The sequence below is a fragment of the Hemitrygon akajei genome, chromosome 3 (genome assembly GCF_048418815.1).
Source record: "Hemitrygon akajei chromosome 3, sHemAka1.3, whole genome shotgun sequence".
Taxonomy (NCBI): Eukaryota; Metazoa; Chordata; class Chondrichthyes; order Myliobatiformes; family Dasyatidae; genus Hemitrygon; species Hemitrygon akajei.
Genome location: NC_133126.1, coordinates 78,755,555 through 78,899,733, shown reverse-complemented (window position 1 = coordinate 78,899,733; position 144,179 = coordinate 78,755,555). Strand labels below are relative to the sequence as shown.

Here is a 144,179-nt window from a genome sequence, read left to right as displayed (position 1 = left end):
ACACTCATTATTCTGCTCCACATTCTGTATATACAAGAATAGACTATTTCATAACATTTGGAAAAGACAAAGACAAAATAAACACCTGTGGAATTGGGACAATAGATGTAAGTGACCATGCACCTATATATTTATCTGTTGATTTTGACCTACAACCAAAGAATACTATTTGGAAACTAAATTCAAGTCTACTCAATGATCCGTACTTTAAGGAACAAATTAAAAAAGAAATTGGTCTCTACTTAGAATTTAATGATAATGGAGAGGTTTAATCTCCCATTTTATGGGATACTCTGAAGGCGGTCTTAAGAGGGAAAATTATAGTGATATCTTCATATAAGAAAAAAATAAGGAATAAAACATTAGAGGAATTTCAAAATAGGCTGAAGGAACTAGAGAAAAAGCACAAATTGAATTTGGCACAGGATACATTAGGGGAAATTAAAAGAATTAGGAATGAAATAAATAATTTGGTTACGCAAGAAATCAGGAAAAACTTAATGTTTCTGAAACAGAGACATTATGAAAGTGGATCGAAATCTATGAAAATACTGGCGTGGAAACTGGAAAAAAGATAGCAGAAAATACAATTCATAGAGTTAGGGACCCAAGAACAAAAATGATAAAAAATAAGCTAAGTGAAATTCAAGAAGCTTTTGAAGTGTTTTACAAAACGCTATATTCCAAAGTTCCAGGGGGAAGCATAACCCAAATTGACACCTTCTTGAATTCTCTAGAGTTACCCACTTTAAGCGAAGAACAAAATAAAAGGATGACTGCTGACATAACTGAAGTTGAATTAAAAGCTGCAATTAGTAGGCTTAAATTAAGCAAGTCACCAGGATCAGATGGGTATACGGCAGAGTGGTACAAAGCATTTTAAAATGAGTTAATTCCTGTTTTACTCCCCACACTGAACTGGGCTCTAAAAAAGGCACAAATGCCACCCAGTTGGAAGGAAGTGATAATCTCAGCTATACCGAAAGAAGGCAAGGATAAAATGGAATGCATTTAGACCAATATCTGTTCTTAATGTAGATTATAGATTATTTACCTTCATCATGGCCAAACGATTAGAGGAGTTTCTACACATACTGATACGTAATGATCAGACAGGTTTTATACGACAACGCCAGACTCAAGACAATATACGAAGGAAACGTCACATTATGGATCATATACAAAAAAATAAAATCGAAGCAATAGTGATAAGTGTGCACGCTGAAAAAACATTTGATTCGGTTAATTGGAATTTTCTTTACAGAGTTTTACATAGATTTGGTTTCCAAGACACAATTATTAAAACTATACAGACACTATATGACAATCCTACTGCTAGGATTAAAATCAATGGATATTTATCAAATAGTCTTACCCTAGAAAAGGGCACTAGACAGGGTTGTGCACGGTCACCACTACTCTTCGCGTTATATCTGGAACCATTAGCTCAATACATCAGACAAAATGAAGATATCAGGGGAATTACTATTAAAGTGACAGAGCATAAATTGGCTTGTTATGCAGATGACATTTTGATCTATCTAGAGCAACCAATATACTCTTTACCTAAATTGATGCAATCCTTGGAACAATATGGTCAATTATCAGGATACAAGATCAACATAGATAAAACCCAATTACTTTCATATTACTGTAGCCCACCAAGAGAAATTGAAAGTCGATACCCCTGGGCATGGCACACAGAGTCTTTCAAATATTTGGGCATCATTATGCCAAAAGATTTGGCAAAATTATCAGAATGTAATTATCAGCCTTTATATAAAAAAATTAAGGAAGATGTGGCAAGATGGAGCCTGATTCCTTTTTTCAGTCTCAGTTCAAGGATTGAGTCTATTAAAATGAATATACTGCCCAGAAAGTTATATCTCTTTCAGACCCTACCAATAGAGATGAATCAAAATCAATTCAATAAATGGAACAAGATGCTATCAAGGTATATTTGGCAGGGTAAGAGGCCTAGAGTTCATCTCAAAACTTTGTAATTAGCAAAGGAAAAGGAGGGATGGGGCTTGCCTTCTCTTAGAGATTATTATTTTGCAACACAGTTGAGAGCTGTGATATGTTGGTGCAACCCATCATATGACGCTCAATGGAAGAACATTGAGGAGCGGGTACTTCCCATCCCCGTACAAGCAATTTTGGCTGATAACAACCTGCAAAGGTGCATAAATACTATTGATAACCCATGGGTGAAACTGACTCTTAAAATATGGAAAACTACTATAAAAGAATATAATCTAGGGGGAGATATTGCCATTCTTAAATGGTGTGCATATGACTCTGATTTTACACTAAATAAATTGGATGCTAGATTTAAGGACTGGACAGCTAAAGGAATAACAGTTCTTTGCAACATAATGAAAGAAGGAACAGTGTTCAGTTTTGAAATGCTTAAAGAGAAGCACTTATTAGAAAAATAAGATTTTTATTGGTATTTACAGATGTTTCAATATGTTAATAAGACGCTTAAAAATGTAACAAAGCCAAATATATGCTTGATAGAGCTCTTTAGAAAAGCATATAATTCAGATAATGATAGTAGAATCATTTCAAAAATGTATAAGGGGTTGTCAAACCTTAAAACACATTCAACTTCATACATTAAAACAAAATGGGAGAAGAAAGGAGGGATAATTATATTTGAGGAAGAATGGACAACAGTATGGAAATATCAATGGAAGTGTACCAATTCACAGAAATGGAGGGAGTTTGGATGGAAAAACTTGATAAGATATTTTATTACACCCTCTCAGAAATCCCATTATGATGGTAACCTCCCTGTTTGCTGGAGAAATTGTGGAAATCAAAATGCAAATCATTATCATATTTTTTGGGACTGCCCTGTTATCAAAAACTATTGGAGGGGGATACACAATGCCCTACAAGACATCTTTAAATGTGAAATACCCTTGGAGAGTAAGACCATATATTTTGGATATATACCTCAAGAATGGTTGAAAAGAGATAAATATTTAATGAATATACTGTTGGTGGCTGGTGAAAAGACTCTTACTAGGAAATGGTTATCACAGGAGAGCCCAACTTTAAATACACGGATGGAAATTACAATGGACATTTACAAAATGGAGAAGATAACAGCATCTGTTAATCATAAGCTGGAACAATTTGATTCATACTGGGAAAAATGGTTTAACTACATAATGCCTCATAGGCCTGATTTTATTCTCACAAATCAATGAATCTGTTGTAAAAAAAAGATCACTCCCTACTTGTACTCCCTACTTCTTTCCTTTTGCTTGTTTTTTCTTTCCATTCTTTTCTATAAGTGTATACCCCAGATAACTACTTTGTGGAGATTTTGTGATATATATGATTATATGATATATATGTACAATGTCTGAAATACATCTTATGGAAATGTTTGTTTGATGAACTTCAATAAAAAAAATAAATTACAAAAAAAAAGAAGCAGATGTGAATTCCAACTGTAGCAATAAGAGATTGAAAATGCCTTTGAACACTCCCGCCAATTGGTTTGCACAGGTTTTCAGAGCCCTACCAGCTACGCAGCATGTCGCCTTACAAGGATTCAGTCTCTTGAAAGAGATCTTGTCATTGGCCTCTGAGACAGAGATGACAGGATCACCGGATCCTGCAGGGATCCTCATAGCTGTAGTTTTATTCTCCCTTTCAAAGCGTGCATGAAAGGTGTTGGAGCTCATCTGGGAGTGAAGCATCACTGCCAGTCATGATGTTAGGTTTCACTTTTTTTTGAAGTAATGACCTTCAAACCCTTCCAGAGTTGACCTGAAAGAGCGAAGAAAAATAAACTGTATGATTCCCAATGGTAATCACTCAATCATGACAGCTTTTTGGGAAAAATGAAGAGGAATCAAAAGAAATCCCCTCTCTGAAAACACCAATATTCTGTTTCCCATCTAAATAGTTTTCTACAAATCTCTTTGACGTATTAAGGTCTCTGAGTTTTCTTTTCATTCACATCTGGTGAGCTTGGGCAGAAAGACCCTTGATGATATCGATGCACAATCGATACTTATTTTAATCCCCCATACAACTTCCTAACATTCAAAAATAAGATACTATTTGCTATCCTATATTTGAAGTCTATACCATACTAGAGTGGCTGGCTATCAAGTAGCCTAGCAACCTACACACTGGTATTAAGCCACTTCTGTTATGTGCAGTTAGGCCCAGCACACCACCTCAATGCAGATAAGGGGAATGGATAACACACATTTGTGTTAAATGCAATTCTTATACCTTGAAAAAGTCCACCATGTGGATAAGTATTTCCCTGTGTTTGGTGTTTGTCCCCCAGTTTGGATTGGAGTATCAATGAAAGGAGAAATTATGGGAGCAGAATTACCAATCCATGCCTTTTGTTGCCCAGGAACACCATGTGTCATTGGGTGTGCGGAATACTGGGAGAATTCAGACGGTCCTTTCTTTACCATGTGTTTCTTAACATGAGGAAAGCCAAGCACCACCTTATTTGTGTTAGGAGGATATGATTTGAAAGAAGTGGGCAATTTAGCAACAATATAAAGGTAGGGAGCATTATTGGGTTATCAGTATTGCAACCAACTTTAAAACAAGTCTATCTTGCTTTGATTTTTGCTCTTATGGTACTTCAGACAAAATTAGAATATGGATAATTCCTGCCTAGTCAGATGGAAAAGAAAAACAGCGTTTACATTGCTTTAATTCTGAGAATATCAGGAAGCTTGGTCAGTCTCAGGTCCAGGCTGTTCATTCCTTATCCATTCCAAGTGCTTTCTAACAAAATTAGTGGCACAATATTTTACTGATGATTTACTTTTACTTCAAGTGAATGTCTGCGTCTACTAATACTCACCTTAACAAAGTCTCCAAAAAATTGATCAATAAAATCTCTTCAATAGACATGCTTTGAAATATATTATATTACAAAATGTCTGCACGAATTGCAGACAGCCACCCACACATTACAAAGCTTCACTCTGGATGCTAATTTTTAATTTCCTGTGATCATTTTGCATTTGTGCACAAATGCATCATGCATGACTCACTGTGCTCGTCAAAATGTTAACCACACGTACCTCTAGATGAAAATACAGCATCATAGCTGAAAAGATAGCGTAATGGGTGATTTTAGAACTAAATTTAAAATCCCATCCATGAATGCAGTTTATTCTTTATTGAATTCCCAAGTTCAAACATTAAGGATTTCAGAGGTATTATTTAGCACATTTGGAACTTAGGTGCTATCAGATAATTTTTTTCAGACTGGCAAAGGTTCGAGTTTCCAATCCCAAACCAAAAGTCTCTTTCATGGCTCTCCCCCCACTTCTGCAATCCCAATGTTGTTCTTTTGGTTAATTGTTCACTTAAAGTATGAGTGTTCTCAGGGCCAGGGTTAAAATTAAATACTCTCCAATGGCCTGAGCCTGAAAAGAGTACTTAAATCTGCTAAGGCTGTCATGGCCTGGTCCATGAAGTCCGCGTTCTGGTTCACGGTCCAGTCCGTGGATTCCGGACTCCGGGTCTTCTGGCTGTCCCTTGTTTCAGTTGGGCTTAATCACAGGCACCTGATTCTTATATTGGGGCTGGAATATGTGGCCCTGGGTTCAAGTGTGGGTGCTGGTTTGTCTTGTCAGTATCCTGTCCTTCTTCTGTGGGGTAAGTCAGCCTGTCTTTGCTGTTACCCTGAGGCTGGACTGTTCCCTTCCCCTCCTTTCTGTAGCCCTTGGCTGAAACCTTGCCTGCTACCTTTCGCCTGGAGCCTCGCCTGCATCCTTGCCTATTCTCGCCATCAAGTTCTACCACTGGAGCAAGACCAGAGCCTTGCTGTGTCTAAATAAGGAACTGTCTTTTTGTGTCCTCACCTTCACTGGGTAGGTCCGGCTGTTTGCTGCTACCTAGTGTTGAGAACTGTCTTGTTGTATTCAGCTTTCTGTGTATGAATCGTGGCCTATGTCCTGTTCCCAAGGAGGGGTCCCGGCTCTGCGTTCTGTGTTCCTGTCTCCCAAGACCAAGGCTCAGTGTTCCATGATCCTGTCTTCCAAGACCAAGGCTCAGTGTTCCGCGATCCTGTCTCCCAAGACCAAGGATCTGTGTTCCAGTCTCCCAAGTCTGAGTCTGAGCTTCATGTCTGTGTCCAGCCCAGGAGTCCCGCATCCTGCCCCCACATCCAGTCCTGTTGCCTTGCCACGTCTTGTCCTCGCCTAGATCTGGAGTCCGAGCCTGAGTCAAGACCTAGGTTCTGGGTCCCCGTCCAGTCTCTGGCTTGTAGTCCTTGTCCAGGTTCCAAGTTCCTAGTTCCAAGTTCCTTGTCCAGGTCCTGCTTTCCTAGTCTAGTCCTAGCCCAGGCCCTGTATCCTAGTCTCACCCAGGGCCTGTGTCTTTTCTAGCGTCGTTTCTTCCCCACTTCCCTTGTTTTCTTCACACACCTAGTCCTGTCCCTAGTATTTCAGTGTCTGTGCCTTGCATTTGCCACTCTCGATGCCCACCTTATGACAAAGGCATAGGTACTGTAAATACAGAGCAAAACTCTATGAATTCTGGGTATTGCAATGCAAATCACAGGGAAAATACATTGCACTAAATGTGATCAATTTTAACTTCCTACGCCAAATGGGCCTTGTATTTTACTGCCAGACTGAATGGTTCATTGGGAAATGAACCAGATTTCATTAGCACTGCATTTAACTGTCTTTGATTTTAAAAAAAATAAATTCAGCAAACCTAATTATGAAAATCACTGCTTGATGAAAAAAATGGACACAGCAAAAATACTGTTTTCCTACCAGCCAGCAGAGATCATTGCCTTCCTATAGTCAGAAACCATGACTACCTAGAACAGGCATCTCAAAGCATTGGAAAGGTAGCACCAATGCTACATCTTCTCAGTCCACTGGAAAGATAAGCAAACCAACATGAGAGTCTGCCATTGCCTTAATTTACTCAGCAATGAGGCTTTAATTACATTTGGGCGGTTCCATTGGGCATGTACAAGGTCCATCACAGCAGGATTACCAGAAGAGAAAACTTTTAAAGGATGTTCTAAAAGGCTCCTTGCAAAATGTAACATTCTCACTAAGTCAGGGGAATCCCTCTGCAATGACCAAACAAGTTTAGAATATCAAGCCTTTTTGTTACAGCCTCTATAAAGACTCTTGTTTACTGGGTGTAAATCCACAAAATCATTTAGAGGCTTCCCCAGCCAGAAGCCCTGGATATCCAAGAGATCTGCAGAGAGCTAGATTGGTCCTGATGAAGGGTCTCGGCCTGAAATGTCAACTGTTTACTCTTTTCCATAGATGCTGCCTGGTCTACTGAGTTCTTCCAGAGTTCTGTGTTTGTTGCTTGGATTACCAGCATCTGCAGAATTCCTCTGGTTTGTGAGAGGTCAACAGCAGATGCTAAATCATTGACCCTTCACTCAGCAATGGAACACCTGGACCATGAAGATGCAGACATCAGGATGCTCTTAATTGATTAAAGCTCAACAATCAACCATATTATCCCTTCAAAGCTAATCAATATACTCCAATACCTGGGACTCAGTACCTACCTGTGCAACTGGATCCTCAATTTCCTCACTTGCATACCCCAGTTAGTTTGGGTCAGCAACAACATCTCCTGCTCAGTCACCATAGGTGCATCACCACAAGGCTGTGTGTTAAACCCTCTGCTCTGCTTGCTTTATACCTATGATTGATCTATGATTGCGTAGCTAAATACAACTCCAATGCCATATTAAAGTTTGCTGATGACGTCACTGTTGTTGGCCGAATCAAAGGTGGTGGCAAATCGACATATAGGAGGGAGATTGAAAATCTTGTTCAGTGGTGCCATAACAGCAACCTCTCATTCATGTCAGCAAAACAAACGAGATGATTATCATCTACAGGGGGAAGAAGCTAGTTGTACTTAGGGAATCAAAGGTGGAGAGGGTTAATGACCTTAAACTCCTTGTTGTTACCATATCAGAGGATCTGTAAGTGCCATCACAATGAAGGCATGAAGGTGCCTCTACTTTTTTAGAAGCTTGCATAGATTCATCTAGAGCTCTGGAAAAGTTCTATAGATGCACAGCAGAGAGTATCCTGACTGTTTGCATTGCAGCCTGGTATCCAAACACCAAGGCCCAGGAATGGAAAAGTTTACATAAAACAGCCCGGTCCATCGCAGGCAAAGCCCTCCCCATCATTTACATCTACAAGGAATGCTGCCACAAGAAAGCAACATCCATCATCAAGAACCCTTATCAACCAGGCCATGCTCTCTTCTCACTACTACCACTGGGTAGGAGGTACATTGGCCTTAGGCCCCACATCTCAACCTTCGGGAGCAGTTTAATACCCGACAACCATCAGGCTCCTGGACCAGCATGGATAATCTCACTTACTGTACCTCAATGCTGAACCAACTCCAAAACCTATAGACTCACTTTTAAGGGCACTACAACTCAGTATATTTCATTTATTTTTATTAATTGTATAATTTGTCCTCTTTTGTTCTTTTTTGTAAATTGAATTACATTTCTTTGTTTTCTTCTAAATGACCTCAAGGTAGTATATGGTGATATATACATACTTTGATAATAAATTTACTTTGTACTGTTATGAACCCCATAACTGGGTCACTTACCAGCAAAGATAGAGAGGTCCGCTGAAGTCTGATGGTACCATTTTTAAACGTTTTTATTTATAAAGGGGCACAAAAGTAAGGTTAATACAAACATTCAGATAATATACGTCGTCAATACTCAATCTAAAGCACGGGTATAGTAATAATCAACAATAAGAAGTGGCTCTATCGTTTTGTCTAGGGGTAAAAATATTGTCTGATGTAAATATAAAAGTCTCTCGAGTTCACTGCAGTTCCACCAACTGCCGTCTTTTGGGTGTCGCGGTGGTGCACTTTTGTTGGAGAGAGAGAGAAATAGGTATAGAATAGAACAGTTACCCTGCGGGTTTTCCAACCTTTATGAGTTCGATCCGTCGGAGTCTCGTTGGGGGGTGGTCGTTCACTTGTGACCTCTCCTGTAGCTAAAGCCGTTCTTCCGTGGTGAGGTCGCCAATCCCAGGCAAGGAAAGGACGCACACGAGCCCCCCCCACCGGCTGTCGCTATTAAACGCTGTCGCAGGATTTCTAGCGTGTCTTCTGGTGCGTCTCGGGGGGTTGTCTTTACAACCCCTCTTTTATCTGGACTCACGGGGTCTTAGATGTCAATCAGGTTGGGATGATGCAATCTCTGTCCATCTCTCCACCCACGTTGCCCTGAGGGTATACGTGTAGTACAGTTCCCAATTCACAAAGGTGTCTCCAAGAGACAATGACCACAGTCGCCAGCTTTTGCCTCGCTGTGAAACGAGGGACACCGCATGTATCTCTCTCTTCTCTTGGGTCATTGACCCCCCTTCACTAGGGCTCTTGCGATTTTCACAAAGGAGGGGGCTGGGATCATAACAGTACTTTGAATTCTAAGGAAGTTCATTCAATTTGAAAATGGATTTATACTATTAGATCAGCTGTGGAGGGTTTACTTAGTATAACAGGTTATAAAACAAGGTTGGGTAGCACTGCTGATAACAGGCATCCTTTTCAATGAGCTTAATACCTTCTATGCACATTCTGAACAGAAGGGAACAAGTATGTCACCATCTACCCCAACAGTGTCCTGTACTGCCGAAGTTACAAGCATCGGTGTGGACAAAGGTCTGTCTTCCTGAGGGTGAGCCTGTGGAAAGCATTGGGCCCAGCTGATGTCACTCGCTATTCCCTTAGAACCTGTGCAGAGCAGCCGGCAGAGTAATTTGCAGGCATTTTTAGCTTCTCCCTGCTTCAGGCTCTGGTTCCCTCCTATCATCCCAGTACACAGAAAAACAAGATGACATACCTTAATGACAACCGCCTCGTTGCTCTGGCATCTACTATCACAAAGTGTTTCACGAGGCTTGTCATGGCACATATCAGCTCCAATCTCCTAGACAACCTCAACCTACTGCAATTCCCCTACTGCTGAAACGGATCCACAGCAGATACCATCTTCCTGGCCTTACAATCATCTCTAAAGCATCTTGACAATAAAGACACCTACATCAGACTACTGTATATTGACTACAGCTCTGCCATTAATACTAATATTCCAGGCAAACTCATCACCAAAGTCTGGCGAGAAGAGTTGGGGCAGAACTCAGGAGCAGACGGGCAGTGACTTGGCCACCACTGCTGACCCACCAACTGGAGAGTGTCATGGTTAAGGGTCGAAACACTCTATTAAGGTTAGGCACCACCTGACGACATCTGCTCCTGCCCAAAGGCTATGGTTGCCTCGTCTAGAGAGCACCCTGGACCCTGGGAGTCAATGTCTCCCTCTGCAACTGGTTCCTTGACTGCACTCATGATTACTGTAAACAGTGGTGGTCATTAAGGGGGCATTTCAGCCCCCTGTACACACATGAAGTATGCACAGCTTCTGCTCTGACTCGATCTACAGGCTTGCAGGGTGATGCTACCATAGCACAGGGAGGAATATGATGGCATCACAGCAACCTTTCCTTCAGTGTCAACAAAAGAGCTGGTCACTGCCTTCAGGAAGGGTGGGCCAGGTGGTGGGCTTGCACATGCTCCTGCCTACATCAATGATACTGAGTTCGAGAGGGCTGAGAATGTCCAGTGAGCATCACCAGTAGCCTGTCCTGATCCAACCAGGTAAATGTCACAGCTAGGAAAGCTCACCAAAGCCTCTGTTTCCTCAGAAAGCTAAAGAAGTTCGGTATGTCCACATTAATCCTTATCAATTTTTAATCACTGCACCACAGAAAGCGTTCTGCTGTGTATCGATGCAGTATGGCAACTGCTCTGCACGAGACTGTAAGAGGCAGCAGAGTGTTGTGGATACGCCTCGACAGTTTAAGGAATCCAGCCTTCCCTGAATAGCCTATACAGTGCTGTACTCTCCTTGCCTCAGGAAAGCAGTCAGCATAATCAAATACCCCATCCTCCCTGGACATTCTCCCTTCTCCCCGCGCCCCCCCCCCCGGGCAGAAGATACAAAAAGCCTGAAAGCATGTACTACCATGTTCAAATGCAGCTTCAATCAAGCTCTTCTCCAACTCTTCAATGGACCGCTTGTAAGATAGGATGGACTCTGGACCTCAGAATCAGATTCCCCAGAATTATTTATGACGAGTACGTCAAAACATTCTGTGAAATCCTTTTTTGGGATGCGCTGGAGGCGGCCTGAAAGTGTTGCCACACATTCCGATGACAACATAGCATGCCCACAATGCTCAGCAGAACAACCATACAAGACAACATTTGTGACTCACAGACACTGGGCCCCTGACCCCCGCACAGTTTGACTCAGGGGCTTCGACCTTCGGTTCTCTACCTCCGGACTCACTGAGGTCTGAACTTTGACCTTCAGCTCTGCCCTCCGGACTTTGCTGACCTCTGCTTGTCGACCCCAGGACTTGCCAATCACGAGTTCAGCCTTCAGGCCTTGACCCCAGGTTATGAACTGACCTCTTGTACGATAAGATGGATTCTTGGCCACAGAATCTACTTCGTTATGATCTTGCAGTTTATTGTTTAGCTGCAAGGCACTTTTTTCTAGTTTTTACACTTTATTCTGCATTGTATTGTTTTACCTTGCTCTCTCTCAATGCTCAGAGCAATGATTTGATCTGTATGAAGAGCATGCAACACAAGCTTTTCACTGTATCTTAATACATGTGGCAATAACACAACATTTTTTATCAAGAATAAAGCAATTTTTAAAAAAAATATATGACCTGTCAATGTGAAAATATTCTGAGAGCAGAAAAAAAGCCTTTGGGGTACAAGGCTTTTGCTCAAAATATTGTCTAAGACTTTGTGTAATGTGCTATATCTTTGAAAGTAATTCATAACAGAAATGGATGTTAATCGTCTAACTGTAAAATTTCTTTGAAATTAGGCTTTGGGTATTCAAGATTTAATCCTTTGGGCAAAAGCAAATTAAGTCAAATTTTATTGAATGACATCAGTGCCACACGATAGAAAATTCAAGAAGTTACTGATTTCTGAATATAATGAATGATGTTGGAGCACTCTCAACACTGTAATGATCTGAAAGCTCAAGTGCGGTGGGAAATTCTCCTGTTTATGCCTTGAGGAAGGCTTTGAAAAGTACATTACGTATTGTACAGTTCACAATTTCTGAATACATTGTAAATAATCTGGGCACTTTACCCAGAATAATTTATATCTAACTTTTGTCCTGGAGTTAACACTTTGACTCAGTTGGTTTAGCAATAAACTTCCCAGCTTCTTATTTCAGCTCCACCCCCACACCCACCCACCCACCTTCTTCTCACCTGGTTTCACCTATCACCTGCTGGCTAGTACTCCTTTTCCTTCCCCCACCTTGTTCATCTGGCTTCTTTCCCCTTCCTTTCCAGCCCTGAGCAAGGGCCTCCACCCTAAACATCGACTGCATAGTCAAAGGCCCTTCCACAGATGCTGCCTGACTTGCTGAGTACCTCCAGCACTCCAGCGATCTAGATTTCCAACATCTGCAGAATCTATTGTGTTTATGATGGAAAATATTCACATAAAATATCAGAATGATAAAATATTCATGCAAAGATAACATTTCTCATTACAAAATATTGATTTGTAGGGTTATTGATCTTCCATCATAAATGTTGCATTAGGAGTGACTAGAACATAGACTGTAGAACCGTACAGTAGAAGAAAAGACCTTTCTGCCCACCTTGTCTGTGCCTACCATGATGCCAATCTAATTAATCCCATCTGCCCACAGAGGGTCCATAACCCTCTTCAACTCATTGGCTGATGTAGCCTTGCCCAAAGTCACTTTTACAGTTTGCAGTCATATTGTGCAGTGGTAGTGATCAACAGAATCTCTTGCAAATAAATCAGTATTGAATACAGTATATTCATTTAATTTCATACAGAAGTCAGTAACAATACAATGGAGATCTCAAATCTACCTAACTTATGGTCTTAACAGTACATACTTTCAAAGAACCCTTGTTTAAGCACCACCACTCCAATAGAAACAAAACTTGCTTCATAAATGGCAGAATATTGTTGGATTGTCCATGCCACACAGTTCCAAGCTTTCAGAAAAACACAACTAGCCTTTGCTGAAATTATAATGCATCACTTTAGCATTATGCAGCAATTAGTGCAAATACTTCTCACAGTAACACTGCTAATACCTTCTGCCAACAACAGAAATACAGGTCGTCATTGATGATCTGATCTAATGAACGATAAAATGTATAAGTGCCTTCAGCTTGTCTTATTCCAGGTTTTGTTGCAGTCTGGTTCTGCATGTAAAACATTTGATCACACCCCTCTCTGTGCATTGGAGTAATGACCAAAAGTCACAATTGCTATCTAAATAAAAGTTGCTGCCATTAAGGTCTTTTCCACTTGTGCAGGTGAGTTAGACCTACAATAAAATTTACAGAAGAGCTCCCAAGTTCTTCTGGTATTACTCTTCAACAATCCCTGCTGAAGATAAACTGTCTAAAAATTAATCCTATTTGTCAATTCCAAGAATTTGTTTGTAATTTGCTTGCCCGTGAAGCAGTAAAAGCAGTTGAAACTTTTTAAATGTTTTGTGTTTCTTTTAAGAATTGTAATTAGCTTGCTAATTGCATTTGCAATTGACCACCTTATTTATTTTTTTATAATTTCTGAAAACAACAATATACACCTTTACTAGTCAGGCTGCTGAGCAGCTGGTTTCAGCTCTGGTGTGATGAAGGGACAGCAGCACATTTTCAGTCAGGATGATGTGAGACTTGGAGGGGAACAAGCAGATGGTGATGCTCTGATACATCTGCTGCCTTTAACTCTCTGGTGATAGGGGTCACAGCTTTTAGAGATGCTCTCTGAGCAGTCTCTGAAAGTGACTGTAGTGCATTTTGGGGTTGGCACACAGTGCAGTCATTGTGCGCTAGTGCTTAAAGTAATAGACTTGCAGGATGGTGGAAGATGTGCCAATTAATTTAAGCCTTTTGTCTTCAATGCTTTTGACCTTCTGACGAGATGTCAGATCTGCACTCATTTAGACAAGCAAAGAACATGCCGTCAGACATCTGACTCAAAAGCTTGTAAATGAAGGGGAATCAGGAGACAGATCATTCAATGCAAAACACTTAGCTTCAGACCTTGAAGCCTTGCTATATTTGTGTGGATGGTCCATTTAAGTTTCTAGTCAACTGTAACCCTAGTATTTTGGTGGGAAAATTTGACAAGGGTAATACCATAAGTTGTCATGGACCAGTGGTTAGGCTCTTCCTTACTGGAGATGATTTTTGTTAGGATCCAAGTGACATTGGCCATTGCTTGAGTTGTCTACTTCCTGCTGATTGCGGGCAAGTGCTGCTTCCTTTCCTTAAGCATGCTAAATTGAATTGAACATTGTTCAATTATGCTTGCATACCATCATTTCAGAAATATTGATGAAAGGCCAACTATTACATTAGTTCCCTGGTTGACGCTTGGAACGATGCCGTGAAGGACTTGCAGAGATTGCATCAAATCATGGCATACCCAAGAAATTACTACCTTTTATTTTAAATCCTTGTCATTTACAACCGTGGGTCATTTGTTAGCATTCTCATCTCTGAGCAGGAAGATTCAGTTACTCCCCAGGGATGTAAGCATAAAAACATTGATGGTAATTTCAGAATAAAATTGAGGGAATGCTGCTGTGCAGCCCTCCTGGTGAAACATTAAACCAACAGACTATTGGCCCCCAATGGTATTTATTTTGTCATGGTCTACATCCCTCAATCAACAATACAAATCAAGTTATACCATCACTATCACATTCCGTGGGGGAATTAAATTATTTTACCTGCAGGAATTTCTCTTCTCATATTTCATACATGTCCATTACACGTCAATAGATTTCATTCATTCTTTATATGCCCTGTCGTATGACGTGGGCGATCATGGTCCCATGACCAAGATGGTTCTCGGCAAAATTTTCTACAGAAGTGGTTTGTCATTGCAAACCAGTGAATTAGACAGCCAAATAGAAAGAAAGTAATTATGTGCAAGGAAATATTCTCTTTAAATTATTTTTTTTTGCAATTAAAAGGTTGACAAACATACCTAAGTTGAGACTGCAATGTTTCAGGTGCCTCCTTGTGGAAGTTTGTGTAGCAACACCAACTATGACAATTTCTATTTCAGAGTAAAATTTCATACTTAAAGCAGTTTAGTTAAATCCAGAGTATCGTTCTCCACCTTTTATTTGCAAAATGAAATGCAGCCAAACATAGATTACAAAAGCAGAAAACAGTGCAAGCTTATGAAACAAGCATTTACAATATAGATACCACATTAATATGTCTGTTGGAGTAAATGGCTGGACTTCATTTTATTATCCTGGTCTCTCTCAGAGTGGAAGAACTCAGTTGCTATGGAAATCAGTTTCTTAAGTGGAAAATCAAAGCAAAACAAAGCATAATCTTTTAACTTGATATTTAAGTACATATTGGAGGAACAAGGGAATACAGAAGGTTGTAATGATATGAGAAATAACAGCACATGTGTTATGAAAAATTAAGAAGATAGTAGACATCATGAAATCTATAACTCAACCAAGCAGGAGCTAAACAGTCTATATGAAAAATATGCATCATTATTTGCATTACCTATATCTTCAAGGACACTATCTTCTGTAATACTTCCTCCATTATCAGGTCTAGCTTACACAGACACCCGAACTTGACCATCAGTTTGTACTGCCTGGGACACAACATGGCACAAGAATCCAATCTTAGTCCAGTACTTTTTAAAAAACACACAACTTATTGCAAGGTCAGTCTGTATTTAACATCCACAAAAGGTAATGAATAGTATGCTAATAATATATGTAGCTGCTCTCACTTATCCGAGGTATGGGCTCCATACCTAAGAAAGGTGGTACTGGCATTGGAGAAGGTGGTTTACAAGAATGATCCCAGGAGTGAAAAGGTTAATGTATGAGGACTATTTGTTGGCTCTGAAACTGTATTCACTGGAGTTTAGAAGAACAGGGAGGGGGAGGCAATCTCATTGAAGACTACCAAATACTGAAAGGCCCATGTAGTGAGGACATAGAGAGGATGGTTCTTATAGCGTGGGAGTCTAGAACCAGAGGGTGCAGCCTGAGAATAGAAGATTTTATTTAGGACTTTGTCCTTTAGGACAAAGATCAGGAGGAATTTCTTTAGACAGAGGGTGTCAAATCATTGCCACGGATGGCTTGTGGAGACCAAGTCAATGGATATATTTAAAGCAGAGGTTGATAGTTTCTTGATTAGTAAAAGTAAAAGATTAGGGTGAGAAGGTAGGAGAATGTGGTTGAGAAGGAAAATAAATCAGCTATGATCGAATGGCAGAGCTGACTCAATGGACAGAATGGCCTAATTCTGTTCCTATATCGTATGCTTTTATGGTCTAAATTAAATCTGCAGAACAAAGCAAAGCCACAGTACACCTGCCAATGTGAAAACCAGACTGAACTGTCCCAGGGATCAAATCTTGGCAATTTATGAACTCAAGTTGTCAAGCTTCACGTGAAAAGCCATCCCTAGTGGAGCTGTGATTCATTCATCATGATGCAGTGTAGAAGAACACAGTGAAAAAATACAAGGTTCCAGCCTAATTATACAGTATACTCATCTTTGACAGCTAAACTTTCAAAATAAATTATTGATTCAAACTTCCCCATTTCAAATAACTTCTTTTAGTGGCAAACAAGAGTCAAGGAGGAATTTGCAAACTCAAACAATTCAAACAATTAGCCTAACTAGCGCTGATCTAACATTTTCTCTCATCCAACACGGTTTAAACAATGATCTGACCACACACATGTGTGTGTGGGACCTTGCTATGTACAATTGGCTCTCATTTATCCTGCATTGCTACAGGAAGCTGAAGTTGCAGAGAAATAATAGGAGGATGAAAATTGAAGGACAGAATCAAAAGATCTGTGTTGTTCGAGGATAAGAGTTCTCCTATCTAGTCTGTGACATCAGTGTGAAGAGAGTGGCATAGTTGCACAATAGTTAACGCAGGTGCCTCACACCTCCAGAAAACTGGGTTCGATAATAACCTCTGGTGTTGACACATTCACTCTGTTATAGTGTGGGTTTCTGTTATCCACTCATACCGCAAGATTTGCTGGTAAGTTAACTGGCCACTGTAAATCATCCCTTAATTTAGCTAAGGAACAAATGAATCAACATGATGAACATATGAGAGAGAAGCTGATTCTCTGCTATAGGGGAATGAGGAGGAATGGGAATTTGCATTAGTTCATTGTGCTTAATGGCCTTCTTCGCATTATGACAAGTAAGGAAAGAGACTCAACCGGTTTCATAGCAGGCCAGCAGACAGGAAGCAGGATCCCTCAAATGCCCACTCCAAAGAAGAGGCATGTAAACAAACATCTTCACATCTCTCAGAACAGTATTTACCCCCACTGCCCTTGTGCTAATGAACTTCATAACCAGACTGAAGCTGCATATCCCAGGGTTTGTCTTATGAAGATCCCCTTCACTGAACCAAGCATTTACAAGGAAAAGGAAAAATCAAAGGCAATGTTAGTCAGATTGCTGTTCATTTTAGAATGCTTTGATTTATATAATGGTAATGTTTATTTACCGTTTGTCTTGGTGAAATACAACCACAACAGCACCGTTGCTCTGGGGTTCAGGCAAAACAGCCTGGGTGAACATGCTTTGTGTCACCACAGTTCCCGAAAGAGCAGAGAACGTGAATGTCAAGAGGTTAAGTGTAAAATTTTGATCCATTGCATGAATTTTGGATGGGGAAGAGGAAGGGGCTGTAGCATCAAAATAGTCTTTGATGAATGTGTCATATTGCACACCACATGCCCAAACGACACATGAAGGAGTCATACACAGCTGATAGCACAGTTTGTGTTCACGTCAATCAGCCCTGTCCTCCTGAAGCTAATCACTTCCCTCATAATAACATCCAAGTGAACACATGTTCACCAGCCCGAAGAATATCCCACTGCTCTGTTTGGTAAGGATATCAACTCCTTTCATGTTGCTGTCTGAATGATTTCTACCTGCTGTTGCTGCAAATGCTTCAGGATTTTAAAGTTCCAAAAAGTTTCCAGAGAGATGTGTGACAGGTGCTGAAAGGATTGGAGACACAATGTGGAATAATACACCTGGTGCTGGAGGAACTCTGCGGGTCAGACCACATCTACGAAGGGAAGTGCACAGTCAACATTTTAAACATCTGCTGGCGCTGGTAATCCAAATCAACACACACAAAGTGCTGGAGGAGCACAACAGGCCGGGCACCATCTATAGAAAAGAGTAAACATTCGACATTTTGGGCCGAGACCCTTCATCAGGACTGGAAAGGAAGGGGAGAAGTCAGCATGAGAAGGTGGGGGAGGGTAGGAAAAAGTACAAGGTGTCAGGTACCAAGTGAAACTGGGAGAAGGGGAGGGAGTGGGCTGGGAAATTGATTGGTGAAAGAGATTAAGGGCTGGAGAAGGTGGAATCTGATAAGACAGGATAGAAGACCATGGAAGAAAAGGAAGGGGGGGGGGGTGGTTAGGAGCTCTAGAGGGATGTGATGAGCAGTTTGAGGTCCCTTCATGTGGACTGGAATATGGTGCACTTATAGGGAACCCTCTCAATACGGGATGGCTTGGAGACTAAGCAGAGCCAAGGCACAACGGGATGAGTTACTGGGTGAATGAAAAAGAAAAGGAAATCACAAACATTTTGAGCATTTAGGAGCCCAAAGCATATCAACTCATGGCCACGGTCACCTTGACAATGACAAGTCAGTGCTTACTCTGCTTCTGGCTCCTAGCAAGACTGCAGTGGGTAATAAACCGAGCTGTGATGTCTTTAGTAAAATGCCAACATGACACACAGCCTCCTTACAAAATTAAGAGAGATGCATTTTTGTGTTGTAGGTTTTTGTAAATAAAATGCAGATATGTTTTAAGTTTAAGGGAAGACGTAACAACTTTATTGTCAGCCAAATACAGAACACAAACTCAGTAAAAACCTCACGTTGTTATGACATCACATCAGATTAGCCTCTTAAAGTGAACCCAAACTCAATTTTGGTGATTGTAAATTATGCACATTTCCACCCATTACATTATTCTACACAGGCACCTGCCCCTAGATTTCACCAAAATTGTAAGTACGGAGCTTGGGCGATCCACCTGACTCAGATCCTATGTTCCAATGGTGGCATAACTGCAGGTACCTCTGGCTCGTTCAAACACGCTGTGAGCCAGAGGCATGGTAGTGGAATCCTCCAAATCTCGGTGGGCCGGTTTAAGGTGGTCTAGCAAAACACATTCAGGTTTACCCCTCCTATCTATGATAAAAGTCTTTTCCCCCCATTCCAATATGCAGATCGGGCCATCGTAAGGAGGATAAGGGGCTGTCGGTGTATATTATAATGGATGAAAACACAGGAGACAGTCATGTCAACTTGCATCAGTCAGGGAAGCCCTCAGAGTCCGAGAAGCTCACAGTCAAATGTGTTGTACTTCCTTTTGGGAGGATAGAGCTGCCAGCTGAAGAAGCAAGTAGTTGCCACACTCCTCCCACCAGCTGTTCCTGCACAGCACCCACAGCAGAGTCTGAGGCCTCAGTAGTAATGGCTATAGGTGCATTGGGCAGCAGGTGTGACAGTAGGGTCGTGTTGGAAAGAGCTCATTTGGTGTGAAATGCTCTGGTCATGTCTATTGACCAGCCAAGCACATGTTTTATGGGTATAGCCTTGGCCTTTAAGGGCACAATACAGGGGGAGCATAAGTTCAGCAGCCCGGGGAATGAAGCGGTGACTGAAATTCACCATACCTAAAAACACTTGCAGGTTTTTAGTAGTATGGGGCAGTGGGAAATCCATAATAGCAGAGAATTTTGATGGGAGGGAGTTTCACACCTTCTGCAGAGATGCGATGGCCAAGGTTGACAAACCAGACTGGCATTTAGCAGGATTAGTAATCAACCCGTGTTGGCCCTAAACACTCGTAAAGTGTGCAGAGAGCTGATACATGTTTGGATTTGGATGTATTGGTGACGAGTATATCATGCAGGTAAACCAAAAGGAAATCTAAGTCATTAAATACAAAGTCCCTCAGCCGTTGAAAAGTCTGTGCTGCACTTCCCAGCCCAAAGGGCATGTGCAGAAACTCAAAGAGGCCAAATGGGGTTATCACAGCTGTTTTGGGAAAGTTCTCCAAGCACACAGGCACCTGATGGTAGCCCTTAACTAAGTCAACTTCAGAAAAAATTAACTTTATGGCTAAACATGCTGAAAATTCGTGAACGTATGCAACTGGGTAACAATTGAGGTTGGTGACTTTGTTAAGGCATCGGTAATTGTCACATGGGCAGCAACCACCACTGGAGTTAGGGACCATATGGTGGCAAGGCAGTCGACACTTCTTGGCACCTAAGTGAGTGTGCTAAAGGGACAGACCTGGTGCTGTCTGTTTTGCAGCCACAGGTGTTCATATGTTGATCACCTTGTTGTCTGAGCTTATTGAGGTAGGGAAAGGAGGAGGAATAATGCACCTCTGTCTGGCTGACTGTGGACTATCAGCTATTTTAACAAGTCCTTCACAAGTGTATTAGCGAGGGCTATGCAAACTGGATCAGGCAGTTGCTGCATGAAGAGTTCTTTAAAAATAAAACAAGGATGGTGATTTCCCTGCAGAGAGAGAGCATGTGGTCCATTAGGTCCAAGGCCTTGCATCTCCTAGGCCGGACAAGGAAAGCAACTGTGAGCTCAGTCTCCGATAGTCCAAATGTCTGCAGAAGGTGAGCTTTCAGTGTGCAAAATTTTTCGCATTCAGTTGGCTGTTCAAGCAGAGTTAACACTCTCTGAAACTACTGAGTGATGCCACTGCGAAGTAATGTCTGGTACAGAGATTTCTCGCAGCACAAAATGGGCCTCAGCTTGTATGAACCAAGCGACGGTATTTTGCTCCCAAAACTCTAGGAGTTTCAAAGCGACTGCTTTGGCCCACGTATTGAATAACTCTGGAATCATCCTAGAGCATCAGGGTCATCGGTGTAGGTTTTCGTAAATAAATGGCAGAGGTGTTTTAAGTTGAAGGGAAACTGTAATAGCTCCTTTATTGTCGACCAAACACAGAACATAAAGCACAGTAAAATCTTCATGTCATTATATTATGGCGTCAGACCAGCCTCTTAAAGTGAACCCCAACTCAACGTCGGTGGTTATGAATTATGTCTTTGTTTACCCTACAGTGTGATAACAATGTCAACTTACTAAAGTGCCAAAATGGTAAAGGAACCAGCATCATCATTTACAGTCCCAAGACAATATCATCTTAACCTCTGTGCTGCAGTGTATAGTTGACACTTGTGCTTGTGCTGAACAAGAGGCAGAAAAAAACATGGACCTCTCTAATATCTCAGGAGCCAACTTTCTGCAAAAGCAGTTGCCACTGGTGAAATGCACACTGACTCCTTTGTTAGCACAGAATTTGGCCAATTGAAAAGAAGGGTGTCTGAATAACAAGATTTTGAAGGTGAGTCCACAAGATACTAGCAAAATTAGGCTATTTAGCCTGGTAAGTCTGCTCTGCCACTTTATCAGGGCTGATTTTTTCTTCAGCTTCCCCCCCCCCCCACCCTTGTACTGCCGGCTTTCCATAACCCTGAACCTACTTACCAATCCAGAACCTATTAAGTTCTGCCTTGAATGATTTGGCCTGCACAGTCTCCGGTGGCAACGAGTTCCACAGATTCACTGCCCTCTGGCTGAAGAAATTCCAACCAATCTCAGTTTCAGAAGGAAGTCCCTTTAATTTGAAACTGTATACTTCGATCGTAGACTCTCCTATTCATGGAAACATGCCACGTCCACTCCATTGCAGCCTTGCAGTATTCAATGGATGTTAATTATATCTCCTCATATCCTTCCCCAGGCCGAAACATTTAATGTCCTTTGGCCTGTACTCAACTGGGTTCAGAAGGATATGGGGAGATATAGTTAAAGCCCACTGAATACTGAAAGGCTGCAATGGAATGGACGTGGCATGTTTCCATACATTTAGAGAATAGCCTATGCCTTTATTTTTCCTACCAAAGAGCATAACTCTACACTTCACAATGCTATATTCTGGTAAACTAGGCAAGTTTATAACTCCTCCAGAGTTGTCATATGTTTCTTAATGGCCTTCCTCACTGGTTCTCTTCTTGCACAGTCACTCAGTTTTTGAGGACGGCCTGCTCTAGGCAGATTTACAGCTGTGCTATATTCTTTCCATTTCTTGATGATTGACTTAACTGTATTCCAAGGGATATTCAGTGGCTTGGAAATTTTCTTGTATCCATCTCTTAACTTGTGCTTTTCAATAACCTTTTCACGGAGTTGCCTGGAGTGTTCCTTTGTCTTCATGCCAGGATATTGACTCACCAGCAGTTGGACCTTCCAGATGCAAGTGCATTTTTACTACAATCAATTGAAACACCTTGACTGCACACAGGTCTCATAAACAGATCTCCTTTTAACTAATTAAGTGACTTTAAAACCAATCGGTGAACCTGTAATGGATATTGATAATTGATGCTGCTTTTCTACAGCAATGCTTCAAGTAAATGTGCCCAATGGTTGGGAGGGTTTTTACCTGTGACTAACTGGGCTGAATCCACTGTTTTTTATAAGATTTTCCACTCAAAGGCATTGGTGTTTCTATACCAGGCCATAATGCAGCCAGACAGCAGACTTTCCATTACAGATCTATAGAAGTTTGCCCAAGTTTTTGATGGCATGCCAAACCTCCGTAGACTCCCAAGGAAGCAGAGACACAGTCATACTTTCTTCGCAATAATATTTATACAATGGGTTCAGAACAGGTCCTCTGAGATATTGACACCCAGGAATTCCAAGTTACTGACCCGCTCCACCTCTGATCCTCCGTTAATTACTGGCTCATGGACCTCTGGTTTCCCTCTCCTGAAGTCTACAATCATTTCCTTAGTCTTACTGAGATTGAGTGAGAGATTGTTGTTATTGCACCACTCACCCAAGTCTTCAATCTCCCTCCTGTATGCTGATTCATCACCCCATTTGATGCAGCCCACAGCAGTGGTATTGTCAGCAAACCTGTATATGGTGTTGGAGCTGTACTTAGCCACACAGTCATAGGTGTAAAGTGAATAGGGCAAGGGGCTAAGTACACATCCCTGTGGTGCTCCTGTGATGATGGAGATTGTGGAAGAGATAGTTTTGCCAATCTGACTTGACTGGGGCTACAAGTGAGGAAATTCAGTATCCGATTGCATAAGGGGGCATTGAGGGCCAGGTCCTAGGGTTTATTGATTAGTTTTGAGGGGATGATGGTGTTAAATGCTGAGCTGTAATAAACAAAGAGCATCCTGATGTATGAATCTTTGATGTCCAGATGTTCCAGGGTTGTGTACAGAGCCAACAAGAGAGCATCTGCTGTAGACCTGTAGCTTCGGTAGGTGAATTGGAGTGGATCCAATTTGCCATTCAGACAGGAGATGATATGCTTCAACACCAGCCTCTCAAAACACTTCATCACTGTGGATGCAAGTGCCACTGGGAGATAGTCATTGAGACAGGTTACCACACTCCTCTTGGGCACTGGTACAATTGAAAAAGTTGGTAACTGACCATTTGGGATGCCAAAGAGCTGTGTGTATACTCATTCAGTGTGCAACGATGTAAGTGTAGGTGATGACTGAGAACACGTGGGTAGTGTGAAAGACACCACTCAGAACGCCAGAGCAGTGCGCGCATACTCATTCAGGAAACCATTGTTTGTTAACTATGTGTTTGTTTGTGTGTGTGGAAAAACCTTCGAGTCAAAGCTTAAGAAGGACGATAGTACAGGAATATTTAACATTCTTTGTAAAAAGGAGACAGCAACATCTTGGGCTTAATTGTGAAAAGGGGAGAACTCACAGAGTATATGCCCCATAAACTTGAGACGGTTAAACATGGAATGGACAAAGCCAGGTGGGTTAAGAGCCTGGAGGAACGTTGGCAGTGGTAGAAAAGCCAATCCAAGAAGGAAGGGAGATAAAGCAGTAGTCATTCTATGTCATGTATATTTCCAAGACAGAACAAAGTGCCAAGAATCACAAATAGCAGAACTACAGAAGGAAGGAGAAAAAATGTGTGTTTGTTGTGAAGATTTTCATATCCACAACTTCTCCCATTTCTCCAGAGACCTCATCACGGTCACAACAAGCTGCATCTGTACCCACAGTACAAACTACATAACTCCCTTAACTTCACGTGACAAACAAAACAAGAAGTTGAACAGAGAGGTGATGATTAATTTCATAAAGTTCCTCTGAATGAAGTTCTTCTAAAGTGCAAGTTATTTCATCTAAAGTGCAAGAGTTTGTGATGAGTTGAAATGTTGGGAGCAACTACAAAAATCTTGATCCAGGGTCTCAATCCAATATTTATTCATTTGGAGAGAGAGTGCAGAGCAGGCGGTTTCGCCCCTTCGAGCCACGCTCCCAAAGCAAACCCCGATTCAACCCGAGCCTAATTACAGGACAATTTACAATGCCAACTAATCTACCCACTGGTACATCTGTGGGAGGAAACCAGAGCACTTGGTGAAAGCCCACGCATTCCATAGGGACTCCTTACAGATGATGTTGGAATTGAATGTTGAACTCCGAAGCCCCAAGTTTTAATAGCATCGGGCTAACCACTATGCTACCGTGTGACCCACTACTTGTGAAAGAAGAAAGAGAGAACAGGGAGCAACATCAGAGATGGGAAATGCAGGAGCTTATTACAAAGGGTATAGGAGAATACATTGGAAAGAATAATAGGGTTAAGTAAAGACAGCATAGGTTGATGGAAGGAAAATCATGTTTAACTAATCTGGACTTCTCCGAAGATGTGACCAGTAGAAATTTGTGATGTATGTGTCTTTTCAAAAGGTATTTGCTACCAACCGGTAGACAGGGTTGGTTACCAAAGTTAGAGTACAGTGAAGTGTGCAATATAACTGATGTAAAATGGACAGAGACTTTAGATCGGGAACAAACAGATCAGTCTTCAGTGATCAGACTGAGACCAGTGCAGCACTACAGGAACTAGGTATTTCACAGCTTTCCAAAATCGAATCCACAAGCTGTCTGAGGGGACCAAATATCATACTTTCATCTTTGCTGATGACAGTAAACCAACTGGGATAAGTGTACAGAAGGATACAGAGAAAATTCAAGGAAATATGGGAAATCTGAGTATGTGAGAACATGGCATGTGAAAAAATGCCAGGTTATCTGCTTTGGTGCATGTTACTGAAAAGCAAATTAATTGTTAAAGAGAGAAACTGGATAGTATTGACGAATGAAGTGTAATTGTACACAAGTTGTCTAAGGCTAACATGCAGATGAAACGAGATGCATATGTTGGGTTTATGACAAAAGGATTTGAATGCAGGAGTAGGGAAGTTTTATTGCAATTGTGAAGGGTTTTGGTGAGATCACAGCTGGAATAACGTGGACAGTTTTTTCTCCTTAACTGAGAAAGGGTGTACTTGCTTCTGAGTACGTCAATACTGGGGACAATCACTAAACTGGTTCCAAAGATAATGGGTTTGCCTTAAGAGGAGAGATTGAGTTGATCAGAGAATCGGAATCAGAATCAGGTTTACTATCACCGGCATTTGACGTGAAATTTGTTAAATTAGCAGCAGCAGTTCAATACAATACATAATCTAGCAGAGAAAAAAACCCAAATAAAATAATAATAATAATAAATAAGTAAATCAACTACATATATTAAATAGATTTTAAAATGTGCAAAAACAGAAATACTGCATATTAAAAAAAAGTGAGGCAGTGTCAATATCCATTTAGGAATTGGATGGCAGAGGGGAAGAAGCTGTTCCTGAATTGCTGAGTGTGTGCCTTCAGGCTTCTGTATCTCCTACCTGATGGTAACAGTGAGAAAAGGGCATGCCCTGGGTGCTGGAGGTCTTCAATAACAGATGCTACCTTTTTGAGACACCGCTCCCTAAAGATGTCCTGGGTATTTTGTAGGTTAGTACCCAAGATGGAGCTGACTAGATTTACAACCTTCTGCAGCTTCTTTCGGTCCTGTGTAGTAGCCCCTCCATACCAGACAATGATGCAGCCTGTCAGAATGCTCTCCACAATACAACTATAGAAGTTTTTCATTTTAAAATCTTTTTATTAATTATTATTGAAGATCAACAAAAAAGATACATTAAGTCAATATGTCATTATGTACAATAAAGAATTAAATTAGCAAAGTATGAAACCCCTTCCTTCAAAAATAGCTCCTATTATGGATTTCCCACCACCCTGCACTACAAAAAAACTACAGCTGCTTCATTCTGCGAGCTGCTGAAATTATGCTCCCCCTGTATAGTGGCTTAAAGGCAATTCCCCTCAACAAGTGCCTGACTAGACAGCGGACATGATCAGGCATTGGATGGTACCAAACAAGTTCTTTCTAACGCAACCCTACTAGTGAACCTGCTCCAAAAAAAGGAGATCTTATGAACAGTCCCATTTATGAGAATTCCATGAATATCTTTAGCTTCACTAAGTGCAATAGCCAAGGGTTCCAGCACCAAATTAAATAACAAAGGACTTAACAGACATCCTTGTCTCGTACCCTGTGAAAGCCAAAGAAATGGAGATCTGCAATTATTAGTAATAACAGTAGCAAAAGGGATTTTATATATCATTCTGATGCACATTAAAATTAATACCAGTCAAATTTCTTTAAAACATTAAATAAGTATTTCCATTCAACTCTGAGTTTTTGAGTGTATTTGTTGACATGCCAAATCGCTTCAAACTCCTAATAAGGTATAGCTGCTGTCTTGCCTTCTTGATAACTACATCAATATGCTGGGACCAGGTTATATCCTCAGGGATCTTGACACCCAGGAACTTGAAGCTGCTCACTCTCTCCAGTTCTGATCCCTCTATGAGGATTGGTATGTGTTCCTTCGTCTTACCCTTCCTGAAGTCCACAATCAGCTCTTTGGTCTTACTGACGTTGAGTGCCAGGTTGTTGGCATATCTCACTCCTGTACAGGCATATCTCAGGCCTGTATTCTCTAAGTTTCAGATGAATAAGAGGAATTTACAAAATTCTTAAAGGCATGACAGGCTAGATGCAGGGAAGATGATTCCACTGACTGAGGTGTTCAGCACCACAGAACTGTTTCACAAAGAGTCAGCTTTGGACTGTGATAGGGAGATATTTCTTCACTTAGGTGAATCTTTGGAAGTCTCTAACCCTTAACAAATGCAGATCACTGAGGATAATGGAGAGTAGCAGGAAACCCAAAAGCTAGCATCAGGAAATTTATTTTTCCAAGTAGCAGAATTAATATCAAGATACATACCGGTATGCAGTGGATTCTGGTTAAGCGGACGATCAGCTAATCAAGGCAGCCTCCTATTTGGAACAACTCATCAAGAACAATAGCTAATCAAGAAAATAGCTGGGATTCCTCCATTTATTTTGGACATTATGCTGCTTAATTGGGACAGGAAATTGCTGCCAAACAGTTTCTAATTAACATCAGTTGCGTGCATGTCTTGTGGTTGTTAGACACTAGACTCTGCTTAGAGAAAACAGTTTTTAAATTGCATCAGCTGTATGTGTGTTTGTCTTCAAAAAACAGTGATTTTTGTTACTGATAGTTGGAAAGAAATAAGTAGTAAGGCAATTCAGAACTGTTTTGCTCACTGCAGTTTCAAGCATTCCACTTGGAGATGCCAGAAATGGCCAGGAGTGAAAATGAAATGATTTCACTATTTTAGCAAGTTAGGAACTATGAAGAATTTGAAGGAATCAAAAATTGTCTTGAATGTTACAATGAAAATGAAGATTTGGAGGATGTGGTAGCTTCTAACTAGTGTCAGTTGTGTGCATTTGTGTGGCCATTGGACCACATGATGTTTAGAGCAAACCATTTTAAATAGAGTCAGTTGCATATCCTTGTGTTGTTATTTGTTTTGACTGAGTGACTGAAGAGATTGTGGAGGTAGTAGTTATGCACATCATTCACACTGAGGTGGGGTTTCACTTTAAGAGGTCAGTCTGATGCTGTAACGTGATTATGTAAGGATTCTTAGCATGCTTTTTTGTTTAGATTTTGAAGTTCAAGAAAATACATTACGGGTTTCATTAAACATAAAATGCCTCACTTTTTTTAATTTGCAAAAACCTACATTAGTGAACCTGATGCTCTTGACGATTCCAGAGGTAGTGACCATGTTGGCCTACACTGTTGCTTTCAGACTGCTGTAGTTTTGGGAGGAAAATGCCGATGTTTGGTTTGTACAAGCTGAGGCCCAATTTGCTCTGCAAGAAATCACTGCTGATGACACCAAATTCTACCATGTGGTAGGGTTGCTGAGCAATTCCACGGCTACAAGAGTGGTGCGACTGCTTCAAAACCCGTCTAAACATGGTAAGTACTGATCACTGAAGTCAAATCTGAACATGTATCTCCTCTCCGTACACTTTTTGAGCGCTTAAGCCAATGTGGGTTGGTTATAAATGCCAGCTTGGATTGTCAACCATTGACTTTCTCGGCCATCACATCTCTGCAGAAAGTATGAAACCCCTTCCTTCAAAAGTAGCTCCTATTATGGATTTCCCACCACCCTGCACTACAAAAAACTACAGCTGTTTTTAAGTATGGTAAATTTTACTACTGCTTCATTCTGCGAGCTGCTGAAATTATGCTCCCCCTGTATAGTGGCTTAAAGGCAATTCCCCTCAACAAGTGCCTGACTAGACAGCGGACATGATCAGACATTGGATGGTACCAAACAAGCTCTTTCTAATGCGACCCTACCAGTGAACCTGCTCCCCAATGCACCCATAACCATTACTAATACACCTCAGATTACGCTGTGGGTGCTGTGCATGAACAGTTGGTCGGAGACGTGTGGCAGCCGCTCACCTTCTTCAGCCGGCAGCTCTCTCCCCCTGAAAGGAAGGACAGCACGTTTGAACGTGAGCTTCTCGGTTTCTACCTGGATGTCCACCATTTTCGTTTTCTTCTTGAGGGTTGCATTTCACAGTGTTCATTGACCACAAACTCCTTGTGCACGCGATGGCCAAAATACCAGACCAGACCCTTAGTCTGCACAGTAGAAATGCCAACCGGCCTACATATCAAGAGTTCACAACTGATAGACAACATAACAGGGGGTAAATAATGCTGTGGCTGATTGCCTCTCATGGCCAACTATTGAGGCCGTACACATATGGTTGACAATGCTGACATGACAACTGACTAAGTTACTGACCCAGAGGTCCTGGCTTACCAAACAGCCGTCATGGCCTGTAGCTGGCTGACATTAAGTTTGGGGAGGCTGTGGTTTCTCTCCTGTGTGATGTCTCAACCGGTTGCCCTCCCCCCATTGTGTCATTGGCACCTTATGAAGTCCCTGAGCAATGGTTTGACCAAGTCAATGTGGATCTTGTTGGTCATCTTCTCCCTTCCCGCAGTTTCACACACCTCCTTACCATGGTGGACCTTACCATCAGGTGGCCAGTGGTCATCCCTCCAGCATCGACGGCGGCCACTCAGGCATTCATGAGTGCCTTGGTTGCTTGGTTTGGCACCCCATCTGATATCTCCTCTGACCTTGGTGTTAGGCTACATTGCACAACAGTGTATCACCCACAGTGTTTCACCGCTCCTTCAAGGCTGCTTTGAGGGCTCCCCTGACCGATGAGTGTTGGCACGATCATCTCTTGTGGGTCCTCCTGGGGCTCAGATCTGCTCCAAAAGATGACCTGCAGTCATCCGTGACTGAGCTGATATATGGACAGCCTTTGTGAATGTTGGGTGATTTCATTCCTGATGCCACAGCCGCCTAGTCAACCTCTCAACAGCGTTCCACCCTCCTCAGTAAATTCAATTCCTTTTCACCTGTTCCTACCTCCCATCATGCATACGGCACCCTTGGGTTCACGTTGACTGTTTTTTCCTGTCCGGCATGACACACACCAGCACCCACTTAAGCGCCCTTTCAACGGCTCAATTCCACATTTTAGAACAGGGAGAAAAGACTTTTATCACAGATAAGAGGGATAAACCTGACCATATTTCAGTCGATCACTTTAAATTGATCCACCAAGATTTGGCGTATCAGCTGCCATGCCCCTGGCATCACAACATGACCATGAGCGTGTCAATACACTTCTGGACAAACCAGAGGCACTTGTGGTTCCTCCATCCATGGAACACAGAACCCAAGCCAGGCAGCTTGTCCGAGCTCCAGATGGATTCACAGTGCTGGTTTTGGTGAATTCAGTGGTGGGGGGGGTGCCTGTTAGGGTAACATAATTGGGAAAAATGTACATAATTCACACCCACCAACACTGAGTTGGGGTTTCACTTTAAGAGGCTGGTCTGACGTGATTATATAAAGATTTTTAATGTGTTTTTGTGTTTAGGCTTTGGAGTTCAATAAAATGTGTTACAGGTTTCATTAAACATAAAATGTCTCACTTTGTTTTATTTCTGAAAAGCTACAGACCCATTGTTTCCATTTGTTCCTGCCCTACTGAACTTACGTATATCTACAAACCTTGACTCATTTTATCCCCCCGGTTCAGTCCCTTCCTACCTACATCCACGATACTTCACAGGCTCTGAATCTTTTCAATTACTTCAAATTCCCTGGCCCTGATTGTCTCATTTTCACTATGTATATCCAGTCCCTGTATACCTCCATCCCCCATCAGGAGGGCCTTAAAACTCTTTGCTTCTTTCTAGACAACAGACCCAACCTGTTCCCCTCCACCACCACAAACATTCACACTTCGTACAAAGAAACACAAAAGAATCAACATTGTATACAAGATGGACAAGCAACCAATGTACAAATTACAAAAAAACTGTGCAAATACAGAGTGAAAAATTGAATTAACACTTCACCTGCAAATCTGTTGGGATTGTTTACTGTGTATGGTGCTCCTGATGTGGTCTTTTCTACAATGTTGAGACCCAGCGTGGATTGGGGTACCACTTTGTCAAGCACCTCACTCCATCTGTAACAAGCACTGTCAAATCATTTTAATTCTAAACCCTTTTCCCATTCTAACATATCAGTTCATGGCCTCCTCTACTGCAATGACATGGCCACTCTTGGGTTGGAAGAACAATACCTCACACTTTGGGGACTGAGCTCCCAGTACCTAAAATTAATGCTGTGAGGGCCGACTCACTGATCACGCAGATATCCCAACTATTGATAGATCATAACTGTGACCATGTTTAATGTGCTAAGTGACATAGTCCCACTGTATTTCATTTGGTTAATGCAGACACGAAGGTCATGGTCACTTCACTTTTCAGATCCCTTCTCTTAGCAGCCAGCCCCTCTGCAAGGGCCAGCATCCTGTGCTCTGTAACACTGTTTAACTTCAGGCTGATTACTGCTTGCAATTTACATTAAGAACTAGAGACTGCATCTTGGTTACAACAGGAACCTGAGCAAGAAGTATTATAAGTTTAACTTTCTCCCATTGGAAATGCCATTGGAGAAACCTGAAAGGGGGAGGGGGGTGAAGTAAAAAGCTGGGAAGTTGATTGGTGAGAGAGATGCAGGGCTGGAGAAGGGAGAGTCTGATAGAGGAGGACAGACAGCCATGGAAGAAAGAAAAGGAGAAGGAGCAGCAGAGGGAGGCGACGGGCAGGCAAGGAGATAAGGCAAGAGAGGGACAAGGGGATGGGGAATGGTGAAGGTGAGGATGGAGGGGGGGCATTACCAGAAGTTCGAGAAATTGATGGTCATGCCATCAGGATGGAGGCTACCCAACTGGAATATGAGGTGTTCTTCCTCCAACCTGAGTGTGGCCTCATCACAACAGTGGAGGAGGCCATGGGCAGACATTTCAGAATGGGAATGGGAAGCGTAATTAAAATGGGTGGCCACTGGGAGATCCCACTTGTTCTGATGTATGGAGCATAGATGCTCGGCAAAGTGGTCTCCCAATCTACGTCAGGTTGCTTGGATTTCCAGCAGCTACAGATTTTCTCTTGTTTGTGATTGGATCTATCGCAACATGTCAGCATTTTAAATCAAGGTTGAAAGTGCCATGACTTTATACAAAACTAACATCTTAAATCTAAACTAAAGTGAACATGGAAGTACCGGAGATGAGTTGCTGGGATAGTTGTAAAGTTCAAGGTTCAAAGTACATATATGTCACAATATACAACACTGAAATTCACTTTCTTGTGGGCAATCACATTAAGTACAAGAAACACAATAGAAGCAGTGAAACACCACATCCAACAGGATGGACAAACAAGCAATGTGGAAAAAACTACAAACTGTGCAAATAGAAAAAGAAAGAGAAAAAAGTAATAATAACAATAATATTAAATACTTAAGCAAAAGCTATGGAGAACATCAGATGAAGAGTCCCTGAAAAACCATAAGACCAAAAGATACTGTACAGGTGCAGAATTAGGCCGCTCGGCCATTCAGCACATAGTCTGCTCCACCATTTCATCATGGCTGATACATTTTTCCTCTCAGCCCCTATTGCCAGCCTTCCTCCCATATCCCCTCGCACCCTGACCTATCAAGAATCTACCAACCTCTGCCTTACATATACATAAGTTCCGGCAGTCTCTGCCGGAATTCCACAGATTCACCACTCTCTGGCTAAAGAAATTTCCACTCATCTCTGATCTAAAAGGACACCCCTCTATTCTGAAGCTGTGTCCTCTGGTCTTCGACACTCCCACCATCGGAAACATCCTGTCCACTCTATCAAGACCTTTCGCCATTCGATAAGGTCGCCCCTCATTCTTCTGAATTCCAGTGAATGCAGGCCCAGAGCCATCAAATGCTCTTCATGGAGTGTAGAAGGATAAAGGGAGATTTGATAGAGGTGTATAAAATTATGATGGGTATAGATAGAGTGAATGCAAGCAGGCTTTTTCCACTGAGGCTAGGGGAGAAAAAAAACCAGAGGACATGGGCTAAGGGTGAACAGGGAAAAGCTTAAAAGGAACATGGGGGGGGGAGCTTCTTCACTCAGAGAATGGTGGGAGTGTGGAATGAGCTGCCAGATGAAGTGGTAAATGCGGGCTCACTTTTAACTTAAGAAAAACTTGGACAGGTACATGGATGAGAGGTGTATGGAGGGATATGATCCAGGTGCAGGTCAGTGGGACTAGACTAGGCAGAAAAATGGTTTGGCACAGCCAAGAAAGGCCAAAAGGCCTGTTTCTGTGCTGTAATGTTCCATGGTTCTATGTGAGCAAATTCAATGGGAGCATTTCAGTGAAGTTGAGTGAAGTTATACTCTCTGTTTCGAGAACCTGATGATTGAGGGGTAATAACTATTCCTGAACCTGGTGATGTGGATCCTGAGATTCCTGTACCTTCTTCCCGATGGCAGCAATGGGAAGAGGGCATGACCTGGACGATGGGAGTCCTTGCTGATGGATGCTACTTTTCTGCGATGATGCTCCATGTAGATGTGCTTTATAATGGGGAGGGTCATATCAACTACTTTTTGTAGGCTTTTGTGGACAAGGGTATTGGTGTTTCCATACCAGGCCATGATGCCACCAGTCACCATACATCTGCAGAAGCCTGTCAACGTTTTAGATGACATGCTGAATCTCAGGAAACTTCTAAGAAAGTTAGAGGTACTGCTGTGCTTTCTTTGCAATGTCACTTACATACTGGACCCAGGACAGATTCTCTGAAATGATAGCACTGAGGAATTGAAAGTTGGTGCTCCTTCCACCTCTAATGCTCTGATGAGGACTGGCCTATGGACTTCTGTTTTCTTCCTCCTGAAGTCAGTAATCAGCTCCTTGGTCTTCCTGACATTGAGTGAGAGGTTGTTGTTATGGTACCACTCAGCCAGATTTGTAATATCCCTCCTATATACTGATTCATTACCACACTTAATTCGGCCAACGACAGTGGTGTCGTTGGCAAAGGTGGTATGACCTTGGAGCTGTGATTAACCTCACAGTTATAACTATAGAGTGAGTAATGCAAGGGGCTAGGTACAAAGCCTTGTGGTGCATCTTTGCTGGTGGAGATTGCAGCGGAGACGTTGTTGCCAATCGAAATTGACTGGGAACTGCAAGTGTGGAAATCAAGAATCAATCTGCACACGGAAGTATTGAGGCCTAGGACTGGAAGCTTATTGATCAGTCTTGAGGGGATGATAGTATTGCTTGCCAAGCTGTAGTCAATGAAGAGCATCCTGATGTCTGCATCTTCACAGTCCAGCTGTTCCAGGGTTGAGTGAAGAGCCAATGAAATGGCACCTGTTGTTGACTTGCTGTGATGGTAGGCAAATTGGAGCAGATCCAGGTCACTTCTCAGGCAGGAGTTTCATTACCAACCTCTCAAAACACTTCACTGTGGATTTAAATGCTAGTGGACGATAGTCATTAACATAGGTTACCACATTCTTCTTAGGTGCAGGTATAATTGAAGCACGCTTGAGGCATATGGGTATCTCAAACTAAAGATATTGGTGAACATTCCAGCCAGTCAATTAGCCAAGGTACCCTGTCTGGGTTCGATGCTTTCTATGGGTTCACCCTCCTGAAGGATGCTCTCATATCGGTCTCAGAGACTGAAATCACAGGGTCATTGAGGGCTGTGGGAATTCGTGAAGGTGCCTCCATGATTTGATGGTCACAGTGGGCAAAAAGGAATTGAACTCATCCGGGAGAGAAGCTGGATGTTGCTTGGTTTCACTTTGTAGGAGATGATGACAATCAAGTACTGCCACAGTCGTTGAGCATCCTTCAGTGATTCAAGCTTGGTCCGGAATCGTCACTTCGCACGTGAGATATCTTTTGAGAGATCGCACCAGGTCCTCTTGTGTTTAACCAGGTCGAAAGACCTGACTACCATTGATCTGGCGCTCAGCAGATTGCGGACCTCATGCTTCATCCAGGACTTCTGATTAAGGAAGACTTTGAATGATTTTGTGGGGACACACTTATCTACGACTGTTTTAAGCTGGGAACGTATATGAAAAGTATGATGATGAACAGACAATGGGTAGCATTTAAAGAAATAACGTACTGGATCTTTTTTTGCCAGGCACTCATTATGGCAGAGAAGTAGCCCAGCTACAGCTAAGAAAAGAATTAAATTATAGGAAGTTATAAAGTTGCCAGAAAAGACAATAATCCTGAGGACTGCAAGGATGTTGTATTTCATCAAATAAGAGAAAGTAATAATGAAAAGGAGTTAATAACATGAGTAAACTGCCAAAAAAATTAAAAACATGAACTGCAAGAGCTTCTAGTTTTCAGAAAGCAAAATCATTTGCAAGGATATATGTCAATTCCTCACACATGGAGACTGGAAATATACAATAAAGTATAAAGAAATAGAGAAATCTAAAAAAAAAATCACAGAAGACACAAAAGAAACTTGCCAAAAAAATACAAGCCAAGTGTCCAGCAAGAATGGGGAACTGAAACAAGGTTTGGTATAAAAGAACTTGGTACTGAAAGCTGACCAATCTGCAGAAGCTAATAATGTACACAACAGAGTTTTGGATGATGCAGCTGGTAGGCTAGCGGATATATTTTGTTGTCATCTGTTAGGAATTGTTCTTGCACATTGGAAGGTAGCAAATATAAGCTCACTCCAAGAAATGAGGGGCAGTGTTAACAAGGAACTGTTCATCTTTCAACCTAATATCTGTAGTTGGGAAAATTATGTAATCTACAGATCTTTCTCAGGATGGCAAACAGTACCATAACCACAGTTAGGCATGGCGTTTTGTAATTTATATCAATCAACTGACTGAGGGGACCAACTGTCAGGCTTTCATGTTTGTTGATACTCAACTGTACTCTGTTTTATGATACAGTGGACGCATTAAGACCTGGTAGAAATGGAGACAAGATGTGTATGGGCAAGAGTATGGAAGTAGAATAAAATGTCGAAAAAATGTGAGGCAATTCACTTCAGTGCAGACAATAAAAAAAAATTAATATTTTTTAAAACGGCGGATATTAGGAAGTGTTCACATTCAAAAAGGACCTAGGTGACTTCGTAAACAACAGAAAATCTGCAGATGCTAGAGATCCAAGCAACATACACCAAATGCTGAAGGAACTCATCAAGCCAAGCAGCGCCTATGGAAAAGAGTGCAGTCGAGCTTTCGGCCCGAGACCCTTCAGTGCCGAAACTCATTTACTCGTTTCCATAGATTTTGCTGGGCCTGCTAAGTTCCTCCAGTATTCTGTGTGTGTTGCTTTAATGAAGAGCGGGACCGGTTGAAAGGGCCACATGTCCTACTGCTCCTTCTCAGGTACTTTTAAAAACAGTAAACCATAAAGAAATTATATTATATCTATTTCTATAGGAATAAAAAAAACAATACTTCGATGGGGAAATTTATAAATTTCTGCTCTTTTCGAACGGAAAGGAATGATCATTTCGAACCCGTTCACGAACCCGGGGCTATGAACGCAAAAGCCGACAGTTCCAGTTGAAAGTGGAGACTGCCAGCGGAAGATTCGAACTCGTCAATCTCCGGAGACGCACAACGCGTTTGGGCGTTGCAGACGGAAGGTTTGTCCCTTCTGGGCTCCTGTCGGATTTACCGGCGATTGGCAGTCATGTTGAATCGAGTTGGAGCGGAGAAGTAGAGAGGGTGGCACTAGTAGGGTTACACCGCTTTTATTATCATGGCGGAGGGGACTACGCCATTGTGGTGCTTCCGTGAGGATCACTTCAAAGAAAAATTTAACGAAGAAAATGTGGTGACAGTAACTTCGGTCGATCAGGTGAGGAGATATGGGTGCCAGGATGGGCGTAGGCCGCGCCGTGTATGTTGCTGGGAGCTGTAGTTCAGGTTATGTTCGGGGGTTCTCTGTTGGTAGCAAATAGACTACAGTTCCCAGAAGGTACCAATTTTGCTTCCGCTCGTGTATATCTTTTCTAACCTAGTTGAAGCGCAACAGTTCAAATTTGGTTTTATGTGCAAAGTTTAATAGTATACATGGCGAATCTCCGTAAGAAACACACTGTACACTTTTTTTAATGTTGTGAAATATATCAAACTCAATACAAAATAAATGAATGCGGTTTTAGGTGGTTCTGGTTTTCTTTGGAACTGCCAGGGAACATTTCGGTGGGTGTTGCATGTGGATAGAATGGAGCTGTGCGGAATGTTTGGCAGCGTTAATAGAGGAGGTGGAGAACTGGAAAACCCATTCAATGCCAGTCTTTGGGGACTTGGGAAGTTTGCCATTCTACTTATGGGGTGCAGGCGTTGACGGCAAAGCCAGCAATTTTTTCCAGCCAGTACTGAGAGAGGGGATAGGTAGTTAACCGCTGCTGTCGTATCATGAGGTTACACCTTAAGTACTGAAGGTTAGTGAGCTTGGGATCGGCTTTAAGGTTTAGCTTAGGTTTGTGGGGCATTGGTAGATTTTTGTAACTATTAACTAACTGTGCAGTATTCCAGGGCCGTGTGTGCGTTGGAGTGAGTTTTGCCCCTAAGTGTCTGTTGGCGTTTGTTTTCCTTCTGGATGAGAGAATTTGTGTGAGAGAAGTGATTGAAGAAGCCTTGACTATTGTAGTGATTACTGCATCCATTCTCAGCTGGCAGTGGCGAGAATGAACCTTAAAGATGGTCTTCAAAGTACCTCTGAATGGGTAGTTTTATTGTAGATTTTTCTGTACTTTCTCTTGTGTGCTGTTCTCAATGTGTAGGTGGAGCAGATTCCATCATACTCTTCACATTATCACTGGAGGTATTGCAAAAGTCTTGGGAAATTTTGGGTGGGTTAGAGCAGGGAAGCCTTGCAGAAGAATACACAAACTATCCCTTTCATTAAGAGTTGCAGTGTTCACATGACTGGACCAGTGGTATTTCTGCTTGAAGGTGATCACAGTGACTTGTGGGACATTGACATGCTGTTGAAAATTGTAGTTAAATTCTTTCTGCACAGTTTATTTAAGTGTGGCTAAAGTTGGGTCACAAAACTTGAGTTATTGCAGTATTATCTTCATAATTCTTGACTTTTATTCAATAAGTGATTGGTGATTTTATAGTCATAGAATCATAAGGGTATTGCAGCACCGAAACAGGCCCTTTGGCCCATCTAGTCAGTGCCATCTGGGTCTTCTGTCTAGTCTCACTTACCTACACCCAGATAATAGCCCACCATACCTCTCCTATATATGTACCTATCCAAGTTTTAGTTGGACCTACATTTATAATTTCTTCTGGCAGCTCGTTCCACACTCTAAGTGCAAAAGATCCCCTTAAATATTTCACTTTTCTTTGTAAATCTCTGACCTCCATTTCTAGTCTCAGCCAACATGAGGGGGAAATGCATGCATTTATCCCATCTATGCCCCTCGTAATTTTGAATACATCTATAAGGTCTCCCCTCATTATCTTATGTTCCAGGGAATAAAGTCCTGACCTATTAATAAATAGGTTAAGAACATTGTCCTGAAAATGGTGCTGATAAGTGGTGACTCTTTGCATGCAGCTCCAATGGGAATCATCATCAAATATTCCAATGTAGGATTACTACAGCCACAGCCATGGATACTTCAGTAAGCAACATCGTTTTAAGATGTTTTAAAAAACAATCTATTCATCTTCAAGATCGACAGACCCTGGCAGCAGTCTCAGGTCACGAGTGCGGTGCCCCATTAAGAAAATAGAAGCGTGGAAAGTGTGCTGGTCTACAGGTACAATTGGAAAGCAGAGGCCTTAGAACCTCACTTGTAACTATCCTCCTGGCCAATGTACAGTCTCTGGAAAATAAACTGAAGACTGCAAAGCAAGATTGTAGTAGCAGAGGGATATTAGGGACTGTTGTATACTTTGCTTCATGAAAACATGGCTCACCATGACAATTTCAGATGCAGCACTGCAGCCTGATGGCTTCACCATTCTCCACAAAGACAGGTCAATCGAGTCTTTTAAAGGTAGATGAGGGGGAGCATGTTTCATGATTAACTTATCGTGTTGCTCAGATGTGACTATTCTGTCTCAGTTCTGTTTTCAAGAACATACCAGACATAGCCAAACCAAAAGCCATAGTTGAACCAGACGATTTATAGTCTGCTAAGGGCTAGATCTGTGGCATTTAAGATCCAGAACTATAGAAGAAGTCCAGGCACGACCTATGGAAGACCATCTTAAGAGCGCAAAAAGAATTCCGATTGAAGTTAGAAATGGAATCAGATGCAGGTCAGCCCTTACAGGTTATTACTTCCTACAAGGTGAAACCTTGCAATATGAATGGCTGTGATCCTTTACTCCAAGGTGAACTCAAGCCTTTTATGTACACTTTCAAATGGAGAATAAAAATACACCTGTGTGGATCCCTGCAGTACCTGGTGACCCTGTGATCATTGTCTCAGAGGCCAATGTCAGAACATCCTTCATGATGGAGTCAGGCCCTGATGGTGTGATGAAGTGCCTTGAGAGGGTGGTCATGGGCAGAATCAGCTCTTGCCTAAGCAAGGACCTGGACCTGCTGCAATAGGTCTGTTGCAGATGGAACCTCACTTGGCTTTGGATCACCTGGACAATAGCAATACCTACATCAGCTGACTGTTGATGACAGCCCAGTGTTCAACACCATCATACTAATAAACCAGCTGCAAAACCTGGGCCCTGCCCCTCCCTCTACAACTGGATCCACAGCTTCCTCATCGGGAGACCACAGTTAGTGCAGATTGGAAATAACATTTTCCTCATTGACAATCGACACCTCAAGGTTTTGTGCTGAGCCCTCTGCTCTAGTTTTTCTACACCCACAATTGTGCGGCTAAACATAGCTGAAGTGCCGTCTATAAATTTGCCAATAACACAACTGTTGTTGGCAGAATTTTGGGTAATGTTGAAGAGGCGTACAGGAGTGAGATAGATCAGCTGGTTGAGTGACATCGAAACAACAACGTTTCACTCAATGTCAAGAACACCAAGGAATTGATTGTGGACTTCAGGAAGGGGGAAGCCAAGGGAACAACACACCAGTACACATCAAGGCAATAGCAGTGGAGAGGATGAGCAGTTTCAAAGGTTTATTTTATAATTAAAGTATGTATGCAGAATATAACTCTGACATTTGTCTTCTCCAGGAGGTCATAGCATACAGAAAACCGTATAAGTAGTTGAAAGAAAGACTTGCAAACCCCAAACACCCCCAGCCCCTCCCTTGCACAAAATTTAACAGGTCACCCAAACCCCCAGCCCGTTAATTGGTATTCACCTGGAAATCAGTTTCAGGTTCTTGAGTGTCAATATCTCTGAAGGTCTATCCTGGACCCAACATAAAGATGCAGTTACAAAGAAGGCATGGCAGTGGTTATATTTCATTCCGAGTTCGAGGAGACTTGCTCTGTCACCAAAGATTCTTGTAAATCAAAGGTTTCAAAGGTACATTTAATATCAGAGAAATGTATACAACATACATCGCGAAATGCTTTTTCTTCGCAACCGTCCACGAAAACAGAGGAGTGCCCCCAAAGAATGAATGACAGTTAAATGTTAGAGCCCCACAGTCTCTCCCGGCTCCCTTCCCTCCCATGTGTAAATGACAGCAGGCAATGACCCTCCACCCTCCCCCCCCCCCCCCCCCCCCCCGCACTGGGGAAAAAGCTTCGGTACCTGCACTGAGCACTCAAACGTGAGTAAGACAACAGCAAAGACACAGACGTGCAGTACTCCAAAGACTGCTCACTCACCTGGTACTCTCTCTCTCTCTCTCTCTCTCTCCCTAAAAAGGGAGAAAGGGGTGTCTCACAGTGAGAGGAGAGATATAACAAACAACGAGCTGGTTTATGATGTTAAAAGTCCATTGCGTCACTTTTTCTGAGCTCTGTGCCCAAAGATCTTGGGTCTCTAGGCACACAGCCTTAGATTTTCCATCTCCACGACACCCAGGTCTCCTGCCTGAACACCAACCTCCGATTTCCCCCCACCGTTTACAGAGGCACAAAATCTCGAACCTCCAAAGGTGAGTGAAGCTCTTAGGCCGTGCCCTTAGCATGCTGAATAATGGCCAGTCGTGAAACCCCGAGAGCAGCTCTCATTCCCACAAAGAACCATAGACAGCACGTAATTCCAGGTCAGGGTCTTCAAAATAACCCTGAAAGGGGAAAAATAGATATTAAAGATGGAAATAGAGCTGTTTCCGAAGATGCAAGCAAAGGAGTAGCTATTAGGCGCCATTATCTCCTCCTAAGCTCCTCCATCTAAATGTATACAGATTTACCGTGGAGAGCATTCTAACTGGTTGCATCACTGTCTGGTATGGAGGAGCCACTGCACAGGATCGGAAAAAGCTGCAAACTCAGCCAGCTCCATCATGGGCACTGGCCTCCCCAGCATCCAGGACATCTTCAGTAGGTGATGCACAAAAAGACCCCCATCATCCAGGATATGCCCTCTTTTCATTGCCACCCTCAAGGAGGAAATACAAGTACTTCAGTGTTTCAGGAATAGCTTCTTGCCCACCATCATCAGATTTCTGAGTGGACAATTAACCCATGTGCACTATCTCACTTTTTTCTCTTTTTACTACTTAATAAAAATCTATAAATTACAGGATGTATATTATTTAGATAAGTATGTATTGCAATGTACTGCTGCTGTAAAACAGCACATTTCATGTCACATGCCAGTGGTATTAAATTTGATTCTGATCTATTAAACGTTTCCCTTTTATTCGTGTTGGAGCTTCAGAAAAAAAATAGGATCGATGAGCCCCTGGGGCCAGATGGAATATAGCCCAGCTTACACAGGAAGCAAAAGCGTAGGTTGCTGGAGAGTTGACGATGATCTTTGAGTCTTCCCTGGCCACAAAGTTAGAACTAAAGGATGGGAGAATGGCAGTGTTCCATTGTACAAGAATTGTAATAGGGATAATCCTGGAAATTAAAGACCAGTGAGTTTTATGGAGATGGGGAAACGAATGCAGAGGATTCTTAGGGAAAGGATGAGCATTTAGAGAAGCAGTTTTATTGGGGTCATCGGCATTGATTTGTGACAGGTCATGCATCACAAGCCTGATTGAGTTTTTAGAGGAAACGACTTATAAATTGATAAGGGTATAGCAATAGATCTAGTGTGTATGGATTTTTAATAAGGTATTTGATGAGGTTTTCCATGGTAGGCTTATGCAAAAAGTCATGAGGCATGGTGTCCATGGAAACTTGGCTGAGTGGATTCAGAATTGACGCCCACAGAAAGCAGAGGGTCAGTGAGAAGTCTTGGACATCTCATTTCTTGTCTAAGGAGACAAAAGTCAGAGAAATTTTTATGAACATTGGATCACTTTACCAATGCTGGCCATTTATTAATTGCTGATATATTTAAGTAACTGTAAATTTTCCCCACGTGCTTTTAATTTGAAATTGTTTTTCATTACTTGTACATCTCTCTGGATTCCTAGATCTGCAGTATAACTGTCATGCCGTGAAGTATTTCATGAAGTGGCAATGAATATATAACAGGAGCAGATCCTTGACCCACAATATCTGTGCTGAATGTGATGCCAAATCAAACTATATCTCTTATATCTGTCCATTATCCAGATCTCTCCATTCCTTGCATATTCATGGCATACGTCTACCTAAATGCCTCTGAAATGCCATTATTGTATATGCTTCCACCACAACATTAGCAACGCATTTCAGGCACCTGCCACTCTGTTTAAAAGAAAGAAACTTGGCCGAACATCTCATCTAAACATTCCCCCCTCTCATCTTAAATACATGTCCTCCAATATCAGATATTTCTATCCTGGGAAAAAGTCTAATTAATCTGACTGTCTTTCTCATAATTTGATAGATTTTTATCACGCCTTCCCTCAGTCTCTGACACTCCAGAGAAAACAGCCCAAGTTTCTCCAACCTCTCCTTGTAGCTCATTCTTTTTAATTCAGACAGCATCGTAGTCAACCTCTTCTGTACCCTTTCCAAAGCCAGAATTAACTGCAGTACTCAATATACAGCCTAACCAAAGTTTTGTATCACTGCAAAATGACTTCCTTATGCTCAATGCCCTGACCAATGAATTAAACCTGCCATAGTCCTCCTCGACACTACTCTTGTCTGGCCACTTTTCAGTTAGCTATGGACTTGGACCTCAAGATCCCCCAGTACATCAACACTGTTAGGGTCCTGCTATTGACTATACTTTCTCTTTGCATTTGACTTCCCAAAGTGCAACACCTCAGCTTTAACTCCATCTGTCACTTTTGCATCCATATCTACAGCTGCTCTACATCCCTGTTGTATTCTTTGCTAATCATCTACATTGTCTACAACTCCAATCATTTCACACTGTCTGCAAACTTACAATCCAATCCATCCATATTTTATATATATATATATATACACACACACACACACATTTTCAGCAACATAGATTCCAACACCAGAACATCACTTTTCCATGGGCAAGCCAACTCTGAATCCAAACTGTCATGCATCTTGATATACTGGATCAGCAAACAAAGAAGAAGTTGTCAAATGCCTTACTAAAGTCCATAAAGAGAATATCCACTGTCTTGCCCTCATCAATACCTTTGTCATCTTAAAAAAATTCTCATTCAAGTTTGGAAGACATGACCTACTCCCTACAAAGCCATGTTGATTGTCCCTGATTAGACCATGTTCATAAAATGTGCTCTAATCCTATTCATAAGAATCCTTTTCAACAGTTTTCCTCCCCTGAAGTGAGATTCGTTGACCTACAATTTCTTGGATTATCATCCCTTTTTCCCTTAAAGTATGGAACAACTTCAGCTCTCTCCAGACTTCTGGGTCTTAACCTGTTGTTAATGAGGATATAGAGATCATGAAACGATTCCCCTGTTTCAAAAATCTGGTGATTGTGGGGTGGGGGGCTTGTCAGCCTTAATGCTCTTCAAGAGACCCAGCAGCAAGTTCCTTGATCTAAAAATGCCTGAATCATTGGCATGCCCCATTTTAGTGCCATATTCCTCCATGTCCTCTGTTAATGCTGATACTATGTACTAGTTTAAGAAAGCAGGAAAAGACACTGAAGAAGTTAAGATGGAGCAGGCAGGGATTTTGGTTACAGCATTCTGTTGGTGCGTGAGGAGAAAATTCGAGAAGTTTATCCACCCTGCCTTTTTAACTTCCCATTCTGAAGATAATTATGACTCACTTATTTTGGATGCTGGTTTGATGCTGTTATCTTACACTTCACAACCAAGCAGATCGACATTGGGAGCTGCTTATTTATCAGAAGGAAATATTGGCTTCAAGCTTGCTTTTATCTTTCACAAACATTAATTTTTAGTGGCTTTTTAAATAATCAGTAAAAGAAATGTTGACAGTTTTCTTCCTCTTGTGTAGCATTATTTATTGAGCCCAGTGCTGCCCAACATTGAGGCTGGTTTAGAGAACAGAAGCAAACTGATGAAATTAAAATATAGAATGTTTATGCAAGTTTTTTTTCAAATTGCTATTTATAAAAATGCAAATTCCTCATCTTTTGCCATTGTGATTATATGAAATTTAGCTTTACAGATTAGAAATAAAACAAAAATATTTCATGAAATGTCAATGGACACAAGATAAAGTAGAAAATACTGGAAATATTCAACAGGTTAGGCAGCACTTCAGAAAGAGAAACAGTGCTACAGGGTCAATAATCCTTCATCAGAATTAGAGAATTAAGGAACAATTATGTTTTGTATTCTGGTGAGAAAAGTTAGGATAAGAAAGTGATCAAATTTGTCCAAGTGACATAATTGGAGGCTCCTATATTTTCCAATGAAGTTCTACACAAACTTGAGAACCTCTCGCATCTATCTAGACACATTACAAATTATGGGATACAATATTGAATTCTACAATTTTAGATAAACCTTTTTCCATTTGTCGGAAACTGTTTTAACTTTTTCTGTCTCTCTCTTTCTCTCCACTAATGCCACTTGATCTGTTAAGTATTTATAGAGTTCTCTTTTGTTTCAGATTTCTAATAATTGGTCTGTTGTGCCTCTTCCAGTGCATTTTTTTTTGTATATTATCTTTATAATTGCCCTTATTTATCTTATTCATAATTGCCCCTATATGGCTCTGGAAGTATTGTCATCTGGACAGCTATGACCTGCATCCTATCACAGATATTCTATTTGTTTTCTCTACCCTTCTGCTCTCCGCAACTTAAATAAGAAGCACATTTCTTATTTCTCCATTTCCGAATAAAGAATCACTTCCCTTTGGCACATGCTGCCTGACCTGCTCAAGAGTTCCAGTTCTTTAATTCAATCATAGATTTTCACTATCAAGTACGACCCTCTCACAGACTCTCTTACAAACTTGGATTATTACCTAACGTTATTAACAGCTGCGTGACTCAGAAGTGAGAAGGTCATGAGTATATGTCTAGGGTCAGTATGATTTGTGTTCAACCAAACAGAAATGTTGGGATGCTCTGGTTAAGGGCCATTGATTGTAGTGAATGCTGAGTAAATACCACACCATACACAATTATTGGTCACAAGGAAATGACAGATTGTACAGCAGCATAAGATTATGAAGTAAGTATATTTACCAACATTTCAACTTAAGCAAATAGACTGGATGTACCACACTGTTCCTCATTTATGCTCATCATTCTCAGGAGGAACTTCTCAAAAGCAGCTCTGAACACCAGTTGAATGAACAAGATTTTCAAAATATACTCTTTATTTCTCTCCTTGCATGGTTCCACAAGCCTTCTCACAATGGGAGTATTTGTTTCCACAAGAATAGAAGCTCCATCTTTTTCAACCGGATCTGGGCAGATCAATACTGGTGTATCAATAGTTTCAGTTACTCTAACATATGCTTCCAAAAACTGATTTCACCATCGTATGGGTACTCATCAGTACTAAGCCTCCAAATCTCAAGGGCACTGAGAGGCATCAATGGTAAATGCATCAAATACCGGTTGTAAAAGGATCTATAAAGTAAAGTAACTTGAGAAACTGTGTCCAGTATGGCTCTAGCATATATATCTTCAATCTGTATGGATACATCAGAGCTTGGTCACACTAAACCTTCAGGAATAGTGTTTTACACTTTAGTATTTAATAAGCTGATTGGAATGTGTTCTCTGAGACGCCAGGCTGTGCCTTTACTGGGTACCTCTGTAGTTTTGCTACTTTTCCTCTCTGATTAAACGCTCTTACTTTTTGAAGATTTTGCTGTCTGTCACAGTCTCCCTTGAAATGTCCATCTTCTTCACAGCTGTAACAGAAAATACTGGTAGTCTCTTTAGTCAAAAGACCCTTTGTAGCAGCATTCCTCTGCGTAGCTACAGGTGGGGTGTAAAAGTCTTACAGGTGGGGTGGGTTTCCCAAAGTATGTGTCACGTTTAGCTGAGACATTAGCAGATATCCACCAAGTTAGCTCAGCTCGATGGCTTTTCGCCTCATTCCTCAGAAGGTCTATTTATCTCTGTGACATAAGGGATCACTTTAGCAACAGAGGCTACCACTGAAGACACTACACTGCTTTTGGAAATGTACCACTTCTCAATCATGTTTTCCTCCTCTGTGTCTTCTCTGAGTAACTTGGTAAAAGATGGAGGAGGGCACACCTTGTGGGTCATTCGAATACGTAGAGCAATCTCATCATGTGACAGTGTGCCCTTTACAACTTGCTCCACCCTCAAGTAATTTCTCTCAGACAGCTGAATACTCACTTTGTGGCACAAACCGTGCAGCAGCTTCTCTAACCAGAAAAGTTAGACAGACAGCTCTCTCCTTCCTCCTGGAATGTGTGCCTCAATTTCATCATAAGATTGGCTGACCTTTCAGTTGTGCCAAAAGCACCTTTCTGAGCTAGTGTGTGATTAGCTGATGTGGCTAATGGATTTTCTGCCTTTAGGAACCTCACTATATCAGCCGCTGGACTCTTTAAACTCTACCAGATTCTGTTTTTTCATATTATCTGAGCACTGCTATTCATTCAGTAACTGAGATGTCTACTCAGCCCAAACCTTGTATTCTTCTGCACTGCCAGTGGGCTTAATTCCAGAGACATGTTCAGCTCTCTGAAGGTACACTTTGGCATTTATCAGCCAGTGATGTAATAACCAAAACCAGCTCAGAACTTAAAGTAGCAACTGAAGGACTTATCAGACCTCTTCTCTGATGACAACTTCCCCTCACTTTGCAGAAACAAGAACACTTGGCTGTAAAGTCTTCACCCTCAGCTACATACCCCACTTCTCTAGAGCTATGAACTGGCCATGGCTCTGCCTTTCCAGGTGCCTCTATCTTATTGGGCAGCACAATTTCAATCATGTCACTGGTGGTCTGGACTAACACAACATCCTTATCAGCTGATTGGTCAAAACGTCGTTCTATCAGCATAACTTTCCCCAATACTTTTACAGAACTCAGCACTCTAGGTAGCAGTTTGTCAGGAATTCAAACATCCGTCCCGCTCAGAACACAAGCATTACTCATGGATATCCTTTTCGAATCGTACCAATCCCTGCGGCATCCATAATAAATTGCCTTAATCACGACGCACCTCACTTTCCACAAACACTAGTTTAAACACTGGCTTTAACACAAAAATAAACTGCTTATACAGCATTCGCACCGCATCAGATCCTAGACAAGCCCCCACATGCAACCCTCTCACTGGGCTCATATACAAACTTGGCTCGTTAGCTGACTCTGCTAACAGCCACGTGACTCAGTGGTGAGAAGGCCACCTTTCATAAGCAATATGCGTCTAAGGTAGGTATAATTTGGGGTTCAACCAAACAGGAAAGTTGGGATGTTCTAGTTAAGGAACATTGATCGTAGCGAATACTGTGTAAGCGATACTACCTCATCCATAGACAATTATCAGTTGTCAAGAAATGACAGGTCATACACAAGCACAAAATTATAAAAGAAGTATACTTACCAACATTAACAAGCAGCTGGCAGAAAAAGAAAAGAAAAATAAAAGGGCCCTTTACAGTTAAGCCAGTCCAATGTGCTGGTAAACATTGGAGCTCATTTTTGAAGTAGTCGGGTGAATTGCTGTACTCACATGCTAAACCCACGTTCTGCATGAAAATTACCAGCCACAGTATGGACTTCCCTTGAAGACAATCTCGAACAAACTGGCTAACTCAGAAGTATTGGTGCTTCCTCCTTGAAGCCATTCTTCTGCACAAAGGACTTCTTACAAAGAGGTCTCCCCTTTGGGCAGCATTTTGCAGGCATCCTCCCACTACAAGACACCAAACCAGACTACTGTCCTTCAGAAATCTGAGTTGCAACACATACACAGCCAATCCTGATTGGCTGACATGACATTCCTAAGTTGGACATCATGGCTGCTTATCTTTAGTCAAAGCCAAAACACTTTTACTAGCAGGACGCACTGCTTTTTGCAGAAGACTTGTAAAATAAAAAAAAGTCTCAAAACATAGCAGTAAAAATTGACCCAGTTTCTTTGTTAACTTTAATCATGATTCTTGGAGTTCACTGTAATTTTTTTGGGTGAAATATGCAATTACAGTTTGATTAAAATTTATTGTAATTGGGTGAAACCTCTTCTTAAAGGGAAGGTGAGAATTTGGAGTAGACGTCAACTAGCAGGAGTAGTTAAGCCAGACACAGGCTTTAAGGGAAAATCCCAGGAGGTGACGGAATAAATATAGAATGATACTCTGGAAGGGTGAAGAGGACTCTTGTGGAGCATGTGTAGTCATGATTGACCAATTTCTGCACTATATATTTTATATTACAGTGCCTGCAACTTTGACTTCAGTATTGGTCATAAATTTAACAGCAGTGTCAAAAATCATTACTTTACATTCTGTTATGTATCAAAATCTTCTTTAAAACATGCTCGGAATTAAGCTGACATGAAAAAAAATTGCATTTTCTTATTGAAAATTAGCAGTTCATTCATCTCGAGACACTTTTAACAGCTTTGACACTGAGGCTGCAGAAGTGCTTTTGTAATTTATTGTGACTGGAAGGATACAAATTTCAATTAGTGAGGGCTGTAAATCAGTCCCCCAAAATAGTGCTAAATAGAATGCTGAATCATGGCAGTGTGCCAAAATAATATGTAGGTGTCTTTATATTATGGGAAAATACATCCTGTGGAACTGATGTGCTACTTTTGGGAAGATTTATTGCAAATTGCTAAATACTATGTTTTCAGTTATGATTTTCCTTTTAGTAGTTAATTACTTGTAATTAATTTAAGCAATCAGATCATTACATGGCAAAAGTAATTTGAAAACAGTATGCAAATTGAATTGACAGAAAAATTGCTTCTTACCAACAGTACTTTTTCAATGTTCTTTGCTGTGACACTTGTTATAAACTAATGCAGCTCTGTAATCTTATTCCATTTTATAACCCTGAGATATTTCTGTCCTCCACCAAATTTTGCCTTTTTCATGCCCTTACTTTTTGTGGTGCTCCATTCAGTTGCAAAAGCCCAATCTCTGAAAACCCCAAACTAATTATCTGCTCAGTTTAATAGATTCACAGGATTTTCTGGCGCACCTTAAAACAGATTAGTACAGTTGGGATTTTTGCCAATATGGTATTTGTGCATTTCTTTTATTTTCCCAAGTGTAGAAGGAAAGTCTGCATATTCAAGCAAAAAGAGAACATATGTATTCACTTTGCCATTGACGTAATGGATAGGCTGCATTATGTACAGAGATAATAATCTAAGTTTTCAGATACTGCCTGACTTGAATGTCTGTTGCAGCATTTGTTTTTTTAATTTAATGTTCAATATCTGCAGTAGCATTTTTTTATTGTTATTATTATTGTTGTTTTTTCTTCTGTCTCTTTATGTCAGTGCTAGTTTTAAAGTAGGGTTGGTTTTACCAGTAGTGTTATTTACAGCTAAGTAAGTTCATAGATGCATTTGTTCTCAGAATTCTTAAAAGTGAAGACTTATAGAAATATTTTTTATCAATAAATATTCTTTCTTGAGTCTGCAGGTACTGACTTTGTGTCTTAGGCTTTATGTTAACTGTTTCTTGCATTGTATTTTCATGCATTACATTGGATTTGTTGCTTGCTAATGTAACAGAGAAATTGCCTAATTTAATTCCTACATTTTGTCTGCATGTGGTTTCAAATAATGGAATTTATTTTAGCATTAAAAATGGAGCTGAAGGTGTTTAGTTTACCACAGTTTCCTTTATCTTGGTATGAACACTGCAGGAAAAATAAAATGTGTATGTTATCATATTTTGTCATTTTCAATAGGACATTCAGACAAATCTAAAGTGATCTAGCCTCATGTATAGCCAAAAGCAATGAGTCATAATGCATGAATTAAGTCAAAATCATATTTAATACAGTATCTTAAGAGGATTTCAAATAGTCTGTTTGTGATCCCTTTTGTCTGGATCACTGAATCTACTTGTTAACAAGAATGCTTTGTGCTGGACCTTCATTATGTCCTTGCCCTTCTTTACCCCTCCTTGCAGGCCCATCATTTGCCTGCCAAACAATTTCAAGTGTTTTATCATGGCCATATGTACCCAGGTTATAAATGCCATTAAAATTGGCACTGCACTTTACAAACATGACCAACATGAAGAACATAAATTATACATGTTCAGTGACAGGGTTTTGAGATTGAAATGAAAGGTAGTTAAAATGATATTGTTTTAGTGTGTGCTCTGAAGCTTAGGAAAGCAGAAGATTTCATTGAAAATCCTTGTGCAGTTGGAACCTCGATTTCCTCACTTGCAGACCCCACTCAGTTCAGATTGACAACAATGCCTCCTCCACAATCTCCATCAGCACTGATGCACCACAGGGCTGTGTGCTTAGCCCTCTGCCTACTCACTTTACACTAATGACTGTGTAGCTCAGTACAGGTCCAACACCATATTTTGCTGATGACACCACTGCCATTGGCTGAATCAAAGGTGGCAGCGAATCATCATATAGGAGGGAGATTGAAAATCTGGCTGAGTGGTGCCACAACAACCACCTCTCACTCAATGTCACTGAGACCAAGAGGCTGATTATTGACTTCAGGGGAGGAAAATGGAGGCCCATGAGCTAGTTAGTGGAGATATTAGAGGTGGAGAGGGTCAGCAACTTTAAATTCCTCAGTGTTATCACTTCAGAAGATCTGTCCTGGCATCCAACACATAAATGCCATTACGAAGAATGCATGACAGTACTTAGAAGCTTGTGAAGGTTCGGCATGACATCTAAAACTTTGACAAACTTCTATAGATGTGTGGTGGCTGCATCACCGTCTGGTATGGAAACATTAACACCTTTGAACAGAAGATCCTGCATAAAGTAGTGGATAAGGTCCAGCCCATCATGTGGTAAAACTCTCCCCACCACTGAGCACATCTACACGGAGCACTGTTGCAGGAAAGCAGCATCCATCATCTGCTACCATCAGGAAGAAGGTAGGACCCACACCACCAGGATCAAGAACAGGTATTACCCTCCAATCATCAGGCTCTTGAACTCTGAGAGGAGATAACTTCACTCAGCTTCAATTTGTCCCATCACTGAACTATTCCCACAACCTATGGACTCACTTTCAAGGACTCTTTGTCTCATGTTCTTGATATTTATAGTTATTATTAAAATTTTCTGTAGTTGAGCAGTTTGTTGTCTTTTGCTTATTGGTTGTTTATCTGTTCTGTTGGGTGCGATCTGTCATTCATTCTGTTGTATATTTCTTGGATTTGCTGTGTATGCCTGCAAGAAGATGACTGCCAGGATTGTATATATGGTGACGTATATGTACTTTAATAAATTTACTTTGAACTTCAAATTTAAAGAAGTCTCAAGGATGTTGAAGAGTAGATATGGAGTTAGATGTCTCCTCTATTGACTGAATCCAGAACTATTTTCTCTCAAAAGATCCAGACTTCTAGCAACTCTCATGTCCAAAGGGCAGTGGAAGCACAGTTTTGAATATTTTCAAAACAGAGACTTGATAGGCAAGGAGTTGAGAAGTGATTCTAGGTAGAAATAATCAAAGTAAATTTACTATCAAAGTACAGATATGTCATCATATTCAAGCCTGTGATTCATTTTCTTGCGGCATTTATAGTAAATAGATAAAACACAATAGAATCAATGAAAGACCGCACCCAGCATGACAAAGACAACAATTTATGCAAATACCGAAAAAAGAAATAATACTAATAAATAAGCAATGAGTCCGTTGGTTGTTGGAACAGTTCAGTGATGAGCAAGTGAAGTTATCACCTCTGGTTCAAGGGCATGATAGTTGAGTACTAACTGATCCTGAACCTGGTGGTGTTAGTCCTGAGGCTCTTGTGCCATGTTCCTGATGGCAGTAGTGAGAAGAGAGCATGACCTGGGTGGTGGCGTGCTGTCACAAGAAAGCAGCATCTGTGTAGATGTGCTCAATGGTGTGGAGAGCTTTGATGGACTTGTCTGTATCACAACATTTTGTAGCTATTCATGTTTCCAAATCAGGCTGTGATGCAATTAGTTGATATACTCTCCATCACACATTGATAGACCTTATTTGAGATAGAGATTAGTCATGATCTTATTGCATGACAGAACTGGCATAAAGGATCGTTTGTCCTATTTCTGCTCGCAACTTGTATGTTCCTTTGTATGCTCTAATAAAAGAGAGATGGAAAGGCATTTGGCACAGATCTTGTTCTTCAGCACAGTTCTTTTTGTTCTTTTTTTGTTTGATAGTTGCACTATCTAGCTGCAATGTCACAGCGAGAAAACCACCAAGCTTCCAGCTGAAATAGAACTAATCTACAAGATGAATGAGAAGCTAGTCAACCCAATCACTCCAGAATCAAAGTTACTTTAACCTTAGTTATTGAGTTTTGACATACAGATGAAGTTGGCAGATGCACACATTTGGACGCTAAGCTCCCAGTCATTATTGATTTGGCACATCCATCCAGAAAGAAGACAGCTGGCAAACTCAGACTTTGATAGAGTCGCTTGGATTGATAAGTATCAGATTTGTTTACGAATAAAGCTTTGCAAAGAATTTTGCATTGTGAATTGTTCTGCTTGGAAAGAATTCAATGGGGGACTTCAACTACATGTACATGTTCGGCACAGCATTGTGAGCCGAAGGGCCTGTAGGTTTGTGCTGTAGGTTTTCTATGTTTTTCTGTGTTTTAACTTTTAGATTTTAAGATATTTGCAGTTGCTAAGCACTGCATAGTTTTAATTGTTGCTTACTTAATTCATTTGAATTATTAAATAAATACTGCGTGAACTCGGGCCTGAATTATAGGGACAGGTTGGGCAGTTTAGGACTTTACTTCTTGGAATGTAGTAACTTACGGAGAGGGCAGTTAACAGCAGTAAAGAGTGAAGGAAAGCATGGATTTATGGATTGTAAAAAAGCTTTACAATAATATACCAGAAATGGGTTTGATTAAAACTAAAGCAACACACACAAAATGCTGGAGGAACTCAGCAGGCTTGGCAGTATCTATGGAAAAAAGTATAGTTGGCATTTCAGCCGAAAACATCGACTGTACTTTTTACATAGATGCTGCCTGGCCTGCTGAGTTTCTCTAGCATTTTGTGTGTTTTGCTCAGATTTCCAGCATCTGCAGATTTTCTCTTGTTTGTGATTTGAAAACTAAAGACCTATTTAAACCACAGGCAACAAAATGAATGAATTGCTGTAGTTAGTTTGTGCAGCTTGATCACTCTGTAATTGCTGATGATCTATGAGGTGTTGTAATTAATATGTAGTGGTCAAGCATGCTTAAAGGCAAGATTCCAATACAGGAATTCAAATTTCACTCAAGTCTTGACTTGAGATGCAGAAAAGTTAGTATGGTAACTATCTCTTAAACCCTTGCACCACCTTCAGTAAGCAGGATTGTACTTGCCTTAGTTCAGAAGTTCAGTGGAATACTGTAAACTGTTTTGTCTTTGTTCTACATGTTGAGGTTAGAGATAAGCTGATGGTCAGATGCCAGTTTGCTATGGTGAGGGACCTAATGCAGTTTGCACTCCACAATTCCCTTCATTCGAATGCGGTCATTGACTCGAGCTGAGAAATTGGGGTGGTGGACACAGTGCTTTATTTACTTTTCCTAATGTTTCTAATTTGCATGTTTTAAGGTGTTTATACATTTATTTTTAATCATATTTATTAATGCCCTTTATTTCAGCAAACAGACAAAAGGTCTCTGGATCAGGCACCGAGGGCAGAATTCCTGCTTGCCAGTGGGAGGTCTTCCTTCTGTGGACAGTCAGCTCAGCTGGTCCCAGATCCAAATCAGATTAGTGTCCCTGGTGTGACTGAGCATTTAACCAGATTCTGTTCAATCAAGCCCAATTGTTTTATGTTGGTGATGGAGATTAGTATTTCATATTTATATCATTGCAATATAGCATATGTTGCAATATTTCTTTTGAAAATTTGTTTAATTTTCTCTGAGGACGTACCATTTGCCTTGCCCTGATGTTGCATCATGCTGAATTCTAGAAGTGTATTAAAGCCTTTGGTTATTTGTTTGTTGAATTCTTTAATAATTTCTATCAAATATAAAAACATTTATGAAACAAATCATGTTATTTGGAAACAGTGATTTTTTTTTACTGTATTGTTTTTAGTACATGATACAAAGTGCGCTACTTTGGAGAAAACGTATTCTCATGCTCACCATAGCCCAAATGTTCGTGATTAGCTTGTGTAATATTTAAGTCAATTTAAGAATTAGTTGGGTTTAAACTATTATTGAGTAAACATTTGATCATTCCATGATTCAAAAATGATTGCGAAGGAGAAAATTGGTATACAGCTTCTTTTTTTAAAAAAAAAAGTTGTTTACTGTTTAAAAATCTAAACTTTCTTCAACGTACAGAGATGACCATTTCTTTTCTTTTCCAACAGATAGCAGTAGAATTGAATGTCGAAGAGGCCTACAATGCCTTCAGAAATAATTGGCCTATGCTGCAGTAAGTTTGTGGATCAAAGCTTCATCAGTCCTGTAATTATCCAAAATAGTCACGTGTTTATGCACTGGATTAACAGCAGAAACAGAATTAACCCCATTTGCACAGTCAGTACAACTTTAGAAGAAGCTTGTGGAGAGTGTATGCTCTTGATACATTAGAATGAAATACCTGGTTACTTTATGATGCTGTTAAAATAACTTTATATAGTACTACTTGAATCAAATATCATAATACCATAAAAGTAATGTGGGAAGTGGCTATGTAAGCAGATATATGTGCTTAATAATAATTATATTGCTCATTAAATTCTCCTGCAACAGATTTGTAGATTTTATTTTACTGTGGTCCAGAGAAAGTTCTTGTAGGTGACCATTGTTGCTCCATTAATCATGTTTTTCAAAGGTACATCAGTTTTATTTTGCACTTTCCCTGATGTACTCTATACTCAAATATATTATTGTAAAATCACTAAATGGCAATTTAAGCTGTGAAATATTCACTTGACTGACTTGTGTCTTGTACTTATCTCCACATTACAATATTTTTATCTTTTGCTTGGTAGTAGTTTGGCTTCATCACTGGTAAAATACCAAAAATTATCCTTCAAGGATATTTTTAATATATGCCAATTTATTTCAACTTGACAGTTCACTTAAACGAGCTAGTTGTATAGTGTTTTCCGATACATATGAAAACATATGTCCACACTCTGTTTTTATTACTCTATTTTTTAAAGTCCCCCAGGATGTAAAAACACTTCTGTCTTCTGCTCAGATTTATACGTAGATTGATAGCATTTTCAACCATTTTGAACAGACCTTGGGCCAGAGTCAGCTACAGAAAGAGAGAAGGCACATTCTTTGGCAAGTGGCCTGACCAACCCTCCGCTCCCTTCATGGTCCAGTCTGGCAGCCTGAAGGTTCTGTGGAATTGCTTCAGGATTCTTCCTCTAGATGGAAGGCAAGAACCTGTTCAGCAAGGGGAAGGGCACTTTGGTGTAGGTTTGCCCTATGCCTTCCTGCTCTGCAATGGATATCACCCAGGCTATCTTGGATTTCATCTGGGGATCAAAGTGTAGCTCATTGTCACAATGCAGAAGCTTCCAGAGTGGACTATAAGGTGTACCCAACAGTGCCAATGACCCGATGGCCTGTTTGTGTGTGACTGCATCAAGCTGTGTGTTAAATCAATGTGTACAAACATTAAGTGTCCTGTGTGCTAAGTTTTAACCTGTTCCTTGTGTTGCAATGGATGGGCCTGTTCTTTTCTGCACAGTGCTCCATTTAATGAGTATTTGTTGCACACCTGTCCTTCTCCTTTAGAAAAGCATCCTACAACTATAGGCCTTGGAAGAAAAGAACAGAATGGGCCCTTTGTTATCGTTTCCCAACCAGGCTCTAAAGACATTTGTTTCAATGCCAAGATGCTAGAACTTGTTGATGGGTTTCAAGACCTTGCTTGGCTTGCAGTGGGAGGAGCTCCACACCTGTCAGATGCTTCCTGCAGAATTGTCATCTCACTTCATGCAAATGCTGTCCACCAGACAGCTGTGATGAAGCTGAGACCAATTGCTCACCTCTTTGTGGAGTGTGTATTTGTAAAGAAGATCTGGATGAAGATACAAGGTCCATGTTGAGTTTCATCCTGAGTAGATGCTTAGCAGAGCACATTCTGATTGGGATGCATAACAGAACAAACATCATATGCTTCAGGAAGATCATCAACTCAGTGAAAGATGTACTTTAGCCTGTGTTAAACACATTGTTCTTCTAGTGCAAAGAGATATTTATAAGTGAATGCTGTAATCTGGCACATTCCAGACTGCAGGAGCACCTTGGGCACACTGATGCTTGGGTGGCCAACACAGAGACTTTATGGGGAAAGACAGCAATCTAAGGTCCTGCAGCCAATGGATAATGAGAGGTGGTCAGGGCTTGACATGCGGAACATCATCAGAGCCAGCTGAACACTTCAAGGTATATTGTACAAACGCCAAGTGAGTGACATCGGTGTTGCGTACAAAGAATATTACTGGATGACACAGCCAATGTATGGACTTGACAATAGTATTAATGTATAAACTGGGCGACACAATGAATGTAATTACAATTTTTTAAATAATTGATATGAATAAAGTTCATTTTTGAAGTTAAAATTCAATAGGTTTTGCAATCTGTGCTGATCTATGAGGAGCATGTGGCCCTCCCTAACAGTAGCATTGATTTCTTGCAGAATTTTCTTCTCACCAAGAGTAGTGTGAAACTGAAAGATTGGGGAAAACTTTTTTTTAAAACCACTAAGCCAGCACTAAGGAAAAGAGAGCTAGATTATGAAAGTAAACCAGCACAAAATATAAAAAGAGACACTAAAAGATTTTAGAATTATATAAAGTGGAAAAGGATGGCTAAAGTGAACATAGGTCCCTTGGAAGATGAGAAGGGGCAATTAATATTGGATAATATGGAAATAGCTAAGGCGTTGAATGACAATTTTGTGTTGGTCTTCATGTTGGAGGACATGTCTAACATGCCATTGAGAGATGTTATCGATGTAATGGGAGGTGAGGACTTCTGTACAATTGTGGTCACTAAAGAGGTGGTGATGAGCAAGCTAGTGGAGTTAAAGATGGAGAAGTCCTTTGGTCCTGATGGGATGCATCCCAGAATACTAAAAGAAAGAGACGAAAGTATAGCAGATGTATTTGTTATAATTTACCAAAATTCTCTGGACTCTGGGCAGGTCTCTTCAGATTGAAAGACAGTGAATATCATGTCACTTTAAAAAAAAAAGAATGGATGCAGGCAAAAGGCGAGCAAATAAGCTTAACATCTATAGTCAAGAAATGCTTGAAGCTGTCGTTAAAGGAAGACACAGTGAGACATCTGGATAGAAGTGGTTGCATTTGGCAAACAGTATAGATTCACGAAGAGCAGGTCCTGTTGACAAATGTACTGGAGTTCTTTAAGGATATGAGGAGTGCAGTGGATAAAGGGGAACAGGTTGATTTTGGATTTCCAGAAGACATTTGATAAGGTGCCACATAAAAGATTAATGTGGATGCATGAAGTAGGGGGTGATGTATTGACATGAATAGAGGATTGGTTACTCAATGGAAGGCAGAGAGGATAGTTGGTGGTCAGTGGTGAGTGGAGTGCTGCAGGAGTCAGTGTTGAGCTTGCAAATTCTCAATGTACATTAGCGATTTGGAAGAGAGGACCAAATGTAGCATATCTAAGTTTGCTGATGGCACTAAATTGAGTGGAAAAGCACATTGTGTGGAGAAAATGGGGAGTCTGTAGAGAAATAGATAGATTAAGTGAATGGGCTGGAATTTGGCAGTTGGAGTACAATGTTGATAAATGCAAGGTCATTCACCTTCGAAGGAAAAATAGATCAGATTATTTAAGTAGTGAAAGACTGAAGCATGTTGTTGTGCTGAGGAACTTGTGCATGGATCACAAAAGGTTGGACTGCAGATGCAACAGGTTATCTAAGAGGCGAATGGAATGTTGGCCTTCATTGCAAGAAGGATTGAAGTTAAGAGCACGGAGGCAATGCTACAACTGTACAAGGTACTGGTGAGGCCACATCTCAATTATTGCAAGCAGTTAATTAATGTCTCCTTACTTGAAGAAAGATATACTGGCTTTGGAGGTTGTGCAAAGGAGGGTCAGCAGGTTGATTCTGGATATGAGGGGTTAGCCTATGCTGAGCGTCTTCAATTATAATCATTGGAATTCAGCAGCATGAGAGGGGATCTAATAAAGCACAAATAACTATGAAAGGGATAGATCATACAGAGGCAAGAAAGTTGTTTCAACAAGAACTAGGACACATAGTTTCAAGATTCAGAGGAAACGATAGCAGGATGGAGATGAAAAGAAACAACTTTCCCCAGAGAGTAGTGAATGTGTTAAATTATCTGCCCAGGGAAGCAGTGGAGGATCCTCATTAAATATATTGAAATGAGATTTTTTCTGCATAGCAGGGTTTAAACTGCATGAAACAATAAATGTAAAGAAAGCCATATATTTATGTGGTGCAGCCTCAACAGGCCGGGTGCTGCTTTATTTCTTACATTATGTAATTCTTTATTAATAGTATTTTCAAAAAGTCATAAAGTTCAAAGTACAACTATGTCACCATATATTACCAAATCTTAGATTAATTTTCTTGTGGGCATACTCAATTAATCCATAATAGAATAATAGTCATAACAGAATCAATGAAAGACCGCACCAACTTGGGCATTCGACCATTGTGCAAAAGACAAAAATTGTGCAAACACAAAAAGATTGAAATAATAATAAATAAGCAATAAATATCAAAAACAAGAGATGAAAGTCTTTGAAAGTGAGTCAATAGGTTGTGGAAACAGTTCAGTGATGGGGCAAGTGAAGTTATCCCTTCTGGTTCAAAAGCCTGATGGCTGAGGTGTAATAACTGTCTCTGAACCTGGTGGTGCGAGCCCTGAGGCTCCTGTACCACGTTCCTGATGGTAGCAGCAAGAGGAGAGCATGACCTGGGTGGTGGGCTTCCCTGATGATGGATGCTGCTTTCCTGCAACAGTGCTCCGTGTAGATATGTTCAATGGTGGAAAGGGCTTTACCTGTGAAGGAGTGGGCTGTATCCACTACTTTTTGTAGCATTTTCTGTTCACGGGCATTGGCATGTTTATTACACAGTGCTACATAAATACTTTTTAAAGAAACTTTTTCTGTTGCTAATACAGACTGTTGCTTGGTAACAGATGTTTTCCATGTTTACAAACAATTTTGGGAATTGGTTAATTATTATCAAGTGCACCAGTGAAATGATTTGTTTGCATGCTGTCCAGACATCATTCCATTTATAAATTCATCGAGGTAGTACAAAAGGGAAAAACGAGAATGTGGAATATGTTGCTGTAATTATAGTGAGAGAGTAGACAGATAACAAAATGCAAGGGCTATCTTGAAGGAAATTGTGAGGTCAGAATTCTTCTTGATAGTATAAGAGGTCCATTAACAGTAGTGCAGAAGCTGTCCTTAAACCTGTGTGGCTTGGAAGGGGGAAACTGATTTGATTTGATTGTCATTTAGTCATGGCCATTACAAAAATGTCTGTAAGAGTTCATATGTCAATAAGGTCAGCTAGGCTGAAGTACCCCATGTGAGTCATTAGTCCACTATTATGCACAGTCAAACTTAAAATGATAGCCACTTGGAAGATGTAGACAAGTGGCTGGTGCTGGAAGAACCATAAGGAGTGGAATTTTCAAAAAGAAGAAAGATGTGATTTTTAAAAAATGTGAAATATCACAAGATGAAATGCTTTCTGGTCTTCAATCAAAGGTGGAAGTATTTCAATTTGTGAAGTCTACATCTCATTAGATTTCAGAACCATTTTGAATTTAACTGTTATTTTTAGCACTGCGTTATTTAATTGGCATGGTTTAAAAAAAAAAAAAGACTTTTCTGGGAGACACAGGAGTTGATGGTGTTCTACCATTAATCAGTAAGCTGCTTCTAATTCATTTATGTGCTTTGTCCTTCGGTTGAATCTGAGCTGATAAATACTGTTGTTGTGATGAGAAATATGACATTTTTAATTTTTCAGTTTTCATTTAAAGCTCCAGACTTGCAGTGAAATCATAACATCTTGGATACTAGATGATTGTGCCACTTCTACAGTGAAATGCAGGTGGCGGAAGAAGCATTTTTGAGTTCCTGCTTGTCAGCTTTGATGTTCCTTCTTTTGACTTGCACATTTATCCCAATTTGTGCTTTCATGATGGTACTCAAATTTGCCTGTTGGTGCTGGTCGGGTGCAAAGAAGCAAAAGTTTAAAATTTAATGCCATATTTAAGTAATTGTGGCATTTCTGCCAAGTAATGTATTACAAACCAATGAGAAATATGTGCATAAATACAGGAGAAATGCAACCTTTAGTGAATCCCTGCTGTGTGCTCTGGTAATAAATCTCAAGGTACTGCTGTGTGAATGCTTATGGACTAGAAAATGTAAGTGAAATTCACACGAGTGTTCTTTGTTTTGTTGGGTGTTACTAATCCATGTTCAAGACTGCAGATAGAAATGTACTCTGGAAGTATGTGTTAGGTATCACAGAGGGGAATGCCTTTTCAACATTTTGAGCTTGCTCTTGATTGAGGGGATACTTTATTGTAAAATTGACATTGCCTTGAGACTTCAATGTCATGACTGGCAATCACGAAGAATAGGGAACAACAATGTAGCAAGTTAAAGCAATTTTTAAGATGCTTTCAGAGTAACTTCTTAGCATTCTGCCATAGACCATGGTTTCTTATTTGCTTTAAATGTGCATTTCTTTTATTGTTCCATAGAAACTTTCTGCCATTAGAAAATGGGAAAATATTTCTATGGAATTAGTGTATATTCTTTAGAGTTTATAAAAAGATGACAGACACAAATATACTACATACCTTGTCTCAGTTGTCAATATTTGGATTTGTATATTTTGAGACTTTTTGTGAATACTCAGATCAAGGGAAAATAGCAGTATTGTATGATCAAGGAATTGAAATGGCCTACTCCTGACAGTGTTATGTTAGCATTTAGAAGCAAGCCACAACTTATAGTTTTGATGAATTATTTAATTGCTTAAAGGCTGGCCCTTGTTTAAAAAAATCCCTATCCTCTGAGAGTAAACCTGAACTCTTTCATGAAGGGTATATTTGTGTAAGTTATTTATCTTTCTTTTATGATAAGAGTAGACATCAAGTTGATTTATAATAAGCTACTGACAATGCATGGTCCATTTTATATTTTGTACCATTTTAACAAAATGCACAGACACAGGCAAAATACTAGGTGAACAGGAGGAAATCTGCAGATGCTGGAAATTCAAGCAACACACACAAAATGTTGGTGGAATGCAGCAGGTCAGGCAACATCTATAGAGAGAAGCGTTGTTGACGTTTCGGACCGAGACCCTTCGTCAGGACTAACTGAAAGGAAAGATGGTAAGAGATTTGAAAGTAGGAGGGGGAGGAGAAAATGCGAAATGATAGGAGAAGACGGAGGGGGGGAATGGGGTGAAGCTGAGAGCTGAAAAGGTGATTGGCAAAAGGGATACAGAGCTGAAGAAGGGAAAGGATCATGGGACGGGAGGCCTAGGGAGAAAGAAAGAGGGAGGGGAGCACCAGAAGGAGATGGAGAACAGACAGAGTGATGGACAGAAAGAGAGGAAAAAAAAGGAGGGGGGAAAGCTAACTATATCAGGGATGGGGTAAGAAAGGGAGGAGGGGCATTAACAGAAGTTAGAGAAGTCAATGTTCATGCCATCAGGTTGGAGGCTACCCAGCCGGTATATAAGGTGTTGTTCCTCCAACCTGAGTGTGGCTTCATCTTGGCAGTAGAGGAGGCCATGGATAGACATGTCAGAATGGGAATGGGACGTGGAATTAAAATGTGTGGCCACTGGGAGACCGTGCTTTCTCTGGCGGACGCAAAATGGTCTCCCAGTCTGCATCGAGTCTCACCAATATATTAAAGGCCACACTGGGAACACCGGACACAGTATACCACACCAGCCGACTCACAGGTGAAGTGTCGCCTCACCTGGAAGGACTGTCTGGGGCCCTGAATGGTGGTGAGGGAGGAAGTGTAAGGGCAGGTGTAGCACTTTTTCTGCTTGCAAGGATAAGTGCCAGGAGGGAGATTGGTGGGAAGGGATGGGGTGGGGGGGGGGGTGGATGAATGGACAAGGGAGTCGCGTAGGGAGGGAAAGATGTGCTTGGTAGTGGGATCCCATTGGAGGTGGAGGCAGTTACGGAGAATTATACTAGGTGACTAATTGCTGAACTCTGCGTCTCTACCATCCTATTGAAGCATATACAGGTTCCTCGAGTTAAATACACCAAGTGTATTTAATAAACTCTAGCAGACAGTCAAACCCTTGAGAGGCTATTTTTTCTGGAGAACAGCTTAAATAATCTGAATATGTGTTATATGGTTCTGTGTACTAGAAAAACAATTGTAATGTCCTGTTTAAAATTTTTACCGCTATGTTGTAGGTATTTCATTTTAGAAGTTCTGTAAAAGCAGTCTGTTCTGCTTTTAGGATGTTTAGGTTTCAGCTAAAAGATAAGGGGTTTTCAGCTTTGGAATGTTGTGTCAGCCAATCAGTGTGGTGGAACTGGGAGAAAGTTCGAGAGAACACCGCGGGGAGAGATTTGTGAGAGACAGTGTGATTCGTGTTTTTTTTTTTGCGGGCATTGAGAGGACAGGAGGGAAGATGGCTGAGCATGCCTTGGAAAGGAGTGTTCCTGTTGCACAAAGTGCTTTGTGCAAATGAATGGCTCCAAGGAGGAAGGGCCAATGCTTGCAAGAGAGTGCCCATTTATTCAAGATAGATTTTGAGCGAAGTTCAGAATGTGGTTTGTGCTTTCACACAAATTGTGGGTCCGGTGCTTGAGTAAAGAGGATGACTTCAAGATGAGCTCCAGCTTTGTGTGCACATTTGGACTGGGTTAACTGTAATGGGCCCTTTTTTCCCCTTTTCTTACTAACTGTTACATGAAGCTGAAATTATGCATTGTATGATCTATTATTTCGTGCCGACTGACAATTGTGTATGAGCAGTATTTACACAGCATTAGCTCAAATCAAGGTTTCTTTAATAGGACCATCACAACATTCCTATTGGCTGAACCCCAAATCATATTGACCCTAGATGTATATTGTTTATGAAAGGTGGTCTTCTCACAACTGAGTCCTGTGGCTGTTAATGGGGCCAGCAACGAGCCTGGTGAGGGGGCTGCACAATCTTAACACCATAACATTATAAGCACTATGAAACAGCTTTCTTGAATTGAGAATGAAGCTTGTGGGGAAATATCTTCCATCTCTTTGTTTAGGAACATTGCAGTAGCTACAATTGAAAGAGACAGCAACCTCTCTAAAAACAAGTATCCTCTTTCTGTGTATGGGATCATGCTTTGCAAAGTCCAGTAAGTGTATCTACTTTCTTAGAAGTTCACTAAGATTCAGTCTGTCATCTAAAACTTCGACAAACTTCTTTTGACGTACAGTGGAGAGTATACGGACTGGTTGCATTACTGCTTGGTATGGAAACACCAATGCCCTTTAATGGAAAACTCTTCAAAAAGTAGTGGATATGACCTAGATCATCATGGGTAAAGCCCTCACCACCAGTGAGGACATCTAAAAGGCTGTTGCGGGAAAGCAGCATCCCTCATCAAGGACCTCCACCATCCAGGCCATGCTTTCTTCCAGCTGCTACCATCGTGAAGATGGTACAGGAACCTCAGGAGCCACACTGCCAGGTTCAGGAATGGTCATTACTCTCAACCATCAGGCTCTTGAACCAGAGGGGATAACTTCACTCACCCCAACACTAAACTGTTCCCACAATTATGAACTCACTGTCAAGGGCTCCTCATCTCATGTTCTTGGTATTTATTGCTTATGTATTTGTAATGCACTGTAAGGGTTCACAGCTAATTTAATGGCTTCTCTGCTGAGGTAACAGTTTCTCTGTAGCAGCAATGTTTGGGTTATGGCTGGAGATAACAGGACTGTGGTATGCATGTTAGCCAATCAGGATTTTGTTGCTCTGTCTTGTGAATCTGGAAGAAGATTTTTCGCGGGCTTTTGCCGGGGAGAGATGAGGAGAGAAGATGTGAATGGAGAGGTTTGGTAGATCGCCGGACGGGGTGGACTTGAATGAGGGTCCGAAGGGCAGTGACAATTGGAGGAGGTTGATGGTGGACAATCGACTTATCAGTGAGCTCCAACTTTGCGCAACAAACTGTTTAATAAGAATGGGCCTTTTTTTTTTGTTTCCTTACTAACCATATAGTTAAAGTAAGAATTAGAAAGCTGAATCGTTTAATCGCATATTGTGTACTGTTTGTTACTTCAGGGTACTGATGTGTAATGGGACACATCACGCAGCATCCGCCCAAACGAGATTTCTGAAGTTTGGCCGGGCCGGGGGTTATCACCCCCTATATTAAGCTGCCAGCCGAAGCAAGAGTTACATATTTATAATCATTATTTTATTTGTTTTTTTATTTTTGTATTTGCATAGTTTGTTTTTATTTGCACATGTTTTTCTTGTCTGTCTTGCATATGGTTTTTGATTCTATTGTGTTTCTTTGTGTTTATTGAGTATGTCTGAAAGGAAATGGACCTCAGGGTTGGATATGGTGGCTTATATGTACTTTGATAATAAATTTACTTTGAACTTTGATTTAATGCAGTTTGCATTCCCTTGCCAGGGTTCATTTTTCTTGTTCACATGCAACAATGGTTATAGGTGCAATGACCAATTTGACATTCTTGGAATCAAGTTTGCAACAATTTGATTTTTGTAAAAAATTAAGTTTGGAACAAAATGAAGCTACTTACCAAGTCTTCTCCCTGTCAACTGTGTAAGTTAAAGTGCTTCAGGCTTGGTTGGATTGACATGGATGATAAAATTTAGACCAGCTAGCCGCTTTAAATGAAGCAGTAAAGCTGGAGAGAGAGTAGCTAACTAAGCAGGACCGCTCAGTTATTGCCATTCCAATTTTATGAATATTAAAATATGTAAATTCAATATTACACTCTGTTTTGCTCTGTGATACATTGTGAAATGAAGCACATTGCATATATTTTACTTATCCAGGTCAGAAGCCAGACCTTCAGCACCTCTTGAATGATGTTTTGTGAATGACAGTTACTGCTTCAAATACAATTATACTTTCAGTTTCCTGGAAATTGTGCAAAAAAAAAACTGTGATGGCTTTGGAAACAATGGTACATAAACTGTTTTGTGTCAGTTATTACAACCTCAGTCACAGCTGGCATCTGAATTCATTTTCCAGGCTTGTATTTCTGAAACTTAGAAGTTTGTGCTTTTCATAAAAGAAAATAGTCTGTTCATCATCCTGGGAGGGAACATTTAAGTTTAAAACTTTTAGATTTTATAACTAGGCCTCATCATGGATATTTGTGTTGGAGTTGTTTGTTGAACATAAAGCAGATGGAGTTTCATTTGGTGTTTTCTGTAGTAATGCTGCAACATAACTTCTTTCCTTGAATGCAAGGTGGTCATTATTTATACAATGAAACATTTAAGCTTCAATGCATCAATTCATGGTGTGATTTGAGCTCTGTAGTTAGAACTATACTTAGGTCTGTAATTGTTGCTTCTAACTTCCAAGTTAATGAAAAGCAGTCCAAAAGTATAAATGAATGTGTCAGTTTACAGTAACATGTAAAGATTCAGTACTGGTAATATACTGTATAAATGTAATGGCTGATCCAATTGTGTCTGATGTTTTACAGGCCTGTTTTGCAAAGGGAGAAACATTTCCAGTACTTGAAGAAAGGCCTGAGGCACCTCTCTGAGTCATATTCGGTAAGACTTCAGACAAGGGAAGTGGAAATGATTTTGTGAATCCTGAACTTCTGATATGCAACTTCATGATGAAGTTTGGAAGATTTTTCCCAGATGAAAATGAAGGAATGCAGTTATTTTATTTGGGATTCAAGTGTTTTAAACAGAAAATATGTTGCTTTAAAACTAATCGTTGTTTATAAAACTAACCGTTGAATCCAAGGCATAAGCAGATGATGCTTTTTGCATCATTGCCTTATTGCCTTTTCCTTAGAGAATATTTTCAGGATTATTGATGGGTTGACAAACCACAAGATTTATTTAGTGATTGTTATCTTTATACTTCCTGCAGATTAGCCCTTGATATATGGAAGATTATTGGTTCCTACAATTCATAAGTATGGATTTTACAATTACACTTGTTCTACAGGGTTCTTCTACTGCTTGAATGTAGAAGTTAGGGAGGGAAATCCAATCTCCTCTTGCTGAACCCTGTATTCATAGCTTTTAGAAATTGTTATTGTTAAGCCCAAGGTTTGCTTGCTATTCAAGAATAATAAAATTGTTTTGAGAACACAGATAGATATCAACTGGATTATGGCCATTTATGATTTGAATTGTGATCTTAGGTTAGTCAGCTAATCAGGCAGCATCTAGGGAAAAGAGTAAACGGTTAACATTTTGGGCCAAGACCCTTCATCAGGACTGGTTTCCTTCAATCTTGATGCAGGGTCTCAACCTGAAACGTCGACTGTTTACTCTTTTCCATTGATGCTGCCTGGCTGCTGAGTTCCTCCAGCATTTTATATGTGTTGCTTTGGATTTCCAGCATCTGCAGATTTTCTTGTGTTAGACAGCTAATGTCATTGAATGTGGTAGACAGGAACAGTTATGGGCTCAATTGAAATAAAGGAAAATCAGGTGACATAGGTGACAACAGGGCTTTGTTTCCAGATGAGCTCAATGCTTTCCACGCTTTCTCTGACCTTCAAATTATGGGGGAACCATCACAAACTCCCACAGTCCCTGATGATCTTGTGGCTTTGGCACTTTGCATTTTGGTAAATTGGATCACTTGGCTGTCCTTCAACCTGTTTATAGACAGAGACTAAAGAGCAAAGCTCGAGAGATTAGGACAGCAAAGAGTTGGTCACGGGAGGCAGAGGAGCCACTATGGGATTACTTCCAGTCTGTGAACTGGGTCATGTTCAAGGACTCATCTGTGGATTTGAATAAATACACCATGGTTGTCACAGACATTACTAAAACAGTTGTAGACAAGTGTGTCCCCTCAAAATTATTCAGAGTGTTCCCCAATAAGAAGCCCTGGGTGAACCATGAGATCCACAATCTGCTGAAGGCCAGATCAAAGACATTCAGGTCTAGTCAATAAGAAAGTTACAAGAGGTCCAGGTATGATCTCAGGAAAACCATCTCATGGGTTAAATGGCAATTCCGCACTAAACTTGAATCAATGAAGGAATCTTGACAGTTGTGGTGGTTTTATCACCTTTTGTAAAGTTAAATCAAGTGACATGGGTGACACTGGGCTTCGCTTCCAACTGAGCTCAATGCCTTCTCTGCTTACTTTGACCATCTAAACATGGAGGAACAATCATGAGCTCCCACAGTCCTCGATGATCCTGTGGTAAGCCTCCGAGTTCAATGTGCAAGTAGACTTCAGGAGGGTGAACCCATGAAAAGCATCCGGCCAAGACAAGGTGCCTGGCCACGTACTAAAGACCTATGCTGATCAACTGGCTGGAGTGTTCATGAAATCTTTGTCCTCTTACTTTGGCAGTCTGAAATATCCACCTGCTTCAAGCAGGCTTCACTTACTAATGCCTAAGAAGAAAATGGTAACCTATCTACGTGTCTATCATCTACTGGTACTGACATCCACAGTGATGAAGTGTTTTGAGAGGTTGGTGATAAAACATATTCTGCCTGAGAAGCGAATTGGATAATCTTTATCAACTACAGCTCAGCATTCAATGGTAATCCTCTCAAAACTACTCAATAAGCTTGAGCCTCATTATCTCCTTTGCAATTGGATCTTTGATTTCCTCATTTGCAGACCCTAGACAGTTCACATTGGCAACAACATCTCCTCCACAATCTCCATCAGCGTAGGTGCATCTCAAGGCTGTGTGCTTAGTTCCCTGCTCTATTTGTTTACACTTATGACTGTGTGGCTAAGCACAACCTCAATGCCATATTCAAGTTTGTTAATGACACCACTGTCGTAGACCGAATCAAAGGTGGTGATGAATCAGCATATAGGACGGAAATTGAAAATCTGGCTGAGTGGTGCCACAACAACAACCTCTTGCTCACTGTCAGAAGACCAAGGAGCTGATTAGTGACTTCAGGAGGAGAAAGCTAGAGGTCCATGAACCAGTTTTCGTCGGAGGATCAGAGGTAGATAGGGTCAGCAACAAATTCCTGCATCTTTTCATTTCAGAGGACCTATCCTGGTCCTAGCACGTAAGTGCAAGTATGAAGAAAACACGGGAGTTCCTCTGCTTCCTTAGGAGTGTGCAAAGATTTGGCATGACATCTAAAACTTTGAGAAACTTCTATAGATGTGTGGTGCAGAGTATACTGACGGGGTGCATCATAGCCAGTTGTGGAGGCAGATGTTGGTAAGACCTCAGACAAAGTTAGGAATGAAAAGTTGAGCATGGTGCGACTAGTGTCCTGAGCTGTGTATATTTCAATGCAAGATGTATCATAGAAAAGGCAGATGATAGTGCTGAAGATGAAGTGGCTGGTTTACAAAAGGAGACATTGTGTAGTCAGGAGAAGCTGCTGATAGGGCATAATTGCAGTCAACAGAATGAGTTGCAAAGTAAAAGGCGGGCAAAATCAAAAAAGGTGTTCAATCAACAGGACTGAAGGTGTTATATTTGAATGTGCGCAGTATACAGAATAAGGTAGAGGAATTTGTACAACAGTGGCAGAGTGGCATGTACAATGTTGCACCCATCACTGAATCATGGCTGAAAGAAGATTTTAACTGAGAGCTTAATGTCTAAGAATACACATTATATCAAAACGACTGGCAGAAAGGCAGAGGGGGTGGCATTGCTTTGTTGATTTAAAAAAAAAAGAAATTAAATCATTAGAAAGAGGTTAGATAGGGTTGCAAGGTGTTGAATCATTGTGGATATAGCTAAGGGACTGTAAGGGTAAAAATACCCTGATGGGAGTTGTATACAGACCCCCAAACAGTAGTAAGGCTGTGGTCTACAAGTTACAACAGAAGATAGAAAATACATAGTAAACACAAAATACACTGCAGATGCTGTGGTCAAATCAACACATACAAAAGCTGGAGGAACTCAGCAGGTCGGGCAGCATCCGTGGAAGCAAGCAGTCAATGTTTTGGGCTGAGACCCTTCGTCATGACTGAAGGAGGGGGCAGGGGCCCTATAAAGAAGGTGGGGGGGAGGGGGAAGGTACCAGGTGAAAAACCAATAAGAGGAAAAATCAAGGGATGGGGGAGGGGATAGGCAGGAAAGGTGAAGAAGGAATGTAAGGGGAAAGCACTGTGTGTACATAGTAGAAGGAGGCAGAATCATGAGAGGGCTGATAGGCAGCTGGAGGAGGAAGCTATTGCATCCAGTGCTCCTGGTGCAGCCTCCTCTACATCGGCGAGACCCAACTCAGATTGAGGGACCGAAGCGGTCTCAAAGCTTCGTCAAGCACCTCCACTCCGTCCACCACAACAGACAGGATCTCCCAGTTGCCATCCACTTCAACTCTGCTTCACATTCCCATTCGAATATGTCCATAGATGGCCTCCTCTACTGCCATGATGAGGCCAAACTCAGGTTGGAGGAGCAACACCTCATATACCGTCTGGGTAGTCTCCAGCCCCTTGGTATGAACATCGAATTCTCCAACTTCTGGTAATTCCCTCCCTCTCCCTTCCCCCATCCCACCTTCACTCTGCCTCCTCCTCCAGCTGCCTTTCACCTCTGTCATGATTCTGCCGCCTTCTACTACCCATAGTGCTTTCCCCTTACATTCCTTCTTCACATCTCCTACCTATCCCCTCCCCTACCCCTTGATCTTTCCTCTAATTGGTTTTTCACCTGGCACCTTCCACCTTCCCCCACCTCCTTTATGGGGCCCCTGCCCCCTCCTCCTTCAGTCCTGACGAAGGGTCTCGGCCTGAAATGTTGACTGCTGGTTTCCACGGATGCTGCCCGATCTGCTGAGTTCCTCCAGCTTTTGTACATGTTGATAGAAAATGCATGCTAGAAGGACAATGTTACAATAGTCATAGGGGATTTCAATATACATGTAAGTTGGGAAAATCAGTTTGGTGCTGCATTCCAAGAGGGGGAGTTTCTAGAGTGCCTATAAATGGCATTTTAGAGTAGCTCATGGTTGAGCCTACTAGGGGTCAGCTATTCTGGATTGGGTGTTGTGCAATGAACCAGAATTGATTAGAGAGCTTAAGGTAAAGGAACTCTTGGGGGAAAGTGATCATAATATGATAAAATAACCCTGAAATTTGAGAAGGAGTAGCTAAAGCCATATGTATCAGTATTTCAGTGAATTACAGAGGCATGAGAGAAGAGTTTGCCAAAATTGATTGGAAAAGAACACGGCAGGGATGACGGCAGAGCAGCAATGATTGGACTTTCTGGAAGCAATTAAGAATGCATGCCGGAAGGGCAAATTACAATAGTCATTGGGGATTTCAATATATACATCCCAAAGAGGAAGAAGTATTCTTCTGATTAGAAAGGCTGGTTCTATTATAGGAATCAAACTGGACATACTGGAGGTTGTGGTAGAACAAAGGACCCTCTAGTAAATCCTGCCAATTCCAGACAATTCTCACCCCCTGCATTCCACCTTGGCTGAACAGAGGAGCACTTTCACTAATAGACTATGACAACTGCACTGCTCCAAAAAGTGCTATGTGAGGTTATTCTTATCCTCGGTCGTCAGGCTCTATAATGAGTCAAACTATAGCCGGAGAAGAAATCTTGCAAACTTTGACTTGTAAATCCTTATATCTTATTTCTAAGTTAACTTATTTTTATTCTTACTTCTCTTCTAATATTTGTATATCTGTGTACTTGTAATACTACTGTGACACTGTAATTTCCTTGAGATCAATGAAGTATCTGTGAATGCAAGATGATACAACTGTGGCTAACAAGAGTAGTCAAGGCCAATATAAAAAGCCAAAGAGAGGGCATATATTAGAACAAACATTAGTGGGAAGTTAGAGTATTAGGAAGCTTTTAAAAACCAACAGAAGGCAACTAAAAAAATCATTAAGAAGGTAAAGATGTGATATGAAAATAAGCTTGCAAATAATATTAAAGAGGATAACAAAAGTTTCATGAGATACATAAAAGTGTAAAAGAGAGGCAAGAGTATATATTGGACTGCTGGAAAACTATCCTGGAGAGGTAGTATTGGGAACCAAGGAAAGGGCAGATGAACTAAATAAGTATGTTACATTATTCTTCACAGTGGAAGACACTAGCAGTATGGTGAAGTTCCAGCTGTCAGGGGTCATGAAATTTGTGAAGGTACCTTTACTAAAGAGAAGTTTCTTGGGAAACTGAAAGGTTTGAAGGTAGATAAGTCACCTGGACTGGATGGTGTACACCACAGGGTTCAGAAAGAGGAGGCTGAAGAGATTGTAGAGGCATTAATAATGATCTTTCAATAATCACTGGATTCTGGAATGATTCTGGAAGACAGGCAAATTGCAAATGTCATTTGACTCTTCAAGAAGGGAGAGAGGCAGAAGAAAGGAAACTAGGCCTGTTAATCTGACCTCAGTGGTTGGGAAGATGTTCAAGTCAATTATTAAGGTGAGATCTCAGGGCCGGAAAGGCCTGTTATTGTGCTGCATCTCTTTTTTTTTTAAAAAAGGGGCATTACAAAGTTTTATCTTTGTATTGATGATTTTAGGTAGGTTTTTTTTTTAGCTACGGTACTTAAGCAAATTTTTTTTACAGAATAGAAAACTAACAAATCAAGAGGAGCCCTTGTGGCTTTTTGTATCTGTGCTATCCAACTTAATCTCATCTTTGTACCCCTGCAAGTCGTGGTACTTCTGGTGTATATTTAAATACTATATAGAAGCAATGAGGATTTCACTTCTACCACCCTTTGACACAGTCAGTTCCAGACATCTACCATACACTTACTCAAAAAAAATTGCCTCATCTCTCTTGTAATCCTATTTTCTTAAATCTGTATCTTATATTTTTTAATTTCTCAGCAAATGTTTCTCATATTTAATCTTTTTTATGTTCTTCATAATGTTTTGCACTGTAATTACAGCTGCTAAGCCTCTTTTACTCCGAAGAAAATTGTCACACATATTTTCTATTGTTGGCTCTACTTTCATACATCTCCTCTGCTCTCCAGTGCAATCGTGTTTTTCTGTAATATGATAACCAGATCTGTAAATAGTACTCAGGCTATGGTTTGACTTATGTAGTACACAGTACATGCATAAACTCATTGCTCTTATTCTTTAGATAACAAAGGAGAGCACCACATATGCCAACTTAATCACCAGATGGAATTCATTTGCTATCCTTTTAACTACCTGGTGGACATATATCCCTTTGTTCTACCATATCACTCTAGATCCTGCTATTTATTGTATGTTTCCTTGGCTATGACAGCCTTAACAGATGGGTAACACTGAGTTGCAAAGATCATTCAATTACTGGTGGTCTGATTGAAGTGAGATGAGTGAGGCTGTAACTTCATTAAGAAGTTGTAGTTTCTTCCTTGCCGACCCCTTTGTAAGAACATAAGAAATAGGAGCAGGAGTAGGCCATCCGGCCCATTGAACCTGCCCTGCCATTCAATAAGTTCATGGCTGATCTGTCTGTAATCTCAGCTCCATCTACCTGCCTTTTCCCCATAGCCCTTACTTCCCTTACTATGTAAAAACCTATCTAACCGTTTCTTAAATGTATTTAGTGAAGAAGCCTCAACTGCTTCCCTGGGCAGAGAATTCCACAGATTCACCACTCTCTGGGAAAAACAGTTTCTTCTCATCTCCGTCCTAAATCTTCTCCCCTGAATCTTGGGGCAATGTCCCCAAGAACCCCACTTCATCTTCACAGCTATACCTGTTTCATAACTTTAGGAAATTGCAACATAAAAACCTATGTAACCGATAATACAGTGTCTATAAAAAGTATTCACCTCCCCCGAAAGTTTTCATGATTTGTTTTTTACAACATTGAATCACAGTGGGTTTAATATGGCTTTTTTGACATTGATCAGTAGAAAAACCTCTTGCATATCAAAGTGGAAACAAATTTCTACAAATTGATCTAAATTTATTAAAGTTATTAAAAACAAAATAATTGATTGCATAATTACTCACCCCCCCACCCCCCTTTAGAATCAGTATTTAGTAGATGTACCTTTGGCAGCAATTACAGCCTTGAGTCTGTGTGGATAGGTCTCTATCAGCTTTGCACATCTGGACACTGCAATTTTTACCCATTCTTCTTTATAAAACTGCTCAAGCTTTGTCAAGGGTTGTGAGTGAACAGCCCTTTTCAAGTCCAGCCACAAATTCTTAATTGGATTGAGGTCTGGCCTCTGACACGGCTACTCCAGACATCAACTTTGTTGTTTTTAAGCCATTCCTTTGAGGCTTTGGCTTCGTGCTTGGGGTTATTGTCTTGCTGGAAAATAAGTCTTCTCCCAAGTTGCAGTTTTCTTACAGATTGTATCAAGTTTTCCTTCAGCACTTCTTTGTATTTTGCTGCATTCATTTTACCCTCTACCTTCACCAGCCTTCCAGGACTCGCTGCAATGAAGCATCCCCTCAGCATGATACAGCCACCATCATGCTTCACGATGTTTTTGTGATGATGTGCAGTGTTTGGTTCACATCAAACAGAGCGTTTAGTCTGATGGCCAAAAAAATGAATTTTGGTTTCAGACTATAAAACTACTTCCAGCTGTCTTCAGAGTCTCCCACATGCCTTTGGGCAAATTCTAACTGAGAGATTTTTTCAACAGTGGGTTTCCCTTTGCCACTCTCCCAGAAAGCTGCCCTGGCAACAATTGTATGCACAATCTCTCCCATCTCAGCCACTGAAGCTTGTTACTCCTCCAGAGTTGTCATAGGTCTCTTGGAGGCCTCCTGCACTAGTCCCCTTCTTGCATGGTCACTCAGTTTTTGAGGATGGCCTGCTCAAGGCATATTTACAGCTGTGCCATATTATTTCCATTTCTTGATGATTGACTTAACTGTACTCCAAGGGATATTCAGTGAGTTGGAAATTTTCTTGTATCCTTCTCCTGACTTGTGTTTTTCAGTAACCTTGTCATACTTTGTCTTCATGGTGTAGTTTTTGCCAAGATGCTGCTTCCAGATACAGGTGTATTTTTACTGTAATTAATTAATTGACTACACACAGGCAATCTCCATTAATGAATTATAGTTTATATTATAAATTATAATTCTAAAACCATTTGGCTGTGCAAGTGATGATTTGGTGTGTCATATTAAAGGGGGTGAATACTTTTTATAAGCATTGTATACGTACTGCATGTATCAGGTATTTTATATTTTTGCTGCATTTATTTCTTTTGTCACTATACAGTATGTTTCTGCTTTAATTCAGTGTTTGGATGCCAGCCGACCTTGGCTCTGTTACTGGATCTTGCACAGCTTGGAGCTTCTGAACGAGCCACTCGATGAAAGCACAGCTTCCCAGTGAGTATATGCTAAACTTGGAAAATGAGAACCTGTTATTGGAATACCATTGTAAGCTTTAAAAAATGTGATCATATATCAGGCGTTGTAGTTTGCTTGCTATCTCTTTACTGCCTCATGTTGCTTTAGTTGGCTCTTCTATTCCAGCTAATCATCACATATTTTCTTTTTTAGCAGGAATTTCTGACTAATGGTGCTTGCTATCATGTTGTAGCAATTCAAAGCAGACAAGAAGAGCTTCACTGATTTCTGGCTTTCTGATCAATCCCATTCACAGTATAGGGGCAATAATTTGCACTGATACTTTGAAATGATTCTGGGATGATCACCCAATTTTTGTTGTATAAGTTGATATCAATCATGGATACATTTGTTGCACTGGTTTCTGCTGCAGGGTCTGACTTCCATTTCCTTGTTATTTTTTTTCTCAGAAAGCCTTCTGAAAGTTGAGATTTAGACCTTATATTTGAACCTCAGCTTCTGAGTTTTGACTTGTACAAACTCTTGATTACTGCAGGCCAAGTAATGACTATTGTACTTCCACCTCCCTATATATGCCAAATACATCATAATTTATGAAGAATGTTGTACTTTCTTAGCTATTCATGAACAGGATTTCACTCATCTGAAAGTAGAAATAAAGACATACAGTATAATTTAAGTAGAAAGCAATTCTACAGTGCTTTTTAATGTTGAATTTACAAATTTGTGGTTCAAATATCTTCAGTGTTAAAGAAGGATTTAATTCTTACAAAATAACCTTAATTTCATTCAGAGAAATGAAATACTGTTGCATAAAGTGGTAATCCCATACCACAATTAAAAGTAATAAATTATTCTGAATGCATTGCGACGATCATTTTATATGCAACAAGTGGAATGATAGAAAGTGTTTTTAATGACGTGATTTGTTCTCTTCTATTTTTAAATCATCCATTGAAGCTGGAGTATTGTTCTGGAGTATTCCCTTGAACTTGTACCAGCTTGCAATCTTATCATAGCTTTTCTGCATTCTAATTTCACCTACCAACATTGTCTTCCTATTCCTTAGCATTTATTGATGGTAAGTAATAAATTTATTCAGCTGGCATGTTGTGTATTTTATGGTGGAAAGTTGTCATCCTTACTTAGCTATTCCTGTTCATGAATAGCTAATAAAGTACAACATTCTTCATAAATAATGATGTATTTGGCACACATAGGGAGGTGGAAGTACAGTAGTCTTTACTTGGCCTGCAGTCCTGATGAAGGGGTTCAACCCAAAATGTTGACTATCTCCCTTCATAGATGCTGACCCATTGAATTCCTCCAGCTTCTTGTGTTTTGCTGCAGATTTTCAACATATGCAGCCACTGTGTTTCACTTTCTTAATTTTTCTTCTGAATTGCCTGGATCTAATTTTCAGATGATATCTAGGACAGCCTTGGCAGCAGAAAATAGTTCTTTTTTTTCTCTGTTTCAAATAATTATTTTTGTTTCCTTGCAAACACTCCAATCTTTGTTATTTCCCCATAACCTTGTGGTATAGAAAATCTAGTTCATTTAATCTTATAACCTAACCCTTGTAAGCAGAAAATGAGGCAAATTTGCACTGCACTCTTTCGTAGTCATTGCCACTATATCCTTTCCAAGGTGTGATAGCAAGTTCTACATGTGCTAGTTGGCTTTTGAAAAGCTGCAGAAAAAATGTGCTCTTTGGATACCATCTCTCTGCAAATAGGCATCTATACCTTTTGTGATTTATTTGTGGTGACCCTGAAACTTCCTTTAAGTGGTTTAATCATTTAAAAGATATTTGAAGATCTTTTTTGGTTCAAAGTGAATGATGTAATTGGCTGCTTTAAAATTTGTGTCTTGGTTTTGGCCATTCCCTTAATCTAATTTTGTCTCTAATTTTGTGCTTCCATGTGCAGTACTGGTGCCACCAGTTTTAGCCAGGGGCCAACTTTGGCATGTAACTTTTGTCAGTTATTAATATAGTAAACTATAATTATCTTTAGTAACATGCTTATGGTGCTCAAGGCAATTATTTTCAATTTGAGTACATGTAGTATGTAAAGTATGAGTATGTTTATTTATTTAGAGATACAACATGGAACAGGCCCTTTGGCCCGAGACATGCTGCCGAGCATGCCATTTAGTTAACCTTGGCTTAATCACAGGACAATTTACAATGACCTACTAACCAGTAGGTCCTTGGACTGTGGGAGGAAACTCAGGCAGTCATGTGGGGAATGTACAAACTTCTTACAGACAGTGTTGGAATTGAATTCCAAACTCTGACACCCTGAGCTGTAATATGTTGCACTATCTGCTACTCTTCCATGACCATGTTGCTGAAAATGAGATAAAAATTAGATTATTAATCATTAATGAAATATTGTTGTTGTGCATGTAGGCCCCAATTTTTTCCCCCCACTGATTTGTACCTTATACTTTTGGGTGTTCTCTGATGTGATTGGAATATAATTCATCTGACTTGACATGGGCATAATGTTCTTCCACTGAGTGAATTTTCTGATGTGACTTCCAATTATATTTAAAGAAAATTACAAACTAAGTTTCCATTTTGGCTAGAAGACACCTATGTAATGTGCTTATGTGTTTGAGATGATCGCTCATGTTGAATAGTCGCAAGTGGGCTCTGGGTAAAATATTAGAAATCATATGTTGCTATAGGACAATTTGAAGTCAAATAATGAAAAAAATTGATTTATTAAATCAGTTGCATTTTCCTTTCATAAATAGCATTTGTCAATTCTTGGCAAGATGTCAAAGTCCAAATGGTGGATTTGGTGGTGGACCAGGCCAAGAGCCACATCTTGCTCCAACATATGCTGCTGTGAATGCACTCTGTATAATAGGCACTGAAGAAGCATATGGCGTTATTAACAGGTAAGAAATTGTTAACACAGTATTGAACAGACTATATCAATCACTGGATCATTGGGTTAAAATGTTTATTTTTATGGTATTCGAGCATTTTTTTAAAGTGCATTACACAAGTTATAGAAGTTATTAACAAGGAATAGAAGCAAGTATAATCGTTATGAGGATTACAAAGTATAAAAGCAGCCTAGTGGTGACCTTTTAAGCATACTTGTAACCTACTCATCACTACTATAGAGAGCATAAGGTAAACGACCCCTTAGCATGCCGTGATCATAATATGATAGAATTCAGCCTGCAATTTGAGAGGGAGAAACTAAAATCAGATATATCAGTATTACACTGGAGTGAAGGGAACTACAGAGGAGTGAGAGAGCAACTGACCAAAGTTGATTTCTAGGGGATGCTAGCAAGAATGATGGCAAAACAGCAATGACTGGAGTTTTTGGGAGCAATTTAGAAGGTCCAGCATAAATATATTCCTAAGAAGAGGAAGTATTTTAAAGGAAGGATGAGGCAACGGAGACTGACAAGTCAAAGACTGCTTAAAATCAAGAGAAAGGCATATAATATAGGAAGCATTAATGGAAGCTCGAGGATTGTGAAGCTTTTAAAATTTAACATAATGCAACTAAAAGTGCGATAAGAAGAAAAAAGTTAGTATAGCGAAGTAAGCTAGACAAGATAAGAGACACACAAAGCTTTTTCAGAAATTTCAAAAGTAAAATAGAGATGATAATGGATATTAGACCATTGGAAAATGAAACTGGAGAGAAGTAGTCATGAGGGACAAAGAAATGGCAGACAAACAATAATTATTTTGCATCAGTCTTCATTGTGGAAGAGAACAGCAGTATGCCAGAAATTTGAGAGTGTCAGGGGCCAGACGTGAGCGTAGTTGCTACTACTAAGCAGAAGATGCTTGGGATGCCAAAAGGTCTAAGGGATAAGTCACCTGGACCAGATGAACTACACTCCTGAGTTCTGAAAGAGGTAGCTGAAGAGCTTCTGGAGGCATTAGTAGTGATCTTTCAAGGATCACTTGATTCTGAAATGGTTCCAAAGGACTGGAAAATTGCAAATGTCACTCCACTCTTTCAGAAGGAAGGAAAGACGGCAAAAGACAGGAGATTATAGGTCAGCCAGCCTGACTTCAGTGGTTGGGAAGATGTTGGAATCCATTGGTAAGGAGAAGGTTTCAGAGTATTTAGAGACACATGATAAAATAGACCAAATTCAACATGGTTTCCTTAAGGGGAAATCTTGTCTTACAAATCTATTGGAATTATTTTAAGAAAGAACAGACAAGACAGACAAATCAGTGGGTGTTGCTTACTTAGATTTTCAGAAGTCTTTGACAAGTTACTTCACATGAGGGTACCAAACAAGATAAGAGCCCATAATATTACAGTAAAGTTACTGTCATGGATAAAAGGTTGGTTGATTGGCAGGAGGCGACAAGAGGGAATAAAAGGGACTTTTTCTGGTTGCCTGCCAGTGACTAGCGGTGTTTCACTGGGATTTGTGTTGAGACCCCTTCTTTTCAATAATATGTCAATGATTCAGATGGCGGAAGTGACGGCTTTCTGGTCAAGTTTGCAGACAATACAAAGGTAAGTGGGGTGGCAGTTGGTGTTGAAGATGGACTTAGACAGCTTAGGAGATTGGGCAAAAAAAGTGGCAGATGGAATACAGCATAGGGAAATCTGTGGTCATGCACTTCAGTAAAAAGAATAAAGACATAAATTATTTTCTAATTGGGGAGCAAGTTCAGAAATAATGTGCAAAGCCACTTGGGAGTCCTCGTAGAATTCTCTAGTTTTAACTTGAAGTTTGATTCAGTGGTAAGAAAAGCAAATGCAATGTTAGCAGTATTTCAATAGGACAAGAGTATAAAAGCAAAGCTATAATGCTGATGCTTTATAAGGCATTGGTCAGACCACAAATGGAGTATTGTTTGCAGTTTTGGGCCTCTTATAAGATCACAAAGTATAGGAGCAGAATTAGGCCATTTGGCCTATCGGGTTTGTTCCACCATTCTATCATGGCTGATTTATTATCTCTCTCAACCTCATTCACTCACCTTCTCCTCATAACCTTTGAAACTCTTGCTAATCGAGAAACTGTCAACCTCTGCTTTAAATATATCCGATGACTTGACCTCCACAGCCATCTGTGACAACAGATTTCACAGATCCACCACCCTTTGGCTAAAGAAATCCCTCCTCATTTCTGTTGTACTACGACATTCTTCTGTTCTGAGGCTGTGCCCTCTGGTCCTAGACTCCCCTACTATAGGAAACACCTCCAGATCCACGCTGTCTAGGCCTTTCAATATGGAATGCATCTCAGGGTACTGAAAGAAATGGCAGAGGTTATAGTAGAGGCTTTGGTGATGATTTATCAAAATTCTGTGGACTCTGGGCAGGTCACAGCAGACTGGAAGAAGGCAAATGTCACGCCACTGTTCAAAAATGGATGTAGGCAAAAGGCAGGTGACTACAGGCCAGTTAGTTTAACATCCGTAGTTGGGAAAGTGCTTGAGTTGTTGCGTGAATTAAGACACCGGAGAAAAGTACTGGTAGATACAAAGCAGTTTCTTTATTCGACAAAACAAGGTACTGCAGGCATCATACAGAGACACTTTCGGTCGAAAGGTCTGGCTGCCCAATGTTAGGCTCGATATTTTATGTGCCAAACATCAAAGGATAACTCCATGTTTACAATGTATGGACAACGCTTTTTTTGAGATAACATACAACCATCACGCCTGATTCGCATCCACACCACAGACATCCAAGTGAATTTTAATCAGCATTGCCTTGTCTAGGATTCACAGCTTTTAGGAACCCATTGTTCAGAGCTGCACTCCAAATTAAATCCACAATACATTTTCAGATGTGAAGACTGTTAATCAAAGTCAATTGCTAAATGTATATGTCCTAAACCCAAAAACCACTCTAACAGCTTGAAATTATCATTAAAGAAGAAATAGCGAGGTATCTGGAAAGAAATGGATCTATCAGGCAGACGCAACATGGATTCAGCAAAGGCAGGTCCAGTTTGAAAAACTTACTGGAGTTCTTTAAGGATATAATGAGCACAGTCATTGGAGGGGAACAGATGGACATTATTTACTTGGATTTCCAGAAAGCGTTTGATAAGGTGCCACATAATAGACTTATCCAAAAGATAAGATGCCCAGAGTTAGAGTTGATGTATTAGCATGGACAGGGGATTCGTTAACCAGTAGAAAGCAAAGAGTTGAGTTACATGCATGTTTCTCTGGTTGGCAATCAGTGGTGAGCAATTACTGTTCATAATATACATTAACAATCTGGAAGAGGGGACCGTGTGTAGTATATCTTAAGTTTGCTGATACTAAATTGAGTGGAAAAACAAATTGTGCAAAGGATACGGAGAGTCTGCAGAGAGACGTAGATAGGTTAAGTGAGTGGGCAAGTGTCTGGCAGAAGGAGTACAATGTTGGTAAATGTGAGGTCATTCACTTTGGAAAGAAAAATGGAAGATCAGATTATTTAAATGGTAAAAAATTGCAGCATGCTGCTGTGTAGAGGGATTTGGGAGTACTTGTGCATGAATCGCAAAAGGTTGGTTTGCAAGTGCAGCAGGCTATCAAGAAGGCAAATGGAATGTTGGTCTTCATTGCTAGAGGTGTTGAATTTAAGAGCAGGGAGATTGTACTGCAACTGTGAGACCACATCTGGAGCACTGCATGCATTTCTGGCCTCCTTACTTGAAGAAGGATATATTGGCTTTGCAGGCAGTGCAGAGCTGGTTCACCAGGTTGATTCCAGAGATGAGGGTGTTAGACTATCATGAGAGATTGAGTTGCCTGGGATTATACTTGCTGGAATTCAAAAGGATGAGAGATCTTATGGAAACATATAAAATTTGAAAGGGATAGATAAGATACCAGCAGGGAAGTTACTTCCACTGGAGGGTGAGACCAGAGCTAAGGGACATAGCCTCAAGATTCGGGGGGAGTATATTTAGGTTGGAGACGAGGCGGAACTACTTTCCCAAAGAGTGGTGAATCTGTGGAGGCTACTTCAGTAAATATATTTAAGACAAGGTCCTGCTCCTATTTTTTATGTTCTTAATGGGTTTCAAGGAGATTCCTTTCCCCCCACCCATTCTTCCAGTGAGTACAGGTCCAGTGCTGCCATCAATCAGTCCTCACACATTAACCCTTCCATTCCCGGGATAATTTTTGTGAACCTCCTTTGGGCCCTCTCTAATGCTGGCAAATCCTTTCTTAGATTAGAAGCACAATACTGCTCACCATACTAAGAAAGCATCTAAGAAAGGATGCCTTATAGTCTTAATGGTTTTATAATCCCAAGCAGTAATCAGCATTTGTGGTGCTTTGGATGATCTAAGCAACATTCATGCATAAGGCTGAGCAATTTGAATGCTTAGGTTAGCAGTAAGCTGTTGATTGATCACTCGTTAGATCAATAGCTACAAGATATTGTTGATATGGCTACACAAAAATGCAGAATAAACTGGGGTTAGGGAGGGTATATTTTTGCAGGAAAGGACAAATCTCAATTCTAAATATATTTTATCCTTCAAAGGTAAAACTTCTTAACACTTTTAATGCAGTATCCATAACTGAGTTTCACATCACTAATTTTGTAACTTGATCACTCAACTGACTAAGCTGATCCTGCATGTGACCAAAGACATTGTAATCGTTTTTAAATACATTACTTGTGAAATTGTTGACTGTGATATTTAGGATTATTAATGGAATTGTCTTCACAGTTTGCAATGTTTCGATTTGATTTCAAGTAAAATACTAGGATTTGAATGTGCTCTTTTGTCAGGGATGAATTGTTTTGCAGATAAGTACTTGTTTCTGCTAGACTAGCATGTGACTTGACACAGAAGCTGCTAGTAAAGGGTGAACAATAAATCCTATTGTTCTATCATTAAACGTTACTCCATTTTGTTCAACCATTATTCTGATGAACTTTGTATTCTGGAGAGCGATCTAGGAATTGGGTGTTTTTTTAAAATGACCAGTAACCTTGAAAAATATATTAAATTTCATGAGAATACAAAAACCTCACTTTAAGCTTTAAGTTGATTCAAGAGGGGAATGATGCTAAAAGTCTTGGGACTAGTGAAGTTTGATAAGAATAGAGAGATGAGACCAAAGATATTTCAGCACAATTCTAGGAAGTAAGAATGTTTTGGAAAGCTTTGCCTCAAAGCTATGTGCTTGAAATGTGAAATTTATAACCTGCTCTGATGTCAGTGATGTAAAGCTTTTTGGAGGTTGCCTATTTGTGAAGGCAGCACGGTAGAGTTGTGGTTAATGCAGTGCTTTACAGCACCAGCGATCAGAGGTCAGGGTTCAATTCCAGCCGCTGCCTGTAAGGGTCTGTATGTTCTCCACATGAATTTCAGAATTGGACAGCACCCAATCAGTGAATGGGATTCATTAGAAAGGGCAAATAAGGTAGATAAATAAAATAAAAATAAGGCAGGGGCAAGGCCATTGTGTGAGTATGCCAGGCTTTGGCTCATCAGGCTTGGGTGAGGTAAGTATCTGGTAAGTTCCTTCTTTATTCTTCATTCCTTGTCTGTTAGGGCAAAGTTAGTGCAGAGAGAATGGCTCTAGGGTCTGTGTTTTGTTCTGTGTGAGGTGTGGGAATTCTGGGAGACATCCAGCCTCCCAAGTAACTGCATCTGTGCCAGGTGCAGCTCAGTGACCTTCAACTCATATGGGAGGTGAAGGAGATGATGGATACAAGCTGCAGGAGGTAGTCACCCCTAGTTTGCAAGAGGCAGGGAATGGGATGACTGTCAGGAGAAGGAAAAGAAATGAGCAACCAATGCAGAGTACCTCTGTAGCCATTCCCCTCAATAATAAGTATACCAATTTAGATATTGTTTGGCGGGGGTGGGAGGAGGGAAAGAGACCGCAGCAATGAGTCCTGTGCTGTGGCTCAGAAGAGAACAGAGGTGAAGAGGACTGCAGTGGCGATAAGAGATTCCATAGGCAGAGGAATAGAGATGAGATTCTGTGGGTGCAGTAGAGATACCCAGATGGTGTGTTGCGTCTCAGGTGCCAAGGTCAGAGCTGTCTCAGTTCAGATACACAGCATTCTAAAGAGGAGGGGTGAGCAGTCTTGGTATATTTTGGCACAAATGACCTGCTAGGAAAGGTGAGGAGATCCTGAAGAGAATTTTTAGGGAGCCAAGTAGAAAGCTGAAAAGCAGGACCTACAGGGTAAGACCATAAGACAGAGGAGTAGAATTGGGCTGTTCAACCCATCAAGCCTACTCCACCATGCCATCACGGCTGATCCCAGATCCCACTCAACTCCATACACCTACCTTCACGTCATACCCTTTGATGCCCTGACCAATCAGGGAAATGATCAACTTCTACCTTAAATATACCCACAGGCTTGGCCTCTACCGCAGCCTGTGGCAGAGCATTCCACAGATTCACTACTCTCTGGCTAGAAAAAAACATAAGAAATAGGAGTAGGCCATCTGGCCCATTGAGCCAGCTCCGCCATTCAATAAGATCATGGCTGATCCGGCCATCGATTCATCTCCACCTATCTGCCTTTTCCCTATAGCCCTTAATTCCCTAATTATGCAAAAATCTATCCAACCTTGTTTCAGATATATTTACTGAGGTAGCCTCTACTGCTTCATCGGACAGAGAATTACACAGTTTCACCACTCTTTGGGAAAAGCAGTTCCTCCTCCTCTCCATTCTAAATCTACTCCCCCAAATCTTAAGGCTATGTCCCCTAGTGCTAGTCTCAGTTCCTCCTTGCTCTTTTCTAAATGGTTGCCCCTCAATTTTGAGGCTGTGCCTTCTAGTTCTGGGTACCTCCACAAGAGGAAACATCTTCTGCACATCCACTGTATCTAGTCACTTCAACATTCTGTAGGTTTAATGAGATTCCCCCCCACCCCACCTGCATTCTTCTAAATTACAGTGAGCACAGGCCCAAAGCCGCCAAACACTCCTCGTATGTTAACTCCATTCATTCCTGGAATCGTCCTTGTGAACCTCCTCTGGACTCTCTCCAACTACAACACATCCTTTCGGACATATGGTGCCCTTCTGGGAGTCTTACACAAGGACTTCAAAGTCCCTCTGCACTTCTGATGTTTGAACTTTCTTCCCATTTAGATAATACTCTGCCCCATTGTTCCTTTTGCCAGAATGCATTATTGTACATTTCCCAACACTGTATTCCATCAGCCACTTTTTTGCCATTCTTTCCAATTTATCTAAGACTTGCTGCAATTGCATTGCTTTGTCAGAAAACCATCAATTCCAGTAATCTCTGGATTACTTGCCCATGCCATGCACCATTGGGGGTAAGAGTAGGATGATTTGGCAGATGCTGCAGGGGGCAGAGCTTCAGATTTCTGGATCATTGGGATCTCTTCTGGGAAAGGTATAATCTATACAAAAGGAACGGGTTGCATCTGACCCCAAGTGGGAACCAATATCCTAGCAGGCAAATTTGCTGGAGCCATTCGGGAAGGTTTAAACTAATTTGGCAGGGGAGTGGGAAACGGAGAGATAGGGCTGAAGACAAGGTAGTTAGTTTACAGACAGAGGCAGCGTGTAGTGAGGCTACTAGCAAGGAGAGATTGATACTTACTGCCTGTGACACCGCTGGTGTTTAGGGGTTTGGGGTATAGATGAAGGTCCTCCATCTCTGGTGGTGTTCAGGGCTTCCTTCATCATGGCAGTAGCTTCCTCTCAGTATTCTCTATTGTCATTCATCCAAGTCCCAGGTGGAGACTCAGGAATACCATTACACTCAGATATAGAAGGATTCTTCATGCTGCTTCCATAACAATTTTGTTTTACTAGTCAGGTATGTTTGCCCTGAACTACACTTAGTCTGGCCTCTACCCTTTGACCTATTAGGCATGGGTCATCCTACCAAAAGCCAAAGCATAAGACTCTGACTCCAGCCAACATAGCTCTCCAGGTCACTAAGGCACACAAACCTCCAAGACATGACAAGGTTATGGTCCTCTTGGAGGCAGGAGAGACTGATGATAGGGCAAAAATGCAGTGAACGGGATGAGCTGCGATGTAAAAGGGGGACAAAATTGAAAAGGGTGATGAAACAGCATTATGAAGGACCCCATGCACCCCTCATACAATCTCTTCTCCCTCCTGCCGTCTGGGAAAAGGCTCCGAAGCATTCGGGCTCTCACAACCAGACTATGTAACAGTTTCTTCCCCCAAGCTATCAGACTCCTCAATACCTGAAGCCTGGACTGACACCTTGCCCTACTGTTCTGTTTATTATTTATTGTAATGCCTGCACTGTTTTTTGTGCACTTTATGCAGTCCAGTATAGGTCTGTAGTCTAGTGTAGCTTCTTCTGTTTTTTTTTTATTATTATGTAGTTCAGTCTAGTTTTTTTGTACTGTGGAACTATGCACTGTACCAGCAGTTATGGTCGAAATGACGATAAAAGTTGACTTGAATTTGATGAATACGGGACTGAAGGTGTTAAGACCATAAGATATAGAAGCAGAAGTAGGCCATTCGGCCCATTGAATCTGCTCTGCCATTCAATCATGGGCTGATCAATTCTTCCAGTCATCCCCAGTCCCCTGCCTTCTCCCCATACCTTTTGATGTCCTGGCTAATCAAGAACCTATCTATCTCTTCCTTAAATACAACCAATGACTTGGTCTCCACAGCCGCTTTTGGCAACAAATTCCACAGATTTACCACCCTCTGACTAAAGTAATTTCTCTGCATCTCTGTTCTAAATGGACGTCCTTCAATCCTGAAGTTGTGCCTCTTGAACTAGAATCCCCTACCATGGGAAATAACTTTGCCATATCTAACCTGTTCATGCCTTTTAACATTTGGAATGTTTATGAGATTCCCTCTCATTCTCCTGAACTCCAGAGAATACAGCCCAAGAGCTACCAGACGTTCCTCATATGGTAACTCTTTCATTCCTGAAATCATTCTTGTGAATCTTCTCTGAACCCTCTCCAATGTCAGTATATCCTTTCTAAAATAAGGAGCCTGAAACTGCACACAATATTCCAAGTGTGGTCTCACCAGTGCTTTGTAGAGCCTCAACATCATATCCCTGCTCTTATATTCTCTACCTCAAAAAATGAATACCAACATTGTATTCACCTTCTTCACCACCAACTCAACCTGGAGGTTAACCTTTAGGGTATCCTGCACAAGGACTCCCTTTTACTGCATCTCTTTTCATTATCCTGCTTATAATTTCCTCAAAAAATTGCAGTAGATTAGTCAGGCAGGATTTTCTTTCAGGAAGCAATGCGGGCTTTGGCCTATCTTGTCATGTGCCTCCAGATACACCATAATCTCATCCCTAATAATTGATTCCAACCATTGATGTCAGGCTAACAAGTCTATAGTTTCCTTTCTGCTGCCTCCCACAGGACAGGCAGGGAGGCCGAGGTGGTGGGGTGTATCTGTTGATTTTAGAAAAACAAATTTTTGGAAAAGGTGCATAGGATTGGAAGGTGTAGAATCATTGTGGGTAGAGCTGAGAAACTGGATGGGTAAAAAGACTCTGATGGGTGTTATATACAGATCTCCAAATGATAGTAAAGATGTGGCCTTCAGACTGCAATGGGAGATAGAAAATGCATGTCAGAAGGGCAGTGTTTCAGTAGTCATGGGGGATTTCAATAAGCACATAAATTGGGAAAATCAGGTTGCTGCGGGATCCCAAGAGGGGAAATTTGTAGAATGCCTATGTGATGGCTTTGTGGAGCAGTTCATAGTAGAACCCACAAGAGGATCAGCTATTTTGGATTGGTTCAAGAGCTTAAGATAAAGGAACCCTCCAGATTCCTTAGGGTTATGATAGAATTCACCCTGCAATTTGAGAAGGAGAAGCTAAAGCCAGATGTATCAGGATTATAGTGGAGTAAAGGAAATTACAAAGGCATGAGAGAGGAGCTGTCCAAAATTGTTTGGAAGGAACACTGGCAGGGATGATGGCAAAAAGCAATGGCTGGAATTTCTGGGAGCAATTTGGAAGGTGTAGATAGATATATCCAAAAGAAGTAGTATTCTAAAGGCAGGATGATGCAACCAAGGCTGACGAGAAATCAAAGCCAAAGAGGGGGCGTTTAATAGAACAAAAATTAGTGGGAAGTTAGAGCACTGGAAATCTTTTAAAAACCAACAGAAGGCAACTAAAAAATGTCATAAAGAAGGAAACAATGGAATATGCAGGTAGGCATAATGTTAAAGAGGATACAAAAGTTTCTTCAGATATATAAAATGTTTAAAAAAAGAGGCGAGAGTAGATATCGAACTGCTGGAAAATGACGCAGGAGAGGTAGTAATGGGGGGCAAGAAAATGGTGGACAAACTGAATTTTGCACCAGGCTTCACTGTGGAAGACACTAGCAGTATGGCAGAAGCTTGAGATTGTCGGAGGGCTGAAATGTGTGAAGTTGCCATTACTAAGGAGAAGGTGCTTGGGGAAACTGAAAGGTCTGAAGGTAGATAAGTCACCTGGACCAGATGGTGTATACCCCAAAGTTCTGAAAGAGGTGGATGAAGAGATTGTAGAGGCATTAGTAATGATCTTTTAAGAATCATTGGATCTGGTGTGTTCCAGAGGACTGGAAATTTGCAGATGTCACCCTACTTTTCAAGAAAGGAGAGAGACAGAAGAAAGGAAATTATAGGCCAGTTAGTATGACCTCAGTGGTTGGGAAGACCTTAGAGTCAATTGTTAAAAATGTGGTTTTGAGATAACGTGGAGCTACATGATAAAATGGGCCATAGCATGGTTTTCTTAAGGGAACATCTTGCCTGATAAATCTGTTGGTATTCTTTAGAAAAAATAACAAGAGCCTGTCGTGTTACAGCAAGGGTACTAGTATGAATAAAGCAGTGGCTGATTGGCAGGAGGCAAAGAGTGGGAATAAAGGGAGCCTCTTCTGGTTGGCTGCCGGTAAGTAGTGATGTTCCAGGGGGGTCTGTGAGTGGACAGCTTATTTTTTTTACTTTATATTTCAGTGATTTGGATGATAGAATTGGTGGCTTTATGGTCAAGTTTACGGACAATATAAAGATAGAGGGAAGGGCAGGTAGTTTTGAAGAAGCAGAGAGGCTACAAAAGGACTTAGATTAGGAGCGTGGGCAAAGAAGTGGCAGATGGAATAGTGTACGGAAGTGTATAGTCATGCACTTCGGTGAAAGAAACGCAAGTGTAGACTGTTTTCTAAATAGAGAGTAAATTCAAAAACCTGAGGTGCAGAAGTACTTGAGCATCCTCGTGTACGATTCCCTAAAGGTTCATTTGTAGGTAAAGAAGGTAAACGCGATGTTAGCATTAATTTTGAGAGAACTAGAATATAAAAGCAAAGATGTAATGTTGAGACTTTATAATGCGCTAGTAAGGGACAGTGACAAATGCTAGTTATAAAAGAACCAGTTACAACCTAACCGGACTGCCTGATTTAAAATACAGTTAAAAGAAAGAAGGGTAAAAGAAGGGTAGTTGTTTAAATAATACAAACGTGCTCAAAGCAATATACTAAATTCAAAATCATTGCCCACATCTAAATTATTCACTGATGCAGTTCCTCAAGTCAGCTAGGTTCTACAATTTGAAGATTATGCAATTTTGTGTTTAAATATCTTTGGCCTTATCCTGCCCATTCTTGACAAAATTCACTAGTCTGACTTCTCCACCAGGCCACTTCACACTATCATTCCTTAAAACAGTTTTATGTTACTCGGTTCTAATTTCTCTTTTGTTATAATGTATGATTTGAAGACTAAAAAATTTCCTGTGGATTATGTTTGACTGTTTTCTGTTTTTGACTGGTGATAAATATATTTTGTTTTTCTTGTTCTTATTGCCCTTTCCATCTAAATTTATTATCCTTATGACTCCACCATCTTGTGTTTTATTGTCCCATTATTGGGGGAAGAATTTTCTGATGCCTGCTGCTCACTTGCACTGGTCTGTGCAACTTTGCAAACTTTGAAAATTGCTTTTACAGGTTCATTTATATTGTTCCTCCTAACCTTTCCTTTCCAGGCTGTTCCTTTATACCTATTTGTGAAGACACCTTAGAGTTATTTTGCTGCATTAGTGATTCTTGTTTGTGCAAGTTGCTATCATGCCAGAAATTTGTGATTACCATCTTATTTCCATACTAACATTTTATCTATTTTGAACACTTGTTCAACTTTTTTTTAGGGTGGTATTTATGAAATAGTTGTATTGATCTAGTAATGAGTTGAATAGGAAAGAATAAGCCATGAGAAGAAAATAAAGAGCTTTAATCTTATTATTAATGCCTTCCACTAAACCTGTTTATCATTGCTTTTATTTAGATATGTCCAACATGCAAATGAATTAGGAACAGGCTCAGTTTACTTGATACCTCAAGCCCACCCTTCCACTTCATAAAACAATGGCTGATTTCAATTTAACATAATTTCATATTCCTGGCATCTGTTAACTCTCTTGCTGATCAGATATCTATCTACCTCTGTGTTTAAAATATTCTAAGTTCCTGCTTCCAGTGCCCTTTGAGAAGCAACTTTCTAAAGCATTTTCACTTGCTGGTATTGTTGCTCTTGCAAAATTTGCAGCTAAGTATTGAAAATATGCTGCCAGATCTTAAGAGGCGAGTACTGCTTTTGACACTGTACCAGGAAAAATATCACAAACAGCTGCCACGTACTTAAATTTGATTTTATAAAACTGACATCCCACAGAGAGGACTAGTGCTTTACAAAACTTCATGGAACTATGTGCCTCTTGTTAAGCTTTCTGAATTGCAATTGTGTCTTTCCAGTAAAAGACATAACTGTTAATAATAAAGCAAGGTCAAATAAAGCCTTGAAATGAAAATGCATCTATCAATGCACTTGGCATATAAATCTCTATTTAAACTTGTCTGTAAATTTTAGGCAAGCAGATATAATAAAACTCCACTATCTAACTATCTGTCAATGGTTCGATCTCTGGCTCACCAGGTAATGTTCGATATACTTTCCTCTAACATCAGGCCCTGGTGTTTGCCCCCTTACTCTCCACACTTCCTGTCCGTTCTCTAGGTTCATTCGAAAAGCTATTATAATTTTGTATAATATCTTTAAATACATTTTGAATAGAAAAGAATAGTGTTATTAATAGTGTTATTACTAGAAATAAAATGGTATAGTTTAGGAAATCTGCTAATCCAGCATTACCAAACAATTGTGTGCCAAATTATCAGAGTTTTATTCTTTTGAATATATTGTCTACTACTCCATGTTCTCAAATCTGCAGACAGGCAAAACCAACTTTGTTGTGTGAATTGGCAAAATCATTCACAGTGTTATTTGATGTCATTTTCAGTCATAATAATAGACGAAGTAACACCCATAAATGCTGAATGAACCTGTGAGATTACAGTGCAACACATACATTTTCTCCAACATCAGCAGTGATCATTGCTGCTAATTCCTTTAAACTACTTTTATTGCTAGACACCTCGACATGTCTAGGTACGTCAATGATTAGAACTAAAAGCAGCACAGAAAAGAAAAATGGAGGAAAAGTAATTTTTGGTACACAGGGCATGCTTTTCATGAGGAATGAGGGCAGTTCCACTTGGATACAAAAGTTCTGAGCATCCCAGTGATGTTTCCTAAGACTTTGTGGAATTTTCTTCATGCAGGATGTGTGATGGAACACTAACCCTTTACAGTTCACCAACACTTCTGTGAAGGAATTGGTGTAATGAACTTGTGCCAGGTTAGACCAGATGCAGGTTCAGTGACTCCATTCATTTTAATGGAGAAAAATAGCTATGGAAGGCAAGGTTTGTGTCTTGCTCAAGCATTCAATTTTTGACAATTATATTTCCACAGCACTTTGGATAAAACTTGTTCTGGTTGACTTACATAATACTAATGAAGTCAGGAAAGCCCTCTGCTGCAAAAGCCTCATTGATAAAGTTAGCACTGCTTTGTGGAAGTTGTACTGAGTAGATACACAGATGGTCAGTGCAGACTTGGTGGGTAAATAAATGAACATGAACAGTTCAATGTTGCACGAATGTTTGAGCCATTGTCAAACTGTTCATGCCAATAATTCTGAATGGTATAATCAGGCATGGATAATCTGAAGTTTCAAATGTGTTTTCTTGTACTGGAAGCACAAGTAATTTTTTCAGTCCAACCTACATCAGCTTTATTTCAAGCAGAGTCAGATGTAGATTTTTCATTATGTTTGACCTATCCTTTGTTACTTGGCACATGCCAGTTTGTATTCTGTATGCCCTCCATATTAAATCAATGATATTTTAAAGATAGAACATTCCTACCAATACTTTTTTGCACAGTGATCATACTAACAAATACAAATCTTTCGAACTCTGTAAATTATTGTATGTCATAGATTTGATGGAATAAAAGTTTGTGTTGAGCTCTAAACCTTGGTTCTCTGTGAAATCAAGTCACTCGCCTTTTCTCTTGGTTCTTCACTGCTGCTGCCAGCATTTTCTCACTATCAAACATCAACAAATGGCTGGAGAGAGACAGTGAAGGAAAATGTTCCAGTTTATACATTTGGTGTAGGGATTCAAGTGTAATAGGATTCAAACTTATTGTAAAGTAACATTCTGTTTCTCAGCGTGGTATTTTATTACTTGAATATTTGAGTACAACTAAGTCAAGCAAACAGATTTCCAGTCTGCTGTCCTTTGCAAGAGAAATGAATTAATTCCTTTTAATTACCGTAAATGGTAACTTTACTTGCATCTGACTTCAAGTACTACCCCATTTCTGAATACAAATGCCATGCTTGCTCTGTTGTAAATAAAGCAATTATTGAACATTTGTAGTGATGCATTCAAACATTCTTTTTATCAAAGCAATGTACTTCAGAAGACGAAAAAGGCTTCAAATGAAAACTTCAAACCAAAAAAACCAAACAAGATAACTGAGAATTTAAGTAAAAGAAAATAACTTGAATCACGTATTCAATTTCTCCAAGACTAGGTCTCAGTGATGTCTTCTTCTAATTTTAGGGAAAAGTTACTAGAGTTTCTATACTCTGTGAAACAACCAAATGGATCCTTTACTATGCACGTCAGTGGAGAAGTTGATGTCAGGTATGTTTGGGTTTTGAATTGTTACTTGCTGGAAAGTTTGTAGAGATTTAGAAACAACGGTAACTAAGTCACTATGTTTTCACTCTGTAGGAATGTATTTTTAATTTTTTAAGTAAAATCAGCATTGTTTTTTCCCCTTTTCATTTACTGTTTCTTTTTATTCTGTTTCTGTTTATGCTTTTCATGATCTGAAAAATTCTCAGCAAGACCTGAAAATCCCTGATTCTACCTGAGACTATATTTCTCTCAACTTGCATTAATATCATGGTGTGGCTTTTCTTTATTTTGTTGTGTAATGCTGATTTAAGTTTATGGAGCTTATGTTGGTTATGTTTATAGTGTACAGCTCTACTGCTGCAAAAAGCTAATTTTCATGGCATTTATACCCTGGGTATGTTTGTCCATTGCTGTAATCTTCAACTTGAATTTGAACTATTGAACATAATTGTAAATTTGTATTTTATTTGTTTGGGTAATTTCAGTCACTGATTAGTAAGTCCCACCATTATTAATTTCAGTTGAAATGTAGATAAGTGAGAAGTTTAAAGAACACACACATAAACTCAGTGGCCACCTTATTAGGTACAGGAATGGAACCAGCTGTGGTTTTCTGCTGCTGAAGCCCATCCACTTCAAGATTCGGAAAGCCAGAGGACTGGGAAACTTTTAAAGAGCAACAGAAGATAACTAAAAAGGCAATACGGGGAGAAAAGATGAGGTATGAAGGTAAGCTAGCCAAGAATATAAAGAAGGATAGTAAAAGCTTCTTTAGGTATATGAAGAGGAAAAAATTAGTTGAGACCAAAGTTGGGCCCGTGGACAGAAATGGGTGAATTAATTATGGGGAACAAGGAAATGGCAGATGAGTTGAACAGGTACTTTGGATCTGTTTTCACTAGGGAAGACACAGACAATCTTCCAGATATAACAGTGACCAGGCAACCTAGGGTAACAGAGGGACTGAAGGAAATTCACATTTGGCAGAAAATGGTGTTGGGTAGACTGATGGGACTGAAAGCTGATAAATCCCCAGGGCCTGATGGTCTGCATCCCAGGGTACTTGAGGAGGTGGCTCTAGAAATCGTGGATAATTGGTAATTATTTTCCAATGTTCTATAGATTCAGGATCAGTTCCTGAGGATTGGAGGATAGCTAATGTTATCCCACTTTTTAAGATAGGAGGGAGAGAGAAAACAGGGAATTATAGACCAGTTAGCCTGACATCAGTGGTGGGGAAGATGCTGGAGTCAATTATAAAAGATGAAATAGTGGCACATTTGGACAGCAGTAACAGGATCGGTCCGAGTCAGCATGGACTTACGAAGGGGAAATCATGCTTGACTAATCTTCCGGGATTTTTTGAGGATGTAACTATGAAAATGGACAAGGGAGAGCCAGTGGATGTAGTGTACGTGGACTTCCAGAAAGCCTTTGATAAGGTCCCACATAGGAGATTAGTGGGCAAAATTAGAGCACATGGTATTGGGGGTAGGGTACTAACATGGATAGAAAATTGGTTGGCAGACAGGAAACAAAGAGTAGGGATTAACGAGTCCCTTTCAGAATGGCAGGCAGTGACTAGTGGGGTACCACAAGGCTTGGTGCTGGGATCACAGTTATTTTCAATATACATTAATGATTTAGATGAAGGGATTAAAAGTAACATTGGCAAATTTGCAGATGACACAAAGCTGGGTGGCAGGGTGAAATATGAGGAGGATATTAGGAGAATGCAGGGTGACTTGGACAGGTTGGGTGAGTGGGCAGATGCATGGCAAATGCAGTTTAATGTGGATAAATATGAGGTTATCCACTTTGGTGGCAAGAGCAGGTTGGCAGATTACTATCTGAATGGTGTCAGGTTAGGAAAAGGGGAAGTACAACAAGATCTAGGTGTTCTTGTTCATCAGTCACTGAAAGTAAGCATGCAGGTACAGCAGGCAGTGAAGAAAGCTAATGGCATGTTGGCCTTCATAACAAGGGGAGTTGAGTATAGGAGCAAAGAGGTCCTTCTGCAATTGTACAGGGCCCTGGTGAGACCACACCTGGAGTTATTGTGTTCAGTTTTGGTCTCCAAATTTGAGGAAGGACATTCTTGCTATTGAGGGAGTGCAGCATAGGTTCACGAGGTTAATTCCTGGGATGGCAGGACTGTCATATGTGGAAAGATTGGAGCAACTGGGCTGGTATACACTGGAATTTAGAAGGATGAGAGGGGCTCTGATTGAAACATATAAGATTATTAAGGGATTGGACAGGCAAGAAACATGTTCCCGATGTTGAGGGAGTCCAGAACCAGAGGCCACAGTTTAAGAATAAGGGGTAGGCCATTTAGAACGGAGTTGAGGGAAAATCTTTTTCACCCAGAGAGTAGTGGATCTATGGAATGCTGTGCCTCAGAAGGCAGTGGAGGCCAATTCTCTGGATGCTTTCAAGAAAGAGTTAGATAGAGCTCTTAAAGATAGTGGAGTCAAGGGATATGGGGAGAAGGCAGGAACGGGGTACTGATTGTGGATGATCAGCCATGATCACATTAAATGGCGTGCTTGCTCGAAGGATTGAGTGGCCTACTCCTGCACCTATTGTCTATTGTGTTGTGCCTTCAGAGATGCTCTTCTGCATACCACTGTTGTAACACTGGTTATTTGAGTTACTGTTACCTTCCTGTCAGCTTGAAACACTCTAGCCATTCTCCTCTCACCTCTCATTAACAAGGCATTTTTACCCACAGAGCTGTCATTCACTGGATGTTTTATTTTGTTTTCCACACCACTCCCTGTAAACTCTAGAGACTGTTGTCCATGAAAATCTCAGGCGATTAGCAGTTTCCGAGATACTCAAATCATCCCATCTAACACCAACAATCACTCCGCAATCAAAATCAGTTAGATCACCATTCTTCCCCATTCTGATGTTTGATCAGAACAATAACTGAATTTCTTGACTATAAATGCATGCTTTTATGCATTATGTTGCTACATAATTGGCTGACTACATATTTACAATAATGAGCAGGTGTACATGTGTGCCTAATAAGGTGGCCACTGAGTGTACATCACAAAAAGTTCCCAAAGAGACTTACACAATTGTTTACAACACAATCTGGCACTGGGCAAGCTTTTAATTTGGTTGGAAGATCATATCTATCACTTATGTGCTTAGAAGCTGAACTCCTAGTTGCCATTAGTGAAGAGAATAATTCTGCAGATAATTTGGTGAGGATATACAGCATCTTGGGCAGTTGAAGAACATGGATCAAAACAATTGGTACAAGGATGAGAAAGAAGTTCAGGATTGTAGTTCTTCTTGGAAATTTACAACAAAGAAGACACTTCAGCCTGTCATGTCTATGCTACATGTAAAATAATCTGTCAATTTATTCCATATTTTGGCCCTGATGCTTTAGCAGTTATATCTGTCAAATCTCCATTATGTAATTTAATGCTGAGGCTTTCTGCTGCCACCTCTCACACCTGTCACCCCAATTTCAGACAGTGCAAGTCCCCAACACTTTGTGGAGTGAAAAAATATGACCCTCAACTTCTTTTTCATCCTTGTACCTATTAATTTAATCCGTGTCCATCTACTTTTCAACCTCTGCTACACCCTTACTAAGTCTTGCATAGTTCACTTCCATGAAAGCACCCCCAGATCTCATTTGCTCCAAATTAACCACAACCCAGGCATTTTTTTCATAATAATTGAACCAAGGGTATAATAACATTTGGACCAGGGAATACCATGGTAACTTGCAGCTTAGTGTCACTAGCAGTATTTAAGCAGCTTAACTATTGGCACAGGTAGTTCTAGTGCACAACAAATGTTCTTCTGTACTTTGGTAATGCGAGGGAGATTGCTGCAGAATGTGATATAATGCACCTGTGCTGTATTTAATGAGCAGTTTGCCTCTTGTTTTCTTTATTTCATGAGTAGCTCAAATGTGAATTTCTTCTTCTTGGCGCAAAATACAAAAGTGAGCAAGAAGGCTGCAGGTAAATGGCTAAGGATTTCCAGAGTGAAGGCAGTTTTACTACTCGGGTTAAAAGACTGCGCATGCGTGTGACGTAAGCCAGTAGAGCGGGAAAGGTTTAAAAAGAAGACTGCCATATCCAGCGGGCAGCGGAATGAGAGGCAGCAGAGTGATAAAGCTTTGGCTCAACGGGCTTAGGCAGTAATGGGACACGGCGAGGTAGGTTTAACTATGTTAATTGCAGAAAGGAAGTAGTTTGTGTGTCAGGCCAGTTTTCTGTGCTTGGTGTCGGATGTGGGAGGTCCTGGACTCTCCCAGCCTCCCGGACTGTCATATCTGCACCCGGTGTGTTGCGAAGCAGCTCCTAAGGGACTGGGTTAGGGAAATGGAGATGCAACTTGATGACCTTCGCCTGGTCACGGAGAGCAAGGAGGTGATGGAAAGGAGTTAAAGGCAGGTGGTCACACCAGGGTTACGGGAGATGGACAAGTAGGTCACAGTCAGGAGAGGGAAAGGGAAGAGAGTACCCCTGTGGCTGTACCCCTTGACACTAAATACTCCTGTTTGAGTACTATTGTGGGGGACAGCCTAACTGAGAGAAGGATAGTGGCTGTGCCTCTGGCACAGAGTCTGGCCCTGTGGCTCAGAAGGGTAGGGAAAGGAAGAGGAAGGCAGTAGTGATAGGGGACTCTATAGTCAGGGGGTCAGACAGACGATTCTGTGGACGCAGGAAGGAAACTCGGGTGGTAGTTTGCCTCCCAGGTGCCAGGGTCCAGGATGTTTCAGATTGCGTCCAAGATATCCTGCAGTGGGAGGGAGAACAGCCAGAGGTGGTGGTACATATTGGTACCAATGACATAGGTAGGAAAAGAGGTCCTGAAAAAAGACTACAGGGATTTAGGAAGGAAATTGAGAAGTAGGACCGCAAAGGTAGTAATCTCGGGATTACTGCCTGTGCCACCCGACAGGGAGTATAGGAACAGAATGAGGTGGAGGTTAAATGCATGGCTGAGGGATTGGAGCAGGGGGCAGGGATTCAGATTTCTGGATCATTGGGACCTCTTTTGGGGCAGATGTGACCTGTACAAAAAGGACGGGTTGCACTTGAATCCCAGGGGGACCAATATCCTGGCGGGGATGTTTACTAAGGCTACTGGAGAGAGTTTAAACCTGAATTTTTGGGGGGTGGAAACTGATCTGAAGAGACTGGGGAAGAGGAGGGAATAGAGAAAGGTTGTAAACAGTGCGAAAGGGAGGATAGGGAGGTGATAAAGAAGGGATGCACTCAGACGGAAGATTTGAGATGTGTCTATTTTAACGCAAGGAGTGTTGTGAACAAAATGGATGAGCTTAGAGCATGGATTAGTACTTGGAGATATGATATGTTGGCTATTATGGAGACTTGGGATGGCTCAGGGACAGGAATGGTTACTTCAAGTGCGGGGTTTTAGATGTTTCAGAAAGGACAGAGGGAGGCAAGAGAGGTGGGGGCATGGCACTGTTGATCAGAGATAGTCACAGCTGCAGAAAAGGTGGAAGCCATGGAGGGGCTGTCTACGGAGTCTCTGTAGGTGGAGGTTAGGAACAGGAAGGTGTGTGTTTACTAGGTGTTTTTTATAGGCTGACCAGTAGCAACAGGGAGCAGATAAGGAAACAGATCCTGTATATTAATAACAGAGTTGTTATGACGGGAGATTTTAATTTCCCAAGTATCGATTGACATCTCCCTAGAGCAAAGGGTTTAGATGGAAGGGAGTTTGTTAGGTGTGTTCAGGAAGGTTTCTTGGCACAATACGTAGATAAGCCTACAAGAGGAGAGGTTGGACAGAATTAAGGAAAGCCCCAAGGCATTCTACAAGTATGTGAAGAACAAGAGGATGAGACATAAAAGATTAGGACCTATCAGGTGTGACAGTGGGAAAGTGTGTATGGAACCAGAGGAAATAGCAGAGGTACTTAATGAATACTTCAGTATTCACTATGGAAAAGGATCTTGGTGATTGTAGTGATGACTTGCAGCAGACTGAAAAGCTTGAGCATGTTGATATTAAGAAAGAAGATGTGCTGGAGCTTTTGGAAAGCATCAAGTTGGATAAGTTGCCAGGACTGGATGAGATGTACCCCAGGCTACTGTGGAAGGCGAGGGAGGAGATTGCTGAGTCTCTGGTGATGATCTTTGCATCATCAATGGGGACGGGAGAAATTCCGGAGGATTGGAGGGTTGTGGACGTTGTTCCTTTATTCAAGAAAGGGAATAGAGATAGCCCAGGAAATTATAGACCAGTGAGTCTTACCTCAGTGGTTGGTAAGTTGATGGAGAAGATCCTGAGAGGCTGGATTTATGAACATTTGGAGAGGTATAATATGATTAGGAATAGTCAGCATGGCTTTATCAAGGGCAGGTCCTGCCTTACGAGCCTGATTGAATTTTTTGAGGATGTGACTAAACACATTGATGAAGGAAGAGCAGTAGATGTAGCGTATATGGATTTCAGCAAGGCATATGATAAGGTACTGCATGCAAGGCTTATTGAGAAAGTAAGGAGGCATGGGATCCAAGGGGACATTGCTTTGTGGATCCAGAACTGGCTTGCCCACAGAAGGGCAACGAGTGGTTGTAGACTGGTCATATTCTGCATGGAGGTTGGTGACGGTGTGCCTCAGTGATCTGTTCTGGGACCCTTACTCTTCCTGATTTTTATAAATGACCTGGATGAGGAAATGGAGGGATGGGTTAGTAAGTTTGCTGATGCCACAAAGGTTGGAGGTGTTGTGGATAGTGTGGAGGGCTGTCAGACATTGATAGGATGCAAAACTGGGCTGAGAAGTGGCAGATGGTGTTCAACCCAGATAAGTGTGAGGTGGTTCATTTTGGTAGGTCAAATATGATGGCAGAATATACTATTAATGGTAAGACTCTTGGCAGTGTGGAGGATCAGAGTAATCCTGGGGTCCGAGTCCATAGGACACTCAAAGCAACTGCGCAGGTTGACTCTGTGGTTAAGAAGGCTTACAGTGTATTGGCCTTCATCAATCGTGGAATTGAATTTAGGAGCCGAAAGGTAATGTTGCAGCTATATAGGACCCTGGTCAGACCCCACTTGGAGTATTGTGCTCAGTTCTGGTCACCTCGCTACAGGAAGGATGTGGAAGCCATAGAAAGGGTGCAGAGGAGATTTACGAGGATGTTGCCTGGATTGGGGAGCATGCCTTATGAGAATAGGTTGAGTGAACTCAGCCTTTTCTCCTTGGAGCGACGGAGGATGAGAGGTGACCTGATAGAAGTGTAAAAGATGATGAGAAGCATTGATCGTGTGGATAGTCAGAGGCATTTTCCCAGGGCTGAAGTAGCTGCCAGAAGAAGAGACAGGTTTAGGTACAGAAGAGATGTCAGAGGTAAGTTTTTTACTCAGAGTGGTGAGAGCGTGGAATGGGCTGCCGGCAACGGTGGTGGAGGCGGATACGATTGGGTCTTTTAAAAGACTTTTGGTTAGGTACACGGAGCTTAGAAAAATAGAGGGCTGTGAGTAAGCCTAGAAATTTCTAAGTTAGAGACATGCTTGGCATAACTTTGTGGGCCGAAGGGCCTGTATTGTGCTGTAGGTTTTCTATGTTTCTCTGATGTGCAGTTTCATCTGTTTGAGAGCAGGATTTAGTTTTCCAACACTTTGTAGCAGAGCACATTACTGCATATTATATTGTGGACAGATACATTAATAGTGGACAGGTTGCTGTGTATAGTGTCATCGTGGCTCTTTCTTCACAGTGGATATAGGACTGCTTTTCTTTCGGATCCTACTGTTCAGTCAGTAATGGAACTCTTGAACCATTCTGCCAAGGAAAGTTGTGATCAGCAGCAAATTTCTTTGGTGTGTTTGACCTGGTGTCCTGATACTTCACAATGTCTGGTATCAATGTTGAGTTTTCCTATAGTACTGTTTTACAATTGTATACCTTTCTGTCATTCTTTCCAGTGGTTAGTCCTTGCAGTACAATAGGATATATTTGGGACTGGTGATGTAGTATATCAATCCACGAACATTGGAGAAGTACTTGTATTTTCTGACTGATAGAAACTTGATCAAACTTTACATGCATGAAGTTGTCATTTGAGTGAATTTATAGGATCCTCACTAACATTTCTTATTTCCATATGATGTCTGAACTAACTGACTTGACCTTACTTATCCCTTCTTGCAGACAAAGTAACAATTGTCCTTTTTCCTTCTTTCAGCTATGAAGCATTTATGTGTTATATTTCGGCTTCCACTCACTTTTCTACATTGGAGCCAAAATGACAGTGCAGAGAATCAGTGACAGAAGTCTGCATTAAACTCTTATAGACTAATGATGTACATCGTTGTCCATTTCTTCAGTAGCTTACTTCAATTTATGATTTTGGAATGTGCATTTGTTTGAACCCTTTAATTTTTTTTTGGATGTCTCTGGAGTTTGTGCTTTTCCTCAAACATCTTGGAGATGTGAAGTTGATTTGTTTGAGGAGCAAGTTACATTGCTGTCTCATTTAATGTTTTTCTTCCCTTTTATCTTGACCTACTTTGTGCTTCATAATTCATTAGCAGGCTGCACTAGATATCTTTTCACATTGTGAAGCATCGGTCCTGTAAGTAGGATGTTATTCCCTATGGCTATAATGATCACCAATATCATATTACCAGTGGTAAAACCACTGTTATCCATAATTAATATTTAAGCAGGGATAAGGAACCTCATAGGAGCATTATCTGATTATATGTACTGTGGTGTGGGAGTTGGTAGAAGAGTGTAGTTTGATCTTAGCTAGCAATGAAAGAGAATGCAACACCACAAGAAAATTAGTGAACTATAGACTGGGTAGTTAACTGTCAAATGACTAAAGGTAAGGTGATTCACTGCAGAAGGGATAATGGAAACATACCCATCCCCTTCGAAATTAAGACACTCCAGGATTGTGGGTGAATAAGGCAGGGAGAAAACATTTTAGCAGGTAGAACTCAAATTCAGATGTTTAATTTATATGCGACTATAGTGAGCAGATATATTCTTGCGGTCCATACTATAACAGCTTTGTAAAAGGTATTTTAAACAAAAATATTTGAGAATGGTGGCAAAATTAAAGATTATTTTAATGGGGGAAATTTTAATTTTTCCTGGATAATCAGATTTAGAGAAATAGCTGGTAGAGGCTATTTGAAATTATGTGTAACCCCCCGGGTCGTCTCAGGCTCGCTCAGCTCGTTCTCGCCTAGTGGGAGCAGCCTTCGGCCCCGCCAAACTGGGTAATCAGCTGGTGTGGATGCTGTGTGATGTCCCCGTCTCGCCCAAAAACAGACAGTACACCATATGCGATTAAATGAGTACAATTTATAAAGGTTACTATAACTAAGTGATTAATAACGATACAGTATATATGAAGGAAAAAAAAATAAAGAAAAGGCGCCAAACTTATCAAAGTCCAAACCACTTCGTGCGCAACCATTGGAGCTCAATTACTGAAGTCTTCTGGCCACCATTCGATCCCCTCCGAACTCCTTGACTTGCAGCTCAGGACCACCCGAAGTGGTCAACCAAGCACATCTATCTTCGTCTCCTCTCCTCGGGGTACCTCCTGGCCTCGGACCCCCCCCCCCCCCGGGGTCCGTTCCTTGCCCAGTTTACAGCATCGCGTCCTCTCTCTCTCACCCCCTCGCGCCGATCTCCCCAAAAGCCCGCCAACAATAGCTCACAGACTCAGAAGAAAGAACAACGTTAATCCCAATTGGTTTACAAAGGAATACAATTCTTGTTATCAGTAAATTTTAACTCTAACAAGCTTCCAGCACTCCCTTGCAACAAAGAAGCATTCCTACTTCTAACAAAACAAAGAAGCCATTTTGATTACATACACAGTAACAAAGAAAAAGAAGAAATCCCCTTTACATATGGTTAAGATCTACAAGGTAGATGGAGAAATAATCTAAGCATTATAGTAGAAACTTCCCTACAAAAAAGTTCCAGGAGGGAAATTAGTCTGTTTTTCCCCCAAAGTATAGGTAAAAAATGGAACTTGCTGCAAGACATTATTGAAGAAAATGATTTTAATGCTTTAAGTAATTGGATTCATACATGCAAGGAAGAGGTGGTGGTGGATGTCTGCAGAGTTTACTGGCAAAGAAAATGGAAAATGTTGCATTGAATATCTATTTTTGTGCTGAATTCTCTTATATAATTCTGTAAAACATTATCAGTCAAATGTTCCAAATCATGCATGTTCCAAGAGTGCCAGAGAAGGAGGTGAAATTACAAAGTCTTGTACCTGTTTTATATAATGTATGGCATAGTCAGAACCCAGTTTAAGCAATCAGATCATATCATAAAGCTGATTTTTTTTAGTTAGGATCATTCTTAAATTGTCATTTACAGTGGCATGCATAAGTTTGGGCACCCCTGGTCAAAATTTCTGTTACTGTGAATAGCTATGCGAGTAAAAGATGACCTGGTTTCCAAAAGGCATAAAGTTATAGATGGCACCTATCTTTAATATTTTAAGCAAGATTACTTTTTTTATTTCCATCTTTTACCGTTTCAAAATAACAAAAAAGGAAAAGTTTTAAGCAAAACTTTGGGCACCCTGTATGGTCAGTACTTAGTAACACCCCCTTTGGCAAGTATCACAGCTTGTAGATGTTTTCTGTAGCCAGCTAAGAGTGTTTCAATTCTTGTTTGGGGATTTTTTGCCATTTCTTCCTTGCAAAATGCTTCTAATTCTGTGAGATTCTTGGGCTGTCTTGCATGCACCGTTCTTTTGAGGTCTATCCACAGATTTTCAATGATGTTTAGGTTGAGGGACTGTGAAGGCCATGGCAAAACCTTCAGCTTGCCCCCTTGAGGTAGTCCATTGTGCATTTTGAAATGTGTTTAGGATCATTATCCTGCTGTAGAAGCCTTCCTCTTTTCATCTTAAGCTTTTTTACAGATGGTATGATGTTTGCTGGTATTTAATTGAATTCATTCTTCCCTCTACCAGTGAAATGTTCCCCGTGCCACTGGCTGCAACACAAGCCCAAAGCAATATCTATCCACCCCCATGCTTAACAGTTGGAGAGGTGTTCTTTTCATGAAATTCTGCACCCTTTTTTCTCCAAACATACATCTTTGCTCATTGCAGCCAAAAAGTTCTATTTTAACCTCATCAGTCCACAGGACTTGTTTCCAAACTGCATCAGGCTTGTTTAGATGGTCCTTTGCACACTTCTGATGCTGAATTTTGTGGTGAGGACGCAGGAAAGGTTTTCTTCTGATGACTCTTCCATGAAGGTCATATTTGTGCAGGTGTCGCTGCACAGTAGAACAATGCACCACCACTCCAGAGTCTGCTAGATCTTCCTGAAGGTCTTCTGCAGTCAAACGGGGGTTTCGATTTGCTGTTCTGTCAATCCTACAAGCAGTTCTATTAGGAAGTTTTCTTGGTCTTCCAGACCTCAACTTGACCTCCACCGTTTCTGTTAATTGCCATTTCTTAATCACATTACGAACTGAGGAAACGGCTACCTGAAAACACTTTGCTGTCTTCTTTTATCCTTCGGCTTTGTGAGCATCATTTATTTTAATTTTCAAAGTGCTAGGCAGCTGCTTAGAGGAGCCCATGGCTTCTGATTGTTAGGACAAGGTTTGAGGAGTCCGGGTATTTATAAAGCTTTGAAATTTGCATCACTTGGCCTTTCCTAATGATGACTGTGAACAGGCCATAGTCCTAACAAGCTAATTAAGGTCTGAGACTTCGGTAAAAGTTATCAGAAAGCTCAAATCTCTTGGGGTGCCCAAACTTTTGTATGGTGCGCCTTTCCTTTATTTCACTCTAAAATTGTACAAAACAAAAATAGTACACTAATCTTGCTTAAAATGTTGAAAAGAATGGTTCATCTTCAAATTTATGACTTTTGGAGATCAGTTCCTCTTCTATTCAGGTAACTATTTACAGTAACAAATTTTGACTGGGGTGCCCAAATTTTTCATGCCACTATCTATTGGCCTTGATCTTAGAATTTGGTGTTCGGCATGCTTTAATAAAAGAGGTTGAAAGGAATTTACTACCTGACCTGTTGAATTCCTCCAGCATTTTGTGTGCAGAATGTTTTTCATTTATTTCGTGTTTAGGAATTACTGATAGTGTTGCTGAGGGCAGAAGAATGAAGGTTTTTGAAAAATCCATTACATTAATGCAAAACGTACAAAATTTTGCCATTATCACAGCTCCACAGTAATTATTAAAAATGTTCTAAATAATTTTTAGAGGAAGTAAGATTGTGTTTATAATAATATTGTGAGTCCACTACAAGGTCTGTTGGCTAGATTCTAACTTTGCAAAGGAAGCATACTAATTTTTGCAGTCTTAATTTAAAACTACAGCTTCAAAGGAAAGGGAATTAGAATTAAAAGAATAAAATGTTTTAATAATATAATAAATGATTAATAGCAATGACATGAAAACTAAAGCACAAATGCATTGTATCTGTTATTTCACAACTGATTTTGAGCATTAATGATTTAATAATACACAAAGAAAAATTGCTGTTCTTTTTTTCAGGAGTGCTTACTGTGCGGCATCTGTTGCATCCTTAACAAACATAATCACACCTACATTGTTTGAGGAAACACCTGAGTGGGTGATAAGGTACGTATGTTTCAGGAGATAAAGATATACAGCTAACTAGATTTCCCTACAGTTTCCAATATTAGGCTGCTTATAAATAATCAAGAATAATGTGAAAACTATTTTAGGAGAGATGAAAGATACTTAGAACATTTATTTATTTGCATTGTTTACCAATTTGTTAATTGTCTGAGAAGATGGATGTTCTGAAGAAATACTTCCAGTGACTAGTGGAACCTACCAGAAGCCACTTTCCTGTACTTACTTTTATTTATTTCCCAACAATGCTCTCAAAGTGTAGAAATTTTCTCAGTAGCTGAGAATGCAAATGGAATTTAGGTTCTCTGATCGGAAAATGTTGTCTGTCATTGACTGGTTTGAATGTACAAGTTGATTAAAGTGATAAGTACATGGCCCCTTTTTATGTTTATGTTCCCTCTGAAGCCTTTGAAGGGGGAGAATTAGTCAGCTATCTGATATCTCCACAATTGCTTAGAGAGTCACTATTAGAAAGACAAGAACTTCCTGATAAGTCTTTAAACAATGGTGATTATAGGCTTGTGAGAAGTACGTATATTTTAAGATCTGGCCTTGAAATCAGTTTATCCTTGTATAATTAAATTACAACTGAAGTTTAAAAAAGTGAGCAAATACTTAGTAAGTGTGAAGAAATGCTGATTTGAACCAGTTTTCTATTTTTGTGCTTGAAATTGACATTTCAGATCGAAAGGTTGGAAAATATCATTGGTTAATAAGATTGATACACCAACCAGAACACTTGGCATTGCATTGCAATTTATTCCATTATTATATCTCAGTAATGGTATGTGGGAACTATTCTAATTTACTCCTAACCTTTTTTTAAGCAGTTTGGTGTCAATATTTGCTTTTTGTAGGTGTCAGAACTGGGAGGGTGGAATCGGTGGTGTCCCTGGAATGGAAGCCCACGGTGGGTACACATTCTGTGGCATGGCTGCCATGGTTATCCTTAAAAAGGAGTGGATGTTGGATCTCAGAGCACTGTTGGTGAGTTAAATCTATGTTGTGCTGCAAGTTAATTGTAGTTCCCAGAACAAGGTCCGTTTTACTGCAAAGTGTTCAAAGTGGTCAGAGTGTTGTTAAGTTGAAGTGATGCGGCTTGCACTGGTTGTTTCAGCAACGCTGAATAGTTGAAGGGACGTGGATGTTGCTAGACATATTGGTGTGGGGCTTCAGGCTTCTGTTCCTCCTACCCAATGGTAGCTACGAAAAGATGGCATGGCCAGGATAATGGGGAGCTTTGATGAAGGATGTTGCTTCTTGAGGCAGCTCCTGCTGTATATACTACCAGCGATACCCCAATAAAGATTGGCACATGTTCGCCTTCCTGAAGTCACAGCAACTCTTTGGTTTTATTGTCATTGAGCGAGAGGTTGTTGTTGCAGCACCACTCAACCAGGTAACCTGTACACTGACTTTTCATCATCTGTGATTCATCCACAGTGGTGCTTTCAGCAAATTTGTATATGACATTGACTCTGTGTTTAACCACATAGTAATGTGTATATAGAGAGAAGAGCAGGAGGCTAAGCAGGCAGCCTTGATGTGAGGTTGATGCCCAGCAAAGAGGAGTTATTGCCAGTTCTCCCTGAGGTCTGCCACGGAGGATGTCAGTTATCCAGTTGCAGTGGGAATTACGGGAACCCTCCATGGAAGTTGTAGTGTTTGGCAATGGGTTCTTGTAACCCATTGTGGCATTTTTATTTCAATCACTGGTTATCTTCTCTCTTGTTTCCATTGGAGTTTTCGGCTTTCCAGTGGCAACTTTACATGCCTGCATAGGACAAACTGTAGTCATTGCAGTACTTTTCTGATCTTGTGTATTTGTAAAACTCAATTCTTTTTGATATTGACGAAGACTTTTGTTCTTTTCCAAGTTCATGGGATGTTTAGTTTTTCTCAACACTAAATCAAAAACCTTTTTCAACCTCAACTAATTTGCTTTACACATGTGAACTCGATCAATTAGATCCTTGTCTGTTATTAGATCTGGATTTCATAAGGTTGAAGATGACAAGGTATGGGTGGACCTTTGCTGGGGAATGTGTTCTCCATAGCTGACAGACTGCCGTGATCCTACAGTCACTACCTGTTGTATGTGATGGAGGTTCTAGTTTCACTTTCCTTTTCCAGAACAGCTCTTCCCTGCCCAAATATTAATTTCTTCTAGGTTTTCTTTAATCCAAAACTACATTTTTACAAGAATGTGAACCAATGCCCAAATATGTTTTGGAGGAGGAGTTTTGGAATCTTAAATTCAAAATGCAATTCACTTTGCAGCAAAAGATTCATGTTTTGACTCCCCATCTTTCCATCTGCAGAATTATTTCACACTCAGCCAGAATTTGTCAGTTCAACAATATTCATGAATTTTTATAATATCCACCATCTTGAATGGAGTCCCATCAGCTTCTTTCTCTGGAGAAACCATTCTGGATAGGGGAGAGCTGTGTAGCCGAATGAAGGGAAGAGTGACAGCAGCTTCCATCAGACAGAACAGGTGATGATATGGGAGACCGAGATCTGGGCAATCTGTCAATACAGATAATCCACGTTGCGCTTCACCTATGAAGCCACCCCCTCACCACATCAGCTGAGGTACAACCCTGAACCCCACATCTCAGTGTAGAACAGCCATACCAGGCACCCAGCTGGCCCAACACCAGCTACCTTTGACAGCCTCTCCACACTGAGTTGGAGTGCCACAACAGGAATGGCAAAGGTTTGATTCACAGAACTGCACAGTTGACACATAGTGACTGAAAGTGGAGAAATTCACAACTTGCGCCTAGCACAGTAACACACAACCTGAGTAGGTATCGTTTGAATGGACAGGCTTATCAGTGTTTAGAATGGGACACCAAAAGTGCTGTATATAGTGATGCTCTATATATTACTGCTCATTGGGTAGACCGCTGGCTTTCCAGTACACTGACTGCAGGAAATAAAGGATTGGGCTCATAACTACCACCTTGAGGGCAATTAGGGCTGACTATAAGCATGAATAATGCTTCCAACAAAAGAGTTTTGACAAAAATGCTTGTGGTAAATAAAATCTGATGCCATTAATTGTGTTATTTTTAAAAGAAATTGATCATTTCATTAAGTGCTAGAGGCAAGCTGTGAGATTGGAAGAGTTGAATTGATTGTTTTATTGTTATTTAGAGATACAGCACAGTAATAGGCCCTTCCAGCCTAACAGACCCAAGTGACCAAATAAACCATCTGCCTTTAGAATATGGGAGGTCCCGGATGAAACCCACTCAATCACGGGGAAAAGGTACAACTGTCTACAGAGCGGTAGTGGAAAAGGTACAACTGTCTACAGAGCGGTAGTGGGAATTGGACCTCGGTCACTAGCACTGTAAAGCTTTATGCTAACCCCTACACTACCATGCTGCCCCAAATTTATTACATCAAAGGTAGACAGATCTAAAAAGCTATTTCAAAACATGGAATTCAAGGTGAATAGAAAAGAAAATGAAGCTGATAAATTCAGAGCATTTTTCAGCCTTACTATTGAGCATGCAGAGATCTTTCTTGTCTTAGCTTTGCCATTACTGAGTTAACAAATAAAATGAGATAGATGCTTTAGATCTAAGTAGCAGCTCTAATTTGCATTTTCAAAAATCCTCCCCAATTCTGTGTTGTTTCCAACTGTATTTCTAATTTCAGTTTAATGTTATCTCATTCCTAATTTTTAATTTTGCATCAGATGGCTAGTATGCCTAATTATTTTAAGCACTTGCCACAGCTCTTGGTTAACTTCTTCAGGTTATTGGTCTCAAATCTGTTCAGATGCAAATGATGCATCTTCTGAGAGCTTCCTCCTTGACTAGTTTTTATGTTTAGGAAGCTTAACCTCTCCCTGCTGAATTTTCCCCAGTGTCTTGACCTTTTGATATTTTCATATTTTAGCAATCACCAGAGTTTTCTGTTAAGTATGGTCTGTAGTGGTTATTTTAAAAAAAACCCAAAACAGCTCAGAAACTAAACACGGGGTTGACACTGTATGACGCGCTATCCACCATAAAGAAGTTGTAAAGTTGAGGAAAGTACGTTTGATCCTTTATTAAGAAACCAGCAAAACAACCTTGAAATGATTTTTAAAAAATGAAATGGATGAAAATGAAGCAAAGTAACAAAATAAACAGTCTTAGCTTATTTAAATGTTAGCAAAGCGTTCTTAAACATATTTAAGAGAATTTAAGCAGCCAACCAAAAAATATCACCCCTGGCCCACCTGCTGGCTCACCCAAACTAAAGGAAGAAAAAGCATGAATACATAACTAAAGTCTCCACTTTTACCATACCAAACCCAGGTGATGACTACCCATGATAAACATGCAACACGAAATGCAGACAGACAGAAGATAGGATACATGGCTCCTACGTAGCGTATGGAATATATAACATTTGTATGTTCATCTTTTTAACTTCACAGCATCTTAAATTCTGCCTAAATAATCTTATCCCGGTGTTACCTGACATTTTGTTTTGATACTCGCCATCATTTGCCACTTTCCCTTTCCAGAATTGTCTTTATCTTCTTAAATCTTCCTTATCCTTGCACCTGGTAGGCAATGTGTCATATAGGCCTCATATTAAGCATAACAGAATTGATATCTTACTGAATGGCAGAGCACGCCTCAAGGGCCACATGGTCTGTGTGGCTTTTTTTCAAGAACTGCTCGTCTCTCCCCTGATGTCGACTCTTGGCAGATTCTAACACTTTACTATGCACCTGCATTGTGTCACTTCCCCACTTTGCTACCATATACTGCTGCCAGCTACCATATAGCTCTTTACCAAGTTGGCATTTCTCTGAATATCTTGCTGGTCTTTATAGTTGAACATTCGTCTGCAACTCACAGTAGCTACAGGCACTTTCAACATGAGATTTGAAGTTATCATGTGGCATTGGGATTGCAGGCTACGTCCTTTCATTATAATTAAAATCATAAATAAGATCTCGTACACTTCTGGTCACCTACCTACAAGAAAGATGGAAAGAGTACAGAGAAATTTTTTAAGGATGTTGCTAATACTTGAGGACCTGAGTAATAGGGAAAGGTTGGATAGGTTAGGAAACTGATTGAATTGTTAGAATCATATAATTAAATGAACATGGAGACAGATATTGGCAGCTTTGATAAGATAGTTCAGTCCAGTAAATGAAAATCAATAAAATCTGTAGATGCTGGAAATCTGAAATAAAACTGGAGAAAAACTGGAAGCAGTCAACAACCCCTGTAGAAAGAGAAATAAATGACTTGAAATGGTTGTCGGTGGGTTGGAGGGAGAGGGGGGTTTAGGGTGGTGGTCCCAAATCAGTCCATTTATTGTATCAACTCCTGTCTCACAGAAGTTTTCCTCTTTCTTTCCCCCATTTTAGCTGAAGGGTCTCAGAGCTGAAACATTAACTGCTTCTTTTTCCACAGATGTTTGCCAGTTTAGATATTGCAAAGTAGTCTTTGAAAAAAAACCATAGTTCCTCAAATTTTTTTGCATCTAACTGATGGAGGTTGCATTATAATTATTTCTGAAATCATGAAAAATGTTTGATTTTCTAAGCACTTTTTCTAACAATGTTGAATAATTAATCTCAATTGTGCATTAATGTTATTTGAAATGCCTAAGTTATTTTTGGAAGATTGTTTTTACTTCCAAATAATTTAGTTATGCAATTAAAGACAACTTATCCAGTCATAAAATCAGTTTTATAAACTGTATCAATGATATGCAAGTGACAAAATGTATACAGCAAGTTTGAATTACTGGTATTGCATAGAGATATAGCACCACCTAGCTTGTAAGTCTAAATTGCAACTTTCAACATTTAAGTTTATTCATGAAATTCAATTGCCCTGGAAGTTCAGTTGTAAAATAAATGGTGCTGAAGTAACATTTAACAATCTGTGCACAAGTTATTTTTCTATTACCTGTTAGCTAGTTAGCTGGGCATCCTCAACACTGTCTTTTTGATTATAGTGAAGATCATTAATTGAAACTATTCAGACCACAGCTGCAGTAATGTGCAGGTTCATTTGGAAAGCATGGGAGAAAAGCATTTTAAATGGTCTATTTCCGTTGAAGTTGGCAAGAGGAGATCCAGGAAGGCTTAGTTTTCAATGTGGCTTCAGCACCAACAGTTGAAGAATTTAAAGGGGAGTTGACTTTTCAGCAATTAGTGGGTTATTTATGGAAATTCTGATGCATGCAGACTGAATAGCAGAATGCAAGACTACTCAACAACTTTTATGAAGAGTAAAACAATGTCAGCATTTCTCTAGCAAAGGTAACAGTTAAAGTTTTAAAACAAAAGAAGCATGTGAAGGGTGTGATGTCTCTTGCTGCCCCCAACCAATATGTATCTGGTATTTCCTCAATTTTATATTTATCCTTATTGTCTAAACCCATTCAGCCTTTTGACGTTAAGCTGAGATTACAGGGTTGTTTGGAGATGTGGAATGCATGCAGGTATATCAGCGTTATCTCTATCAAATGTGCATACAATGCATTGATCTCATCAGGATGGATTATAGTCACTTAGATTATGTCTTCATAATCGGTGATGACTGCAGCATATTCATTTGTGTTCATTGATGAATTGTTGAACATGGTCCAGTCACCGACTCAAAGCAATCCTGAATTCACTCATTCACCTCTGCCATCCAACTCTATATGCTGATCACTCTGCACATAGGCCCAAGAAGTACAGCCTGCAACAAAGTGAGGGTAATGAATGGAATTTTGGCATTATTGTTGGTGATATATCAGTGGTATTTGTAATACCAACACCAATGGATAGGCCATATCATCCAAATGACTAACTCACCTCTCCCCTAACAGATCCTTCACTCTCAATGGAAGGAAGGTCAACAAGCCCCTGGTTGGCAAAGGAAATAGTTCAAAGATAACATCAAAATTAGTCACAAGAAATTCAACGTTACAGCTAAAATCTGGGAAGGCATTGCACTCAATATATACTCCTGAAAGAAAAATGTTCAGGAGGGAGCTGTGCTACATGAGAATGAACTCTGTTGTGCAAGTGGCAGCTATGAGAAACTGAAAAACCAAAAAAAAAACACCACTAACCACAGCCACCGTTTATCCTTTTCCCACATTGCACCAGAATATATGGATCCTGGATTGGCCTCTACAGCCACCTGAGGACCCACCAATAGGAGAACCCACCCTTAGGAAAACATCGTACTCAACTCGAGTGATCACACTACTACTGAGTCCTCTAGTGTTACAGGTGATTTGTTGAAAGTAGTTAAGCAGAGACTTCCACCTTGCCTGATTAATGTCTTCCGCTATGATATGACAGGCACAGTGATATGCTGCTTCACACAGTTAGATGCAGAAATCAACAATGGTTCATCCTTTAAGACTGTGACAAGTGGTCCTACTCTTGTTAGTTAGCAGAAGCTTCATCCCTACCTTATTACACTTCAGTGTAATTGGCTCTTGTTCTTCCAAATTTGAGATTATAGTATCAGTAGTTTTATTTCTCCTCCCATGACAAACCTGCCATTCCAGTAATCAATCTGATGAACACTCCCTCTATTTAAAGTATGCTTGCTTTGACAGGAAGATCACTTTGGCACATGGTGTCCTTGATGTCGTCTCACTCAGGCACTAAAGAAATGGAGAAGAAATCCCAACTTTTGTCTTCATGCTCATGTGGTAAAGAGCAACATGTTTGCCTGATATACCTACATGTTGACTTTCAGTCAATAGCATTCAAGGGTCCCTGAGACCGTCTGAGCTCTAACATCAGTCTCTAACCATTTTCAAAGAAAAGCAATTGATCTACCAGATTGGATGAGGGCACATTTTTGTGCATAATTTCAAGTGCCATGTCTTCGTCCAGTCACCTAATCCATATCTTCCTGAAGCTTCTCTGCATCCTTCTCCCAGTCTAGTATTCCATCAAACCTATTCATAACCATCAAGATCTTTATTATGTTACTAGTCAGATTTCTCTTTTCCAGAGAAAAAGAAAACCTATGAATACATTCCTTATTGATGAATATATCCACATTGGTAATTTTATTTACTACTTTGGAGCACCTACGTTTTTGAATGAAGAGAATGAAGCTGATTGTGCACGTGCTTTTCAGTTTTCAGCCTCTAGAATAGAGCTCCAATTTTCATTTGTACTCTTTATTAGCAGAGATTTTATTTTTAGAGCTGTATCTTACACTTTTTTTTACCAACTTTGGTCATTTCCGGGGAATACGTGATCTCATTCTTCTTCTTATGCCCCATATTTATTGATATTATAATTGATTTGCTACAGATCAGGCACATTAACATCATCTTGTGGTTTGCATGGTATCCCACAGTAATGATTACACTTTCTGAAATACTGTGATTTGTAAATTTTGCAGTTGTTAGTTCTTTGGGGTTCCTTGTTGAACACCATGATCTGATCACTGCCAACTTGAAGATCCTTTTCCCTAATTCAAATTCTCTCTCTTCTGTATCCAAATACTTATTCATATGTTGACTGGCCTGCTTTGGATTCTTTGATTTATGGACTAACTGTTAGAAATCCAAACATAGTGGAACTATTGAATTCCATTTCTTTTATCATGTTGCTTCTGCAAACTGTTAATTAAGCTGTAAAGATATAATCTTTGCTTCCACAATCTTGTTGAAATCCTTTACAATAAGTTTGTAGTTTAAATCTTTTCCAAATTGCATCTTTTGATGCAATCTTTTTTTCTGTTCTTCTGCTCACATTGATGTAATTTGTGTTAGTTTATGATATGTACTTTTTAAATAGAGAATCCTCTGCCAGTTTCTTCTAAAGTATTTAAAGAGTAACACATTAACAATGACTCTAAACTTCACCTAACTCTTTAATGTGGACCAAAGCAATTCATTGGAAGCTCTAATTTGGTTATTCTAATTGCATTCACATTGCATTCATAATGTATGTAGAAAATGGAGGGGGGGTGCAGGATGTGGTGGTGTCAACCTGAAATTATTAACCTGCTCAGTTGAGGAAAAACACCAGCGACACGAAATTACCTCTGAAACGGTTTTTATTCAGAGAGGAGTTCGCAGCCCCACGCACTTCGGGCGTAAGGTAGCCAACTCCCAATTTGTCGGTTTACAAAGGTAATACTTATACCCAAAAGCAGGGTACTGCATTCGCAAATATGGTTACTGATTCAAATTCATCAATTGATTGGCTATTGCATAGCTAAACACGTAAAATACTCGGAATAAGCATAGACGCAAGCGTAATACTTGGAATGGGTATGGACGCAAGCAAAACACTCAAAATAGGTATATAGCTCAAAATACTTTGCCGAACACATTGTCTTGTGGTCGCAAGGTTCCTCTTCTTTGTGGTTGCCACATGCCTGTCTGGCATCTTATTTTAACTACCTCTTCCCTGTCCTCCTACACTTCCCCAATGACGTATCCTCTCCCTGGTCCTGTCTACATATTTTGCTACACTTACCCTCGCCCACCCCTTCTGCACGTACCCCTTACCCTCTTCACATTCTCAGTGGAAGAAAGAACCATGAAAGTTTAAAGTGATTGTATATGTTTGGTTTGCTAGGTGATGTATGTAATATATAATATCCTAATGTACTGTATCCGCATTATAACAGCTGTTAATATAGGCTGTAGCTTTATGTTAATTTGTGTGGAAGTAAGTAAAAAAAACTTGTCTCTAAATTTTAACTTTGTGCAGTACTATGCAAAAGTCTAAGGCAGATATATTTAGCTAGAGTGCCTAAGACTTTTGCCACAGTACTGTAGTGATTTTATGTACAGTCATCCCTCAGTATCTGTGGGGAATTGGTTCCAGGATCCCCCACGGATACCAAAATCCGTGGATGCTCGTCCCTTATATAAAATGGCATAGTATTTGCATATAACCTACACACATCTTCCTGTATACTTTTAATCATCTCTAGATTACTTATAATACCTAATACAATGTAAATAGTTGTTATGCTGTATTGTTTAGGGAATAATGACAAGAAAAAGAAGTCTGTACATGTTCAGTAGCTCTTCTGGGAACACTGATGCTGCCTCGGCATCAGCTGATGCAAATTCTCCCGTGATCTTTAAGTTCTTGAGGCTGTAGTGCTTTACATAGCTAGCCAGCCATCCCTTACTAGTCTTAAACTCCTTCCTCTCGCTCACAACTCAAGTAGTGAATGAACAAGACGCGAGGCAAACAATGCTCGAACAATGAGTGTTGGAGAGAGACTGAGGATCTGTGAAATGGCGGGAGGCTACAGCAGGGTATGCCTACACATCACTTCATTCGCGTGGATTCAGCGTAGTGCTTGGCGCGCAGCAAATTCAAGTTTTCCTTTTGGAACTTTCTGGAATTTTTTTTTCTGGATATTTTCGATACGTGGTTGGTTGAATCTACGTATGCAGATTCCGCGGATACAGAGGGCTGCCTGTATTGTACTGTACTGCTGACACAAAAAAGAAGCAAATTTCGTGACATGTGTTGGTGATGGTAAACCTTACTCTGATATGGGTCTCCTGTTGTGGACTGACAGTGGGAAGGGGACTGGAAGAGTGGAATCATGGTTGGGAAAATGAGAAGAGAGAGAGACAAGACCCTTCGTCAGGTCTCGACCCGAAACATCAACTGTACTTCTTCCTATAGATGCTGCCTGGCCTGCTGCATTCCAGCAGCATTTTGTGTGTGTTGCTTGAATTTCCAGCATCTGCAGATTTCCTTGTGTTTGAGAGAGAGAGAGAGAGAGAGACATGCTGTAATGATCAATAAACCAGTTGTTCGGATTCAGATAACCTTTCCTGGTGTCTCAGGGCTTATGTGTCTGCATCCATGGCTCACCCCGCCTCTGGCACTCCTCTGCCACCTGTCCCACACCCCTCCCGCGGTGTTCCACCCTCGCTATTCCCAATATCCTTTGCTCCCGCCAGATTTACAAACTTGCTCTCCACTCCACGTTGACAAATACAGTACTGTGCAAAACTCTTAGGTGCCCTAGCTATATTTATGTGTCTACTGTATGTATAGTGAAATCAAAGGAATTCTCTGATGTATTGACAATGAATTTGATTGATTACTCTTGTACTGTACAAGGAGCTGAGAAGGTAGTAACTAAAGGACAGGTGTGCAATTAATTTTTTATTTGATAATTCATAATGAGAATTAGTCTAAAGATGTGAACTTGTATAAAATGATGATGTGATCTTAACAATGCTACTCTTGTGGTCTAAGCTGTATTATTGTAATTCGTACAGCGCTGGGTGACGAGTCGGCAGATGCGGTTTGAAGGTGGATTTCAAGGTCGATGCAACAAGTTGGTGGATGGTTGTTACTCATTCTGGCAGGCTGGACTCTTGCCACTTCTACACCGTGCACTACATGCAGAGGGTGCGTGCAAAACACCAGTTAAATATTATGTGCTTTCATTTATTGCAGTTAATTTTCATATCAAATAGGCAAATCTCAATTTCTAAAATATCAAGAAAGAGAACTTGTATCTGATCTATTGAGTATATGGAGTATGTTTGCTTTAAATTATTATTTGCCGTTTACTCACTGGCAATTTAGTATGGTACGTGTCACCTGGAAAGAAAAAATTACGATTTATCATCTAAGTAATTCATTTCTAGCACTCTGTTGAATGAGGTAAAGAAAAACTATAAAACATGGTTTTGATATTTGCTGGAAGTAGAATAATCAAATAAGGACATCAATTTTTTAAATATATTCCTTTGTGAAAATAAACGGTAAATCTTGCAGTTCTAAGGCAATTCCTAGAAGCGTGTGGTTGATGCAAGGTTGTTGAGGGAGATCAGAAGGCTGCCTTTAAAGAGCTGGATGGGCATTTGGAAGAAACTGCAAAGAAAGTGCTTGGAAACTGTTGGACTTCAGATGAGTTATGGATAATGCAAAACCATGAAGGGCTTTTCAAAACAAAAATATTAAGAATTTCATACTTCCAGAGAAGCAGAATCTGAGGATGAAGAGTGAGTGAAGATAAAGGTGATGTTTGAACATGACTTTGAGGCAGAATGTAGATATTAATGTTTTGGATGACCTGAGATTTGTGGAACTTAAACAACAGGGGCATAAACAGGAAAGTAGCTAAAGATTATGAAGTGGAAGTTTGTCTTGTCGGTTTCTGAAACTGTTCCATTCATCTCAGTTTTAAAATAATAGGTTATCAAATTCAGTCCTCTTGCTCCTCCAGCTCTGAGCTAATGCTATTCTATTGTAATGCTTTTATAGGGAAAGATGCTCTCAGTATGACACACTGGATGTTTCATCAGGAAGCACTTCAAGAGTACATCTTACTCTGTTGTCAGAATTCCACTGGAGGATTGTTGGATAAACCTGGCAAGTGAGTGGTAATTTCATATGGTACATTCTAAGTCAGCCTTATGAGGCTGCAGTTTATCTTGCAGTTTCTGCTGATTGAAAGAAAATAATAAAATGGAGAATGCTTTCAAAAGGTGTAATTCTCATGGAGGCAGAAAATTCGACTTGGTAATGGAATCAACAAATGTACTATATAAGAGATCTAAAATTGTGCATACAAATCTGAAAACTATAAGGGAAGAGCAGTTTAACATTTTACTGACTTAGCACTGTATACCTGAGCATTGTTTTTGAAGTGGGGAATTTATCTTATAACAAACAAAATGCATAAATTCACATTTAGGTTTAATTGTCATCCAACCATGCATATGAATACAACCAAATGAAAGTGTTCCTCTGGGGCTAAGGTGCAAAACACAGTATCAGCAATCGCACACAGCACATATCATTACAATAGCAGAAAAACATACAGTCACAATTTTGTTTTCAGCAGCGTCACACAAAAGCTGCGAAGGACAAACAGTTACCTTTGTTTGGACTGGAGAGGCTACTTCGATTGAATGAGCCACCAGCTTCATAAGTTTATAAGGACTTTATGAAGCAGTGTTTGAATATCCCTGTTGGTAAACACAAATATGCATTCATGAATACTAGTCTATCACACTACTTTAGATTGCTTGCACGCTTTGATAGCTTCCAAAATACTTAAGTATTTTATTTCGCCGGCAATTTGGTGAGGCCAATTAACTACAATTTAGAATATACAATATAATTTCTTCGATTGTAATTTTTGTGTGTTGTCTGTTCTTCTGATTTCATTGGATAATAAGTGATATTATTTCATATTGACTCTTGTCCTATTTTTCCCATATTAGATCAAGGGATTTTTACCATACCTGCTATTGTTTAAGTGGACTTTCAGTGGCACAGCATTTTGCTGGTGGAGAACTTCTGCATGAAACCATTGTGGGTGACAAAAAAAACAGGCTGGTAAGCAAGAAGAAATGTGGGAAAACTAAGAAATTATCCTTTAGGGGTTCATTTATAAAGTGCAGTGGATTCTGATTAACTGGGACACATCCGGACCAGTACATTCGGCCCCTATTAAGCAGCTACTCAAATTAGCCAAAGTTTTGTAGAAATAGTTTAAAAAGGTATATAAAAAAAAGACAAACTGCCATTTAACTGAGTAGCAAATTATGTATTTAAATGAAATGCAGAATAAATTAGAAACTACCAAAACTACTACAGTACTATAGAACTGTCTATTTGTTCCTAATTGTTATCAATTGAGGAATTAATCCAGAGTACACTGTGTTCTTTTAATTGACTGTAAATGAGCTAAATCAGTGCAAATACCTATTACAGATGATGGACTGCCTTCAAACAGTGCTTTTGACAATTGCCTCCTCCAGATCTTCATTTTAATTGTAACATACAAGATGAACATCAATATCTTCAAATTCTTTGTAGTTCCTAACTTGTGAAGTAATGAAATCATTTATTTTTACTCCCAGCCATTTCTGGCATCTCCAACCCTGAATGCTTGAAACCACAGTGAGTCAAAGAGCTCTGGATTGTCTTATTGTTTATTACTTGCCAGCCATCAGCGACAAAAATCACTGCTTTTTGAACACGCATGCAAGTGATGCTATTTAAAAACTGTTTGCTGTAAGCACAGTGTAGTGTCTCATGGCCACACAACATGCATGTGACTGACGCTAGTTAGGAAATGTTTGGCAACAGTCTCCTGTTCCAATTACATGGTATTGTGTCCCAAATAAATTAAGGGAATCTCAGCTCTTTTCTCATTGTGCAATCTTGGATTGAAATTTTGTTTTACAGTTATGTTTGAAATTTGACATTGAGCTAAGAATTGAAAGCTTCAGCAGCGTACTGAATCTCCCCAAATTACTTTGTGTCGTTTGTGATCTACACACAGTTTGCCTTCCAGTACAGTTCTTGTGTTTGAGATGAGCACCAATATTCATTTAGAGGTTACAACTTTTGAAAAGGTTGTGTGGCAATTGCAATTTACCAGTAGAAATTATAGGAATTTGTCAATAATTTACTGGAATAATGTGCAATTCAGGTTATTTTGCACAATCATAACAATTTAATAATTTTGCTCCATTTGTCAAAATAGTTATGTTGAATGTTTTTGATTTTTTTTTCTTTGTGGATGTATTTGAGTTGTTTTATGTTGCCAGCTTTTACACTGTTGTTAAAATTTCATAGGCAAGTAATAATTAGTCCCATTCAATGTAGACTAGATACAAATTAACTTTTTGTTCGTACAAAATATTAATCAAATTTCAGTCGCAGTGTTACTTACACATTTTGTAAATTGTCTTCTCTCCTCCAGGAACCAACCCATCCTGTATACAACATTGGTCCTGAAAAAGTAGCACAAGCTATAATGCACTTTCTCAAGCTACCAGTTCCACAGATGAAAAATAGTTCCTAATAAATTCACTATGCATTCAATATAAATGAATTTCCAAATACTAATTGTGTATCCCAAGTCCAAAGAATTATGTTTTTCAAAGTAAAATGTTCAACGTGGAGCATGTTCTAATATGAAGCAATTTGCTTCTTGCAACAACAAGGATAAAAGCCATTGGAACTGCAAATAGTATGGCTACCTAGTCCAGTTTACATTCAGGCAACTTGCTCCTGAGAACTGAAATATCAGAGACTGTTACCTGTAAACGTTCCTGTTCTCACATCATCTTCTCTCAGAAAAGTGAATAGTATTTGCGTGACTAGAGCACGGTGCTTTTCACTGGCTTCAGAAATAATTTATCACTGTCACAATAAAGTTTTTTCTTCAAGCTTTGCATTTTGCCTGAATTTTCACTGTTTTGGAACAGTTCTTTTTGCTTGCCATTTTTTTAAAAAAATGGTAAACACAAAGTACACTGCAGATGCTGTGGTCAAATCAACACACACAACACTTTGGATGAACTCAGCAGGTCGGGCAGCATCCGTTGACTGCTCATTTCAACAGATGCTGCCCGACCTGCTGAGTTCGAACAGCGTGTTGTGTGTGTTTTTAAAAAAAAAAGCCAGTGTTACAAAAAAAATGTTACATTGAGTAGTATGCAATATGTTTTGCTTTAAGTAATATAATTTTTGGATGGGTTTAAATGAAAGAATAATCAGTTACAAAATGATTGTCACATGCAGAAACCATGCCAGAGAAGGCAAAGCAATTTATTGTTTTCAATATCTTTAGGAGTGGCCCAGCATTGTTTAGTAATTGAAGCATGCAAAGCTATTTGTGGGACACGGGTAAGATAGAAGCTTGGTGTCTGCTTGATTGTATTGTCTGGTATAGTTCATATAATATTTCACATAATCAGAACTGTACAACAAAGTGCAAAAGCATCAGAGAAGCACTATCAACAGTTCTTGTTTCAAAGCAGCAGCGTTTGTGATTAGTAAAGGTGTCAAAGATTACAGGAAGAAGGCAAAAGAATGGGTTTGAGAGGGATAATAAATCAGCCATGATGGAATGGCAGAGCAGATGCAATGGGCTGAATGGCCTAATTGTACTCCTATGCCTTCAGGTCTTATGGTCTTAACTCAGCGGGATAGACAAAGCATTCCAATTAAAGCTGAAATAATCTCTATGCAGGTAACTTGCTCTGTGGTTCCATGGAAAGGAAATTCAGTGGAATGGCTATGTTTTTACAACAATAATATTTCCCCCTCTCCATAACTGACTGGGAAATTGCATTAACCACTGCATTTTCAGCATTGGCAGATGTAGCAATTACAGTGCTCAGGTCTTCCCACTTTTAAATTTATTTTGAACTGTTTGCAGATATAAATATTAAACTCACATTATCTCTGTGTGGGCATATGATGTTGTTGGCTGGATAACCTTAGTTGATCTTAAAAATGAGGAGCTGTTCTCTGAAATCTCTCCAAAAATTGAGAAAATTTTGGTTAACATGCCATCAAAATTAAAGTTCCTACAAGTAGTAAATCATCTATGTATTTTTAAAGGAATCAGAACTGAGATGGAACATGAATTTTTCAATTGATTTTTTTGAACGTTTATCTGTAAACATTATGCTTTACTTTCAATTTTGTAAAGTTTTGTAAACTTGTTCATTAGAGCAACTAATGGAAGGTGCATTAAAGTAAAATGTAACTTTTTGGTTTTCGAATTCCAATTATGTTTGCAAAGGGCTTACATCTTGATTTTTAAGTATCAAGGATGAACCTGCAGTGATAAAATAATATCAATCACAATTCGATATTTGTATGCAATTACCAACATTTTGTGTAGTGTAAAAAGGTAGGAAATAGAAGCAGGAGTAGATTACTCAGCCCTTCATACCAATCCCATTACCTGTGAAGATCACAGAGGATAGTTTCCCTCAGCATGACTTCCCAGTACTATCCTTACCTGTGTTTATGCCCTTACTAACCAAAAGGTCTATAGATATGTGAATATTCTAAGTGACTGAGCCTCAAGTCCTATTAGGTGGAGAATTCTAAATGATCATTCATCTAGTTTCTTCAATGATTTGGAGACTTCTTCACAATCATCCACCCTCCTAATAGCAGGATGTCCCCTTGTTATACTCACATACTATTTTTGCAGCCCCCTCCCCTCCCCCATTGCATCCTCCTCACAATTCATCATTCCACCCAGGTTTCAGTTATCAGCAACACCTGATCCCCTCATCCACATCATTATCATAGATGGCTAAGAGCTGGAAATGATCTCTGTAACACCTCGCTTATTACTGTTGTTTTATGTCTATCAGATAATCTTCAGTCCATGCTGAAATGTTACTAGCAATCCTCTACATTCTAGTTTGGTTTCATAACCTTTTGTATGACACGTTACTGAAGTGCAGAATGTTCAAATACATCATACTCATTGGTCTCCGCAGTTATTCTGCAAGTTAGAAAATTGAACTGTAATAGTTGTCAAACATAATTTCTCTTGCATAAAAACCATGTTGACCCTGTCCAATGTTTTTATTATGGTTCTGTTACTGCTTTGTTAATAATAGATTGTAGCATCTTTTTTTAATTGATGCTGGACTAGCTGATGTATATTCTTTCTCTCTTAAATAATGGGACTACGTTTGCTGCATTCCCTTCTGTGAGAACCTCTGTATAACCTGTAAAAGTAGAAGATGACAGCCATTATTTCCTTCACATTTCTTTCAGACCTTGGGATATGGTTTATTGGGTCCTGGGGATTCATCACCTCTTAATTGTTGTTAGCTTATCGGGTTTTGGGCATCACTGGTTATCATTTATGCCCATCCCCTATTGCCCTTGTAGATGGAGGTGAGCTATGATCTTGAATTGCTCTATTCCTCCTAGTATAAGGATTCCTATACTTCACTATAATTTACCGCCATACCTTTGGCTCATGCAGTGTAGATGGTGGGCAGGCTTTGGGATTGTCAGGAGGTGAATAATTTACCACTAGTCCCTGACCTGCACTAAGGAACATGGTATTTATTTGGATGATCTAGCTGAGATCTATGGTCAACAGCATCCCCATCGTTAATGGGCTATCTACAGAGGCCATGTCATTGAAAGTCAGGTATGTTTGGATGGACCATACGACTTAGGAGCAGAATTAGACCACCTGGCCAGTCTGCTCTGCCATTGGCCATGGCTGATCCTTTTTACCCCTTCTCAGCCCCACTCCCTGGGCTTCTCCCAGTAACCTTTGACTCCGTGGCCAATCAAGAACCTATCAATTTGGCCTCCACAGCTACCCATGTTAACAGATTCCACAAATTCACCACCCTCTGGCTAAAGAAGTTTCTCACATCTGTTTTAACCGGACACCCCTCTATCCTGAGGTTGTGCCCTCTAGTCCTAGACTCCCCCCACCACGGGAAACATCCTTTCCACATCTACTCTGCCTAGGCCTTTCAATATTCGAAAGGTTTCAAAGAGATCCCCCCCCCATCCTTCTAAATTCCAGCGAGTAGAGATCCAGAGCCATCAAATGTTCCTCATATGATAACTCTTTCATTCCCAGAATCACCCCTGTGAACCTTCTCTGAATGGTCTCCAATGCAGCACATCTTTTCTTAAGGAGCCCAAAGTTGTTCACAATATTCAAGGTGAGGCCTCACCACTGCCTTTAAAGCCTCAGCATCACATCTCTGCTCTTATATTCTAGACCTCTAGAATATGAAATGAATGCTAACATTGCATTTACCTTCCTCACTACTGACTCAACCTGCAAGTTAACTTTTAGGGTGTCCTTCACAAAGACTGTTAAGTCCCTTTGCATTTTTGGATTTTCTCACCTCTCTTGTTGGACACAATCTTTGCTTGACACTTCCATAGCATGAACACTTTGTTCATCAGCCTGTGCCTGAGGGCTGTCTTAAGTCTTCATGCATGTAAGTGTGTGATGTCTCGTTGCTGAGGAATTGTGAATGGAATGAAACAAACCCCACTTTTTTCACCTTGTGATGGGTGTTAGCTGCTGAAGATGATTGAGTCTACAATATTCTACACTGAGGTCATGGTCTGTGAAGCCTGAGGTGTTTAACTATTAACAATCATGACTGGCTTGTTTTGTGCAACTGATCACTCCAACACTTTGGTATCATCCATTGACCAATGTTTCTAATGCCACCTTCAATTAACCGCTGTTTTGGTGTCATGGATCAAAATCCCCATCTCACCTTGGGAGTTTGAAGCAAAGTTGGGTCTGAAGTTGAGTATGCCTTGCAAAATCTAATCTGGGCCTAAGTACAGTTTGATAATACAATTCAGCATCTAGTGCTTGATGTTGATGTCTGTCACTTTGATATTTGAGAGTAGATTGGGTAGTTATCAGCCAGATTGTATTTTTCCTGCTTACTGTGACTGGACATGTGTGAATAATTTTCCACACAGTCAGATGGTTGCTAATGCATCAATTGTAATAGAAAACTTTAGCATATTAATTTCTCTAATATGTTTTACAAATAGACTTTAGTTAATCTTGAGAAAATCGATGCAATGTGTACATTTAAGTACATCATTTGGCCCGCTGCTAACTCTGGGTTATTTTGGTAAAGCCTTACTAGATAGATACTTTATTGATCCCAAAGGAAATTAGTGTTCCAGTAGCATTACATATGCACAGATATATGAATTTTCAAATAGTAGAAGAGAAGTAAGAAATAATATTTTAAAAAAAAGTTGCCTCTAACAGTATTACTGGAGGGGGTCATCACTTCCCCAGTTTTAGGTTGACTCATTATAGAGCCTAATGGTTGAGGGTAAGAATGACCTTGTATAGTGCTCTTGGGAGCAGCACAGTTGTCTTAGTGTATTACTGAAAGTACTCTGTGCAGCCAAGGTGGCATGCAGAGGGTGAGAAACATTGCCAAGAATTGCCAGGATTTTCTGGAGGGTCCTTTGTTCTACTACAGCCTCCAATGTGTCCATTTTGACACCTATAACAGAGCCAGCCTTTCTAATCAGTTTATTGAGCCTGTCAGCATCCCCCATGTTGATACCATTGCCCTAGCACACCACCAATTAGAAGATTGTACTGGCATGACAACAGACTGGTAGAACATGTGAAGGAGAGGCCTGTGGTCTCAGTCTGCAACATTGCACTCAGTCTCCTTAGGAAGTAGAAGTGACTCTGGCCCTTCTTGTACACAGCCTCTGTGTTGTTGCTCCATTCTAATCTACTGTCCAGATGCACTCCCAGGTATTTATAGGTCCTAACCACATCCTCACCATCAATAGCAGCAGGGAGCAATGCAGGCTTGGTCTTCCTAAAGTCCATCACCATCTCTTTTGTCTTGCTAATGTTGAGCTGCAGAAGATTCAGCTTGCACCATTTGACACCATTTCCCCATCCTCCCTTTAGACACCCAACTATTGCTGAATCATCAGAGAATTTCTGCAGATGGCATGACTTAGTGTTGCATCAGTGTTCAAGGTATACAGGGTATACAAGAAGGTAGCCACTACAGTCCCCTGTGGGACCCCAGCGCTGATTACTATGTTATCTTCTGCTAGATAAGATGATATTCGTTTTCCCAGATTGGAAGTGTAGCATAGGATTTTTGAACTCTGATAGATACAGAAAATGCTAGAATCTTCCAGTAAGTCAGGACATTTGTGGAATAAACAGAGTAGAAGTTTTTCAGGTCAATCTATTTTTTCCATTCTGAATAGTTCTCTTTGGCTTGAAAAATTGACAATTTATCTCAATGGATACTACCTGACCAACTGTATATGTGTGGAATTTTCCATCTTGAATTACCAACATCTGCAACATTGCACTATTTTTTAAAGATCCATTCTTCGTGCAGTTCGATAATACAGCATTAAATTATTTCACTTTTCAGCAAAACAGTGGTAAGTTCAATGGTTTTTAATAAGCTTATTAAATTGTTATTGTCAGAAATATTAATGAGTAAGATTTTTATTTGGAATTATTTTGGAAATGGTACTCTGTTCAATAAACAAAAGTTTTTTTGTGTACTGTGGTTGACTTTTAATTTTTTTTTAGTCACTTATGGGCTGTGGTTTTCTGGAAAAAAAACAGCAATTGTTATCATATCCAGTTCTGAAAGCTAGTGTTTTAACGGATGCGATTGGCCATTTTTAGAGGATAGTTAAGTAATAATTAGATTGCAATCAATGGGGAATCAAATGTAAATTGGATCAGGAAATGGTGGATTTCCTTTGCTGAAAATCTTTAATGAATCAGAATGTTTTCTAAAAACAATTCAATGCTTTAGTACTCAATGATTCTAGTCATATGTATTTTTAGTTATATTTAGTTAATATATTTAGTTCTATTTAGTTAATTCAATTAATTAACTGAATTCACTTGTCACATTGGGATTTGAATCAGGGTCTCCAGACCATTACTCTGATGTAAATTAGAGTTAAACAAAACAGGCCTTTTGTAGTCTTCTTATTACTTTTAAATTGGATACTTTCAGAATGTAGGTTTTAAGAAAAAGTAGCAATTGTGGTGAACAAATGAGAGCATTCTTTAAGTATTTAATGTGATAAAATTGTGTATATAGACAAAGCAAAGAGTTCCTAGTTATTTACTCAATTTAAAGTATATTCACAAAAAACTAAAATGCAGCATGTTCTCAAACAAGAGACCCGTTTATTCAAACACGTGCAAATTTAATTTAGCAGCTAATTCTATTTTGCACCACAAATGTGTTTAAAAATCCTCTCCTAATCAAATCAGGAGTGGTTGCATTTTTAGCTGTGAAGAAAGAAGAGGTTGGATTTAATAGACAAATTTTTGGGAGTGTATTCAACTATCCTTGGGTCTAATGCTGTAGGAATGTCTTGTATTCTGAACAATACCAACTCTGGAGATTGATTTGATGGTCTCGATTGATGCAAGACTTGAGGAGAACATTTTTACTGATTAGTGAAGTACTATGCATCACTCAAAAAGTGAACCTGGGCAATTAATGTTATAACAAAAAGCATTCAGAATGATATTGAGAACTCTGATCATTGCAGGGAAAGATTGCTTGAGAAGATAGCATGAAAATGAGTTACTATAAATGATTAAGGCAGAGTTGATTTTAATTTTAAAGAGGATAGGGAGAGGGAAGAAGAGGATGAATGTGGAACCTATTTGGCATGTTGTATAACTGAATCAGGAATTGAATGACATTTTGCTTTTTTGTGAATTACAACTTCTGATTGCTAGCAGAACCAACATGGCTTTGGACACTTTTAAGGGCACAAATAGTTGGTGGGCATGACAGTCGAGGGATAGCCTGATTATAAAAAATGTTGATTTTCACTTCTGTCCTATAGTTTGCAAGTAAAAGGATAGTTGCTGTTCACTTTTTGGTTAGCTTTTTCCTGTTTGTAATGTCACTAATACTGGGTACTGAAGATCTGGACCAGCAACTGACATTGAAAGAGAACTATCTGATTCTTTGCAGGATACTTTCTTTCTTCTAAGTCAATGGTAAGTCAAGATACTTCACTTTCTTCTAAGTCAATGGTAAGTCCAAGTCAATGTTTAACCTTAAGAATATTTAACATAATTTAACACAATAACATTAGTAGGTAGAGTAAATACCATAAAAATGAATATATTCCCTAGATTACAATACTTATTTCAATCACTACCAATACAATTACCCCAGAAGTTTTTTCAAGAGCTAAATAAATATGTGAGGAAGTTTCTTTGGAAAGGTAAGATGTCAAGAATATCGTTGGAAAAATTGACATGGAAATTTGAGGTAGGAGGGTTACAACTTCCAAATTTTAAGAATTATTATAAAGCAAATCAACTTAGATTTATTGCATCATTTTTTGAGAAAGATAAACCGGCATGGATTAGAATAGAACTAGATAAAATAGGAGAAAACATATCAGAAGATTTTATATATAAATGGGAATCTAAATGGATACGGGAAAAGAAAGAATCTCCTATATTAAAACATTTGATTGACTTATGGAATAAGATAAATGTTGACGATGAGACAAAGAAATCCTTATTAGCAAAGAGATCTTTAATTCAAAATAGACATTCCTTTTACAATGGATAATCAATTTTTACATAATTGGTTTCAAAAAGGGATTAGATATATAGGAGATTGTTTTGAAGGAGGTATATTAATGTCATTCGATCAATTAAAGAATAAATATAAAGTATCAAACAACACTCTTTTTTGTTACTTTCAACTAAGGGCTTATTTAAGAGAAAAATTAGGTCAAACAATGTTATTACCGAAATCCAATGAAATAGAAACTTTAATTCAAAAAGGAAAGATTAAAAAATTTATCTCTTGTATGTATAATTTGATTCAAAAACAGGCAATTAAACAAGGAGTCCATAAGTCAAGACAAAAATGGGAAAGTGACTTGAATATTAAAATTGAAGAAAAAAATTGGTCAAGACTATGTCTTGAGAGTATGACAAATACAATAAATGTCCGATTAAGATTAGTGCAATACAAGTTTTTACATCAATTATATATTACACCACAAAAAATAAATAAATTAAACCCAAACTTAAATGATCAGTGTTTCCGATGTAACCAAGAAATTGGTACTTTTTTACATTCTACTGGGTCTTGTTCTAAAATTCAACCTTTTTGGATAAATTTAAGAGTTTTATTGGAACAAATTATTGGAATACAACTTCCACATAATCCAATATTACTTTTACTAGGTGATATTGAAGGGATAAAACCGATATCTAAATTGAATAAATATCAGAAAGAATTTATAAAAATTGCATTGGCAGTAGCCAAAAAGGCTATTGCAGTTACTTGGAAATCGGATACATATTTAAGTATAGATCATTGGAAGAAAGAAATATATGGCTGTATTCCACTTGAAAAAATTACTTATAATTTAAGAGATAAAGATGAAACATTTTTGAAAATTTGGCGCCCTTATTTACAAAAGATAGGATTAAATATATAGGTGCTCCGAAGATGAAATAATTGGTTACTTGGGGAAAGAAACAAATATATATACTAAAGTTATTACGAACTCCATGGAGCATGTGGGGATCTTCCAATATCCAGGCATTCCTTTTTTTTTCTTTCTTTCTTTTTTTTTCTATAGGGATGTTGGGGGGAGGGGTTACGGGTAACATACATTTTCTTTTTCATACACTTTTATTCTGTAACTACTTGAAAACACAATAAAAAAAGGTTTAAAAAAAAGAATATTTAGGGAAAATAGGGAAGGGATACAATGGATGTTTATGGTGATGTGTGTGCATAGAGCCGGAGGAGGTAGCGGAGGTACTTAATGAATACTTTGCTTCTGTATCCACCAGGGAAAAGGACCTTGGCAATTGTGGGGATGACTTGCAGTGGACTGAGACCCTTGAGCATATAGACATTTTAAAAAAAAGAGGATGTGCTGGAACTTTTGAAAAGCATTAAGTTAGGTAAGTCACCAGGACTTGATGAGATGTACCCCAGGCTACTGTAGGAAGCAAGGGAGGAGATTGCTGAGCCTCTGGTGATGATCTTTGCATCATCAATAGGGACGGAAGAAGTACCAGAGTATTGGAAGTTTGCAAATGTTATTTCTTTGTTCAAGAAAGGTAGTAGAGATACCCAGGAAATTATAGACCAGTAAGTCTTGCTTCAGTGTTGGGGCAAGTTGTTGGAGAAGATCCTGAGAGGCAGGATTTATGAGCATTTGGAGAGACCATCTGATTAGGAATAGTCAGGATGGCTTTCTCAAGGATAGGTCATACCTTAGGAGCCTGACTGAATTCTTTGAGGATGTAACAAAACGCATAGATGAAGGTAGAGCAGCGCATGTTGTGTGTATGGATTTCAGTAAGGCAGTGATAAGGTTCCCCTTTCATTCAGAAAGCAAGGAGGCATGGGATCCAAGGAGACCTTGCTTTGTGGATCCAGAATTGGTTTGCCCACAGAAGGCAAAAGGTTCGTATTCTGCACAGAGGTCGGTGACCAGTGGTGTTCCACAGGGATTTGTTCTGGGATCCCTCTGCTTTGTGATTTTTATAAATGGCCTGGATGAAGAAGTAGAAGGGTGGGCTAGTAATTTTACTGATGACACAAAGGTTGGGGGTGTTATGGATAGTCTGGAGAGTTGTCAGAGGTTACGGTGGGACATTGATAGAATGCAAAACTAGGCTGAGAAGTGGCAGATGGAGTTCAACCCAGATAAGTGTGAAGTGGTTCATTTTGATAGCTCAGATTTGAAGACAATTATGTGTGGAGGATCAGAGAGATCTTGGGGGTCCATGCCCCTAGGACTCTCAAAGGTACTGCACAAGTTGACAACGTTTTAAAGAAGACGTATGGTGTGTTGGCATTTATCAACCATGGGATTGAGCTCAAGTGCCGTGAGGTAATGTTACAGCTGTATAGCGCCCTGGTCAGACCCCATTTGGTGTACTGTATTCAGTTCTGGTCACCTCACTATAGGAAGGATGTAGATACTATAGAGAGAGTGCAGGTGAGATTTAAAAGGATGTTGCCTGGATTGGAGAGAGTCTTATGAGAGTAGGTTGAGTGAACTTGGCCTTTTCTCCTTGAAGCAATGGAGGATGAGAGGTGACCTGATAGAGGTGTATATGATGACAAGAAGCATTGATCATGTGGATAACCAGAGGCTTTTCCCCTGGTCTGAAAGGGCTTAGAAGTAGGTAGAAGGGTGATAGGTACTGAAGGGATGTCAGGTGTAAGTTTTTCCACACAGAATAGTGGGTGCATGGAATGCACTGCCAGCGACATTGGCGGAGGTGGATACAATATGGTCTTTTAAGAGACTCTTAGATTGGTACAGAGGGCTATGTGGTAGGGTAATTCTAGGCAGTTTGTACAGTAGGTTACATGGTCACATTATTGTGGGCCGAAGAGCCTGTAATGTGCTGTAGATTTCTATGTCTATATATATGAATGTTTGTCATTATGGCACTGAAGAGTGATTTCTTCGAAGAGTTTACAACAGAGTTTTCAATTAGAATTGAGCATTGGAAGACTGTAGGATATCAGGAATTACCAGCTTGTTAATCTAATGTCTGCTGTCTGAAAATGAGCTGTAATTAAGGACAGAGTAATAGGACACAGAAAACTTTTAAGTTAATTGGAGAACACCATGAATTTGAAAAGGTGTCTTTAATTTCCTGATATAGATGTAGAGCTAACTGGTCTTTCTTTATCTGGTTGACTCTTCCAACATTTACTAAAAGATGGTTGCAAGCACTATTTAACAATCAATGAGAAAACTTTGACTAATCATGAACTGTTCTCATTTCTTTCAAAACCTGGGATGGAAACAATCTAGTCTTGTGAATTGGTTAATATTTAATGGCAGTTTTATTCATTACTGTTATTCTGCATGAATTAATAATGAAACCAAAACCTAATTCTATAATTTCCTTGGAAAATTTGCCTTGTTCTTATTCTCTCTGCTGCATCAAAATATTCTGTTGTATTTCATAGCTGTTCAATTTTATCTCTCATGAGATAATGGTTCTCAGTCACTCTGGTTAAACTCTACTTAATATAATCTTTCCATTGCTTCATAAAAGTTGATGCATCTTTTGACTTAAGATGTAGTACAGCACTGGAGAGTCATTCAGTCCACAGTGGTGTGTTGATCTTGCTATTGTTTATACTAAATATTCTCCAATGTATCATCCATATCCCTCCTTTCCCTTCAGATTCATATGTATATCTAAAAGCATTTTAAACTCCATCCAACTGCCTGACTCCACTACACTAGAACTAGGGGACATAGGCTCAATATTCAGGGGTGTAGATTTAGGACAGAGATGAGGAAGAACTGCTTTTCCCAGAGGATAGTGAATCTGGAATTCTCTGCCCAATGAAGCAGTGGAGGCTACCTCAGTAAATATATTTAGGACAAGGTTGAATAGATTTTTGCATAGTAGGGGAATTAAGAGTTATGGGGGAAAGGCAGGTAGGTGGAGATGAGTCCATGGTCATATCAGCCATGATCTTATTGAATGGCAGGGCAGGCTCAATGGGCCAGATGGCCTACTCCTGCTCCTGTTTCTTATGTTTTTTCTTATGTAACCAGAGTTGACCATATTGCTAGGTCTGGAGTTTACTTTCTAGACATTTATTTTCACTCTAGTTACTCACACTAGCTCTTTTAAACTTGCAAAATTATGTAAATTTAAATTCTGGTGTTGTAGTGAAATTCAACCTCATTTTCTCCAAATCAGTGGGCCAGCACTCTGTCTACTTCTCCAGGTAATTTAACAACTATGCTACCACACTCCTAATATAGCAGATGTAAAATCATCCACTTTTGACAAAAGAGAGATTAAACGGAGAACTTCCTAAGTGGTAAAAGGCTAGAAATATGCAGCATCAAAAAACCTTGAGATTTTCTGTGGCCAGATCATTAAAATATCAGGCACAGGTGTAGAAAATAGCCCAAGAATATTTTTTTTTAATCTTGGGATTGAAAATACAAGAGGTTCTAAGAGGCAAAGGACCACTGCTGATGCTGGTAATTCAATGCAAAGGTTGAAAATGCTGAAGGAGCCAACAAGTCAAATGCTATCCATAAGAGGAAACAAAACAGTATCTTCATCAGAACTGGAAAAGTGAAAAGCACATGTTTTAAGATAGTGAGATGAGATAGAGAAAGAACAGAGGCAATGTCTCGGACAGAATGCAGATCAAAGTTGTCTGAAAATATTTGCAAAACAGCAGTTGAGGCCAAGAGGGAAAAAGAGGAAATAGTTTCAAGCAGCCACGTCTGTGCAAAAAGAGGAAAAAAAGCTGTTTGAAATTCAATATTGTGCCCCAAGGACCGATGGAAGATGAGATTGTGTATGTTTGAATATTATCAAATGCCAAAGCGATAATAAGATATTGTACAGGTATACAAAGCTTTGCCTAGATTGTACAGAGAGTACAGTGAACAGCTTTTAACAGCAATGCTCTAAAGGAGGAATGCATGAGCCTAGGATGTAATGCAGGAGAACATTACCTGAATGAGAGCAGAAACAATATTTGAGGAAAGATTACCTCACCTCAGGGGTTGGTGGGGCCAAATTTGGAGTATTGTGTACAGTTCTGGTCACCGAATTATAGGAAAGATGTCAACAAAATAGAGAGAGTACAGAGGAGATTTACTTGAAAGTTACCTGGGTTTCAGCACTTAAGTTACAGAGAAAGGTTGAACAAGTTAGGTCTTTATTCTTTGGAGCGTAGAAGGTTGAGGGTGGACTTGATAGAGGTATTTAAAATTATGAGGGGGATAGATAGAGTTGACGTGGATAGGCTTTTTCCATTGAGAGTAGGGGAGATTCAAACAAGAGGACATGAGTTGAGAGTTAAGGAGCAAAAGTTTAGGGATAACACAAGGGGGAACTTCTTTACTCAGAGAGTGGTAGCTGTGTGGAATGAGCTGCCAGTAGAAGTGTTAGAGGCAGGTTTGATTTTGTCATTTTAAAAAAATGGATAGGTATATGGACAGGAAAGGAATGGAGGGTTTATGGGCTGAATGCAGGTAGGTAGGACTAAGTGAGAGTAAGCGTTTGGCATAGACTAGAAGGGCTGAGATGGCCTGTTTCCATGCTGTAATTGTTATATGATTATATATATCCCAAAGAGGAAGAAGTGCTCTGAAGGAAAGATGACACATCTGTGGCTTACAAGAGAAGTCAAAGCCGGCATAAAAACCAAAGAGAGGGCATATAGTAGAGCAAAAATTAGTGGGAAGTTAGAGGATTAGGAAGCTTTTAAATACCAACAGAATGCAACAAAAAGTCGCTAAGAAGGTAAAGATGGGATACAAAAGTAATCTAGTGGTGTTCCACTTCAGATACATAAAGTGTATAAGAGTTGAGAGTGGATATTGGACAGCTGGAAAACAATGCTGGAGAGGTAGTAATGAGGGTCAGTGAAATAGTGGACGAACTGAATAAGTATTTTGCATCAGTCTTCTCTGTGGAAGACACTAGCAGTGTGGTGGAAGTTCCAGTGGTCGGGGGCATAAAATGTGTGAAGTTACCATAACTAGAGAGAAGGTTCTTGGGAAAGTGTAAGTCACCTGGACTAGATGATGTACACCCTAGAGTTCTGAAAAAGGTAGCTGAAGAGATCGTGGAGGCATTGGTAATGATTTTTCAAGAATCACTAGATTCTGGAATGGTTCCGGCAGACTGGAAAATTGCAAATGCCACTCCACCTTTCAAGGAGGGAGAGAGACAGGGAACTATAGGCCAGTTAGTCTGACCTCTGGTTGGGAAGATGTTAGAGTTGATTATTAAGGATGAGGCCTCAGGGTTCTTGGAGGCACCTGATAAAATAGACTGCAGTCAACATGGTTTCCTCAAGGGAACATCTTGACTGACAAATCTGCTGGAATTCTTAGAAGTAACAAGGAGTATAGATGTTGTGTACTTGTATTTTCCGAAGGTCTTTGACAAGGTGCCACACATGAGGCTGCTTAACAAGCTACAATCTCATGGCATTACAGGAAAGACTGTAGCATGGATAAAGCAGTGATGATTGGCAGGAGCCAAAGAGTGGGAATAAAGGGAACCTTTTCTGGTTGGCTGCCGGTGACTAGTGGTGTTCCACAGGCGTCTGTGTTGGGACTGATTCTTTTTACGTTATATGTCAATGATTTGGATAATGGAATTGATGGCTTTTATTATTTGCAGACAATATGAAGGTAGGTGGAGGGGCAGGTAGTTTTGAGGCAAGAGAAGGACAAACAGATTAGGAAAATGGGCAAAGAATTGGCAGTTGGAATACAGTGTCAGGAAATTTATGGTCATGCACTTGGTTAGATAAAAGGAATGACTATCTTCTAAATGGAGAGAAAATAGAAAAAACGGAGGTGCAAAGGGAGTTGGGAGTTCCTGTGCAGGATTCCCTAAAGGTTCATTTTCAGGCTGAGTCTGTGGTGAGGAAGGCAAATGCAATGTTAGCATTCATTTCAAGAGGACAACAATATAAAAGCAAGGATGTAATGTTGAAACTTTATAAAGCACTCATGAGGCCTCACTTGGAGCATTATGAGCAGGTTTGAGACCCTCATCTTAGAAAAGATGTGCTGAAACTGGAGAGTTCAAAGGAAGTTCATAGGAGTGATTCCAGGATTGAATGGCTTGTCATATGAAGAGCGTTTGATGGCTCTGGGCCTGTATTCACTAGAATTCAGAAGAATGAGGGGTGTCCTCATTGAAACCTATCTAATGGTGAAAGGCCTTGATGGAGTGGATGTGGAGAGGATGTTTCCTATGGTGGGTGAGTCTGTGACCAGAGGACACAGCCTCAGAATGGAGGGGTGTCCTTTTAGAACAGAGATGAGGAGGAATTTCTTCAGCCAGAGAGTGTTGAATCTGTGGAATTCTTTGTCACAGGCAGCTGTGGAAGATGCCTTTATGTATATTTAAGGCTGTGGTTGATAGATCCTTGATTGGTCTGATCATGAAGGGATATGGGAAGAAGGCAGGAGATTGGGGCTGAGAGGAAAATTGGATCAACCATGATGAAATGGTGAAGCAGACTCAATAGGCCAAAAGGCCTAATTCGGCTCTTGTATCATATGGCCTGAAATGCGTTAAACTTGGGTAAACAACTAGTTTGGCTTAGATGAGTTGGGCAAAAAGGCCTGTTTCCAGGTTGTGTAGCTCTATGACTCAGGATAATGAGGTCAATAAGAGCATGTTTAGTCATTGGGATAGGAGCACAATAAAGGGAGCAGAAAGACCAGTGGTTTAAACAATGTGAGAGGCCTGGTTAAGGTGGATGAATTCATCTATTTTCAAGGCTTTGGAGAGGGTGCAGAAGAGGTTTATCAGGATGCTGCCTGGATCAAAGGGCATGTGTTATAGCCGGAGGTTGGACAAACATGGGTTGTTTTCTCCAGAGTGGTGGAAGCTGAGGGGAGATCTGATAGAGGTTAATGTAACTATGGTTGGCATAGATAGAGTCAACAGACAGTATTAATACCAGAGGGTATGCATTTAAGGAGAAAGGAGGTCATGTTAATGGAAGTGTGAGGGGCAAGTTTTTAATAGAAAGAGCAATAGATGCCTGCAATGCACTACTGGGAATGGTGGTAGCAGAAACATTATGGACTTTGAAAATATAGATTTAGATAGACAAATATAGTGAAGAAAATGGGAGAATAGGGACATTGTGTAGGCATAAGGGATTAGTTTAGATGGGTATTTGATTACTAATATATTTGGTTCGGGGCGATATTGTGTCCCTGTGCTGTACTGTTGTATGTTCTAATTCATGGCATGTATTAACTCTGGGGGATGGGGGAGGTAAAAACCCTAACAAATGTGACTGAGGGATGAGCATGACTGGCAGTTCAATGTTTTAGGACATGAGTGCTACAGAGGTGTAGGTAAGGGAGGAGGAGTAGTTGCTGTATTTAGGATATTCCTGAGGGGGTGGTGTCATTTGGTGAGGCCATAGGGGAAGAACATGTCTGTCCTACCATGTTAAGCCAGCTCTGGTGGACTGGACTGAAGAGATTTACGATGAGATTCAGCGGTCTGGAAGGCAGTTCTGTCACACTCTGTGGAGAGCAAACAGCATGATGAGGCACAGAAGTCATGGTCATCCACTGAAACCAAGGAAACACCAGTTGTGATGAATACTTGTACCATGGGACCCAGACTTCAAAGGTCAAGAGAGTGGAATTGCCCCAGTGCAACGGCTTTTCCACTTCAAAAATACTCTTGCACGGGTTTTCTGTCAGATACTACTAACAACTACCGTGGATGGAATTTAAAAATAAGAAGGGTATGGTCACTTTGATAGAATTGCAATGTAGATCCCTAATAGTCAGCAGGACTTGGTGGAGCAGATACATAATGAGATTGCAACTAGTTGTAAGCATGGGAGAGTAGTATTAGTGGGAGATTTAAAACTTTCCTAATATGGACTGGGCCAACAGTAGTATAAAGGACTTGGACAGAGTGGAATTTGTGAAATCTGTTTATGAAAGCTTCATTTATCAATACCTAAAGGATGCAACACTGTTTCTCGTCCTGGGAAATGAAGTAGGGTAAATTGCAGAAGTGTCATCGGCAATCACGTGGGTTTAGTGACCATAATTTTGTTAGATTGAATAGTTATGAAAAGGATACGACCATTTCACAGGTTAGGTCTTGAACAGGCAAAGCAAACTCTGGAGCTGTTGGACCTGATCTTGCTGAGGTTGACTGGGTGAGATTGCTTGCAGGTAAAAAGGGGTCAGCCAAGGGTGGGACCTTTAGAAGTGTGATGAAAAGAGCTCCAGGCCTGTATATTCCTGATAAGGTGAAGCACAAGCCTGGCAGGTTTCAGGAACCCTGGCTGACAAGGGATACTGAGCTTCTGGTTAAGTAAAAGAGGAAAGTGAGTACTGTGCAGAAGCAATTAGGAACTAGTGAATCTTGAAGACTATAAGAAGTGCAGGAGTGTACTTAAGTAATGAAAGAACACCTAGTGTCACTTTATGGCCATTCAATCAGTCTATCTTTACAAGCTATCATGTGTATTTATATTTATTGTGCTTTTTATTATTGTGTTTTTTATCTTATTGTGATTGTTTTCCACCAGATCAGGAGTAACAAGTATTTCGTTCTTTAAACTTGTGTACTGGAAATGACATGAAACAATCTAGAATATGTTAGGATGACAGGAAAAGGATATGAAATGGATCTGGTAGATAAGAAAAGGATTACTTCCTAGAGAATGTGTAGGAATAAAAGAGTAAAATGGTGGTTGGAGAGAGATTCAGTCCCCTTAACAATCAGCATGGCCATCTGTGTGTGGAAGCAAAGAAAATGGGAGATGTTCTTTTTTTCTTTCTTTTCCAATATTTTTATTAATTTCTTACATAAAAGAATACAGGGTACAGTAAGATATATAATGTATATTGATTACAATATATTGAAATCAAGATGAAGTGTAATTACCCCATATCCAGATAGATTAAATTTAAACATAAAATTGAAAAGAAATAATTTTATTATACAGAAAATCTAAACCCACTACCAGAAAAAAAACAGCTATTTGGTTTAAAAAAAAGAAAAGGAAAAAATCCTTAACCTATAGTAAAACATATTATTAGCCAACATCTGTGCTTAATAGCAAATCAAAGACTTTGATAGTAATTCAAAAAAGGTCCCCACAATGTTATGAAATCTTGTCTAGGTTCAGAAATTGAACAGCGAATCTTCTCTAAATTTAAGTAAGACATAACATCATGTAACCAATGAGTATGAGTAAGCGGAGTGGCATCCTTCCACTTAAGCAACAATGCCCTCCTGGCTATAAGAGAAATAAAGGCCAAAATATGCAAATTGTGTGTCTCCAAAATAATATCATTTCTTCCAACAATACCAAATAAGGCAGTCAAAGGATTAGGTTTATAATTTACTTTAAAAAGCACAGAAAAAGTTTGAAATGTTTCCTTCCAATATTTTTCAAGACTCAGACAAGTCCAAAACATATAGATTAGTGAAACTTCTCCATTATTACATCTATCACAATAGGGAGATATATCCGAATAAAAACGAGACAGCTTATCTTTAGACATATGGGCTCAATGAACCACTTTAAATTGTAGAAGGGAGTGACGGGCACATAATGATGAGGTATTAACCAATTTAAAAATTTCATTCCAAGTGCCCTCAGAAATTGAAATCTGTAAATCTTGTTCCAAAAGATTTTTAATTTTATCTAAAGGAATATTTCTCACTCCCAACAACAGACCATAAATATTAGATATAGATGCATTATAGAAGGGTTTCAAATTAAAAATTATATCAAGTAAATTTTTATCTGGATTTTTAGAAAATGTATGTACTTGAGAATGCAAAAAGTTTCTAATTTGTAAATATTGAAAAATGTGAGTTCTCAGTAGACTATACTTAACTGACAGTTGTTCAAATGAAGAGAGACTATCTCCAACAAACAAATCATGAAAACTTTTATACCCAATCTGTTCCACTCTTTAAAAACTACATCAGACATAGAAGGTTTAAAAAAATAGTAAGAAAAAATGGGACTGGAAAGTGAAAAACTCAATAAACCAAAATATTTTCTAAATTGCACCCAAATCCTCAAAGTGTGTTTAACTACAAAGTTATCTATTAAATTACTTAAACATAAAGGAATTGAGGATTCAGTAAGAGAAAGGATAGAAAATTTATTAACAGAGTTAGCTTCTAAAGAAACCCAGACCGGACAGTCCTCTCAATTAATGTATGTATGTAGAAGTCTTCCGTTAGTCTCGATAGACCATGGATTTGTGCCTTGGAAAGTTTCCAGGGTGCAAGCCTGGGCAAGGTGTTTTTTTATGGAAGACTGGCAGTTGCCCAATCTATGTCTCCCCTCTCCACGCCACCAATGTTGTCCAAGGGAAGGGCATAAGTCTCAATTAATATAATATAACCAAAATGTAAGATTCTGTATATTGACTGCCCAGTAATAAAACCTGAAATTGTGTAAGGCTAAACCTCCATTCTTTTTAGCTTTTTGAAGATGAACTTAATTTAATCGAGAAATTTTATTATTCCATATATAAGAAGATATAATAGAATCCAAAGAACCAAAAAAGGATTTAGGAATAAAAACAGGTATGGCCCGAAATAAATATAAAAATTTAGGCAAAATATTCATTTTAATAGAATTGTTTCAGCCAATCAATGATAAAGAGAGGAATGACCAACTTGATAGTACCTTTTTAACATAATTCAGAAGTGTAAAAAATATTCTTTAAAAAGGAATTTATAATTTCTAGTGATTGTTACGCCCAAATAAGTAAAATAATTTCTTACAATTTTAAAAAGAATGTTAGTATTAACTAATACCAAATTATTCAAAGGAGGAAGTTCACTCTTATGAAAGTTAAGTTTATATCGTGAAAACTGACTAAAGCCAGAGAGCAAAGAAAGTAAAGAAGGTAAAGAAGACTCCACATTAGAAATGTAGAGCAAAAGGTCATCAGCATAAAGCAAAACTTAGTGGGTAATAACCCTCCTTAAAATACCAGTGATATCATTAGATTCCCAGAAAGCAATAGCTAAAGGTTCTAAGACCAAATCAAAAAGCAAAGGACTCAAAGGACAATCTTGTCTAGATCCACGATGAAGTTTGAATGGTTTAGAGTACTGAGAGTTAGTAAGAACCTGAGCGGAGGGAGATAAAGTAATTTAATCCATTGAATAAAATCGGGCCCAAAGTTAAATTTTTCTAAAGTTTTAAATAGATTATTCCATTCAACCCGATCAAAGGCTTTCTGAGCATCTAAGGATATCTCACATTCTGAAATCTCTTTAGAAGGAGAATAAATAACATTCAGTAAATGACGAATATTAAAGTGGGCATATTGATTTTTGATAAATCCAGTCTGATCATCAGAGATAATAGATGGCAAAATATTTTCATCTTACGATCCAAAAGTTCAGATAAAATTTTAGTATCAATGTTAAGTAAAGAATAGGTCTATAAGAAGAGCATTCAATTGGGTCCTTATTCTTTTTAAGAATAAGTGAAATAGAGGCTTCATAAAAAGACTGTGGCAACTTACCTAATTTAAAAGAGTCAGAAAGGACTGAATATAAATGAGGTATAAGCAAAGAGGAAAATGCCCTATGAAACTCTCCAGAAAATCCATCAGGACCTGGAGCCTTCCCCGAGTGCAAAGAGTGAACAACGTTGGCAATTTCCTCATAAGAAATAAGAAATCCAACAATTTTCGAATATCATCAGAAAGTGTAGGAATGTTTAATCAATCTAAAAAAAATTAGAGTATTATCTTTAGGAGGATCAGAACTATAAAGTTTAGAGTAAAATTCTCTAAAAGCATCGTTTATTTCTAAATGATCAGATGTTTTATCGCCATTAGCTTTACAAATTTCTTTAATTTGATGTTTAACTATAAAGGTCTTTAATTGGTTAGCTGATAGTTTATCTGTTTTTCCCCATGAACATAAAACTGACTTTTATCTTTTAAAAGTTGCTGTTTAATTGGTTAAGTTAAAAGCAGATGGTATTTAGTTTTAATTTCAACATGTCTTTTATATAAAACAGGATCTGGAGCCAAAGCATATTTTTAGTCTAATTGTTTCAACTGATTGGCTAATTCGATTCTCCCCTTATTAGCTTTTTTCTTAACACGTGTGGGAAAGGAAATAATTTGACCTCTAATATAAGCTTTAAAAGCATCCCATAAAATAAGACTGGAAATCTCCTCTAGTGTATTCTCTTCAAAAAAAAAGAATAATTTGCTCTCCAAAAATTGAAAAAAATCTTTATCTGATTACAAAGTTGGATTAAAATGCCAGAATCTGTTTATTTGAGAGATACCCAGAAGATTTAAAGATAAAAACACAGGAGCATGATCTAAAACAGCAATTTCTTTATATTCACAGGATTGAATCAATGGAATCAATTGGCTATCAACAAAAAAGATCAATCCTGGAATACGAATGATGAACATGAGAACATAATGAGTACTCTTTATCTGTTGGATGCAAAAATGCCAAATGTCAACTATCACATTTCATTAGAAAAGATTGGATAAAGGAGGCAGATCTACTACAAGACAATCATTTAGAAGAAGAATGATCTAAGATAGGATCTAAACAGCAGTTGAAGTCTCCTAAAACCAAGGAATATAAACTTAAGTCTGGTAAAAGCTAAACAAAACATTCAAAAAAGCCTGGATCATCTATATTTGGGGCATACAAATTAGCAAAAACCATTCATTTATTATCTAATTTCCCTGACACTGTAACAAAATGCTCATTGGTTTCAGACACTACATTATGTTGAACGAATGAGACTGAATTGTCTATAAGAATCAGAACTCCTCTTGCCTTAGCCTAAAAGGAGGAATGGAAGGGTACACCTTTCCAATGGCTGAAAAGACATAAATTATCACATTTATGAACATGTGTTTCTTGTAAAAAAAAAATAATTGAGACATTTAATTCAATAATTAAATATCCTACTACATTTCACAGGATGGTTTAATCCTTTAACATTAAAACTAAGTAAATTAATCGCATGATCCATTTTAAATATTATTTAAAAGAGGGGTTAGAATAAAAACCACAGGAATATATATTAAATCCAAACAATGAGCTTTAAGATAAAGTAACCAAGCAACAAATGTAGCTAAGAGAACCAAACAGCTGATAGAAAAAAAGTAAACCACCCCCCACCCTCGCCCAAAGAGAAGTCGACCAAAGGACAGTTGACTGCTAAACCTATTATTCCTTCCCAGAACAAAATACTGGCTGAGCTCCAAAAAACATTTCAAGGCTAAATTGCATCCCAACAAGACATAACAAAAAAAACAGAGCAAAATTAAACAAATTAAAAAAAACCTCAGAGAAAATTATAGTATTAAAAAATTAGAAAGACATGAAAGTTCAAAACATATTAGCTTAGAAAGTATTAACTCAAAGAAAACTTACTAATATTAATTCCTGAATTTTCTAAACAAGGGAATAAAAGTACAAAAATTAGATATGAAGGTATACCAAAAGTAAAAAAAAACAATTGTTCATAAAAGAAAATAATGACCAATTAGACTACTGATTTTTTTAAAAAAGGATCCATCAAGCAGATGCAACATAAATTTGTGTAAAGAGTTATTGAACAGTTAAATTGATTTAGCACTCAAGAAATCTTGCACCTCTTTGAGTCGACTGGAACCATCTCTGAGAGCCATTTTGCAAAATGATTCTAAGATGAGCGGGGTAATGAAGAGAGGGTTTAAAACCTTTATTTATACAGCTTCGACATGACTTTTTTAAACTTGAAGTGTTCATTCAACACCCTCGCATGAAAAATCTTGACAATTCTGAACTAATCTTCATAATCAATCATACATTTTTGAAGAGATTCACAAACTAAAAGTTCCTTTGTTTGAAAACTATGTAGGCATATTATCACTGACCAGGGTCATCCTCCTGAAGGAGGTCTTGGTACAGGCGATCTGTGAGCTCAGTCTATTTTAGGTGGAGATTTTAAAATATTCGGAAATAATATAGCCAAATGGTTCGTAAAAAATTCCAAGGGCTGATTGCCTTCCAGTGACTCTTTAAAACCTAGAATACACAAATTATTTCTTCTGTTTCTTTTTTCCAAGTCAATAATCTTCTGTCTTAATGTTTCATTAACCTTTAACTGTTTATCACAGATCTGTTCCAGGTCGTCAATCTTCACGTCGAATATTGTCAAAGTGTCTTTGCTGTCTTTTATCCGTTTATTGTATTCACTTAAAGTTTTTTGAATAGAATCCAATTTTACATCCATTCGTTTAAATTCAGCACTGAGTTGCTGGAACTCCTCCGAAAGTTCATTTTTATGTTTCCGAAGTGTCTCCGTAATAGCTTCCAAAGTTACAGGAGGGTCCCCTTTTTTAGTAGCTTTAGCATGATTCATCATAAAGCAATATTGCGTTTAAAAGTAAGTTTTCAAAACAAGTTGGAAGCAGTAAATTGAAAAGAGTAAGAGCACCTATAAAAGTGCTGCTACTGCATCAACAGCCGGTAGTAGT

The 144,179-nt window shown here is 39.7% G+C and overlaps 1 protein-coding gene across 1 annotated transcript; it reads left to right on the top strand.

Annotated features, from left to right (window-relative positions):
- Nucleotides 1-36,649: 36,649 nt before the first annotated feature.
- fntb (farnesyltransferase, CAAX box, subunit beta) lies at nucleotides 36,650-122,332 on the top strand. Its single transcript, XM_073040202.1, has 12 exons — nucleotides 36,650-36,862; nucleotides 54,957-55,021; nucleotides 66,337-66,409; nucleotides 75,034-75,125; nucleotides 77,874-78,020; nucleotides 93,093-93,176; nucleotides 105,713-105,799; nucleotides 106,675-106,804; nucleotides 117,083-117,215; nucleotides 118,077-118,188; nucleotides 119,042-119,156; nucleotides 120,532-122,332. Exons 1-12 carry the CDS (start codon nucleotides 36,764-36,766, stop codon nucleotides 120,631-120,633), a joined length of 1,239 nt encoding a protein of 412 aa, XP_072896303.1. The 5' UTR covers nucleotides 36,650-36,763; the 3' UTR covers nucleotides 120,634-122,332.
- The last annotated feature ends 21,847 nt before the right edge of the window (nucleotides 122,333-144,179 follow it).

Bases quoted from the DNA above. Each gene is read 5' to 3' on its own strand.
- fntb (XM_073040202.1), top strand. From the start codon at position 36,764: ATGGCGGAGGGGACTACGCCATTGTGGTGCTTCCGTGAGGATCACTTC. The intron at 105,800-106,674 runs GTACGTATGTTT...TGCTTTTTGTAG, and splicing joins ACACCTGAGTGGGTGATAAG to GTGTCAGAACTGGGAGGGTG. The intron at 118,189-119,041 runs GTGAGTGGTAAT...TTCCCATATTAG, and splicing joins TTGTTGGATAAACCTGGCAA to ATCAAGGGATTTTTACCATA.